The sequence below is a fragment of the Pithys albifrons genome, chromosome 6 (assembly GCF_047495875.1).
Source record: "Pithys albifrons albifrons isolate INPA30051 chromosome 6, PitAlb_v1, whole genome shotgun sequence".
Lineage (NCBI taxonomy): Eukaryota > Metazoa > Chordata > Aves > Passeriformes > Thamnophilidae > Pithys > Pithys albifrons.
This window is the reverse complement of record NC_092463.1, coordinates 15860911-16005089: the sequence shown is the minus strand read 5'-3', so window position 1 is coordinate 16005089 and position 144179 is coordinate 15860911. Positions and strand designations below refer to the sequence as shown.

The 144179-nt window shown below is 38.4% G+C and overlaps 4 protein-coding genes across 10 annotated transcripts in view; 1 reads left to right on the top strand and 3 right to left on the bottom strand.

The window, feature by feature from the left end:
- Window positions 1-5746: 5746 nt before the first annotated feature.
- DDX24 (DEAD-box helicase 24) lies at window positions 5747-22156 on the bottom strand. Of its 2 annotated transcripts, none has more exons than XM_071557614.1 (9): window positions 21876-22156; window positions 20668-21408; window positions 17372-17749; window positions 15548-15701; window positions 14668-15183; window positions 12507-12582; window positions 11727-11915; window positions 8613-8742; window positions 5747-6892 (listed from the first exon to the last, which is right to left on the bottom strand). In XM_071557614.1, the coding sequence occupies exons 2-9, from the start codon at window positions 21395-21397 to the stop codon at window positions 6663-6665; spliced, it is 2403 nt and encodes an 800-aa protein (XP_071413715.1). In that variant the 5' UTR covers window positions 21398-21408; window positions 21876-22156; the 3' UTR covers window positions 5747-6662. The 2 variants fall into 2 exon arrangements, with proteins under 2 accessions (XP_071413715.1, XP_071413716.1); XM_071557615.1 differs by lacking the exon at window positions 21876-22156 and adding an exon at window positions 21705-21810.
- A 9128-nt stretch (window positions 22157-31284) lies between these two features.
- On the top strand, window positions 31285-108310 carry PPP4R4 (protein phosphatase 4 regulatory subunit 4). Of its 4 annotated transcripts, XM_071557609.1 has the most exons (24): window positions 31322-31820; window positions 32313-32386; window positions 58704-58806; window positions 65652-65799; window positions 66521-66594; window positions 68687-68793; window positions 70347-70454; window positions 74646-74767; window positions 75773-75895; window positions 77571-77740; window positions 78744-78863; window positions 80676-80753; window positions 82113-82196; window positions 83472-83654; window positions 84398-84503; window positions 85267-85414; window positions 90415-90559; window positions 91419-91460; window positions 93935-94010; window positions 94429-94509; window positions 94841-94934; window positions 95361-95431; window positions 96179-96314; window positions 108194-108310. In XM_071557609.1, the coding sequence occupies exons 1-24, from the start codon at window positions 31707-31709 to the stop codon at window positions 108216-108218; spliced, it is 2532 nt and encodes an 843-aa protein (XP_071413710.1). In that variant the 5' UTR covers window positions 31322-31706; the 3' UTR covers window positions 108219-108310. The 4 variants fall into 4 exon arrangements, with proteins under 4 accessions (XP_071413713.1, XP_071413710.1, XP_071413711.1 ...); XM_071557610.1 differs by lacking the exon at window positions 32313-32386 and having other exon boundaries at window positions 31733-31820; XM_071557611.1 differs by lacking the exons at window positions 31322-31820; window positions 32313-32386; window positions 58704-58806 and adding an exon at window positions 63276-63356.
- A 3292-nt stretch (window positions 108311-111602) lies between these two features.
- Window positions 111603-120398, bottom strand: SERPINA10 (serpin family A member 10). The gene is made up of 5 exons (XM_071557613.1): window positions 120310-120398; window positions 116780-117525; window positions 115555-115828; window positions 114689-114836; window positions 111603-111901 (listed from the first exon to the last, which is right to left on the bottom strand). The coding sequence occupies exons 2-5, from the start codon at window positions 117486-117488 to the stop codon at window positions 111710-111712; spliced, it is 1323 nt and encodes a 440-aa protein (XP_071413714.1). The 5' UTR covers window positions 117489-117525; window positions 120310-120398; the 3' UTR covers window positions 111603-111709.
- A 16088-nt stretch (window positions 120399-136486) lies between these two features.
- The window catches only part of LOC139672888 (alpha-1-antiproteinase 2-like), a 9402-nt gene continuing 1709 nt past the window's right edge, over window positions 136487-144179 (bottom strand). For 2 of the 3 annotated variants that reach the window (XM_071557605.1, XM_071557606.1), the window contains 4 exons: window positions 140416-141081; window positions 139271-139541; window positions 137333-137480; window positions 136487-136740 (listed from right to left, as the gene is read on the bottom strand). In XM_071557605.1, coding sequence (XP_071413706.1) covers window positions 136546-136740; window positions 137333-137480; window positions 139271-139541; window positions 140416-141064 — 1263 coding nt within the window. In that variant the 5' untranslated portion in view covers window positions 141065-141081 and the 3' untranslated portion in view covers window positions 136487-136545. Of the gene's footprint in view, window positions 136741-137332; window positions 137481-139270; window positions 139542-140415; window positions 141082-141291; window positions 141445-144179 lie in introns of all 3 variants that reach the window. The other variant, XM_071557608.1, reaches the window with a different exon arrangement.

Here is a 144179-nt window from a genome sequence, read left to right as displayed (position 1 = left end):
TACTTCATTTCTTTAATGGATGAGACAAAGAACTCCTGGGGGAGTACTTGTTCTTATATAAATATATGTAGGTTATTTGGCTAAAACATCACATTCTGTGTATGTGTATACACATAATTTAAAAGAATAGAAAATAGACTTTTGAAAGCTTCAGTGATGAAAGGGACATACTTTCCAATTATGCTTATATATGTATATATGTGCAAGAATAAACTTTTTTTCCCAGCTGGAATTTATGAGATTTTGAGAACCTAGGAAAAGAAAGAAAATTAGTGACAAATATTTCAGCAAATTTAATTCTCACAAGTTTTTTATGTGCCAAGAAAACCACACTGTGAGATTCTCTCAGAACTGAGACAATGGAAATGGCCTTGAGCCAGCTTAGAAATAGCACTCTACGAACAGTAATGACTGCACCTTATACCTTATACATATGTTATAGAAGAGATTTAACTGTTCTCTCTGGATAGACTCATTTAGCATTAGTTGCTTAGCACTAGTAACTAAAGCACTGGAAGATCTAGGCTACAAGGGCAAATTTTTTGAGAAAACTAAGGCTGTTAACACAGAACCAGCTGAATCCAGCAGATGTGAGTGAATTGAAGAAGATAAGGACGAAGGAGACGATTCCACAAGAATGAGGTAACTTCAGAAGAAGGCCAACCCAGCAACAATTAAAACCAATAAGAAAACAAGAGACCACTGACTAGAATTAAGCAATTGGATTTGTGGATTGAACCATGGGTGGCACAGGTGTCACTGAGGCACTGTCTGGGATTATTCAGTTTTGATATTTCTGCAACAGAAGACAGCCAGCAAGTGTTTACATTTATGTGGAAAGGTCAACAACTAACACGGACCCACGGACTTGAAAGATATTGTGAAGATTTTTAGGCATAATAAGATGCTGCCGACTCTGGGTACTGGGGCAGAAGCTACCAAGGCAGAAGAAGTGGGGCCTATACTGTGGGGTGCGGAAAGAGAAAAGGATTTCCGAAGTATAAAGGGAGCTTCAGCGGCACTGGGATTGCCGGATTACTCCAAATGCTTTGAACTATGTGTGTGTGAGAACAAAGGAGTAGCGAGCGCAGTCCTTACTCAAGAGCACGGTCACACCGCCGCCCTGTGGCTGCGAACTCGGCTCAGCTGGATCCTGCAGCGGCAGGAATAACTCCCGAGGAAAAGAACAGCAGGAACAGCGACTATCACAGAAAGCAGACGGTTAATCCTGGGTCACGCAACAACCCTCTATGTCCTGTCCCGCATGCAGTAGAACTGATTTTTAAGCAACATGCTACATAACCACATATCACTATGTATTAATGGTTTTCAATTAGGATAATATTACTTTAAAAATATGTAATATTATGAATCCAGCAACTTTACTTCCTGTTCCTTACAATGATGAGCTCCATCTTGATTGTGCTAAGGTAATGTCTCATTCCAACTGCACACAGGAAGATCTGCAGAATAAGCCTCTACAGAACTCAGATGTTTATACTACATGTGAATGGAAGATAATACATGGGCTGGTAATAGCAAGAAACCTAGAGGTACCTGAAAGCAATGCCTCTACAAGCCTTGATGAGTACCCAAGGGTCTGAATTAAGTGCATTAGCAAGAGCAACCTGGTGGGTACATCACTATTTATTCTTATTCCAAATAAGTGTTTGGAGCATGTCATGCAATGAGTATGCTATGGAAAGAATGAAGTTTCCTTCTCTCAGCAAGAAAAAATATTTCTAATGGAACTGAAATCTGAATGCTGTTTAAAGCTATTCAGCTTCCAAGGGAAATTGCTGTACTACACTGTTCAGCTCATACAATGGGATCTAGCATAAGTGGAACAAATAGTGAATTGGCAGATAAAGTAAACTAAAGCTGCTGCCCACCAACTGTAATGAGTGTGGCACCATATCAACTCCCTCTACTTATGGTTGACCAGACGGTCAATAATGCAGCCCAAATATATGCAGAGGTTACTCAAGAAGAATGGGCTCAATAGGAAAGTTGGGAGGCTGTGAGAGGTGAAATTGGATTTTGGACTGTTGAGAGATAACCCATTTTAGCAAGAAAGTATTTAATGATGTTGGCTGGGTGGTTTCATGATAAAACATGTGGAGAGACGACAGCTTCTAGGAATAGTGCTATGGAGTATTAGAAATACTTCTTGCCACCCTCTGGGGTTGTCACCAGCAGAAATAGTGTTTGGCAGACGCTTAGCTGTACCTGTGACCCCTGTCCCTGCTACAACCAGCCTCTTAGATGGAGATGTACAAGTTACCAAATTTGTACTGGGGATAAAAAAGCATGTAAGAAAATGGGCAGATGGTTTCAGCCTGTTTTAGTATTGGACTGTTAAGTGACTAGACTTGTGGATTGAGTGATGGGTGGTATGGATATAACTGAGGGGTATGATCTGGGGTAGGGGTCCCTCTCTGGAGGCACCAAGTCGAGCTGTAACCTGAGAGTGAACAAAAAAGGAATTGGAAACCTTCACTTGGATTTTACATTAATCAGTGGACTTCTAGAGTCGGACCCTGTCATGGTGACCAGCGTGTGTAAATCCCTAACACCTGTCAGCTTGTACTGCTAAAGGTATTGACCAAACTTTACTCTTAAAAAAGCATCCCCACTATTGATTAGACTGTTATATCAATAATAAAAGAACATCAGACCTCTAAATAACCCAGTGGTACCAAAGCCCATGTGTACTTTGCAGTGACTGATCTGTTTTTCCAACTCAAGTTTTGGGTCTGTGTTCTCTAACTGCAGCTCTCACCTACAGAAATTTGGCATTTTGTACCATCTAAAGTTGGTTGCTGTGGAAACTGGCTACAATTTCTTTCAGTTTCACAGCAAGAGCTGCTGAACTCCAAGATAAGCAAGCAGAGCAGCTCTGTTCACTTGCTTCCCCAGTCCAATAAACTTGCTACAGGAGTGACAGACTATTTTTCTCTTTCTTACTCTGTGAGGCCAGCCCCAGGAGGAGCTTATGACTGACTTGAAAAAACACTGAAGCCTTGAAACATCTTTTGCAAAAGGAAGCTGGAATAGAAAATTTCTCACAGGCCAGAATCAGACAACACCTACTCAAATATCAGAAGAGGGCATGTAAGGGATCTATAGAGGGTTACTCCCCAGTTCTATGACCACTGACAACATCCAACTTTTTGCAATGACTATTGGGCATTACTTACATATTGTTTGCTACATTATCGCTGTCTTACTAGTCACCCAAAATCATGATCTTCTGAGCTCCTTCCTTCACCAAGCCATTCATCAAACAACCTGAAATAGCTCAGGAACTCAAAAAACACATCCTGCTAGCACAGGACAAAGCAGTGGGTGTTTTAACACCCAAGAAAGCAGTGTTTCTTAGCAGATTTTCCTCCTTCTGTCAGGCACTATGAGGTGAGTTCATCAAAAAATGTCCATTTCGTACCTCCTCTCCCCCTTAGGGACCTGGATACACAGACTTGATTGCAGTAAGCAGGCGGTACCCGGCCCTTTCTCAGGAAGGTGCAAATTACCTCCCCTGTGCCACATGGCCAGCGTGTTGCCCAGGCTGCTGGCATATGGCAAGGCAGCACTCCAGCTTCTGCTTTGCTAACTTGCTGTTTTATTAACATACAGGGCAGGAGAGAAAGAAAAGACATGGGGAATGTCAAGAAACTCTCCCATCTAATATGTGAGATCCTGTCCAAACCATCTCCTCAGCAGATGCCTTAAACTGCAGGGACTCTTCCTTCTCTTGACAGGAGTATGATAGACCAGGAACTAAGTGGCAGGGATGAGGTCAACCAGACCCACGCATTTGGAAAACAGAAATAAAGGTTCAGAAGCTGTTAGGGTTTCAGTTTCCTATGAGGTAGCACTGGTTGCTCTGTATCAGCTTGTACCCTACCACCACTCTGCTGAGCTCATGCTTTTAATAATCTACTTGAAAGTTACTGTGACAGCTTAAATAGACTTAGCAAGTCCTTTAATTAATGGGTGTTCTAGCAGACATAAGCTGCCACAAAACACAAGATTACTTGTTTGAGGCCTCAGCATAACTGCTGTGCCAGCAGAGCATTACAAAACCCCTTCAATACTACATATTTCATTAAATACTAATATTAAACTGCCCATATGGAGTTGATGTAAAATTCTTCATGCCTTATTTGCACCAGTGTGAATCAGAGCTGGAGAAAACATTCTGCCTTGCCTTCCTCTCTTCCTGCAGTAACCTAGTTCACATGGGAGTGGGACAGCTAAGTGGTAGTACTTTCCAGTTTATTGTTTAATAATTTCAATTAGCTAAAGCAAATACAAGGTTTTTCATCTCTGTAGATAGACTCAGGGTAGGCTGGTAAGATAATGACAAGGCAAAACAGGCAGCTGCAAGAGAGCTTTCAGAGCAGACAGGTTTTCTTCTTAAGACATCCAGGTATTTTTAGGGTCCAAGCTCTACCTGAGCTCCTGGAAGGGTGCTGCTTCAGCAGATTTAAGCATTAAGAGTTCAAGCAGAGCACATCAGAGGCTGCAGAAGAGCATGCCCCACAAACAAGCATGAACCATTAAGCATTGGAACAGGCTGCCCAGGGAAGTGGTGGAGTCACCATCCCTGAAGTGTTCTTCAGAAGACTGGATGTGGCACTTTGCGATATGGTTTAGTGGGCACAGTGGCAGTAGGTCAAAGGTTGGACTCGATGATCTTGGAGGTCTTTTCCGACATTCGTGATACTATATAGGCAGCAAGAGTGCACAAGTGCCAAGCTCTGTCTTGGGGCAGACTTGGCAAGCCAATGAGCTGGGAATGTGAGAACTAGATTGTTAAACACAGGGAAACAGAAGCAGCTGAGTAACTCCATAGCGATAATGGAGAGAAAATAACAACACTCTCACTGTCCCCCAATTCAGTTCTCATGATCTTGCGGAATTAAAAATTGCCAAAACTCCTACCTCATGAAGACTTCCAGACAGGGAGGAGATGGTGAGCTGTATTGTCGGGATCCAGCCTTGATTTTGTTAAATTGTAAACTGAAATGTATCACAAGATGCAGAAAAGGCCTACCTGGTCTCCAAACCATTCAGGGATGCAAAACCAATGCAAGTTTCCTTTTCATAATGTAAGAATATGATTAAAATGGCACGAGGACGTGCTTTTCAGGTTTTTTTTTCAGCATTCCTTAAAAGGAACCATCTTTAAATTGTTTTTATTTTTCAGATGTCACATTAACTCTAAAGATGTGTCTCCTTACAGGAATGAAGAAACAGCTCCAAAACTTCCTCCTCTGCTTCCAAGGGCATGAGACAAGGAAAGTCTCATATATAATTGGTTAAGTTCTGTATGCTTATGATTGTTATCACTCTTCTTCAGTAATGCATGGAACCAAGAAAAAAGTCCTTCAGAGATGTGGGTGCTACAATTTTTTACACAGATGAAAGAGTAAAGACTTTGGTATTCTCACATAACCACCAAGCAAGTGGCTGGAGGGAGCACTCAACTACACAAATTTCTCTGAGTAGCCGAGTAAATTGGTGCTTCCTATCATGGCAGTGACACTAGTTCCATACTGCATGAGACACAAAAACTCAGCCTCATCCAGAGCTAACAGGTGAAGGGTACCTGTCCTCCCACACATACAGATCCCACCGTCCTACCTTTTGGGTGCTATTCCCCTCTCCTTCCCTGCTAAGTGCAAACGGCATCAGCTATCAGGGATTTAGAAATCTTAAGTGACTAAAAACAGACACACGCTTTGGCTTTTATAGCAGATATAATTTACCAAAAATTCAAAATATATTTTTCTGACTTATCTTTAAAAATAGTTTTAAAAAATATTTGCCCAGGTCACATTAAAATGATTTAAAACATAGTTATCCAGAAGCAATCTTGAAAGGTGACATTTCACATCATCTTTTCCATTAAAGATCATGGTTCTAACACATTTTCAAATACAGGCTTAACTCCAAATATTAATTGAGAAAACAGTGAGTAGCAACACTTATTCTTCAAAAACCTACACATCTCTGAAAATGTGTCCTGGCTCGTTGCCACCTTTGCTTTTTTTGCACATTCAAAAACATATTAACACGGGACTAAGGGAATTAAACTCAGTGAAGAACAGAGGAGAAAGAAAACTGGGAGACATCTCCATAACCAGAATTGTAGACTTGCTGGTAACACTATCTGTATTTGCTGCCTTTCTCACTGAGCTGGCTGCAGTAAAACCTGAACCTCCCGTTACCACTAGCTCAGACTGCACTCGCACTATATACAGCTGACCTTTCCCTGTCCTTTAAAGACATTAAAATTCAAATCAAGTTTTATCATTACAGTATGCCCACAGTGAATTCTACTCAGTAACTTTTACTCATCTCACAAAATGGAGTAATTATCAGAACTATTTGAAAACTAATTAATTTCTATTAATATAGAGACTTAAGAAAAAATAAGAACATGAAAAAACAAGATCCAAGACAAGATTCAACAGTAACTAAACTGATGTTAACTGAGCTCTTAAAAATCAACATTTTGGTTTATGCCTGCACAACCAATACACAGGCAACAATCTTATACTATCTGTTTTCTAGCTGAGTTCCTCCGTAAGTACTGACAGCCTCGATGAGGATAGTCCTTGCTTCTATCACACTGAGTGATCTTGCTCAGTTATCTAATTTAATTTTATTGATTTCTTCTTCTTGCCTTGCTTTTTGGACACAGTACTCAGAGCTGAAATGCCCACTGATGTCTGAGGCAGGAGTAGTTTTCCAGACTGTGTTGGGTATTTGGTTTTCATGAGGACTTTAAACAGTGGCTGGGACAACATATGTTTCAGTTGTTTTTTCATCCCTTTCAGCATCTTTTGCTTCTGGCTTTCTTCTTGCTCATTAGCTTTTTTCCCTTGGGGAAGAAATAAAAGATACAGAATGTTACAACAAGAGAACAACTTGCATTGCAGACCTTTGCAGCGATAGAGGCAGATGCTAATCTCGGCCTCCTCTCTCTAACAAGGTCACTCAACTCCCATAGTCCTCCAGTCATCTGTGACACTTTCAGATCACCCAGGCTGTCCACAGCATAACGAGATCAAGAAGAATCTTGACTACTGAGTAACTATAGCCCAGGTATCATTCTGCTAAATCACTCAGTTGCATCTCAACCCAGAACAGACTCAGGAGCAAAGGGGTGGGGGGCCCAGAAGATAAGGAAGCTCAGGCAGAAGTTTCTTCTGTATATTTTGTTTATTTATGCATGCCTCACTTCAGCCTCTATAAACCAGGAAGTCCTTTCCTCCTTATACATAAAAAGTAATGAGGTGCTCAGATGTAGTAATAACACAGGATAAAGAAGGGCATAGAAAACATTTGAGACAGTTAATAGGGTCAGAGGCCTGAACTGGAGAGAAAAATGAAATCAAGGTTGCTGTAAGGTAAAATTGAAAGTCTTTTCAGCTGTAAGAGGCACTTCATTTATGGGAGGAATGACTGAGATTTTAATTGGTCTTCAACAACCTACAGAAGAATTGGAGACTGAGTACAGCATGAATTTGGCAAGTTTCTGGGTGGCAATTATGAAGTGTTTCACTTGAGAGCCACAACTTACTTGGACTGGATGCGCTGTTTTGAAACTCATTACAAAGCACAGCATAGTCAGATTATATCAAAACAAAACAGCAAAGTGCTAATTATCTGAAAGCACTCTTGAACAATTTAGACAGAGACAATTACTGTTTGCTTGCAAAGTGGCTGAGAATCAGCTAATCCAGTCATGAATAAAGAAAGAAATTAATCTAAACACACTTCAAAATTAAGACATCTGCATATTTAGCAGCTAACAGGTTAGAGACAGATTAATCTCAAGTGACCTCTGCAGCACCTCTATTCAGCCTGTCTTCAGAGAACAAGTAGGAAATCATACCTTCAGGTCCTAAATATGAACACAATGTGGAATTTTATAGTGCATTCAAGTATTGCAAAACTTCATGGCATTGAACGAAAAGGCACCTGCAGTTGGACAGCCCTACACATTCTCTCAGGCACAGCCTGAAAAACATTTAATTTACAAAATACAAGAAATTATTTACTTCTAACACACCACCGAAACCTCAGCAACTTGAATATATGTATTGGCCATTTAGCCCACACAACTCAGCCTACACAGGCTCACGTAATATTTGGTGTTCCCTAGCACTTCCTGGCTGTTCCCACACAGAGCTGTCAGGTTCCTGTCCTGATGCCTGACTACAGGGGAGTGGGAGGGATAAGCAGAAGTGGGGAAACAGCTTTTTCTTTGACACAGAGGGGACGAGACTTGATAAGGACACATTGGGCTGTTTGAATTACTCTGAAATGCTTGCCAAAAGCTAAACAGTTCAGTGTCCTACGACATGTAGACTTGTCTGCGATTCCCAGAACTGTCACACCTCACTCCCTCAGCTCCAACACGATCTGTTGCACAATTATCCTGAAAACAGCCCTAACACCACATACTAACAACACTCCTTTCCTTCCTCTTCTGCTCTGCAGGTTTTGAAGAGTTTCTTTGCCATGGTGAGGCTTCTTCCAGACATCAGCGCTATGGGAGCAACTGAGCATAGCCACAGACAAACATTTCTACTTGCCCATCAACATGTCATCATCAAGATCCATCTCAAGAGCCTCTGCAGCTTGCTGGAGCCAGGAGTTGTGTTGCTTTGCCCGACTATTGAAAAATTCTGCCTTCTCAATCTGCCTTGCCAAATTCATCCGCTCCTGCAACAGAAGTACATTTACACATTATGGTCGGGTCAAAATGTGGAATGCTTTAGCAGAATTAGTGTTTGAGAGCATGTATTACAATGCGACTGGGATGCAGAGACACTTCTGTTGTCTACCCATGTTCCAGGAGCTGCCCCACATAATAAAGATGTCATAATTTGCTAAGGTGTTTTCCTTCTTCAGATCCATGATAGAATCTGACTTCTAAAACGCCTCAACTACTAAACATACCTAAATATTAACTCAGCATTCCATTACAAACACTTGAGAGACATCAAGAGCAAATCATAATCCAAATACCAATAATTTCCAACTTATCATAGTACAGATCTGAAAGTTACTAGACTCAGCAGTAAGGGGCAGCCACTACCTTCATCCCACTCTGAAGAAGTAAACTCCTGCAGGCCATATGGAAGGAATAGCTCCAGTTTCCAGAACTGCACCTGGATCTTGCTTGGGCACAGGACAGAATGGCCTGTTCTTCCCAGCTGCACACAGGTGGAAAAAAGATGTCCAGAAAAATCTAACCTGACCTGCAGCCTTCTAGCTGGGCTGAACAAACTAATTCACTGTGAAAAGAAAATCTGTATTAACAATAAATAATAATCAACCAGCAGCAAGTTCTGCTGTTTGGAATGTGCAGTTGCACAAAACAAACCCTGTGCAGGAAAACTGAGTCGTCTGGTGCTACACAGTAACAGCACCTCCACCATAATTAATACGCAGAGAGACTGGAAATTAAACATGTGGTGGACTACTAAGTCAGTTCTTATATCATTACAAGAAATTTTAAATCGTTTTCCTGATGCCGTGAATGACCCTTCCCCCCAAAAACAGGACTTCGAGCCAGGTTAGTGTAGGGTAAGATAAAAAGTAAAGGTCCTTTAATAACACAGGGCCTACAGCCCACAGGAATACAGGATGACATGCATGTGCCTCAGTTCTTGTTTCCATGGCTTTTATAATAAGATCCTTCCAATCATTGCTTTACACATTTCTCAGTCCAGCCCCGGTTCCACCCCTGGTCCAACCCCCGGAATTGGGTCTGGGGTCGTCAAGACCCTCTGTCTTCATCAACTCTTCTTCCTCAGGCACACAAAGGTCTCTTGGAGTTCATCCAGTTCTGGCTTTTGGGTCACTCTGACCTATGTTTATGTTTCATTCTGTAGGCCTTCTGATATCCTTCAGCTCTTTACCTTGGAAAGGAGTCTAAACAAGATTAATTAACTAAAGGAATTTGAGCTCCCTATTCTGGGACAGGGGTAGTGATAGAAAGGCATTAAACTTAAACTGTTAGAAATATTAACCTTCTAAAAATCTACAACTACTGTGTTCCTAAAATCTACAAAATGTGAAAATCAGAACAAAAACTCCTTTGGCATCATCCCATCTTTGAAAAATTTAAGTCCTTGTTAGGACTATCCTCTATCCTGGTTCAAAAATTCTTTTCCTCTCAAGTGTGAAGCCCCTTCAGACTTTTCCTGAACTTGGATGAAGGCATGTAGAATTAGGGAAGGAGTGGGCCAAAGGGACAGACCTACAGAACCAGCAGCACTGTTAGTCTCAACTACAATGTCTTTGTGATTAAGCCCAGGACAAAGCGTAAATGAGACCTGACTGTTTGAAGGGCCTGTGAGGCTGGAGTCCTGCAAGTACAATTACAAAGGTATCTCTTCTGGGGAGAGGAGCACTATTCAGAGAGGAAAGATCATTAGGGTGGCAGGAGAATTGAAGTATGGAAACAACATTTATTTGCTCGTTAATTGACAGAGCATAAGAGACAAGAATACTCATCAAGAAACAGCAGCAACCTCTGAAGAAACACTCTTAAAAACAAGAGATTTCTTTCAGTAACCAGAAACATTTAGTGGATGAAAAGGGGCAGTAAGAAGACAGGGTGGGAAATCAAATTCTCTTTGTTACCATGAAGAGGAGAAAAATTATTCTGTGGAAGCATTTATTGATTTTCTTCAGAAAGCTGCATCTCCTGAAAGATTAATGTCAAATACCCTATCTTCAGCAAGCCTGAGCTTTGAAACTTGCTGACATTATTCCCAAGGTGAGAATACTGCGGTAGCCACTGCTGTAGACCCTGGGCTCAGTCCAAGCCAATTGGATAAACCTGAATCAGAATACCATAAGGAAGGTATCTGTTGCCTTATCTGACTGCTTGCATTCTCTCTTGTTGTCAATGACTGTGCAATAGTCAGACATCCCAACCTTGAATTCCTTTCAAACCCAGTATTTAAATATGTCCCATTCATACATGGCTGATGTCACTCAAGCTGTTAGTAGAATGCTGAGACATGAAATGGCCTCTTATTCAAGAAGCAGAAAATCTGCAGTGACTAGATGCTTCTTAGAACATATTGTTTTGTAAATCCTAACCCTTGTCTACCTTGTGAGTTAGTGAATGACTGAATTCTCCTTAAAATGGGCAGTAACCTAGGAAAGGGAACATAGCGAGTTTGACAGGGTTCAGTGGCATACAATGCCCCACAGTACAGGAACTTTGAGAAAAGCAGACAACTCACTACTTCAGCTGAGAAGAGGCAGGTGAAGACCACTGAACACCCATGGACCTGCTACTGTTGTCCAGTCTGTTCCTAGCACAAGAGGCTTTGAACAACGTACTTAGCAGAGCCATCCCAGATACCCAGTCAGAAAACACACTTGCTTCCCTATGTTTTTGGAAATCTAGCCAGGAGAAGCTCTACAACATACAAGAAAAACATAAGTGATGTTTATGTTTAACACCTTTCTTGGGCCAGCTATTAAGGAGAAATCATACATATTGCTTAAAAAAATATTAAGTGTGATTAACTTCATTTTCAAATCTAGGTCCTCAAGAGTAAAGTTCATCTGAAAACTGGAAAGAACATGATGGGCAATATCATATCAGTAATATAAATAATATAATCAGTAATATAAGCAAGCAAGCAAATATTCAGGCTGCAAAAAGACTGTTGTTTCTTTACCTTGATAGAAGTCATGCACTTGTTATCAACTGGGAAAAACGGCAGCTCTTCACTCTTCCCCAATGTTTTATAAATTTTCCGAAAATTGATCAAGTCATCAGGGCCAATCAGCAGTAGGCTGAGGCCCTCATTGGCAGCTCGGGCTGTTCGACCACTTCTGTGCACGTACAACTCGGAAGTACGAGGGACCTGCAAGTATTCAGAGAAGCCATGAAGCTGTCCATGGAAAGTGAGCAGCAGCCTGTCGTGCTTTGGACAAGAGGCTGCCAGAGAATACTGGGCTATATAAACATGCAATACATTGCGCATAACACAGATGAAAGTAATGTAAAAGAGGAGGTCTTGACACACTTTTGTTCTCTGATCCAGCATTCTTTCTTGCATAATCTTTTGTGAGTCTCTCCTAACTTCTGACTCTCTGTCATTTCATTCGCAAAGCAGGAAAACATTTCACATGTCCTCAGAGAAGAGTTATACAACAGTCATTTGACACCTTTGTATACCACAGTTAAACAAAAAGCAAGAAGGATCACAGGTATTATGTCAGTTCTGATACGTAATCACACATTCATAAAGTACTACCTATTGCAGTCAGTCACTGCAGCAATGAGATCTTTAAGTATAAAGCACTAAGGACCATTAAATGATTAAATCTCTATACTTGGGGACTGTACTATATACAGGACCAAGAATAACAGCTTCATGGTGTTCAGGATTTGGATCAGCAAAAGCTCATTTCAAATCAAAACAGTAAAAGTAAAAACATTAAAAATACTTAACCTGGTAGTGGATGACATGCTGCACATTGGGAATATCAAGACCACGAGCTGCAACATCTGTTGTCAGGAGGATACAGCTGAGAAAATGACAAAATTTAATGAACATAAAATTGAAGAGTAAATCACAAGCTGAGGAACATAAAATACAACAATATAGAATTCTACCACAGCAGTTTAAGCAACACATTTATACTATATCACCTGCCAGAAATATGCATTCTGCTTGCCCTTACAGAAATAATACCCAATATTACATCAGAGGCAGTCTTGAAACAATTCTTAAAAAAACATTAAAAAATGCAAATGTTATCTTCAGCAAGTCTATTCTGTTTCCAATAAAGAAATTCACTACCTTGTTGGATCCTGTTTTCCTATACTTTTCTTCTCTCTCAGTTCACAAGAACTCTAGAACAAATTGCTATTCCATATGGAAGGGAGGGGGGGTATGTTCCCCTTTGATAAATTTTTCAGCGCACTGTCCAGGTTTAGTTTAAAAACATCTTTAGGTTGATATGACATACCATTAAAAACACAGTCGATCCTTTGGCAGTACAGACATGTTATTAAAAGATTTACCAGTTGAGAAAAACCACATTACTAACATTATATATTTATAAATAACAGCTTTTTGGGGCTGAAATATCTTCTACCATCTTGCACTCAAATAAGCTCTCTCAGTAAATAAAGAGCTAGAAATGCAAGGAGAGGATTCTGGTCTGACAATTAGTATTTCTCCTTATCCCTTGATATGATGAACTACTCAAAGTTGTTCTTTTATATAAATAGTCTACTACAGAGACAAAAATCTCCTTAAGATATGGAATAATTTGTTCTAAAAACATTCCCCAGAAACTGAAATGAATTACTTTTAGGTAATGGAAATTTGCTAAGCTGTATGGCATCTGATTGCATATTTTATTGCTACAAGGTTCAAAGAAGTAATAACAAGAGAAAATCCTATGGCTTGCAATCTGCAGAATGCCATGCGAGATGGTCTCATAAATTTCTTTCTTGCCTTGAAACTCTGCAGTCTCTGAAAACACCCATTCTGACCTGGGTCAATGTTATCAATACTGTTTTGTCAAGGGATACTGCAGATCCATCACAGCAATTCAACCTGTGTTCTCTCTGCCTCAATCTATTAACAAAGCATAAATTCCCAGACAGCATGCACAAGTTCATAGCAGCATTTTACAGCAGTCTAAACCGTGAGACTTCTGGATTATGGAAGTACTGAGACCACCAACCTCCTCCCAAACACTGTCCCAAAGCCATCAGGAAACAGTATTTCTTAAAATGGTCTGCCTGGGTAAACTCTGGCTTGCCCACAGCTGCTGAAAGGCACAATTGCCCCTTCTCTTGCATTGTTCCAGGATAACCTGACCCTCTGGAAGCTAATTCATCTGAATAAACCTGCAAGACCCTAACACAACAAATGGGTTAGTTTACTAATGGCTTAGTAACATTCAAAGACTTACAAAGGATCAAGTCTTAAATAATGAGCTGCAGGTGTGCAAGATGGTCATAAAAGCTATGTCTGAAAACAAGGCAAGTGACAGGTCCTTCAGCAGCAATGAGCTGCAGTATAATTCACAGAACCTCAGGCGGTCTCTTGTCCAACCTCCTCCTCAATGCAGGATGAGCTGCAAGGCTGGATCAGGTTGCTCAGGGCTTTATTCAACTGAGCCTCCACAAACTCCAAGAGAAAGCAGCTTGCCTATTCCAATGCTCAACTGTCCTCACAGAGAAAAAGCCCTGAATCTGTTTCAACTTACACCCATTATCCCTTATCCTCCTATCATGCACCACTCTGAAAAGCCTGGCTTCATCTACTGGATAACCTTCTTTTAAGGTATCAAAAGGCTGCCATTGGGTCCCCACAAAGTATTTTTACAAACCCAGTGCCTTCACCATCTCCTCTTGCAGAGCCAGTGCTTCTTGAATATCCTGGTGGCCTTTCACTGAACTTGCTCCAGTTCATCACCTCAACTATCCTATGGAACCTCATCCTTCATTGTTAATAACTTGGGCTCATGAACTGATGGGGACTCACATCCCCAGCTAACTTCTTCAGCCTGCTCCTACTCTTAACAGAGTTGTTTTCCCTTCGCATTACCCTTTACATGATTTTTTCTTTACTAGGAACTTGAAAATCAACCTACCTCTCTCGCTCAGCAAACCTTTCCAAGTTTTTCAGCCTTTGTTTTTGGTGCATGTTGGCGTGCAAAGGAAGAGGATCACAATTTAAGATTGTGAGGAGAGAACTGAGGCGTTTTACACAGTCTATGCTGTTTGCAAAGACCATGGTTCTTCCCGGATACTGGAGAAGAAAGTAATAGAGATAATAGTCCTTCTCATTTGTATTACAGTGGATTCTGGTTTCTGTCAGAGTCTCAACAGTAGCCTCTTTCCTTGTTAAGTCTATTACTTTGGGTTTGCCCTTTATTCCCACTTTTTCCATTAACAACTCCAGTTTGGTCTTCTTGTCCATCTTCTTAGCATTCTTTTTTTGTAGAACTCTTGTGGGAGTCTGATGGACTAAAGTCAAAGTGGCAGAAAACACAAAAGTCTGTCTTTGAGGGTTATACTGTGAATCATTTAAGACTTCCAGCAACTGAGACAACTCTAAGAAGTGACCTTTCTCAACCATTCGGTCTGCTTCATCAATCACAAGGCACCTGTCAAGCAGAAAACATACAGTAAAAATACACTTGTGCAGATAAATTGAAATCTGATACACTTAAAAAGAACTTTTCCTGCTAAACAAATAAGGGATGTTCTGCATATAAACCCAAAAGAAACACCAGGTATACTGGGGCAGCTATAGTAGCCTTCTGCATTTTTTTGAAAAGTAAGTTTTTTACTAGTGTCTTTAACTGAAATTTCTCTCCATCAAAATAACCATTGTGCATTTCAATAAAACAGTCTGAGACAAATAAGTGATCTTATGTCATCTAAATTATTTAATCAGTTAGTAACCATAATCAGCGTGCAAGGACGCCTAGTTCAGTATCCAGCAGATAGTTTAAAAGACACCTTTACCTGAGCTGATGAAGATTTGAAAGATGTGGGTGTCTCTCTTTAACTAACTCCCACAGACGGCCTGGGGTTGCAATTACAATTTCTGGCTTTCGATTCAGTACACGTTCCTGCTTCTGTGCAGCCATGCCTCCAACTAGAATTGCAGTCTTAATACCTAGAACATATTAATAACAGGTTTTATTTCACTAATTTATCAGTCAGTGCTTTTATACAGATCCACTCAATGGTTTTAAACACTCTATACTGAAACTTTCAATAAGCATTTTGATCAGGACACTTCAGGGGGTTTATGTAACATTGAACCTACATAAATGCACTCAATTTTACAGAAAAATCATCATTATAGTTAGATGTCAAAAATAGTCTTTGTCTTAGTGCACCTGTCTTTCAATAGCAAGAAGAATCACATCCATAGCTGCTAGCTTTGTTTACCCATACTTCAGAGTCTCAAGCTTTGTCAATTATATCTGCATTAACCAGCATGTTCCTGCTATAAATAACCAGTAGGCCCCTTCTTAGGGTAAGACTGAGAAATGTCTGTCTTGCTTAAGTAACTGTTCATTTGCTGTGGAATAATCCTACCAAGAACACTCCTTCCGCATTAAAGATTCCTGCACAGTAGTGCTGACCTCAAGTCAGCTTTAAGCATTTTGCTGAGGTACTGAAAGGACTTTAGACTCCACATATGGTTTATTTCACCCTCTTCAAAGTATACACTGCCCCATGACAAAGTCAATGCTACTGTGCAGGACCCTTCCAGTATCCAAGCTACCACTGATCTCTCTCTTCCCTACTAGTTGTGGAACACCATGCTTCCAGGTATGGGGTTTTTTTCAAAGTGAGTTTGAGGCAATAAAAAAGCCCACATTAAAACATTTTCTCTCCGGCTGCTGCAACTACCTATCACTTGGGCAGCAGATTTTTCCACATAAATAGCAGTGCTCCTATGACATGAATCGATTATTTCAGGCTAGAAGTTAAAATAAGCCTTGTAATCAGCTGCAGACTGATAAGCACAGCAGGATGTACAGACAACAAAGAAAGCTGTGCTTAAAAATAGTGCAGTGCACTACATATCCTCTTCAATAAACAATTACGGTGTTGGAGAAATGGAGAGTTGTTTCCCAGTTCTCTCCATCTTGAAGAGTTTCACATCTTCACTCATTCACTTAACAGATGTACTGACTTCTGGTTTGGAAGAGAAAGGGATGGGATGGAATTGCTTTCATCAGGCATGTTACTCAGTAATACTCTGTGCCTTGACTACTGCAGGAGGCAAGTCAGACAATCCAGCAACACCACCTAACCTAAAAATTTATGTCCATAACTTCTTTTTTTAACAGATCGATCAAAATTACATATATCTGGTTACCAGGTTACCACATCTGGTTACCAGGAAAGAGCTTGGGTTAAACTATCACAATGTAAAATTACATCCACCCATCAAAAAAATGAAATTGTTATATTTAGTTAAATTTTATATATAATAAAATCGTATTTTACATCTAGCCTACACTATCCAAAACTACGACAAAGTTAGCTGTGGCTGGGTATCTAATACTTGTTCTGTGTTACAAGAGCTTGAGTCAACAGCTATTTGAAGGAAGACACATTTTAAAACAAAATACCTCACATTAACTGTTTACTTCCACACACATCTCACTGAAGAATCTTCACACATTTCTCATGCATCAGTGACTACAAACCCTGACCCTTAAAAAGCTACACCAATTTTATGATTTTATGGCCCATACTGTGGCTCAACAGCAATGCCAACATCCAAATACCGTGTAATCCAGGACATGGCCTGTGGGATCTACATACCTGTAAACTTCGCAACTGCATCAATGTGGTGCTTTACTTGTACAGCTAATTCTCTTGTAGGAGTAAGGACCAGTCCCAAAAGAGGTCTCTTCTTATGGGAGCCAACATTTTGTGCCTCGTCGCCAGAATCAAATTCAACATTTTCCAGCACCTTCACACAGCCCTTTGTGAAAGGTGCATCATCTTCATCTCCACTATCTTCAACATGCTGATGGGTTACCTTTTCTGCTTCATCCTCATTCTCCCACCTTGTTTGATCATGATGCTGATGGGACTCTTTAGAAACACTGTCATTTCTGGTTGTTGAGCTATTTGATTTTTGCCACTGCAGCACAGAGTGAATCATTGGAATTGCAAATGCAAGCGTTTTGCCACTTCCTAAGAAAACAAACAAGAATAATAACACAGACTGACAAGTCATTTATTTGAAAAGATGAGAAAAGCAACAGCCAATTGCACACTGTTCTTAAAACATACTGCTGTGACAGATGCAAATTCATGATCTTTAGAAGATTAGAAAGTTGCAGCAATAGCATCTTTTCTCTTGTTCCCTATAAGCATCTCCTCGAGGTCACCAATATCATATTTTCTAGGAAACAGGTATTTTTCCAATCTCTAGCAGGTCAAGCAAATTTATTTGTTCTGGAAGTATTTTTTAAAAGCTGCATTTGCAGTCAGGGTATTTTTAAAGAACTGTATGCCCATAAGGAGAATACCATGTCCTAATTGAAAGTTCTGATCAACGTTCTCCAAATAAAGGAATAGCGAATGAGGCCAAGGACAAACTGGAATGTACTTGATTCACTTTTTCCTTCAATTTATAGTCCTGTATTTACAACTTTCTAAGAAACTGTATTTTGAAATACTCCACTGTCTAGTTTCCTGATCTAGTACCAACCAGAACACATAAATCTGATTTTAAATGGATAATCCACTTTGGAGAGAAGGCGGTTGTCAAAAACTCTCCCCTGACTTTAATTTTAGGGGTTCCCTGTACCAAACTGCAAGTTACATCCCTGCCACATATTCCCTTCTGAATGACTGGCCAGTATTGAAGACCTTAGGAAAAGCCTGGTAGCATATCCACCCCAGTTAAGATTCTCAGATCTATCAGTTCACTGATCATGAAAGCAGCATCCAGAGTACAAGACACTATTACACCATTCCTGTAACGAGCCACTGCTCGGTTCAGGTCCATATCACAAAGCCAGAAAGGTTTACCAAATTCAGCAACACACAATTTTGCCTATTTAGGGGAAAACCTTAATATTAATCAACAGCTAAGCCCAGTGTCATTATTGTGATCAATGCTGCTGCAAAATCTCATACACACTTCCCACCTTTCTGCATGTCTAGGAGGTCATCTGTGCTTGAAGCAGAAAATGTTTACATCTGTACTTACAGAGCACTGATACGTACCAAAACATCTGCTTTTAAGGTGAACAACACTGCTGATCTTAAATTAAATGTAATACAATTTGGTTGGTGCAAATGTCAGTACTGCGCCCAGAGATTATTGCTGTGATAATCAGCATTACTCTGCAGACACAAGATTCAGCCACAAATTTAACAAATTATCATCTCACAGGACACATTATCCTTATAACACATAGACCACATACGAGACAGGCCTGCAAAACCAGGAGAAAAGTCTATCTTGGTACTATAGCTCAAGCCAATTCACGCTCTTTTAAACGGTTTTAGATTGTATAATTTACAGAGATAAAATTTGGTTTCCTAACCAAATACTTCCCTAGTTCTACACAGCAATGAACAGACAGGGTTACACCCCCTGCAAAAACAACAAGCCTTGACATTCCCTGCATCTGATCTCCACAGGGATCTACTGCTGTATCAAAATGCTACCAAAAAGGAAGATTAATTGTTCTTTAACTTACCACATTCCTCTCTCAGGCCCAATACTAAGGGACACTGTAGGATGTAGAAAAAAGAACACTAGAATTTTAACCTCTCCCAGCTGCAGCACCTCCTAACAAACAGTTGACCATATCTCTCAAGTTTCTACAGGAACACCATGATCCACTGGGCTCTCTGGAGAGAACCTGTATTTCTCTCATGAAAGAATAAATGAGCAAAACACAGTTCTCCCACCTCAGGGTTATGCAAAATTATACAGCAAAAACACACCTAGCCACCAACCATGCTTTCCATTTTGCAGCTAGAGAGGGATTTGCTTGCCAGCATTGCCAAATGGCACCTTTTTGCAGCACATAAACACCATTTAAACTTTCAGTTCCATTTTCAAAAACACTCCCTGTGGGGATTTCTAATCTCATTAAAGCTAATAGCACCGACCTACCTTCTAATTAAAATAAAAATGCAAATGACTTTATATCTTATTAGTTACTATACCTTCTTGCTGGAGAGCAGTAAATGACTTTAGAGACAAGGAGTGAGGTAACACAACTGGAACAGATAAAGAGTGTGCAAAGGAAGCCTTTAAACCATGGCAGCTTCCAATTGTGGTTCTTTATGTTTTTTAGGGGAAAAAATGTTGCAGTGCTAAAGATGACAAATTTCAGACGTATAAGTAGCAAAAAAAAAGTTTGAAGGAGCATAATGCTCTGGGACTTCACAGCAATAGCAGAGAAGGAGCTATAACAAAATTCACAAAGGCTAGCAATGCTCAAAGACAAAGGCACGAGCTGACTGCAGGAAGAACAAGAGACTACTCTCAAATTGTCAGTAAGTCACCTGAAGCACAAGCAGTGAGAAGGGCTGGGGGCAGCAACATGCAGGTGAAGCCAAAGACAGAGCACAGGGTGGGCCCATTTTGCTATGAAAATGGCCTGGACCATATTCACACTTAACACTGTACCCAGTGTTTATTTACTGTTCCATGCTAGTACTGAATCATCTCCAAAGGAACCGAGTTCTCAGCTTTCCTTTGCCAGGGACACAAGTTTGGCTGCTGAAAAAATGACCCTGTTTGTTTCATTATTTCTGCCTTTTGCAGAGTATCATCTTACCCTTCCCAAAGCAGGAAACAACTTGAGAAGCAACAGAAAAAAAGACTTCTCTCAAAAGAATAAAAACTTATTGAGATTTCAAAGCTTTGAAAAGATGGACATCCCCCTATTTGTAAGTTACAAAGTTTTAAAACTTAACTAAAACATTTAAAATTCTACTAATATGTTAGATATGCAGAAGACAGCAGCTCTTCTCTTATATACAAATACTGCTTCTTCTTCATATAAAAACTTGTGACCATGGGCTGCATTTAAAGAAGAGATGGGATGCTCCCAGCACACACAATCAGTTTAACAGATTTGCACCTGTTTCTGCAGCGCCGAGAACATCCATATTATCCCTAATGGCAGAAGGCAAGGCTAAAGCCTGAATAGGAGTTGGAGCACAAAACCCCAGGTAGCTCAAGGCCTGCAACACAGGTTCAGGTACAAAGAGGTCTTTCCATGCAGACACATCAGCTTTTTGATCGGTTGATGCAGACAAAACTTCTGTTGTCCAGTTTTTGCCTTTTTTAGAAGTAGCTATTGGTGGAAGAGCTCCCTGTGCTTGAGAAGACTTGTCTTTAGCTACCTTCTTTTTCTTTTTCTTTTGAATGTCTTTTCTGCTTGACATGCTCTCAGTCACATGTCCATGGCCTTCACAATTTGCTTCTTTGATTACTTCACTACATTTGACCTCTTTCTCAACCAGCACATCAACTTCTGCTGCATTAGGAGTATTGCCTTTATCTATCTGGCTTCTCAAATCTTTGTTTTTCCTCTTCTTTTGGGGAGGGGCGACAGGTTCTTCCACTTCCTCATTGCCTTCTTCTGGAGCACTCTCAGCCTTTCTCTTCTTCTCTTTTACTTTCCCCACTTTGGAAGAACTTACTAGCCTGTACTCTGTAAGTTCCTCCAAGCACACTATATCTTGAAACTCCTCGTCTGCAAAAAGATTGGGGTCGATTTCCACAGTTTTCCATTTTCCTGTTACTTCAATGCCTTTTTGTTTCAATTTAAAGGAAGATCTAAATCTCCCTCCTTTCCTGGCCTTCATTTTTTTTTTACCTGAAAGAGAAACCAAGGGAGGGAAAAAAAAAGGAATGAAGACTAACTTGATGATATTCAAACAAGCAGGAAAACCATGGCATAATTAATTTACTTTCTTCTTTAAAATATTAAAAACAGGCATTAGTAACTTAAACTAACGTCAATATAACTACAAGTTAATGTCAATATAACTACAAGTTAATATATATATTTATAATACGCATTATAGTTATACAGTATATATAGCTATGATACAACTACAGGATAATATTTATAGCTACATATAACTAAACGTAACAGCAGGCCACGCCTACCGCCTTGCTCCTGGGACACCTCCGGGGATAAAATGAGATCCGCCGGACAAATCCCCGCAGGCCGCGAAGCGCTCCCGCCGCTGCCCAGCCCCGGTACCACCCGCCGGAGCGCAGGCAGGGCCCGGTCCGGCCTCCGCCGCCGCACGGGGGAGCTCGGGCACCGGCGCTTACCGAGCACAGGGCAGGGAAGGAGTAAGGAGCTGAGAACAGCAGGGAGGGCCGGAGCGGGGCCGAGCGGGCCGGAGTGGGACCAGAGCGGGGCCGAGCGAGGACAGAGCGAGGCCGGAATGGGACCAGAGCGGGGCCGACCGAGGACAGAGCGAGGCCGGAGTGGGTCCGGAGCGGGGCCGAGGCGGGACCGAGCGCTTTGCGGGCTGTGCGGGCTCTGCCGCCGCTATCGCCGCCGCGCGCCGCGTGCGCTCCAGGGCGCCGCCATTGCCGCATGACGTCACTCCGCCGTGCCGCGTGACGTCACTGCGCGGCGCGGGCGCGCCCCCGGGGCGGTGGCGGCCGTGGTTTTGTGTTCGCCACGGGCGGCGTTCGGCTCTGCCCCGGGGCGGCTCCGGCACCGCACACCGTGTCGTATCCGTCACCCAGTAAAACAGCTGTGTCGGTCGTGCTTGCCTGTGCGCCCGCGGGCTGCTGCTCACGGGGGTCGCAGGTGAAGCAAAGCGACCTGGAGAACAGCTGAGGGAGCTGCAGAAGAAGCGAGCGCGCCACTGGCGTCACAGCGGGATCTCTTCTTCCTCTCGTGTGATCGATCACACGTTCTGTGGGGCTTGATCTTGCTGTAGGAAGACGATGTCAAATGATACGACAATGACAGATTCTTGTTTCTGGTGGAAGGTTGGCTGAGCTGAGAACAACCTCTTCTGCTATGAGACATGGCAGGGAGAGAGTTAAAAATTGGAGGTTTCAAGGTGATACGGGACCAGGACAGATTAAAGTGCAGTTACAACTACAATTAGTTCTCTTTGGTGTGCAGGTGCTTCCTGGTCCTGTGAGAAGATGGAAAACAAAGTGTTGTTTGGTTCTTTCTTCGCTGTTACTGTTTCAGGGGCAAGGGCAGAAATACGCATATTAAATGTTTTCAAGCGCAGTTTCAGTTCCAGCTAACCAACATTAATGAGTTGCCAATGCACAACATGAGGAGTTGCTTCCCATTCATACCCTCCTGTGAGCAAGCCTAAAGGGCATTTGGTGCTTGATCCTCATGTTCTGTATGAAACGAGTTTAAATCAGTGACTGTCAGGAGGTCAGTTCAGGGAGCAAGATTTGATAGAGTACCTCTAACACTACAACCAGCAAACCCTATTTATGTAGTACTGAACTGGAGATGGTGATGACAGTCCTGTCTTGCCAGCAGGAGCTGGGACTGCGTCCTCATGGACACCTTTAATGAGGAGTCTCGGCAGTCTTTATGCATTCCATCATTAAAAGTATCTTTCCTTTTAGGTTATTTAGGTTCAAATTTGTGACTGATAATTCTGCTTGGTTACAAGTTTTCCATTTTACCTCTTTTTGTTTTACTGGATATTAGAGAAAATAAATTTGCAGAAGCAAATGAAACGGATTATGCTGAAATTCTGGTGTGGCTGATGTAATGTTGTTCCTGAATAAAGATTGAAACAAAAAAAATGTGGACAGGAGAGTTCTTAGCTATTAATATGATCATCATATGTCCGTATATAGTTTCACAGTTTCCAACTTTGTCCTGAAAGAAAGATACATTGTGGAAATGACTTGCCAAATGATGCTTTTTAATGTAATTGTGGACATATTTTTACAGGACATAGCATTGTTCTGATTTTTTACGTAAGAGTTCATTTGTATATGCAGCTGACTTTTCTTCTGGATCAATATTGAGCTCTATGTACTATTTATTGTTGCCGCCCACTTACTCCGGTGGGTCCAGAGGAACCACGTGACACCTCCCTCAGAGGTAAACAACAACAAGCCCAGCACCTCACCCAGAAGAAGGCTTGGACTTTACCTTAAAAGTACATGATCCTAACCTTAGCCTATTGGAGTCAGATGTGCTGTGCCCGGGGCGGGGTCATCTCAGGTTATAAATGTTGTCTAATTTGAATAAAGTTGGGATTTGCCTGAACACCACATTGGTGTGTTGTGATCTCCTTTGGACCCGTCTGCAATAATTTATAGACTAAGGGACTGAATTACAGGCCCTAAAATCTTAATTTGAAAGCAGGGATGTGCCTATTTGTGATGAGCATGGAAGTTCAGTATGGCCTTATGTAAACAGATGTGGTAACTTTTCTTGCTGCCATGTCGTGAACTGGTTGTACAAGAGGCATTGATTATTTGAGTTGCTTTGAAATGGGATGACCAAGGGAACTAAACATTTGCTCAGTATTAGAGTGACGTTAATCTCTCTGAGCTTTTGTAACCTGAAAGATGCAGCTTTGTTATGTTGTGACAAGGCTTTGGCAATGAGAAGTGCACCTTTGTGTCCTAACAGAGAGTCAGCTGATAGACTCCTGCTAAATACAGTTCTGTTATCGACAGGGACAAGCGAGTTCTTAGTAAAAATACCAATGACAAATGAAACAGGTCTGCTTTACCCCCTAGGACTTTTTTAGATCAACAGTTACTTAAATACCAGGAAATTGTGAGTTGAAGAGAATAACCTGCATTAATAAGTTAACAAGTCATGTAATTTGTCTGCTTGAATAACTCATGTCAGTACATACATATTTTATTATTTTATCAATAATTTTCAAGTTATTTAAGGCAGTATGTCTGATAGCCAAAGAGAACTTGAAGGGTTTGATGTCTTCATTATAGAACTTTACATGAACAGATCCAGTTCTTCACAGCTGTAAACTGTAGTCCTGCAGATCTGTAGCCCAGAGATTGAGATTTGCATTATTAGGTATTATATATTTTGCCAATTAATATAGTGGGTTTTTATGAAATATAAAAGACTTCTTCTATGGTAGGTCAAGCCAGAGATTGCTTTGACCAATACCTTGAATTTCTTTAGTTTCTATTTTTTTTTTTTTGGGGGGGAGGGAGGTGTCTCTTGCAGGAATGTCAGTATCTGGTTAATTACTGATGTTATTAGCCATTACTGCTAATGAAAGAATGTCACCATACTGTGATTTATATTAACACTCATGGTGCACTGAGCACATGAAAACCATGCAACTGCTGGCCTGTAGGGGACTTGATGCCTCCTGTGCTTTGCAGGCTGTAGAATCTGCTCTTCTGTCTTTTCTGGCATGAGGCCAGGTAAGGCTTATTCTGTCCTGAAATGCCAAGGTAAAGTCTTGATTCTTGGGATCAAGGCCTGTGTTGTAATATTCAGAAGTTCTGAAATACCATTTTAGTACTAACAAGATTTTAAGACATAGCACCATAAAAATAATAATTCTGGTATGTGGATTGTTAACTGGAGGAGAGATTTGGTATGGATTCTTCTTTTGTCTTCACAGCATTCTAGAATATTTTTCTATATTTCTCCAATTTATTCGTTCTCTATTGTTAAGCCTATTTTGAAAGTATATCCCCCTTTTCCCGTGCTGCCTATTTTTGTTTGTACTTTCTCCTTGCTTCACAGACATGTTTCTTACTTACCTCTGTGAAGCATTTTTTCAGCAACATTGTGCTGCTCCTTCAGCTAAAATGTGTTCACAAAGCCAGGAGAAGATAATCTCCATGCATGAGATTTAAGAGTACTCTAATTACAATAGCAAAGACTGTTTAAAGTACAAAAGAAGAATGCGAGATGGAAGGATAGCAAGGACACCTCCATTTAATATGAGGGAAACATTTGGAATGGTTGCAAATGCAGTCAGATGCAATAGATACTTCAGAATATTTTCAAGGGAAGAATGATAAAGTTAAGAACATAACAGTAAATTAAATAAACATCAATATTGATTATCCTGGGGGAAACAGGAAATCAGGCCATGTCACTTAATAAGGTAACTGCTTTTCCGGGCAGAAAAATAAAGGTTATCTAATCTACCTGGACAACCTCAAAATCTTTTATATATGGAAAAATATTAATAACAATGAACAGTAGAGAACTTTGAGGTAAAAGGAGTTTGCTAAATGGGAAGAGCAATGCATGCTTCATTTTGGGGAGCACATTTGTGTATTCATTGATAGATTAACCTATAATTTATGTTGAGTTTATTTGAGTTTCTTAAAGTCTTGTGGACTAATCTTATGTAATGAATAACTGTAATAAAATATTAAATCTGCTGATGACACAGTTATTAATACAGAGGGGAATTATGATATTAAGGTAAGGCAGATTGAAAGGACCTTGAGGACCAGAATAATTGGATGAATTTACTTATACAAAGTACAGCACCATTCAGCTAAAGCTAATAGTGAGAATTTATACCATTAAGATGGAAGTTAATTAGTTTTAGATAACTGTGGATGACAGTATTAATTGACCACAAGATAACTGTGAGCTGCCACAGTAGTGTATTTGGTAAACTAATGCCTGTACAAATATTCATTCTTCACAAGAGGCATTACTTCCCTGAAATTTTTGTTTTCAATACTGTATTCTGATCACCTTAATTCAAGAGACAAAGTCAAACTGCAGCAGATTCCAAGGAGACTGCTAGGGTGATCAGGGGAATGAAGAGCCTGGTTTAGGAGTGCAGACTAAATGCTGAGCTTAGTTTGTTTAACCCATGATTAGAGCAGGTAGGACTGCAGTCTTTAAATACCAGGAAAAGAATAGTTTAAAGGACAACACTAGCACAAGAAGAAACTTGGTAAACTGGGCAACACTAATTTTAGGTAAGAAATCTTAAGTTTCTACATCAACCAATCGGTAAAGAATACTCAAAGGGATAAAGTTGTTAGTTTTAATGTAATGTTTGACATGAGTAGTACAGACTGTTCATGTTGTCATAGTAAGGAACTGAACTCATTGGCTTCCTCTTCATTATGAATATAGCAGTGCCAGTGTTTGGCTTTCCAGCAGACTGATGTGTCTTGGCCATGTCCATACTGGTATGCTCTTTTCACCTTCTGGGTCAGGGTTCTTGCATCCTTACTGCCTACAGGGAGGTGCAGACGCCTGACTTGAACCAAGGGATGGTGTGGGAATGTGCTGGCTGCTTTTGGGGACCGTGCTGGGCTTTTCACTCTGAAAAGATGAGCTCCAGTTCCTGCACCATAGCCAGTATTGTTTAATCTGTTACTGGTCCAGAGATGTTTTCCTTTCCTGCTCATTGTAAAGGGTAAAGCAAATTCCTGGTAGAATGTGGTATAGACCTCTCTTTTGAAATACTGATGGCACTGAGATTTTTGCCATCATTGCTCATATTTCTAAAATGTAAATATATTCTGCTTTATGTGGATATTTGGGAAAAATAAGTAACCATGGGGAAAAAAATGTTCTGTTTTTACAATACAAAATCATTCACTTAAACTTTGTAAAGTAGTTTGCTATTAGATCCCATTACCAGGTGAAAAATCCTACAAATAGCTGGAAGATATGAAGAAGAATGGCACCTTCTATTTGCTCGGTTGTTATTCTCTGTAGGAGAACAATAATAGTTCTTACAGAAAGACAAGGAGAACACAGTGATTGCAGTCTTACAGATTTTATCTATTACATAAAAACAAATGTAAGGATTTTTTGTGTGTTTTCATAAAATAACCTTTTTTTATTTCTTAGATCTTACTGGAGGGAACTCAGTTACAGGAGAGAGAATATGGGAGACCAGGCGACAGATGATGAAAGAACATTGAATACAAACCAGTGCTTTTTCCTTTATAACCCGTTTAATTATATTGCTGTTACAATGAGATGACCCAAGTGGCAAAAGAACAACCATAATTTTTCTGCAAATGACAGTAGTAAAATGAAGCAACAGTTTCTTAGCAACAAAGTAGAAAATATGCGAAATAATATTTTTTTCCTGCTGAGATTTGCGTATGCTACATTCCAAGCATTGTTCTGAGGTAGCCTAATATTTTTGTGCATGTTTCTTTTATATTAATCTTCTTACAAGTTTGCCTTGACATGGAGTTTCTAAAGAACCACTTTTCGTGGAGACATTCTTACTTGGAGTATAAATGGAATAAAACCCAAAATCTTGTCTTTTAAGGCATTAGATGGAACACTGAAACTGCTTTTTTTTAAGGGTTTGGCAAACTGTAAAAACCAGTTCCAGAGGTTGCTCATTTGGAAATGGTGAGTGACAGTTGTTACAGCTCTGGCTTTCTCTTGGTAGGAGTGAACAGACTGAAGTGAACTTCTGCACAGTTCAGGTGCTGAGTCCTGAGCAGCACAGTGATCACACAGTGCATAATCTACATAATGTACATTATGAAATATTTATTTTTCTATGGAGTATGAAATTAAAGAAAATGGGAAATGAAGACTGAAATGTTTAATTGAATTTTGATGTTTACCATAATTCTTCTGTTGTCTAAAGTAAAACAAAACAAAGCCTTAACAGAAAGCATTACTTTTAAGTTGACGCAAAACATTTTTTTCTGCCCCAATATAATTCAAAAATCTTTGCTGAATTTTTCCTCCTTTTTTAGTTTGGCCATTGCACAAGCAATTCTGGCTTTTAATCAGGAGTGCATACATTTTGCCTCAAAGTACTTCTTGGCATGTACTTTTGTATCCCCCAGACAAGTTACTTGATATTTCAGCTGACTCAGGCCTGGAAATATTTGCTGAGACTCCACAAATTTTCAGTTTCTCTGTGAATAATTTGATTTATAAGTTAATTCTCTGGGTACATGTAACAAGTAAAGTAAGGAACACAACTTTTTCAGAGCAGGTTCCATAAGGCAGACATGTAAGTGCTGGGTAACAAAGGAGAATTGTGTCTCTGTCCAAGATGACAAATCCCTTCACCCAAGAGTCATTAGGTGGAGCCAGTGTACCTGAAGAATTCTTCAGGTACAAAGTTCTTCCATCTATTTTATCAGGGGTTTTTGTTTGTTTGTTTTGTTTTGGGTGGGTTTGTTTTGTTTTGTTTTTTGGTTGGTTGGTTTGTTAGTTTGGGGTTTTTTTGACCTTTGCCTTCATGGCCTTTAGAGACAATTGCTTTAGAAAGCCTGAATAACATTCTCTCTTCTTCCACTAGGAATGGGTGCCATTTTCCCAGGTGCTCTGCAGTTGTCTCCCTTAAGGAAGGATTATTTGAAATCAGCCTGATATTGGCTTTTCAAGCTTACACAGCTCCTGTGTTAAAATGAAGTTTCCAATTCACTCTGAATTTCACAAAAGCAGCATGAAATAGCTCTTCATTCTGTTACAATAGCTATGACAAGGTTAGAATGAAGCTGAGAGTAGAGCTTTATTTGAGAGAAGAGAGGAGGGGAAAGGGGAGGAGATGAAAACAGCAGCAGTTGGAAGAGAAGTCATAGCTGAGAATGAGACCATTTGCCTGCAGATTTACTGTCAGAGGGGATTAAGTTTTATATATGTGGTTTTGGAACAAAAATATGCAAGCTTTATTTTGCTGTCAAATGTGTGTGTCAAAAAGACATTTGTTTATATTTAATGTAATTCCTCCTGTGATCTTTATTCTAGTCCACTATTCAATTTACAGAAAAAAAAATCTTATTTTTATTTTACTTTTCACATTTCTGGGATACTGTAGATCTCTTTGACATATCTACTGATTTTAAAACTAATGTCAGTCATGCCCCCATAGTGTTTCCTGAACTGAGTTAAAAGGACAGATTTTTAAAGGCTGTTTAAATGTTTATAAGAAACTCTCTTCCTTAGTGGCTTACAAAATTTATGTAAAATATAACATGATAAATCAGCCTAATTGTATATCTAAACTCCATGTTCTGCAGACTTTAAAACTGAGTTACAAAATTTCTGGTTTGAAAACTGCATTGAGTTCCTAATTCAAGGCACACATAAGGTCTCATAAAATATCTAAGATCTATGAGAACTACTTGCAAGGTAAAATAACCACAGATTTTCCGTGAAAGAACTTGAAAAAGGATTTTCATAACTAATTGTGATTGTGATTTCAGTATGTTTTCCTAATACTTATCACTGGCAGAAGCCTGCATGTCAGGATTCTGAGTTTGAGAAAAGAACATTGTATAAACATCTTTTTTTTATTTCTCCTTGTGGAGCTCATTACCCAACTACTTTGAGAGAACTTAGGTTCAGCTTTAACTATTATATTTGCTGTCTGATGATGTTCCCAGTGAAAAAGATAATGCGAAGGAGATGTTCAAAATACTGTTTCTCAATTTATCATCATGCCTTGAAAACTTCAAATGGTTTTGGTTTTCTATTATATAACACTGATTATTTATATATTTGGATTATATTTTCCGTCATACATTTGCAATTAACGGAGATGCTCTAATTTTTTACTGTTTTACTTGTTTAACTGAGCACAGGACTTGGCCTTACTGGTAGACAGAGAAGTAACACACAGGGGACCATGTTTATTTTTTGCTAGATGGAAGCTGAGGTACTTACCAATCATAAAATAAAAGTTACTCAAATTCTGGGCAATAAACTACATATAGTATTATCTAATAATTACAATTTATGGAATTACTTTTATGCAACAAAACTTACTGGGTCATGCAGGCATTTCACAGTAATAGTAGAATATTGCACCCACTCAAAGCCTTGTGAAATATTTACAGGGTTTTTAAACTCCTGGTGTGAGTGTGGTTTGTTTAATTGTGTTCCATATAATCATTGCCATGACCACTGTCTAGAGGCCGGTGAATAGCTTGGCTCAGTAAATGCTGAGTGCAACTCTGTGAGATTCTTGTCCTGCATAATTTTACATCACTGACCCACCCCAACAAAAGCTGTCCTACCAAGTTTTTTAAAAAGATTTCATTTTCCATGCTTATTTGCCTGTGAACCAGGAATAAAACTGGTATGCCTTTATTCTGAAAAAAAAATACTCTCCCGCCTACTCCATGGTAAATCCTATGGCATCATGTATGAGGAAGACTATTCATATGAAATCTGCGCTGCTGTGTGAGTGGTGTGTAACCTGGGTCTCGAATGTAAAGCTGAAGAGTAAGAATTTAGAAAGAGTATAAATGATGTCTTTGGTGTAGATTCGTAACTTACTACTGCCCAAGGAAGTCAAATTAATATGAAAGTATTCATTGGAGGAGGAACCTGCTTTGGACTTTTCATTAAAACAGCTCATTTGCAGGTTTGTGCGGTGCAATTCCGCTTTGGCACAGCCGTAAGAGCGGGGCCAGCACCGCTGCCGGGGCCGGGCCCGCGGCGCCCCAAGGGGCGGCGGCAGCGGCGGACGAGGAGCTGTGGGGAGGCGGCAGCTGCGGGAGAGGGAGCCAGCAGAGGCCACAGCTGCGGACGAGAAGCCGCGCGGCGGGCCAGGGTAGCCCGGCGGGGCAGCCCCGACGCGGTCCGGGCTGAGGGGGCGACGCGTTCCGCCGTGCCGGCTCAGGCGCTGTTCTGCCCCGCGGAGGCCGCGGTAGCTCCGCGTTGTCCCGGTGACTGGCTCGGCGGTGCCGGCGCTGCCCCGGCCAGGCGCTCAGCCCGGCGCCGCCGCGGAGGGAGTGCGGGGCGCTGCGCTGCGGGACGGGGGCGGGAGCGTCACTGCACCGCAGCGCCCGGCCCTCCTCCCGGGCGGAGGCAGAGGCGGCTCCCGGTTCCCGCGGCGGGAGCGCCGCTCCGCGCCCTTCCCTGCCCCGCCGGTGCGGAGCGAGCCCCGCAGTCCCGGGTGCTGCGCCCAGGGCTCCGCCGTGCTCTTCTGGCGGCCGGGGGCGGCTCGATCCCCGCTGCGGACAGGGGCGGCCCCGCGATCAGGGCAAACTTGGCTCGAAACTCCCGCCCCCCGAGGCACCAGCGGCTGCCCCGGGGCTGCGGGCGCCGGACCCGCTCCCTGTCCGCCCGGGCCGAGCGGGAAAGTTTGCCGGCAGGAGGCAGGGCGGGGGCGGTGGCGCTGCCGCAGTGAGCGCTCGGTCGCGCTGTGAGCCAGGCTCGGGCACGGCGGCCGCGGCCGGAGGCTCAGCTGTTCCATGCGCCCGCTAACCTGCTCCAGGATGGATTTTAGTCAGAGCAATCTGTTTGGATACATAGAAGACCTGCAGGAACTAACTATTATAGAGAGGCCAGTACGCAGGAGCCTGAAGGTATATACCTCAAAATAGAACGATGCTTTAAAATTAATTTTAAATTGCTTCTGGTTTATTTATGCACCGATAAGTGAATCGGCAGTTTATTTTTTTTTACTGCACTAGGATACTAAACATTGTTTTCAGTCATTTTGGAATAAACAGTCTCGAATACTATATAGCAGGGACTTAATATTTTCAGTGTAAGAATATTAGGCTGGGAAAAAATAGACTAACTTAGGTCTTTAGATTAATTTATATGTGATTTGCTTATACTTAAATAGTGATAATGCCTGACATGGAACTGTGCTTCTCTGACATTCTGTCTTTTCCTGGTGAAAGATTAATTTGATTACATTTTAAATGTTGACTCGAGATTTCATTAATAAATTCAGGTTACTCATGGAACTATCCCTGGATATGTGGGGAGGAAGGAGTTGTTTTTAGAAGATTAAAATGGTGAAATAATAAGACATTGTAAACTTATAATCTCTATTTCACACTTGACAGACGCCAGAAGAAATAGAAAGATTGACAGTTGATGAAGAACTCAGTGATATTGAAAGGGCTGTTTATCTGCTCAGGTATTTCCTAAAATAGTGCTCTGAAACATTGCTGACCATCATGTTTACATACAGATTTTTTAGTGCTTTGCTCTTCACTCCTTTAATTTAATTTTCTGTCTTTCAGTAATTTTTTTACCTTGTACTATATTAGACATATAGGCAAGATAAAAACAGGTACTGTAATTTAAAGAAACTGCCCTGGAATAAGGTGCCTGTGTACATGTATAAATATTTTTGATTATTTAATATGGCCCTCACCAACACAGAGTTGTACTTAATCATCTTTATCCCTGCAGTTGATTTTGCAAGATTCCATGAGTGTTAACATTCAGGGAGTTCATATTCACTCTAAGTGAATATTCACTCATGGGCAGTTACTACAGGCTGATAACAGACCTGTACTAGCATTCTCTATATGTTCAGACTTTCAGAAGGGGAAACTTCAGAGATTAGTTTTATAGTCCTTAGGAATTACTGTAGAAGATACTATGTTAATACTTCCCTCTGTTCTGACTTTCATGTTACCTCTGTCTTGTTCAAAGTATTGAATTGCATCTACTTGAATAACTTAAATTGTGGTAGTTGAAAATAGAGATCATTCAACTACTGTTGAAAGTATAAATATTCTAAAGGATTTTGAGTTGAATACGCATTTTTTAAACAATATCTAGTAATTGGAGAACCAGCTGCAGCTCCCTCTCAGTTTGCTTATTCTATTTTAAGTGCTTTTCTAGTCTATGCCTGCACTCAATGTTTAGAATAGATATTCTTGGTGACTTAATTTTCTCTTCTTGGGATGCATGGCATTATTTTTAGGTAAGCATTTTTTCCACTAATGCTATATTTGATCGTGAGTTTTGTTTATGCTAGAATTTATTAAATAGTGGATTTTAAAACTTAATGTGCTATTAGTTACTGTAATAAAAGCAGTCTGTTGACTTCAAGGAAATTCAAAGGAAACAATGCATGTGGTGCATATCATTGAAAGGCTGTGTATCAGTTTTGGTTTTTGACTCACAAGAATCAGCATAGTTGACTTCTTTTTTTCTTTCCCTGTGTGGCAGCAAATTTCTGTGTTCTTTTCCCAATTAAAGATCACGTTTTCAGCAATCTGTCTTAACTAGATTGTTGCCTTGTTGAATGGTATATGTTCCAATTCATATCTTTCATCTTACCAATTCCTTGGTACCTGGCCTTGACCTTCTCCTGACAGCTTTATCTGCTTTCTCTCTACTTGAGCAGCTGTTCTGGAGGTATAACTTTCTTTTCCTTTTGATGACTCTTTCATTTTTGCCTCTGCATTGTTGTTCTCATTGCTGAAAGGTAGCTTCAGCTCTGCTTGATAGGCTTTGTAAGGCAATCACTTGCTCTCCAGGTATGTTAATGCAATAATCCAGTGGAAGCTTTTGGTGTTCAGTAGTATATTGCCTTTCCTGTACTGAATGGAATAAAAGTAAACATAGTTGAAAAGCTACTGTAACACTGGTAGTATCTTTTACATAATGTACAGAGATATGTACTTTTGGCTTGTCAGGAATTTTTTTTATCTATGGTAGTACAATAACCCTGCCTGTTGCTGTCTGACAGTAATGTCAGTCTGGTCTTTTTGTGCCTCATTTTCTCATACAGATGCATTATTTGCTGCCCTTCAGATTATCCCTTAGCTGGGATTCTCCTTGATATAATCCAAAAAGCCACTGCCTTTTCTGAATATCCAACTATAAAAATAGCCTTGATGAGATTAGTGGCAATTAATGGTTATTGATGCCTGTGTTATACCCCACTTGGAAAAGATGATGTTATGTCCATATATATTACAAATATTCAATAACAATGGTAGAAAGTAAATCTATTACCTTAATTATCTACAAATAATATTAAAATACTACTTGTGTCACAGTGTCTTTTATATTGCCACTTATCGAACCCTAATTTGCAAGTTGAGTCAGAATCACAGAATATTCTGAATTGGAAAGGACCCACAAGGATCGTTCCATCCAGCTATTAACTGAATGGCCCATCCAGGGATCAGACCCACAACCTTAGTGTTACTAGCACCATGCTCTAACCAACTGAGTTGAAGGCTTTAAATTTACTGAGGATTACTTTTGTATTGCTTGTACAATGCAATGGAGCTAATACTGAATGAAACCTTTGTATGCCACAGCAAAACTAATGTTTACTAATGATTTTCTGTTGAAGTTCAAAAAGAGTCTGCACATTTTAATGGCTTTTAGTCAGAATAGGAAACCCCAGCCACCTTTTTTTCTTTTCATACCCTTTCCTTTTAAAACCTTCCCCCAACTTCTGCCCACTCTTGAACTTGGGTACTCTGGTTTGCTTATATGCAGAGGTGTTGTATGTTTACTTTACTAGATAATTGTTGTTTCTAGATTTCTGCTCCCAAAGTCTTTTACTGTTGTAGTCCGAAAACGGGGATGTTGACAACCAAATTGGAGAGGAGAGTTTTCTTTTTCCCTAGTGACTGATTCTTGCTTTGCTGTGTTATATGAGAAGGTATTGATTTCCCAACTCTCACCATTTCATCAGTTCATTCTTCTTTTTACATTTCTTTTGTTCTTCACTTCTTGTTTGCCAGTAATACCATGGAATTTCTGGCATGGTCTTTTAGTTCTTGATGCTTTAAAGTTAATTGTTTTGCTCATCTGCTATCTATTTGTAACCATCTAATGATTATTTTGTATTTCCACAGTGTCTTGTCTGTATCTAGCCATGATGTATTGTCACAGGTTTTGTAAATTTCTGTTGTCTGCTTTTAAATATGGCATAGTTATATACCTACAGATACTTTTAGCACATGGTAAGTACATTAACACAATAATTCCGTTTTAGATCTCACTTTCACAGGACATAATTTCATTTTAATTGGTTTTTTTATTGTTACCTGTCATAGTTTCGTTTCACATTCTAAAGTGATAATTGTAATTTTGATAATCCTAACAAGTTTCTCTCACTAATTATTATTTTGAGTGGATGACTTTGTTTTCAGTGTTTCTTTTTTCTGCTAATACTGTTTTTCAGATAACTATATAATGAGATTGATAAGATGATCTAGCTAAGGCTGATCATTTTTAGTCACATTAATTTCCAGCTAAATCAGCTGCTTGATTTGCTCCATCATGTGGAAATAGAAATAGTTCTGCAAACAAAAGCAGAGAATTTAGTAGCTCTCCTGGTGGTTAAAGTCACTTTAGTATGACATAAGCATGAGTGAACTTCTGCTTTAGATCACTGATGCACAGAACACTCAGTTTTAATTAGGTAACGTTCTGCAATTAGACTGAGCAAGTTCTAATTTAATAAGAATGTGATAAAAAATTTGACTGTCATTTCTTTTAATCTCAATTAACCTTGCTTCTGGTTGAAGGACTGGGCTTCCTTAGACCAGATTGTCAGAGATATTTATGAACTTCCCATTGAAATCAAAAGGATTTAGGTACCTAAAGAGGAGGAGGCATCTGAGTGTCTAAGTGTTTTAGAGCTTCGGCCTGTCTGTTTGGTGGTTTCTGGAGGGTCCAACAGGAATCACTGAAGAGTTGTACTCTGCCTGTGTTTTGCATGCTGCTGGTCCAACAGGAGAACGACAGAAAAAACTGTTCATCTCAACCATGTCAGTGTCAAGATGGCTTATCATAAAACCATCAGCAAATTAAGACAAGCTGCCAGACCACACTGAAACACCTAAACAGTTTGCATTCCACCTCAGGGCATCGTGACCTGTACCAGGACATTGGCAATAAACAGCTCAGGGACAGCAATTTTAATTCCTGTTGTGAACTTTTGCCTGTAATCTTAATATCCATGTTTTCTGATGTTTTATTCATGTTATAAATTCTATTAATTTGTCTTACCATAGCTCACCCTTTTAGGGTATATGATCAAAGTTATATATTCTTTGCCTGCTGTGTATCTTGTTTTGGATGCAGGGATGCTTATTGGCACGTGCACTGCAGCGTAGTTTGTTTCCTAAGGACTTTGCTGATAGATTTCCCTGGGGCTTTTAAACTGTTGTGTGTACTGTATTATTTTGAATTCAGCTTTTTTTTTTCATTTGCGCCTGGTTAGTTTTAAAGCTTCCAGACTTTGACATTTCCGTCATATTCAAAATAACAGTGTAATAATGAGTTATTAAGGTGGAAGATTGAATTGTTTACCCTTTTGGAAACAGTATACTTTGGGTTTGAGAGATTGTATCTATTGATGAGGGAAACAACACAATCCCTCTCCAAAACATCTAAAAGCTTTGGAAGACACAATAGATATTCTATCTAGATTGGAAAGTAGTCAATGCCTCTAAACTTAGCATGACTTAAAAAACCCCAAACAACAAAAAAGTTGTACTTTATTGTAGCCACCCTTGATTAGCAAGAGTATTCTCAAATATCTAAATATCATTTAATACATTATATGTAGTTAGTTGTGAATGTCAAACCCACTACTATTTAAAAGTTTGGGTTTTTTAATTTTTGTCTAGTTTGTAGTCATGTTAGTTTTGGAAAATTTCTATGTAGATGCAGGCAACTTACTTCTGATTTTAAATTAAAGCTTTTATTTAAATGTAACTTTAGAAGCCAATTTTCTACATTGCATAAATTTTTTTTTGTCTTACATAATCATGAAAACTGACTACTCTGTTCTGATTATACAGTTTCTGGTCCTGATGCATATGTGGTGTATTGAAAGATCCAGCTATAATGTGAAGCATATTTGAAAATAATTCTTCCATCTATACTGCCAAGTTCTAAATATTAACAGAAGTATTTCTTCAGTTTTCTTTTCTCCATTTTTTATTTTGTAAATTGCAACTTAAATTTTAAAAAAGTTCATTCTGATTCACTTGGTTGGACAGTTGAACTATTTGCTTGATATAGACTGTGTTTCGCAAATAAATTAATGTATATGAAATTGATTCTTTTACCTTAAAATGAAAGGTGTACTTGTAGACTCCTAAAGTGTTGCTAAGTCACTTACTTTTATTTAAATTTAGATTTTTGCATATATTTCTGTTAATCATATTTGGTAAGTTGAAACTGCAGCTGAGGAACGAGCTGTGAATATACAGAGCAGAGTTAATATAAGTGCTTGAAGAAGCCACAAAAAAAATGGAGAGGAGAGAGAAAAATTACATTTCAGTTTTCTTTCTCAGGCCCCAGTCAGTACAGAAGGATGGCAGTGCCAGTCCTTTCCCTCTTTCAGTGATTGTGCTGTGTTTTCCCTTGTGCCTGCACAGCACATTGGGGAATTTATCTGAGGCAAACACAAAAAATGATAATTTTAAAAAAGATCAACTGTGTGATCCAGGACTTCGTGCACTCCAAAAAAGACCTGTGCAAGCACAAAGGAATTGGATAACAGCATAAGAACAAAGATTGGGAGCAGGTGAAATGTCTTTGAGACTTAGTACTTAGTTTGGCTGCCTTATGGTATTTATGCATCTAGTTTCACAGTCAAGTTATGCTGAATGAAGCTCTTCCTATATCAGAGAGGAGCTCTCCTCTCCTTTCTTTATGTGACTGCCTGTTCCTGATAAGTTTTGTGTACTAGCACAAGTGCTGTTTTAGCGAGAGTCTCAGTCAAATAAGGGAATGGATGCTAATTCTAAACTTTGTGAGATGCTTGCTTCCAAGGACAAAATGTGGAACAAAATACAAGCAACTGCTCACGCTACTGTGAGTGGGAGCATGAGCAGGGAAGTCACAGCTGGTAGGGGACTCTCCCATCAACAGCAAACCAGATTTGGTTCTGATTACTCTAATTTTGAATGTATGCTTTGAATCTGTGAAGTCAAGTGCTGTTTGAAATGACCAGGTAATATAAAGTATCATGTATTTAATGAGCCTGTTGACATTAAATGGACTTAAAGAATCATTTAAGTTGGAAGAGACCTCCAAGATCCTCGAGTCCAGCCTTTGACTGAGCACCACCATGTCAACTAAACCATAGCACTAACTGCCACATCCAGTTGTTTTTTAAAAGCTTCCAGAGATGATGACTCCACCACTTCCCTGGGCAACCTTAACTAGCCTTTCAGTGAAGAAATTATTTCTGATGTCCAACCTGAACCTCCCCTGGCACAGTTTGAGGCCTTTACCTCTTGTCCTGTTGCTAGTTGCCTGAGAGAAGAGGCCAATCCCCTCCTGGCTACAGCCTCCTTTCAGGTAGTTATAGAGGTGGATAAAGTCCCCCCTGAGGCCCCTTTTCTCCAGGATAAACACACCCAGCTCCCTCAGCTGCTCCTCACAAGATTTGTGCTGCAGACCCTTCACCAGCTCCATTGCCCTTCTCTGGACACTCTCCAGCATCTCAATGTTTTTCTTGTAGTGAGAGGCCCAAAAATGAATGCAGAATTTGAGGTGTGGCCTCACCAGTGCTGAGCACAGAGGGATGACCGTGACCCGGGTCTCACTGGCCACCCTGTTTCTGGTACAGGCCAGGATGCCACTGGCCTTGGCCACCTGGGCACACGCTGGCTCATGTTCAGCTGTTGTTGACCAGCACCCCCAGGTCCTTTTTGGTGGGGCAGCTGTGCAGCCACTCTTCCCCAGCCTGTAGTGCTGCATGGGGCTGTTGTGACCCAAGCACAGGACTTGGCACTTCACCTTATTGAACCTCATAACACTTGTCCTTGGCCCATCAATCCAGCCTGTCCAGATCCCTCTGCAGAGCCTTCCTACTCTCCAGCCCATCTTGCTGTTGTCTGCAAACTGACTGAGTATGCAGTTAATCCCGTCATCCAGATAATTGATAAAATTATTAAACAGGATTGTCTCTAATACTGAGCCCTGGGAAACCCCACTTGTGACTGGCTGCCAGCTGGGTGTAGCACCACTCACCACCACCCTCTGGGCCCAGCTATCCAGCCAGTTTTTAACCTAGCAAAGAGTGCACCTGTCCAAGCCATGGGCTGTGAGCTTCTCCAGGAGAATGATATGGGAAAAGGTGTCAGAAGTTTTGTTAAGTCCAGGTAGACAACATCTACAGCCTACAACACCACTAACTGGTTCACCTGGTCATAAAAGATCAGATTCTGGAAGTCTGTGTGAGAGCTGCGACGTGTGAGTTGAGGTAGCTCTTCCTTATGCATTGTCAAATTCTTTGGAGATGTTAATCATGTTTCAGAGCATCTTTGTGTGTGACATAATAGAAGAAACTAGGTAGCTGTGTGGATGTGTTTTTTTATATTAAACACAGTTGAAAAAACCTGTGGGTTTTCTTCTAAAAATTGTTTGGTTGTCCTAGGAAAACCTTATCATCCTGTCCTAGAAACGTTCTACACAGGAATATCCAGCTAAATATTTTCCATGTTTCTTTCTTTCTACATAACTGATCCCGTACAGATATAGCATGTTGCTCAGCAGGAGGCTGAGTTTCTTTTGGTTTTGTTTAGATGAGCACTGGCATTTAATAAATAACTTTAACAGCTGCACAGTTCATTTTGAGATGGCACATAATTAATGTATAATTATAATAATTCTCCTTTATATCACCTTCCTTAGAAAGTTAACAGTGTTTATAATAACATTTTGTACTTGCAAGGAGCTTTTATCCTCATTCTTGCCCGATATTACTAATTTATGTTTTTATCCTTTGCCTGATTTGGCAAGAGATGATAGTATTTCACTAGTTTATGTCAGGACCTGGAAATACTGGAGGTGGGAAAATGTAGTATTTTGTGTTAGAATACATCAAAGATCAGACTTCTCAAAGACTAGGTCAAGTTGTCCATTTATGGCAAATCTGAGTACACTTTCACATGATAGTACCCTGTAAAATAATGACTGTTGTATTCAAGTGGCTGAAACACAAGTATTTAGCCAGTTTCTGTAGAGTCATAGAAAGTTTGGGTTAGAAGAGATCAAAGATTTTGTCATTTCAGCTCCCCACCATGTACAGGGACACCTTCCACTGGACCAATTTGCTCAGGGCCCCATCCAGCCTTTCCAGGAATACTTTCAGGAATGGAACATCCACAACTTCTCTGGGCACCCTGTTCCAATACCTCAAAACCCTCACAGTAAAGAATTTCTTCCTAATATTCAGTCTAAACCTACTCTCTTCAGTTTGGAGCCTTGTCCTATTTTCCTATCACTGCCTGCCCTTGTAAAAGCGCTGGAGCCTTCTCTTCTGCAGGCTGAACAATCCCAATTCTCTCAGCTTTTCCTCACAGGAGAGGTGCTCTATCCCTCTAATTGTCCTTGTGGCCCTCCATTATTCTTGCTCTGACATGTTTGTGTCCTTTTTCTGGGCTGAGGAGCCCAGAGCTGGACACAGTACTCCAGGTAAGCTCTAAGCAGCATGGAGTAGAGGGGGAGAGTCATCTCGACCTGCTGGTCATGCTGATTTTGATGTAGCCCAGGTTACTGTTGACTTTCTGGGCTGCAAGTACACTTTGCTGGCTTGTGTCCAGCCTCTCGTCCTCCTGCACCCCCAAGTCCTCGACAGGGCTGCTCTCAATCTCTTTATCCCCCTGCCTATATTGATACTGGGGATTGCCCCATCCCAGATGCAGCATCTTGCATTTGGCCTTGTTAAATCTCGTGAGGTTCCAGCAATACTTAGCTTGGTGGTGGTGTCAAATTTGCTGAGTATGCACTTGATCCCTTAGTCTGTGTCATTAAGGTCATTAATTAAGGTACTAAGTAACACTAGTTCCAGTACAGACCCCTGAGGGACACCACGCATCACTTGAGCCACTGACCATTATCCTCTGGGTGCAACCATCCAAACACTTCCTTATCCATTGAACGTGTTTTGAGGACTACTTTGTTGGAGGCATAGGAAGCCCTTCACATGTAATAGTGTGATACTTCCACGGCCCTGCAACTCTTACTCCACTTCATTTGTTGCTCACACAAAGAAGAAACAGCAGTTAGTACTGATCTGGTTACTCTTTCCCTAAAAGCAGTATAGTAGCATCCAGCATTAGCTGTCCCAACAATCTGAATACTCTGAGAATCTTCAGAAGAACGATTCTTAGTACTGATAAACATGTGTTTTGCATTCAAGGCTATTTAAATACTCTTCTGAATCTGCACAAGACAGGGCAGATAACTCTCTGTTATCACAGACTAATGGAATCAGAGAATGCTGAGCTGGAAGGGACCCACAAGGATCATCGAGTCTAATTCTCAACCCTGCACCCATTCTCAAGAGTCATACCATGTGCCTGAGAGTATCATCCGAATGCTTCTTGAACTCTGTCAGGTTTGGTGCTGTGACCACTCACCTGAGGAGCCTGTTCCAGTGCCCAATCACCCTTTGGGTGAAGAACCTCTTTCTAATGATCCAACTTAAACCTCCCCTGACACAACTTCAGGCCACTCCATTGGGTCCTGTCACTGGTCATGAGAGTAAAGAGTTTGGTACTTTTTTGGTTCCCCTCGAGGCCCTTCATCATCTTTGTTGCTCTCCTCTGGATGCTCTCTGAGAGCTTAGTATCTTTTTTATATTGAGGTGCCCAAAACTGCACACAACATTCAAGGTGTGGTCGCCCCAGTGCAGAGCAAAGTGGGACAATCCGCTCCCTTGACCTGCTGATGATGCTTTGCCTGATGCCCCCATGCCTCCTGGCTGCCAGGGCACTGCTGACTCATAGTCAACTGGCCATTGACCAGGACTCCCAGGTCCCTTTCTGCAGCACTGTGTTCCAGCATCTCATTCCCCGGCCTATGTACTTCTGCAGTTGCCCTTCCCAGGTGTGGAATCCAGCACTTTCCCCTGTTGTACTTCATATGGTTGGTGATTGCCCAGTCCTCTTAATTTGTCGAGATCTCTCTGCAGGGCCTCCCTGCCCTTGAGGAAGGCAGCAGCTCCTCCCAGTTTTATGTCATCTGCAGACTTGCTCAGTATCCTTTTCAGTGCTTTATCCAAGTCATTTATGAAGATGTTGAAGAGCACAGTGCCCAAGATGGAGCCCTGTGAAACCCCACTAGTGACAGGTCTCCAGTCCACTATTACCCTTTGTGCTCAACTTGTGAGCCAATTGCTCACCTACCACATGATGTGTTTATCCAGCTGTGTACTGTGCTGTGTTCATATTTGCTGCACTTTAAACTATGTGAAGTTGTTTTACTGATTATACTTTAAGTACTTCAGGAACTAGGACTGCAGGCATGGACTTGTATCTGTTCCTCAGAAGATATGCTAGGACAAAATAATTTGGAATGAGACAAGAAGTAGCTTTGTTGAGATTTTCAATTAATCCTGTTCTCTGGGGTAAACTTGTAGAACTGTTCATTTAGCTATTTTTAGAGTTAACACTAGTAATACTAATATTTTTGTCCTTGTTCTACCAGCTAGTACTCTAAATGCCACTGATTTACCCTGGATTTTGTCAAGCCTTGGAGCCCATAGCTTTGTGTCATGGGGAAAAAAATAGAATTATTTAATCACTTAAACAGAAATTTTTACACTGGGAAAAGAGAATGGGAATGTAGACAGGTCTTGAGACTGAGAAACTCAAGGAGGTCTCCATTATTCATTGAGAAGTTCTCCAACTTTGTAAGGGCATTTTACTTAAATCTTTTAGGGGCAGCTTTTTGTATAAGAGAAGTTCTCTTTTAGGTCTTGAAAAAAAACTGAAAAGGAAATTGAATTGATCTGTGTAGTAAGAATTTCTATTGACACAGTCCGGCAAAACCCATATTACACCTAAAGAACCAACTGTTTAAATTCTGCATAATTACAGGACTCTGTACGTGAAAAAGAAGGTTGCTTCAGATTCTAAAACAGGTCAGAAGTGACATCTTTAGCCTAACACAGTTATGTCCTTGTGTAAGGATTTTTAAATGTAGACTAGTGATATAAAAGTGCAGTGGTGTGAATTGTATGTAACTGAGTTGTTACTAAAACCCACCCTTTGAGAATTAACACGTCAGTGGATTCTTACATCTTGATTCTCCCTTCCTCCCCCAACACCCCGATTTGTATTGCCTTCCTGGATCAGGTTGTGTATGGGCCTTTCCAGTCTGAACAGTAACAGTATCCTTTGCAGGCTTTGAAAATAAGGGTTCTCTAACTGTTATGCCTCAGTCTCTTAAAACTAGTTTTACATGACTGTCACATGCGTTGCAGTTCTTGAGCTTGCTCCTCTCTTCATGAATGTCCTTGCTGCTCTCATGGAGACACTTCTTGACAAGATAGAGTTTTTCCCATTGAATCCTAATTCCTTATAAGCTATTAGATGAACATATCTATATACAGAAGAAAATTATCTTTCTGCTTTATGAGTAATAATTAAACAGAATGAGGGAAGATGCAAAGAACCACTTGGAAACTCCTGCTAAATTTCTTGAGTACATCTGTCTGAGACATGCTTTATTGCCTCTGCCTGATTCTTTTACATAAGCAGGAAAATGTACTAGATATTTCAAATCCCTGTGATTATTTGAATGGACTCTCGAATGGCGCAGGTATTCTTATTTAAATTCTTCCATTTAGCTTCTTTTGCTTTCAAATAAATGTGACTGCGTGTTTCTCTTTGCAAAACGTTACCCTGTGAGGGGTTAATGTTAAGGAATAAAAATACCAGACTCTGGATATATATCTTCATATCTTGGTAGCGGTTGTTTCAGCAACAGTTCTTTATTCCATGTTACATGACTGTGAGTTCTGAGAATGTGTACAACTCTCGTGTAGAGATGAACTGAGTCATTCCTTGTCGGTCATATCAATTCAGAGCAGGACCAAGGGGAACAGCTGTGCTTTATTGAACTCATTAACTATTGTTGGAATCATCCTGCCCATCTACCCCTTACACACTAATGGGATTTAGGCACCTGCCAGTTTCCTAACAAAGTACAGACAGACAGTACTTCTTAGTCATTGCATAATTCCAAATAACAGTAGTTTTGTTTACAGAAACATGCTACACTGGGATTTTAGCCCCCGTGTTTCTCTGTATGCCTACTGCCGTGTTCTTCCACTGTTCTTAAATTTACCATAGCACAAGAAAGTCAGATTCAGGCAGTGTCTAAGCAGGGATGGATGAAGTGGCATGAATGGAATTGCATCAGTTTAAGTGTGTATAACACAAGCTGAGTATAGTAACCAGCGATTGTTTTACTGATTTAATCTACTTAGAGTAGCCAGGAAGGTGCTTGTAGAACTTCAGACATTTTATTTAAACTTACTCAGTAATAACATTGCATTTTGCTTGCTTTAGTTTATGTTTACAAAATGGGATGATTTACTGTTTTCTTGTGCTGCATGAGAAGTTCAGCTGACCTGCTTGTGGTCTGACTTTCCAAGGTAGTATGTATTGTTTTTTTTCTCTTCCCCTCTCTGCTGAAATTGTTTGGTAACTTCTATTACCAAGAGTATATTGAGAAGGCTGAACTAGGGATAGTAAGAAAATGCTTTAAACATGATAACTGTGTTTGTTTATAAATACAAATTGTTTGTATTGTCTCTGACAGAATAAACATATGTAAAAGAGAAATGTGAAAGGCATCTGCTTCAATGTGCTTATTTACATGGTAATATTACTTACATTGTTGTACAGCCTTGGAGATCAAAATGCTGTCTTTAAAGGGAGAAACAGAAAAGATGCCATTTTCACTGCTGAAATTGTAACTCAGCTTTTTGTGGGGGAGGATTTATGTCCATATTAAATAGCAAAACATGAGTCACTGCCTCATTGCTGCTTGCACCAAAATTCTTCTGTTATAAACAGTTAATCTCTTTTATATAATTTAATTTCAAAGCTCAGGATTAGGATACCTATTTTTCTGCCATTTAGGGAGCTAGAAGTTAGGTTATGGTCTTCAGGGCAAGATTTAAATTTATTTTCGGTTTTGCAACTGCATCAAGTGCTAACCACTAAATCAATGGAGAAAAGAATTATGAATACTTAAAATTACTCTACTTCTTTACTAGAGGTTTTAATCCAAGAGTATGTCTATTTCCTCTTATTTTTATCACAATGTAAAACCAGATGTAGGTGTAATTTAAGGTTTACTTGTAATTTCTTTTGCACCTTGCATGCTTGTTGTATTATACACAAAGAAAATACTTGCATCAGGAGTTTGTAATAAATTATTAGGTGCATACTGCTTTAATCACTTGAACCATCCCACCTATTGAAAATACTGTGATAGAGAGTATATTGATCAATAAAATTAATATCCAGATCTGTGTATCTTACATATTTATTGCCCATTCCAAAGGTATTAATAAATACTTTTCAATTGCCTCATCTTGCTTCCTGATTAAATGAAGAAAGTGGTTTTGGTCTTTTTAGATGAAAAACAGGAATGTGGAAGCTTTTGGATCTATTGTGTATAATGCCCCTCACTTCTACAATCGATGAGTTGAAAATTATTCTAAGTAGATTTTAGTACTTCATAGGTCATTTGAGATGTTCATGACTCACTTTACCTCCTTTTTGGTTAAAGGATACAAGTACTAGGTGGTTTTTTTTTAAATTCTTTTACTCCCACTTATAGAGTCCACTATACAAAAGACTGTTTTTTTCCCCAAATGCTACTCCTTCCCTTGCATCTTATTTTAGTTCTTTGCCCTCATGCCTGTTACTGAAGGTTTGCCTTATGTTCAGTGTCTTCAGGGCACTGCACATTGGATACCAGTTGAGATGGTTTGTATGACATCTGTGAAGACTTGTGTAGGCCTGTGGTACTTACATAGAACTTTGGAGCTCTTTATGCATTAGAATAACATTGTTATCTTAAGCACTGTATGCTATGTGTAAGGTAGATTCTGCCAATAGATATCCACTTGCATGAATGCGTCATCAGATACCTAATAAAAGTATTGTTCATGAAAATAATATGTTGTGTTAATATTCCACCATGCATTTATACAAAAAATTTACTGTCCTGCACCTTTTAGTGATCAGTTAATTCTGTTCTTTTTTAGTAACAAACCATAGGGAGAAGGGGAGTGGGGGGGGGGGAAGGCATGGTATGCAAATGGTATTGTGTCAGTGGTTGCCTTTTACTGTTATTTTTCTTTTTTTTTCTGTGCAACTTTTTCTTCATCAGAATGATATTAATACTAATATAGTAAATAGATAAGCCAGATATTCTGGTGGCTGGCACTGAGTATATGCTGTGAAGGATGACATGAGCATATCTGACTTGCATTCAAAGGAAAGAGATATTCTTCCAGAGATGATTCTGTACTAATTTTAGTAAATGTAGGTGGAATTGCTGGTAAATACTTTTATTTAGTCTTTCCATTGCAGAATGTCAACTCTTTTGGTATAATTGTACCATTAGAAGTAAGTTAAAATATGAGTGTGTCAGAAAAAATAATCTAACTCTAAAAGGCCATTTAAGATTATTGTAGTGATTTTGAAGGTAGGGAATGTTATTAGGATTATAATTGCTTAAACATAATTGAGTAATGTTGTGGTGTAACCTCAGCCAGCAACCGAGCCTTACGCAGCCGCTCACTCACTCCTCCGCCAGTAGGATCTGGGACAGAATAGGAAGGGTAAAAGCCAGAAAACGTGTGGGCTGAGATAAAGACAGTTTAATAGGGAAAGCAAAACCACACACTCAAGCAAAGAAAATCAGGGAATTAATTCACTGCTTCCCATGGGCAGGCAAGTGCCATCTCCAGGAGAGCAGGGCCACATTACACAGAGACTTAGGCAGACAAATGCCATCTCTCCAAAAGTCCCCCCCTTCCTCCTTCTTCCTCCCACTTTATATACTGACCATGATGTCGTATGGTCTGGAATATCCCTTTGGTCAGTTTGGGTCACCTGTCCCAGTTGTGTCCACTCCCAGCCTCCCACGCACTCCCAGCCTCCTCGCTAGTGTGGCGGTGTTAAGAGCAGAAAAGGCCTTGCTCTATTTAAGCACTCAGGTAAAAGCAAAAAACCTTGGTATTACCAACCCTGTGTTCAGCACAAAGCCAAAACATAGCCCCATACTAGCCACGGTGAAAAAATTTAACTCTACCAACCAAAACCAGCACAAGTAGACAGGAGACTTCTGATGGTGTGCTCATAATGACTTTAACATGAATGCAAATATGGATTAATTATCTGTATGTATAATGCTCATTTTTATCTACTCTTTGAAATTATTCTGCCAGAGAGCTGGAAATTTGAAAGACTTGTGTCATCACTTCGTTTATTATGTTAATTGTATTATCTGGTTTGATTGTCTATTCACTCCAAGCTATATGGAACAAATCTTAAATATTTTTGGGGGACATTGCTGACTCTTTCTTCATTTTAATTATGTAGCTGAATCTCATCCTAATTCTCAAAGTTAGCATGAATCAAGTAAAGCACTTTTTTGTTTGACAGAACATGAATCAGCAACAGCTTGAAATTGAAGCAGTAATTAGTTATTTACATGTTTACCTCAGAAGGCTGCCTTTGATCTATGGTCGCTTCTAATGGATGAGAAAGCAGCACTACAGTTTGCTATTTGACATTGTATTGCTGATGCACGTAACTGCATCAGTCTCAAGTAGATGTCCAATACTGCTTGAAAATACGAATACTACTACTGTGAATACTACTTGAATAATGAATAGAAGGTGAACCAGCAAGGTTTTCCACTTCTGATTTGTCTGAAAACTGGCTCATAGGAAGAGTAAATTCACAGTTTTGTGTTAATTTTTTAATTATTTTTTTTTCTTTTGAGTAACTAGGCCCCTTGAATATGACAGCAATAATTTTATAAAAACTTAACCATTTGAAGTAATTCGGAGCCCACAGATAGATTTCTTTGGTTGGGAATAAAGCTGCTTCTACAGCTAAAGCTTCAGAAGAGTTTCTAAAATTTCAGATACATTTTTCAGTGCTTACAAATGTACTCCTATATTTTTCAAACTGGAACATAAGCTGCACTTATTAGATATGATACCTATGTACTTGCAATATGTAGATGTATAGGTATATCTATATACAATATCTAAGATATCTAGACATGTTTCTTTTACATATAAGGGATAAATCTTCAAACCTTCGAGTTTGGTCTCTTTAGACTTTTTTATATTTATTTTCCTCATAGCTTTTAATTCATTCACTGTACTCATACACTGTATATTCATTCTGTACTGTTATTTATAATGTCTGTATGGGTCTTTTAAATTTGCATTTTCTTTTGATCCAGTCTGTGATTTTGAAAAGTGCTGGTCAACTCATGAGCAAAGTATGTTTTATTTATCATTTGTCTATGTTTTACTGCTGATGCAGCAAGTTTGGTTTTGTTGTTATGGAACTTACAAGCTTATTCTAAAAGTTTGAATTTTTTGACATACAGGTAAAAAGTTCTGCTTGTACTTTAATCTTAGGCGGTTATGATTATTTCAGCCTTTTACCATGGTCTTCAAAATAAAACAAGCTATTGCCTCTACAGAAAAGTCTTTTATATGAAGCCAGGCAGATACAGACAGAAAGACCAGTAACAGTTGCTTTCCTAACCTTTAATGTGCTTTCCTTAATGGTGTGCAGAGGAATTCCTAATGGAATTAGTATAGTATAATTGTTTTAAAATTACTGAGGAGACTCAAAGCAAGGGTTGAGATCAAAGGGAGTGGCAGCTCCTGTCAATAAATCTTGAAAAAATTGACAAATTTTTAGACCCATGAATTAGTTTACTGAAAGAGAGATTGAAATATGTAGCTATGGCTTTCTGGTTCAAGAAACTATTATTCTCATCAGTTTCCACAACTATTGAATTAGAGTTGCTATGAAAAAAAATATGGAATTGGTACAAGATGGAATATGTTATAGTCAGAGAGGATGAGAAGGCATGATAGAAAGACAAACACATGGTAATAAGGTGGTAGTTTTGGATCTGCTGTTTGTAGTGCCCCACACATGTAAGACCTACAAGCTGAAGAAGACTCTAAGTATATTTTACTATTTATTGGGTCATTTAAAGTTTTTGTCTCTCTGATGCCACAAATAGCTAAATGTGCACATGAAATATATTGGTATTAAAAAAAAGGCTGGAGAATGAAAAGAGATCCTGCATCTAAATTAGACTATGAGAGAAATTTAGGTCAATAGAAGTAATTTGCCCTTCTAGAATTTGCTTAGCATCTGTGATTTTTTTTTCCACTTCCAGTGTAGAAAAAGTGCAGGCCTTGTACTTTTTCAGAAAACTTCTTATATCACATAATGCATGCTGTAAAATGACAAATCATGTTGAAAGTGAAAATTATAAATTCTGGGTCAGTGAGTGAGGACTGGCAGAATGAAGAATAATCCCAGCTCCTAGCTGATTTTTGCTATATCACCTGGGAATGGGAAATTGCATTATCTTGATCCTGGAGTGAAAAGTTGATCTAGATTTTACTTGTGAAGTTTAGACTCAAAAAATGCCAAGATGAATTCTACCCAGAGACCATACAAAATGCAATATGTGTTATAGGACTCTAAGGAAGAGGAAACATTTATCTTCTAGGAGTTCATAACTTTGATATGTTGATGAAAAATATGTTCCTTTGAGGCACTTTTTATATTCTTGAAACTTTTTTTAATTCAAGGGAGAAAAGCTTAATGTTTACTCACAAGAATTAGTGTATAAACTCACAGAAACAGATGATATTAGGAAGAATGAAATTATTGTGTCATTACATCACTTTTGTTTTGGCTCAGGAACAGAAGGGAGTATCTATATGATTTGGACATTCTCCTTTCTCACTTTGACAGATGTGCAGAAAGCAAACAGAAATAACAAACTCAGTTGATCAAGCTGATCTTGGTAAACAAAGTTACTGTGAATACAAAACTACTGTGCAGCTAAATCTGGGGGTTTTATTCTTACTTTAATTGCACTGGAAGCTTCTTGTGTAGTGTTGCATGTTCAGATATGTACTAACATGAAATTAGTTTCTTAGTATATAGACTGTGTAAACTTTATTCAGATGTGCTGTAAAATACCATGGGGACATATGTCTTAAGCAGAAGATTAGGATGAGAAAAGGGGTTTGAAAATTGGATTTTACTGGAAAAGGGTTACAATGTCAATTGAAAGGAGATGCTCGGTCTATGATACTATTAGGACTTCTGACTTCTTGCAAATTGATACTAATATGGTGTTACAGTTTCAGGTTAATTTTATTCTATTTTATTTTCAGCAAAGTTACAGAAGCCTAAAAATAAAGTTTCTTCTCCTTATTTGCTCTGGCTAGACAGCAAAGGAAGAGAGGAAAGGAGGGAAGAGTTAAAAGACAACTGTCTGATGCTTCTTTGGCCCCATCAAATTCTTGGACTTAGATTGGTTTATATCCCTATTCTAGAATTTCTGTAAATTTCATATAAAGTCTTGCATACATAAATGGTATAATGTATTAGTACATACAGAAAAAAGCCATTGGCTTCTAGGAGAATTTAAATTAGTTTTGTGGTTGATCAGGGTGGTGCCCAGCTAACTGCTCTTCAGAAGATTTTCTGACAGTGAAGAAAGTTCAGCATATACAGTTTAGGAGCCCAAATATTGTATTTTAATACACAAGATTAGTTACAATATATAAAATAGTTCATATGTTACATAGATCTATGTATGTGTGTGTAAATGAGTTAAAGTTTTTAAATTCTTGTACTAACTTCTTTTGATTTGGAAGCCTCCTTTTTTTAGGAGCTGCTGTACAATGCCAGATTATCTGATTTTTAAAATATGCGCCAAAAGTCTTGTTTATCTTTGCCATTTCAAGTACTAGGGCAAATTATCCGATAAAGAATAATTTTGATTCCAGATACTTCTTATTTGAATTAGCAACATGGTGGAGGATGAAAATGTTGTACAAAGAATTTTGTACAGCACTTATGGTCTATAAAATCTCCCTTGTAATATATAGAGTCAAAGCTGTGTTAATGATTGTACAGCTCACAATTCTCTGTGTTTGTTCAACTGAGGCTCTTAAAGAATTTATTTTAACAATATGACCGATCTTTTCATGGGACTAGCTCAGTTTATGATATACTTACTACAGTAAATGTCAAATAGATGTTCAGATACTCCTCTTACATAATTTATATTTAAAGAAGTACAATTGAAATGTAAGGATACATAACATGAAATAAAAGGAAAGTTACTGCTTTGCAGCAGTCTAAAAAAAGGGTTGTACTTCTACAGAAAATACCAGATTGTATTTTATCAAAAGAGTATTCTCCTTAAAATAAAATGAAAACTAGTCTTAAAATGACACATCACTATTTGTGATTTCAAGACGTTTTTCTGCTTTCTAGATTTTTTTGCCCTTTTTGTTGCTAAAAAACTTAAATCAGCCAATCAAAGACAAAAAAAAAAACCCTCACCCTTGTAAAAGTGTTAATTTTCACTTAGTAAAATGAGTATCAAGAAAGCAGTGTAACAAATTTTAAGTCTGTGTCTACCCATCTGCGTAGGAAAGGTTGCTATGTAAAAATGTTCACCATAAAATAAAGGGGATTCTTAAAGGAAGTTTTATGGGCCACACACTTTGATCCTATTGACAGGAGTATTTATCTGGATTTCTAGTTTGCCTTGGCAACAGCAGATTATTGTACAGAAGAACAGAAGTCCTGGAAGGACAATTGAAATTGAAGCATTCTGAATAGGATAAATTTTGTCAGATACTGAGCTTTTATACAAATAGGAAATTAAGTCTAGGATTTACGAGTTGCAGTCACAGGGTAGTTTAAGTTGTTGGGGACCCCTGGAAGTCATTTGGTCCAATGCCCTGCTTAAAATAGGGCCAACTTCCAAGTCTGATGTAATTAGATGTTAGATCAGGTTGTGCCAGACATTTTCCAGATGAGTTATGAATGTCTCCACAACCTTCAGACACCCTTTTTCAAGTTTCTAAGTTCTTTGTTAATTTTGTCTTCTACTACCCAGTTAATTACTGAATACTTCATTAATTTTTTAATCTTGCTATTCTAGTCCCCCACTCATTGAAGTTGATAAATTTTTGCTTCTCTTTTCAACAAGTACTGATTAATACCAACACAGAACATTTAGAATCGTGCACTGAAAAATAACATCACTTATAGGGTGTTAAATCTGTAATCCTCTGCAGCCATCCATCAGAACTTCTAGGCTTGTAAAACTTAAATTACACAAAGCATGGACTTCAGTGGTTGATTCACCAATGGCAATGCAACAAACCGTTTTTGCTGAACTGGAACAGTTAGCCACAGTGTTAAAGAAAAGTCTGTTCAGAAACTGGGCTTTAGTTAGTGCTTGGGTAAACATTGTACCTCAGTCTTCTTTACGGTACTCTATTATGCTCTTGTCATCCTGTTTTGGAGGCTAGTGTGAATGAAGGAGGGAGAGATGGAAATCTACCTTTTTTAAGCTCCTCTGTGGTAATATTGTCTTGGGGAACATTCAGTGATTAGACTTTCTTCATGCTGTAGAAGGAATTGTAGTTCTTCCATCCATTTCCAGATATAAATGTTTCTAATTAAGTACCCAAGGACTTTTAAAAATTTTCTTTGTTCTTATTTTGTAGAATTTGTTTTTAAAAATGCTTCAAAAATCTTTAAAAAAGAAATCTTGTTGTCTTCCCTGAGCTTCATGAAAGTTTGTACATTTGGAAACACCTATCTTGAATATAATCATAATAAGTTTTTGTGGGAAGGGACCTCTGGAGATCATCTAGTCCACCACCCTACCAAATGTAGTGTCAATTAGAGCAATATATTCAGTCTTGTCCTGAATTCAGGATTTTAAATCCTATGGATGGAGACTGTACTGCCTGTGTGGGCAGCTCATTCCAATATTTGAACACTGACATAGAAGAAGTTTTTTTTTAAAGGTTTAACTGGAACTTCCTGTGTATTGAATTTGTTTCCATTGCTTCTCATCCTGTCACTGGGCACCTCTGGGAAGAATCTGCCTCTTTCTTCTTTAGTGTCTCACATCAGATTTTATACGTATTAAATAAGGCCCTCAGACTTTCTCTTCTCAAGATTAAAAATTCCTGTTGTCTAAGCTTCTGCTCAAATATTAGATGCTGTAATCACTTAATCATTTTAGTAGCCCTTCAATGGATTCACTGCTGCCTGTCTATGACATTCTTGTATCGAATAGAGAAGAATATTCGCTTTCCTGGAGCTGCTGGTGATGTTCTTTTGAGTGCAGTGCAGGATGCTGTCAGCTACCTTTGCTGCAAGAACACATTGTTGGCTCCTGGTCATCTTTGTGTCCACTGGGACCTCCAGTTCCTCTCCTGCCAAGCTGCTTTCCAGTTGGCTTGCCCCCAGCCTCTACTGGTGCACAGGGGTATTCCTCCATGGCTACAGAACTTGCATTTCCTGCTGTTAAACTTTGAAATATCCCTGTTGGTTTGTTTCTCCAGTTTCTTGAATCAGCAGAGTAATTTGGTCTGTCGAGTGCTCCTTCTGGTTTTGTGTCATCTGCATACTAACTAGGGGGTGCGCTCTGTCCCATCATCCAGGTCATTAATGAAAATAATTGCCCCCAGTAGACCCATGAGGTAAAGCACCTGTGGGTGACTTCCTGGCCACTCACCACAGCCCATTAGGCTCAGTAGTTCACTTAGTTTTCAGTCCACATCACTGTCCACTTGTCTAGCTTGTACTTCATTGGTTTATTTAAGGGAAAATAATGGGAGACAATGTCAAAAGCCTTGCTGAAATGTTAAACAACTTCCATGATGTCAGCCAGTCATCATGTTGGATGGTCAGGCATGATTTCACCTTCTCAAATCCAGGCTGACTACTCCCAGGCACTTTTTTGTCCTTTGTATGTTTGTAAATGGTTTCTAGGAGGTTTTGCTCCAGTCTCAAAGTAGTCCCAAATATCATGTGGACTTCATTTGTGAAGGTAGAAGAAACAAATAAAACCAAATACAGGGGCTAGAGGGAAAGGGTTAGTGCTCTCCTTGTGCATGAGAAGTGTTTGAAGAATGCTCTTCAATGGATCGTGCAGTTCGACCACCTTGGGTACCAATGGCCAGCAGTGAGCAGCTGGTGTCACACAGGCAGTAAGTGTTAGGAGAGAAGTCTTCAGGCATGAGAGCTTTCCTCCCTGCTTGAGTATTCCCTATATTGTAAAGGCACTGGGGTCTCCTGTAGGCTGAACTTAGAAGATGAGTCCTGAAATTTTATATTTAAATGATGTTAGGTACCTGGATTTTGCTAGAACAAAAAAGGTTGAGCTAAATTGCTTCTAACTATAGGGCTCTGCTGTGTTCTTCTATAGTTAGTACTGTTAATAAAGGAATAGCACTTTCATTACATTGAGCTTGCTGTGATTCTGAAGAAAAGACTTAGCATTTATTTTCATTTATTAGTGCAAAATGTCTACATCTGAGCATTTAGCAATAATTCACTATAATTCTGAAGTCTTTAATATTTAAAGAAAATCTGTGGTGCAGCTCTTTTGGTAGAAATAGAAGACAAATCTTCTGCAGTTGGAAAATTACAGACTGTGTAGGTGTTGAAAAGCCTCCTGCTTCACATCCTTACTTGGCAGCAAGCCAGATACTAAGAATTTCTGGTTTAAAGGGAAATGCTTCCCTTTTCTTTGCATTTTGATGGATAAAGGTAGCATTTTAGTTAGAATTTTTAGCATTTAGGATTTCTTCCATCTTGATACAAAATGAATAAAATTTTCAATGAAATAGCTTCTCCAAGTTACCTTGAACTTTTGCATATTTACTGGATAACACAAAGGTATGCACTCCTTGCAAGTTGTATCATAAGAAGTTGTGGGCCTCATCCACTTTGTGACTCTTTTCCACCCTGGGTGCTCTGGATTTCTCAGTTCTGCCTTATAGCTTCACTGGAATTAGCATGTAGATACTCACAGGAATCTTCCATAAACATGAAACACTTCAAAATTCATGGCTTTAAATTAGTTAATAAAATGACTTTGAATAATACAAAAATGCTGCGAGTTGGAAGTATACCAGTTATTAAGTTAATTTAAGTTAATTTTCAGTAGTTCACAGGGTACTGTCCTTTCATTGAGTTCAGGCTTTACTGGGAGACACTTTTTGATTGAGAGTGCTCATACCATATTTACCAATTGAGATTACAGAAGTGCTAATATTAAAAGCAGTCTGAAGGTCTAAACTGTCATCCATTCTTGTTGGTTCTGAATGGCATTAAAAAGGACTTTGGTGTAGCTTTGCCCTATCAAAACTTGTCAACATTTACAGAAAGCAGTAATAAATATAGAGGAGTGTATATAGTAACTAACCAGAAAAATTTTAAGAAAATAACATCAGCTTAATTTTACATGAGTTGGTAGTCTTAAGAGAGGATTAAAACACTGAAAAAATACTGGTGCATTTTCTGTTGGAATACACACTGTATTAAAAAACTATAGTGTTGGGTTAGCAATATTCTGAATTCCTAAAGTAAGGTACATACAAAGAGAAAATAGAACACATACTCAAAAGTACAGAAATGGTGATTGGTTTTATGCTCTTTCAAGCCTTTTTCACTTCCCATTGAAAACATGTAGCTGAAATTTGTCTTGTTTTCAGCCAGTTAAATTTTTTTAATTATTATTTTTGTTACTACACTCTGATATTTTGAATTTCAGTGTAATTTTTTTTCCATCTGTGTTGAGCTCCATCCCCAGCTGTAATTTTTGTTTGCACTTTATTGTTGTAAATACATAGGCACAATAAAGGTGAAGTGTCTGCTTTGGGAATTATATCCAGACTTTGCTCAGTGGGTCAGAATGTTGCAGCCTCGATGACAGCAATGTATGATAACCTCAGTACAGCATTCACAGCTTTTTGCTCACTTGTTACCCAGTTTAGGATTTAGGATAAATCTTCTATTTGAATTCTTATCTATTTAATATTTAAGGTGTACATGATCCATGAAATAAAGAAAAGGCAAAAGTACTACTTCCTGCCATTCATGGTGTGTAGCACTTTTTTAGGACAGTTATTACCTTTACTAAGTTTGTAGTGGATTCAACCCTGAGATCAGTTCAGTTGGTTAGAGCATGATGTTAATAATGCCAAGGTTTCAGGTTTGATCCCCATATGAGGCATTCAATTAAGAATTGGACTTGATGAGCCTTGTGAATCTCTTCCAACTCAGAATATTCTTTGAGTCTTCTTGATTGCCCTGGAAGTAGAAATGTTTTATTTTTGTCCCAAATTAATAATAATAGTTAAAAGCTCTAATCCCTTGAGCATTTCTAAAGATGTTCATTTGAGTTCAGTTTAGACATTAGGAAAAGGTTCTTCACTGAGGGGGTGGTCAGTCAATGGAAAAGGCTCCTCACGGTGGGGGAACAGTCACAGCACTCCTTCACACAAGTGGCCACAGCACCAAGCCCATCAGAGTTCATGGAAAGTCTTGACGATGCTTTCAGTCATATCGTTTAGTTTTAGGCAGTCCTGTGAGGTGCAGAGTGTTGGACTTGATCCTTATGGATCTTCTCCAATGAGAGATATTCTATGATTCTAGTACATTACTCTGTGAGAAATCAGTGGAACTACTTGCAGTGGTGAATCTGAGCATAACCTTGAGCTCCCGTAGGACTAAGGCTTGTAATGTGTGTCTGTGGGCAGGAGCAATATTTACTTACATCACAGCCACACACAGGAGAGAGACTTTATGTGTCTGCCTTTGCAAGTGATAAAAAGCACTGCAAGGGCACTGGCCATCTCCTCTGTTTAGGCTGAGATAAATTGCTTTTTATTGAGTCTTATTTCTCTCCATTGATTATAAGGGAAGTTTATCTTAGAGGCAGACCTGCACAGTCTAAGACTAGGTTAATTCCATCATATATGCTTTAGTCACATACTTTGAGATTACAGGCACTTTGTGTTATTCTGTAGAAAAAAAAAGATAAGAAAAAGGGAGACTTATCTGCCATAGCAAGATTTACTCTTTCTGGAGGGTAAAGGTTTTGTTGGGGCAGAGGTTTTCCCATGTTAGGGCCCATATACAGAATGATAGTTTGTAATTGGTGAGTTAGGTAATCACATCAGTTTGCAGAATGGAAACATAAAACATAAGTGAATTGGAGGGTGTGTGACTCTCCACCTTGCAAAGAGGATTTGATTTCCTACCATCAGCCCTATACTTAATCTTCTGGAAGGTACTGCCTTCTAACATGAAAAATTACCTTTGCAAAGATCATTAAGAATTCTTTCAAAGAATTTTACACTGGAGTTGAAGTTTACTAGACACAACTAAGTAAATATTGATGATACCTAATTGCTTTTTGAAATTATGGAATGCAAAGGAAAAAAAGCTTCCTAGTAGGATATTACAGTATTTCTATCGGGGTATTTTAGTCTCTGTGGATTTTAGCCAAAGATTTTACTTGTTGTTTCTGGATTATACAAACATCCTAATTTTGAAAAGTGTATTTGTATACATTTAACAAAATAGAGCTAAACTGGCCTGATTGACTGTATCTATAATTTCATTTGAGCTTTTGAAAGGCGTGAATGTTGAGGATGATGTAAAGCATTAGTGGAAGATGTAAAGATCTTTTCATCTCTAAATACTGCAGAAAGGCTCTACACCTTCACTGTGAATTCCCTAATATATTTCAGAGACAGAACAAAATTGGAAGGTGGTTGTGCAACTTTCCAGTCCTGTGACCAATTTATCTATCTAGTCCCCTCTAGTCCCATTCCTGAGCTCATGTTTCACTAAAGAAAAAAAAAGGGAAAAGGTATGTTGATGTTTAGTTTTATTTTTAATTTTGACTTGCAGACTCCTTCTGTTTCTGATTTTATTCCAGAAGTTTATCCACTTGAGTAATTTTTTTTTCATCTCATCCTCTTTCTTCATTGTTACCTACCATTTCCTTCCCATCCTGCCTTTTTTTTTTTTTCCTTTTTCAATTGTGGGATACCATTGAGAGAGACAGGATGATGAGCAACGTGCAGTAATCTAACCAATTTTTGCATCCTTTATTCATGTGTGTCAGTGTGCATCTGATTAAGCATCTGACTGTTTTCCATAGAAAAAGGAAAAAATGGTAGATTTCTGTTAAAATGTTGTACATTGTGTGTAGCTTTCATGTATATCTTCTATTTGTCCCCTTCCTATGATTTATCCCTTGTATTGTTATAATGCAAAATCTTCCACGGAACCACTGCCTTGATCATCCAGTTTGAAAAGATCTTTCAAAAGTTTTATATTTTTCTCCAAAAGTATAGTAAAATTTAAAACATTCCATATAAGAAATTATATATAACAGCTTTTATGGGTGGTATTTTAATGCAGTCTTCTACTATGTATTAGGTAAAAAAAGAATTCCTCTCTTTACTTACATGAAAATCCTGAGTAGTGTAGGTTTGTTCTTGTTGTTTGAGGTTTTTTTTAATGAAAGCTGTGATTTCTTAATCATCAGAGTAATGTATTATGTCTGTTTGTTTTTGCAAGTTCTGGTCAGGATATCCAAGGAACAAGTGTGGTGGCAAATCTTCCCATCCTTATGCGACAGAATCCTGCTGAAACACTTCGTCGGGTTTTACCAAAAATCAGAGTAAGTTTTGTGTAATGAGGTTTGAATGTGTCTTTTTCTGTAAGCTTAAATATTTTAAGAAAGGCAAAAAATCCCCGCACTTTTATTGCATACTCACTTTTTAGGAGGGGTATGTCTAATAGTTCTTCACATTAATTCATTGAATTTATGAAGTATTACAAGTATTATATTTTTTAAAAATGTCACAACAGGGAAAACCCCCCAGAATTAATACTATTTATGTTTGACATTTTCAATAATATGATTCAGTTATGATTTTGCCAGGACACTTTTCTAATTCAGCATTTTAATCCCCATATAATTTAACATCTCTCCCTTTTTAACAGGATTTTCCAATAGGAATGTTACTTTCTTGTTGGAAGTAACTAATGCTTAACAAGAATATTTAGATCACCTGAAACATGAAGAATTTAACTAGTTACTGACTCAAGCTAACTTTTAGTTTGATGACCTAAAACAGATTGACATGAAATGTAGACTTATGCTAAGGGTCTCCTTGGCTATGTTGTCCTTTCTGCCTTAAGCACATTAGGGGTGAGAAGATTATAGCTGCTTTGAGTTTTCTTTCTGTATATCCGATTTGTATTGCCAGGTATAGGAAAATGTATAATTATATTAGTAAGAAAGGTGAGATGGCTGACTCACATGCTTGTGTGAGTTTTCTATCTACCAAGGAGATGATTACTAAATAGCAAAGTAGGCCCATGCGAAAATTACATTTGTTTGTTCCAACTAAATTGTCATTATATGTTTCATTGTTTTCTTTGCTGAAGTTTTCAAAAATTAATTACTGCTTTTGTTGGAAACCTGTCTCAGCTATTTTTTCCCTTTATTTTCAAGGCAGGTGCCATAGCATCACATTAATAAAAGAATTAAAAAGAGTCATAATATGAAAACTTTGTTGGTATACTTCCTATTGTCTGTGGAATTGCTCTTAAACTGAATCCTCCCTCTGTTCTCTAATGTTAAGGAAGAGGCTGCTCAAGGGATAATTCAACATTTGTGAAAAACTATTTTAATGAGTAATATCCTGCACATTGTTATGAATTGATTGACTGAAAGATGAGGAACAAATCTTTTTGTAGTCCTTACCATGATTACTTAGCAAATATTCGTCTGTAGTGTATTTAAATGCAAACCTGTTGCAAGAAGGACTTAGGTTCCTTGTGGAAGGTGTACTCCATAATGTTCCATACACCAATATATGCTGGGGGCCATCCAGCGGACAAGCTGCTTTTGCAGAAGAGCACATGAGGGTCCTGGTGGTCCCCAAGTTGAACACGAGCCAGTAATGTTCCCCTGCAGCAAAACATCCTTGGCTGCATTAGGAAGGACGTTGCCAGCAGTGGGAAGGTGATCCCTCCCTTGTACTCCACCTGTAGCACTGTATCCAGTTCTGGGCTCCCCATAACAGGAGAGTATAATGAAGGGTCATAAAGAGGATTAAGGGACTGCTGGAGCATTTCTCCCATAAGGAAAGACTGTGAGGGCTGAGATTATTCAAAATACCCTGCAGAAGTCTTAGAGAGGATCTTATCAACATATGCAAATACCTGAAAAAGCCAAGCTCTGTGCAGTGGTACCCAGTGACAGGACCAGAGGCACAGTGGGCACAAACAGAAACACAGAAGGTTTGTTCTGGAAATTAAGAAACACTATTTCACTGTGAGGGTGACCGAGCACTGGCACAAGTTGCCCAGAGATGTTACTGTTTCCCTCCCTGGAGGTATTCAAAAGCAGTCTGGGCATGTCCTAGCTCTGAGTGACCCTGTTTGAGCAGGGGGGTTAGACAAAATGATCTCCAGAGACCCCTTCCAGCCTCAACCATTCTGTGAATATCAGACATCACCTCTCAACTTCATATTATCTCCTGAAATCTCTGTAATCCCAGGAGACTCCCATTTCTGAAGAGGACCTGTTCCAATTTTTGTCTGATTAATATTTAGAGTCAACAAGTGGTTGCAGTTACTAACATGTTATTCTGAGATATTTAATGCAGTCTTTCCTAAACCAGCCTAACTGACTTCAAGAAAAGTTGGTTTGATTTTCTTGTTTAACATATTGAATCTATTTTTGCCTCTAGTATTTCTATGTTGAGAGTAGAGTTCTCCCTGAAATGAAGCAAAAATAAGAAACACCAGGGATTTTTTACCCTTATTTTTCAGAGTGTAGAGAAGTGGTGGCCTTAGTCTGTCTTCAATAAAAATTCTAATATTGGAATATAGGTTTTGATTCTAGGGGTTTTTTTATATAGGGATGGAGCATGAACAGGGCCTAGGGCCTGGAAAATATTTGTACTGTAGGATTTGGATCTCAGTGTGATCTTAGATCAGGCAGTACTTAATTACTTTGTAAAAGTATCTTCCTGCATAATATTAAAGGACATTCAGCTGAAATATTAGAAATGAAGCAGCCAACTTTAATAATAAATGCGATCAATCTTTGAGCAAATTACTGAGGAAAATAGTGTGGTTTTCATCTTGCAGTGTCATTTTAACCCAAACTGGATGCCTTCCTAGATGATAAATTCAATGAAACCTAAGTTAATAGGCTCCAGGCAGAGGTAAAAGAGTAAAATATAATGAGGTCAGTATAAATCTAAGCATTCCTTTCAGGTTTATGCTTTATAAATTGAAACTTGCTGATAAGAGTTAAGTTTCTTGCTGTGGCAATGCTTTTATAAAGCCAGGTTTTCAATGGTGTTCTGCTATCTAATATTTAATCTTTATTAGAAGTACAGTTCTGTAGCCATGTACACTGCACTTTCAGCTGCAAAGCAGTATTTGGCATCATTAACTTGACCTATTTTTTTCTCTTATCCTTGTTCTTATTGTAGGAATTCTTCTGACCATTAAATGGAAACTTTAATAGTCTATAAAGGCATAATGGAACTCAACTGTGATTAGAGTCTTGCAAATGTAATCTGGCATGGCAAGGAAATAAGCTGATTTAAATTACTCCACTTGGTTCCACTTCTTTAAATTGGGAAAAATCATTTGTGAATTCCAGTTGGCTCATGAAAAATGAATTGTGTAGTAGTTTTAGTGGACTATTTATTTGAAAGTATTGTCGCCATATAACTGCATAAGGAAACTAGTGTACTGGTTTAGCATACTTGTAGAAACCCAAAGCAAAAATAAATACCATTTTTATTAGAGCTGAGGGTAATTCAGATAAAAGAAGATAAATGCAGGGAATATTCTGGCTGAATGCATTACAAGTTTGTATTTCATTTATGAGAAATTGATGAACTTGGTTACTTCTATAAATATAGAAATGGGTGTATGCAATTGCTTATCATTCTGGAAAGCCTAACTAAATTTAAACTATATCAAAGACTCTTTATACATTTAACATGTGTTTTAGATCTCAGATGAGCAAAATCAATATACCAATAAATATAACATAAGTAACTATTAGGTGTCAGAATTTTGGTTATGCTGATAAAGCAAATACACTGTATATAATTTAGATGTTTATGTAGGAATGAGATTCAGCCATATTTTTTTAAATTCTATAGTTAAAGTGAAGTGGCATCCTTATATGGGTTCTTTTTTATAGGGAATCCCACTCTGGATTTCTGCATGCACCTCCTCACGAACTTTGGAAGTCATTGAAATGCAGATTTAGGGAGAGCTTAGACATTCTTTTCAACATTTCTCTTTGTAAACCAAATGGCTCCTTTCAAACTATGGCTATTCTTGTTGTGGTGTATACATCAAGCTTTATTCAGTGTTGTCTGATCAAGCTCATTTTCACAGTTACTTATTTTCCTATTATATCAGTCTCCTCTTGACAGCTTTTCTTTTTCTATAGTTGATTTTACAGTTTAAGAAGAGATGGGGTGACTTTCACCCTTCTTTATACCTAACATTGATTGTGAGGTCCATTCTCTTTGTATCCTTGAGTTTCTGTAATCTCCATTATTTCTGTGTCTTTTAGTCTTAAATGAAAATTTGTATTATATCAACACAATTACTAAATTGTTTTGACTGTGTTCCTGTTTGCAGCATTCTTTCAAGAGAATTCTGTTGTTGCAGGACAAAATGTGCATTTAAACTAGAGGTAAATTTTCTTTTTTTCCAATTAATGGAACAAACTAGTTTTTCTAAATTTTGTGAGTTTTGATGCCTGAGTTAACCTGTGGACATTGAGATAGTCAAGAACATACTAATACCCTTAAATTCCATTAAATACACTTGTCTGAATAAGACAGGAAAAACTTTTTTTCCTGCAGAGTGAAAATCTGTGGAGTATCCATGTATAGAAACATGCATTACTTTCTAAATAAATAAATTTATATCAAGTAAATTTAAGTTACTCAAGTTCAGTGAAAATGGGGAGAGGAGACCCATACATTTTCAAATGCTGAACAGTAGGGTTCTGAGTGCAACCATCAGTGCAGGCAGGTGTGTAAGCAATGTAGAAATTTACATTTCAATGTCTCCCGAGGTCCATGAGGAGGCACATCCAGAGAATGTGTTCTCACACATGACTATCCAGAGTTGTGTGGATCTGTGGAGGAGACTATTTGGAAACTTTGTTTGTTGGTAAGTAACTCTGTTTGTATTGCATACAAAATGAAGTCGTACGTAAAACTGAACTCATAGAATCATAGAATCATTTAGGTTGGAAAAGACCTTCAGGTTCATTAAGTCCAACTCTTAACCTGGTACTGCTTCATTATTTTCTGGTGTGCACTGCTCTGTTGGCATCTACTGTGCATAGATAGTGCTTTCGATTATCATGGGGATGTTTTTTTGAACAACTGTGAGCCAGAATTCCAGAGCAGTATGGACAGATATTCTGATCCCAAAAGTATTCAAAATGCAAAATTGGTGGGTGTCCCTATTCTTTCTTGGCTGTGGCTGTAATAGCAGTGGAGGAACAAGGACAGAGATAGGCTGTGGAAATAATAAGAGGGCAGTTTCCATGGCTATTGAAAGCAAATATTTTATCACATTTCAGTAAGCAGCTCAGTGCAGTTTCTTTTTTTCATTTGGGCGAGCAAGGACACAGAGAATCTTTTAGAAATAAACATGGCCATAAACTGAGACAGGTCAGATAAGTAATGGTTCTCCGTGAAATCAGATAAACTGATAATTTCACAGTTGCACATACAAACTGGTTGACATTTGTGGAATGAAAACTTCTTTTTTTTCCAAATCTATTAAAAATCTCAGACATTCTCTACAAACCATTTTCTCAGCAGATTTCATCTTTTATATAATACTTAGAATTATAGAATGATTAAAGTTGGAAAAGTCCTAAGATCATTAAGTCCAGCTGTTTACCCAGCACCACCATGTTCATCATTGACACATGTCCCCGGGTTCCATATCCACATGCCTTTTGAATACTTCCAGGAATGGTGACTCCCTCAACTTCCATGGCAGCTTGTTCCAGTGCCTGACCACTTTTACAGTGAAGAAAGTCACTTCCCAGCCCCTCTGCCCGAAGTCTGTAGCACTGCCTGGGGTTGTTGTGACCCAGGTGCAGGGCCCACCACTTGTCCTTGTTGAACCTTGTACCACTGGCCTCAGCCCAATCCAGCCAGTCCACATCCCTCTGCAGAGCCTTCCTATCCTCCAACAGATCAACACTCCCACCCAACCTGGCATCATCTGCAAACTGACTGAGGGTGCACTCGATCTCCTTGTCCTTATCATCAACAAAGATATTAAACAGGATTGTCTCCGACACTCAGCCGTGGGGAGCACCCCTTGTGACCGGCTGCCAGCTGGGTCTAACTCCATTCACCAACACTCCTTGGACCTGGTCATGCAGCCAAGTTTTAACCCAGCAAAGAGTGGACCTGTCCAATCCATAAGCAGCCATGCACTTAGGTGCATAATGAATGTTTTCTTAATCTGATCTAGGCTTATTTTTATTTCAAATTAAATGATCAGCTTATTTTTGATTTTTGGCAAGTGATCTGAGAAAGCACTGTTATCTCAAGCACTTTAAAAAAGAAACAAAACCATGTATATAAAATGTGAAGTAGGAAGTATAGGCTTTAAACTTTTTGAGTTTGGAATGGCCCATAAAATGAGTGTAATACTTTAGTAGTAGAACAATTAACTTTTTTTCATTAAATAGATACATTTAGAGAAGTAAACAAGTGGAATGTTCACCTAGCTGATACATATTTATAGTTACTAATACAGTGAATGCTATGCATTGTATGCATCATGACAGTTCTGCTCATAAATCTGAAATTTAAAATTCAAATTGCCTTTTTGTTTAATTTAAAATAAAATAGTAGTATTTCATCCCTTTATTGTCTTGGTTTAACTTTTGAATTTATGATTTTAAACAGAGCCTAAAATTAATTATATTCTTGTATGTCAAAGCTCAGAAGTACTAAATGCTGAATTAGCTAGATATTCTAGTCCATCTTGCTTTATTCTTGACACTCTATATATGTTCTTTTTTATTTGCATTCCATGTTAGTTGTCAAGGGACAAAATTTGTCTTCTGCTATTTTAACATCTCTCATTGAATTAAATACTTTTTAATTCACGTGCATTAGCAGCAGAAGTGCAATTGTTGGCTGTACAGTTTTTATCTCTCCTTTTGTAAAGCACAAAAATCCACACAAATGCATTGATGAAACTGGCAGTCACAAGAAATATTATAATTAAATAAAATAAATATTATAATTAACTTTTTTCTTAAAATATTCATTTTATGGGAAAATTTAATAGGTGCAAGGAAATTGCTGTTAAGAGAAAATAATTTTACATTGAATTTTTTAGTTTACTCAGCCTGTTGCATATTAATTCTAAAAGTGAATGTATGTTTCTGCTTCATGCTTTAAATTGATATAATTTGTAATCATACAGGAGGTTCTGCATGTTGCAGGAGTGGAAATGCAGTTAACAGCTGCTGTTTCATTTTTGACTGTTCTGCAAGAGGAGTCGGTGTCCATTCATACATACTCTCACTCCTTCCTACACATCATTCTCCAGAACCTGGAACACAGAGATGCAGGTTAGGGCTGTACAACGACTCTGGTGACTGATGACCTTCTGTATGTTTTGTTTCCTTAGTGACCATACAATACTGGATAAAGCAGTGAGTGCAATCACTGTGACTTTGTATCTAGACTTGCATAAATGAAAAGATTTTTGCATGCTGACCACTTCCATAATGATACTTGAATGTGATTCTCATTGAAGAAAAAAAAAACAAAACCACTTTGACTGAAGGACTAAATTCGAAGTTTTCCATGAGTTGGAGCTTCTCTGGAAGCACCAAAATTTTGTTGCTGTAAAGATGGAGGGAGGATGGTTGATATTTCTTCTGTGTTGATTAATTTTCTTATCTTTTCAACACTATTTTTAGAAGACAAAGGAAAAAGAGAAAAAAGTTCTCTTGTAAAACTAGAAAGTTGCAGTGGGCGTAAGGAAAGAATATGTTTCTAAATGAAGGAAATTGCCTTTGCAAAACAAACAGGATCATTATTAATTTTATACAGGAATTGAAGGAGGAAAAAATGGGGACAGAATTTGCTTCTCACCTATCCTACTTCTTAGTTTGAAGTCTTGCATATTAATTTAGTGGGTTTTAGGTACATAGCTCCTTGAAGAGGTGTGTGTAAATAGTTAGAACAAATTTGATAAAACTGAGGTGTGTTTTGTTGCATTTGTTGTATGTATAATATCACATATAACATGAATTATATAATATATAACCCATTTCTTTTGAACAGGTGTCAGCAATGCATGGTTAGAAACTCTTCTTGCTGTAATAGAAGCTTTACCAAAAGAAACTGTCAGACATGAGGTAAAAATAATCTCTCACTTATGCTAAGAAAAAACAAGATTCTAAGATTTTATTTCGCTGCAAGTTTTATTCACTTCTGTGACATTTGTGGCATTTCTATACTTGTGAAAATAGTAATGGTTGTGGAACATACTGTAAAGAGAGGAGCATGTTAAAAGGTGAGACAGGAAAGTCACCTTAAAAAAATGTAGTGTTCTTCAGCAAATAAAGTCAATTTTCTGTAACATTTCCACTGCTCTTCGTATTCTCAGTAACATGTTTTGCTGTATACTTTTCTGGTTTAAAGGTTACTATCTTGTTCTGTGTCTTCATGAAGAAACTACATTTTCTTTGCTATTGGACTGAAATTCTCATATCACTAAATGGAACTGAATGCTGGAGATCCATTTCTTTATGTATTTCAGTTTTTCTTGATGAACCAAAATGCTAATGCACCACAGTCACTTAATTTTTCACCGTAGCTCAAGAAAGAGGAGAGAAATCTGTCACTAAGTTATAATGTCACTCCCCTTTTTTCAGCTATGTATTCAGTTTTAAGTATTCTTATTTCATTGTTAAGTTTAAAAGCTTTGCAACAGGCATATTTACTGTGTTTATAATTTAAAACACTATGGAAATTTAAATATATGATTTTGTAGTATAAGTATTCTCATTAAAGTTAGTGGGAAATTGAAATCCAGAATTGTTTAAAAAATAAACTACTAAAGGGTGAAAAATTAGGTTGGAAGAAACACAGAGAAATTATTCTAGTCAAATAACCCCAATAGTCAAAAATCTAATTGCAGTGTAATTTTAAAGTTGCCATTTAAACAAAATGGATTTTCTTCCCTGTTTTGTCTCTGGGAACATATCTGTAATTTTCCACTAAAATTTCCTTTTGGAAAATCACAACTGATAAAACAGTGTTGATTCAGCAGCTATACAGAAACCTGAATCTAAAAAGGGACCTTCTCTGTTACTTGAAGTATCTTTGTATCAGAAATTTGGAATATTCTAGCTGTTTTGGGAGGTTTTTTTGTAAGTAAAAATTCTAGGACAAGCACAGATCCCAAGGACATAAGGAATGGTGTGTGTGTCAGACCAAAGGTCAGTCTAACCCCATATACTTTCTCTGGTAATGGCCACTTCATGGGTGAGACTGTGTGTAGGTCACTACCTGGAGTTAGTATTACTGGGCATGGTGTGTCTGCTGTCATAATTCAAAGTCCAAAAAAGTAAACTACAGTTTTGTAAATAGCTAAATATATATTTCTTTGTGTAGTGTTATAGTTAGAAGCATACCTTATGTACTAATCTAGTTTGGAGGATCTATTTGTCCTTACAGTGGTAAGATTTTCTTGTCTCAAAATTTTAGCTGTTAAGAGGAGAAGGAAAATGTTTTTGGAATATTGTTGGACTTTCCTGCCTGTATATTACCTTTTTGTGCAGCTCTGCACAAAAGACTGGAGAACTGTGGCAGACTACAAGAGTTACCTGTCTGTAATGTTTTCCTTGGCCTGGCACCTGGATTTCTGTGATTATTTCTAGGCAAACAATAATAGATCTAAATACGGTGTTCTGCAGGCCTTAGTTTGTTTCTGGCATCACAGGGGTGATCCAATAAGTGATAGCAAAGATGCAGTTTTTCTGTGTCTGTGTGGAATTTAAACCTCTTTCCTGCAGATCCCTAAAGTATGGGTGATTGAGAGGGTTTGTTGCTGCAAAACTTTACATTGAAAGAGGCATTTTCTAGGAAAACTTACAAGAACCTCAGAGAGACGTTTGTGAAAACTACCAGTTAATACCTTTAAATATTAATTTACAATTTAGTCACAAAATAAAGTCACAAGTAGACAGTTGTAAACTTGTGACTGTGACTTGAATCATGAACTGCTATTTGTGCCAATATAGAGGTTTAATATTCCATAGGAGCACTGAATATTAAATATGGGTTTCCAATAGACTATTAATGTACATAGGTATCATTACTTTAGTATTGATTAATTCATGAATAGGCTAGTGACATCTGGGATATGTTTTTTTAGAGTTTTTTTTAAGAAGAATAATATTTAATGATGACAATACTTCTGTTCATGTTTTTTTTTTCATATAGATCCTGAATCCACTTGTTTCCAAAGCACAGCTTTCTCAAACACTTCAGTCCCGTCTAGTTAGTTGTAAAATCATGGGAAAAGTAGCTAACAAATTTGAAGTTCATATGTAAGTAAACTGAAAATATATTTTCATTCCACAATATAAACCAGTATTTCTTTGATAGTGCACAGTAATTACTACAAGAAAAGTAGACTTTTTGCAGATCCCCTTATCTGAATATTAATTAATAATAACAAATGTTCCTTATGTAACTAGCATATTCAGATTTCCTTATTTTCATCGGTCATAACTTCAGTTTATGTGTTCTTTCACTGGTTTGAATGGATATGATTTTCATGCCATTCTTTCATATCATTTTTCTTACTAAAAAATAAGCCAAACAATGGATTTCTCTGCAATTTACAGGGACAAAACACAATTTCCTCACCTGAGAGTTTCTTGTCATAAACAAAAGAATTCCATTCCTCATTTTTCATTATCTAACCAAATTTAACATGTAGGTCTATTTTTTTCTGTCCTTAATTATATGGAGGTCTATCAGGAACCATTGTTGTTGCCTGATACTATCCAGCCCTTAGAAGGAATAGGCAATGTATAAGCATATCTTCACTTTCTTCTTCAGAATAGCACAATTTTTCCTCATAAAATTTATACTGTAATTAAAAACATTTAATTTCTATTTTGTGTTAATCCCAAGTTATTTTATACAGTATTGAAAAAGTCTGGACCTTGTCATAGAACATCAGTTATTCTGCCCTCTGTGCCAGTATTCCAACAGCTAATTACAAATTTATTTTCTTTATAAGGAGCCCTTACTTCAGTCTGTTCTAAAATGCCAAACTTCCAAGGCTTTGTACAGTTTATTGAAACTTGAGGCCAAATATTTTTGTAAGAAGTAAATTAGTTTTCGCCAGAATGAATGGAAGCTGTGCAGCTGTGAAAATTTGCTTGTCTGTGTCTACATATTATTTCTCCTGAGTTTTGCAACAACACGAGTATTCATAAAGATATTTTATGAATACTTGTGACAGCATCTTGGGCAGGAAACCCAATGGCTGATTCTGCCAAGCTGTAGTATGTGTTTTTACTTAAATAGAAATCAAAGTCATTATTTTATATCTGCCACTGATTTAATATGAATACTTGGTCTACATGCATGAAGACATTGCAGTACTTGAAATTTTAATCTTAAATTCTTTTCTTCTTTCTTCCCAATTATCTCTGTGGTGATAACCTGCATACCAGAGATATGAGGTATTGCTCACATTTAATAGGGATTTGCACTTGCATTTATACAATTCCTTATATTCTTTCAGTGGCTGTTCAAAAAGTTGTACTGAAGATGTTTATTAAATGAGAACGGCATCTCTAAGCCTACCTACTATTTTTGTAGTTTAAGAAAAATAATAGATGAAATATGAGGAAATAATAATGACAGTAAATTGTCCTTTTCATATTTCTTTACAGGACATATTTGCATCTGATGTATGGTATTCTCTTATAATTGCAAATTCTCAGAAAAATCCGCTATCATTTATGTTAAATTAATTTTTTAAAAATTGCCATTGCAAGTAATATATGAGTAAAGTTTGAGTACTACTGAATGGATTTTACATATTCTTGTTCTGTATATTGATAAAAAATGTTCACATTTTTAGTATTAAAAGAGAGGTTCTTCCATTGGTAAAATCTCTGTGCCAGGATGTGGAATATGAAGTTAGAACTTGCATGTGTCGGCAACTGGAACATATAGCTCGAGGAATAGGGTGAGTACAATTTGCCAAATGCAAACTCTTTCTCTGAAATATTTAGTGGTAACCTAAATCCCCTTTTAAAATTGTTGAATTCATGCATATTCAATAATGAATTTGGAGTGTACAGATGTGTTCTTAGGAATTGGCTGTTCGCACTTGGCTCTTTTCCACTTTTAGATTTTTCTTTCTCTTTTACAGTAAAATTGCTGAACCATAAAACTGACAGTTTTTTGTAAATAATGACTTCATCTATAGCTTCTTGAAATCATCTCAATTTTCCATTGATGGGATTTGGCTTATTTAAAAATGGAAGAGGATTTTGGCAAGTATTAGCAGTTTCTAATAATTACTGTGCAGTTTTCTGAGAAAGATGCTAAATGGGTTTTGTAAGCAATTTCAGTTCAGTATCAACTTTTACTCTAAGCTTGAAGACCTTCAATATCCACGTATAGAAATGGAAAAAGTCTGAAACTCTTATTTTAATAAAAGAACATGTTAATTACCTACACAGGATTGGTCTCTGAATGAACAAATGTTTTAAAATTAGAGGTCTGTAAACCTGTTACTGGTTCATGGAGTAGAAAAAGCAGTAACTTCTTCTACAGACTTGAAGAAGTTATAAAATTCCCTACCCTGTGTTGGACAAAGGCATAGATTAGTTCTTCAGTGTCCCTCTGGCTTTTGAAATACTAAATCTATGAGCAAATTCAAGGGTGAGGCTGAAACTAAAATGTAATTTGAAAGATATGGTAAGTATGTACTTTAGTTTGTGGGTACATTGTTTGTGGAAAGGGGTTTTTAAATGGAGAATTATACTGTGGTTTAGATTCTGAGTTATTAGGAAAAAAAGAAAAATCACCAAAACCCCTGCAAAACAAAACACCAGTACTTCCTGCAGCCATGCACTTTACTTCTCAACCACGTGGAATACAGGAATAGTGTATGTTCAGACAGTATTTTAGCTTGTTCAGATATAGGGAATTCACAGCAAGAACTAAGCATTGCTGTCAGGTACTTGATTTGACTTTGTTTTGGTAAGGTCATGCAGGTTAGTAATTTCTAGATTCTTATAAAAACTTGTCTTTTTTGAATAAAAAAATAATTTTAAATATGTGCTTTAGGCACCTCTTCTGCTTGTCCTGCAGAAGTTCAGAGGGTGTGAATAATATTGAAAATATATTATTATTCATCTCAGTAAAGTTTCCCATTTGTTTTTGTACTTGTTCTCTTTTATATCAAAATGCAGGTTAGCATGATAAATCATTCTAACATTTGCCATATTGAATGGCTTTGAACATAAAAGCACTTGTGATTACATAAAAGAAAGGTACTATTTGTCAATATTGTTGATATTTGTAAAACTGGGAATTTAACATACATTTTACTAAATTCAGTTACTGAATAATTTGAAATTGCATTTATGAATGCGTCTCCTGTATCTTTATGCATCACAGAATTGAATTCTGTTTAACTGGAGATTAAAGATGAGAGAAAAAGAGGATTTTGTTTATCTCCAGGGAGTAGCCTGGTGTTTTTATTCATAACTACTGAATTTTGAAAGGAGAGATGGTTCTACCTGTCATATTAGTTTGAAGATTTTTGATGCTATCAAAATGGAAATCCACAGCAACATGTTAGCAATTGAAAAAAAAATCTTACGGCCTTCCCCCCCGTTTCTGAGTTTTGATTTAGGGTGTAGTCCTACCCTTTCCTCCCTTGAGCATTTTAGGCTGTATGTTTTTGTCTATCTCAATCACCTTCATTCCTCTTTTCTCATTTGTTTCTTGCTTAATCCATGGTTTCTTATTTGAGATGTTCTCTCCATTTCCACGGGCTCCTCTAAAATTCTCAGTTAACCTCTGCTTTAGTCAAGACCTGAGCAGTAAGCACATAAATTTGGCTTTGAAAATTATTTGTGATGCATAATGTGGCAATTTATTTTTTTTTAATAGTAAAAGTATGTTAGTAAAGTAGCTCCTATCTAGGATATGCATATAGTGAGACAATATTCCTTACAGCTAAGAAAATTATTCTGGTAGTAGCCTTTAAGAAGCACTAACAGTTTGTATGGATCTGTGTGACTTTGCTTTCAGTAGTTTTATTTTACTTTTGAGATAGGTTATTCACATCCAGATGTTAAAATAGTAACTAAATGTGTGCAATTGTGTAATTTTAATCACTCCTCCTCCAAATGCAGCTTAAGTTCAGCATATACTAAGCAGTGTTAATGAAGAAGCAAAAACCTTGTTTTTGTTTGTAGCAAAGTGGCTATATCTGATACTAATAAGTGACATTATTGGAAAGGAAATTTTCTTAATTTTGTTTAGTGTCTTCACAATCAACTAAATTTCATTTATTTTATGTGGTATCTGAAAGTTTTATAACAAAGTTTGTGTTAAACAGTGACAAAGGACAGTGTTACTGCTCATTTACCCCATCTTAGAATAGTGTGTTTGATAGGGCTAAATACTTTCTTATCAATTAGTGGTCTGTCCTGTATGTTTTTCTATGATTTTTTACTCAAAAACATTTATTTTTAGCATTAATGTATTTGTATAGCCTGTTCTCTGTCTGAGGTTTTTTCCTAATCCCTCCCCAATGCTTTAGATACTTTAATCTCATAAAAAATGGTGAACATGCAATGTTTTCAGTATGTAAGCTATTTCAGTGTTTTGTGTTGAGGATGGATAGGTAGTAGGTAAATACAGACAATTAACTAAGCAGAAATGAGCATTGTTTAGGTACATGTTGAAGATACAATGTGACAATTGTCCTAATGCTTATTTTTACTAGTTAGTGATGTTACCACTAAAGGATATGTCATTTTATTGTAATTTTATTTGAATGTTTAATATTTTTTTCAAAGAATACTGTTAAGCTATCTCTTGTTTTGTTTGTAATAAAAATAAATTCTGTAAAGTCCAAATCACTTTAATGCTGATTATAATAATTTGAAAGTCTTATTGTTCATACTGATTTACAAAAGGGGAAGCTGTTACTACTTTAGTCTGATTGGAAGGGATATTTCGGTCATTTTTATTTCAGCATCCTGAAGGTTATGATGAGTTCAGTATTAAAAACTGTGACTGGAATGACAGTCTAAACTCTGCATACCCAAAATTGCTCAAAGTGTCATACTTTGTTTTGGTTTTGTCATCTTGGTTAATTCTCATGCAGTGTAATTTTATCAGAGTAGTTTTATGTCTTGGGCATTACAAATGCTGAGAGCCAGATTCCCCAGTACTAAAAGTTGCTGCGGTCCCATTCTTGAGGTGCTTCAAGTCTTTTCACTAATTGACAAGCAGAGGAAGAGCTCATCTGTGAGAGCAGGACAGGCTGGGCTTCTTAACTCAAATGCAGACAAAGTCAAACACTGGAACTTGACTACTAAAAAAAAGTGTGAAAATAGTGGACTTGCCTTCCTAGTTCTTGACAGTAGGGCTGGAGAAAATATTTTTCTAACCCCTTAAAGTAGCCTAAAATGAGTTATACACTGGGATGTGGGAAATTGTGCTGCTTGGTAGCTTCTACAGAAGCTGTACTTTTGCTCCAAGAAGCAAATATCTTTTCATCTCACTTATGCCAGGAACAAATTTTTCTGTGTCAGGAGTATTTCACTCCTCCTTTGTGACTTCTCTGATTAAATTTTGGTTGCTGAGACAGTCTGTAATATAACAATCTGCTGCCATTGTATAGATTCAAGTTCTCAGCACTCTCACATGCACACAGGCAGTGCTAGTAATTACCAAGGCAGAAAAGGACAAGCAGAACCCTTTCTCATCTTTGAAGTATAAGATTTCCAGACACTTCAATCCAACATGACTCATGCTTAGCAATTTTTGGCTTTGGAGCATCATATTGAGCATATTTGATCAGAAGAGTTTTCTTAGTAACACAGTGAAGTAGCTGGACTCCTTTGATTATTTCAGACTACATTTTCTCTGATTTATTTTGAGCTAGTTTGAATGCTTTTTGAGTGATGAAGTTTCACATTTTAGATTTGTATGTTTCTTTGGCTGACAAAACGCCCTGAAATTTACTGAAGGGTTTTATTTGATTTTATTTTCCTTAGAGCTTTGTCAATTTTTTCTTCTTGACTATCCAAAAGAATTCTAAATTAATATTTCAAGAAAGAATTCTGTTTTGCTGTGACAGTATTATTTCATTGTAAGTTTTCTTTTGACTGCTTGCTTCATGTTGCAGGACAGAACTAACAAAAACTGTGGTGCTTCCTGAGTTAGTAGAACTGGCAAGAGATGAGGGCAGCAGTGTCCGCCTTGCAGCTTTTGAGACATTAGTGAATCTGCTTGATATGTTTGATGGAGGTGAGGATTTAATTCAGGCTTGCTAGTCAAGTTCTTAGTGTTTTGGAGTAACTTGTTATTGTATTTAAATGCATTTTGTTCTCTCTGTATTCTTCAGACATTTCTGATTTGATATTTTTATTGTTGTATCCTTTATGTTTCCTTATATTTCATGTCTTGCAGTGCTTTATACATGAAATATTTTAAGGGAGGTGAACCTGTTGTAAATGAAATCAATTGCTGTATTCCAAGTTTCTAATGTAATGTGGCTAAATGGAAATGAGTAAAATTACTGTATAAATTTTGGGATTATTGGGTTGCTAGTATTTTATTGTATTTAATTAATGCCTTCAATACACAATACAAGATGTTAGCTCAACAAATATTTAGTGTGCAGGAACTTGGTGATGAATTACTACAGTGCCTTCTTGCATTTAAACCATATGGAGGAGTAGATAACAAAAAGAGAAAATAAGATAGTTTTGGGGAGAATACCATAAATGGGCTTCTTAGCAGCTAGGGTTTGTATCAGTAAGTATGATAGTAGGCTAATTTTCAAATTACAGAGTCTTTGGATTGATGCTATCATGTCTGTGCTTCTCTTCGCGCCCCTCAGTCTTCACTCCTCATCCCCCAATCCCAATTGCTGTAACTACTGCTTTGAGCTTTTGTAAAAAGCTTAGAGAAAGCAATTAGGGGTTATTTATGGGTTTGTAAAGAATGTGTTTCTAGAAATTTGGGTTGTGTGGCTTTTACTTTCGTGACTGACCTAGAAAATTAACATTTTTGAAAGTAGATGACCCCAAATTATATTCAGGGATTTCTTTCTCATGATACCAAAGTATTTCTTCAGGCCAGCTTAACTACTTTGTTCAGCTATAGTTTTTTGATGAATTTCATTATTGATCTAACTTGAACATTTTAATACAATGATTTTATTTAAAACAATCAAAATGCATAAATTTCTGTGCTCTTATTTTAAGTTTTGACAAATGGTTAACTCTGAAAATTTCTTTTGTTTTTCAGATGACAGGAGTCAAACTGTTCTCCCATTAGTGAAATCATTCTGTGAAAAATCCTTCAAAGCAGATGAATCTATCCTAGTTTCTTTGTCCTTCCATTTAGGAAAACTGTGTAATGGATTGTATGGTATGGTTTAATTTATTTTTTAAAATATTTAAAAATGAGGGAATATTGGAGAATTTGAACCCCTTGAAAAATATCCAGATCTGAGTGTATCCAGTGGATTGGTAATTAGTAAAGAAAATATGGAACTAAAAGTTTGACATCATCTGTTACATAAATGCTGGATTTTGGAAATTTCCTCTTAGGGTGACCATCTGCTTATTATTTGTTGTTGGGGTTTTTTTTGTTTAGACAGGGTCAGAGATGGAAACATGGTGGTTTATGTTTATTGTTTTGAATTAGTTATTTGGGTATTCTGCAGCTTGTGATTAGGATTACTGAATTTTTGAAACTAGAAACCTTTGGAAATAGTATGAACTTTGTATATTCACTTGATCTCCCTTTTAAGGCACATTACAGAGTGTGGCCCATAAGGAATTTCAGGGAAGAAAGGAGGCCTAATGGCATATGAATTTCCCATGTTGCAGCTGAGGCTAAATCTGTACCCATAATTTTTGTGCCCATAATTTGTGCTCAGATTTTCACTTAAGCACAACAGATCTGTTCTTGATAATTCTGCCCACCATATATTACATGTGGAGGGACATCATAGATTCATGGTTTTGCATTATAATTTCCCCCTAGACTCCTAAAAACCTTTGATCTTCCTTACAGCTCTTTGAAGTGATCCTTCATGATCAAAAGTGACTGTTGCTTCACTACAAATTACTTGAAACGGCTGTTCCACAGTGTCAAACAGTTATTTCTAGAAACAGAGAGTTAGGACAGTCCATCCTGTATTTATCATGTCTTTCCAGTCTTCTTTTCTCTAGGTTGAATGACTTTAATTGCTGATCTGACTTCACCTCTGCACTCTGTTTGGCAAGTTTGTGTTTTTCTTGAAGTGTTATGCCTCAGGACAGCTGAACAAAGTGAAAGGGTTATTTCACATGTCTTGTGAGATATATTGCAAGATATATACATTTTTCACTCTGTCTTCTGAAGAATCAGCCACCTCTGTCCTTGGCTGATGTTATCAGAGTACTGAATAAGCAAAGGCTCTCACCCAACATCCGAAAAATCAATGAAAATACTGAATATTACCAGAACTAGACAGACCTTTCTTTATACAGTTGTCTTTCTTGTCAGTGATAAATGGGTAACTTTCTCTTAGTTATTTTTCCAAGCAGTTATTTTTTCAAGCCCCTTTATAGATTTTAGTCTCTCCTTCCTGTTTCCTTATCTTGTGAAAAACATGATCTTTAATGACTTTTGTTTCACAGATCCTGTTACTCCACACTAGAAGGAAATTGAGTCAGTTTGACAAGTTTTCCTTTTGTTGTGTTGGTTACTGCTACTTTTGTGTTTTCTCTTTGGAATTAAAAGTAGGTTTTTGGATTTTCTTTTGTGATTCAATTTTTTCAAAAATGTGACTGATCTGTAGTGATGTCCTTCCTTTCTCCAGCTATTAAATATCAGTACCACTCCACCCTTTCTCTCTTCTGACTTATTTATGATTTCAGCAGCTAGTACTTAAATACTTTTGAATACTGGAATGAAGCCCATCTGACTCTGCACATTTTGAAGGAATAAAAGCAGCACGTTAGATAGATTTTTAAATGAGATTTGTTTGGGGACATTATTAATAGCATTTGTAATGAGGAAAGTTTGCTGTTTTCTTTTGTTTTGTTTTTTTGAGGCATTTTTACTCCTGAACAGCACTTGCGGTTTTTGGAATTTTATAAGAAACTTTCCACCCTGGGTTTACAGCAGGAAAATGGGCACAATGATAATCAACTACAACTTCAAACTCTGGAACAGGAAAAGAAGTATATTTCAGTGAGGAAGAACTGTGCTTACAATTTTCCAGTAAGTAGTGTTAACTTCAGGTTAACTAATTTGTGTTGGGCATATAGGAGTGCATGAGTGATAGTTACTCTCAAGTTGTTCATTGTTAGGTAGATTCTACCTCTGTCCTGCAAAGTTCAAGTTAATGAGGTTGTCCAAAAGAATTACCAGGAAAGATTACTCTTTGCAGACCCTCAGAAAATTATTGGTAAATTTTCACTGAGTGATTACTGTTGTAAGAGGTTACTTTTTCTTGTTCTTTCCTACATTTTCTCAAAACTCTTACCACAAAGGCTTCAAGAAAATGGCTATGTGACAGAGTCCCCAGTTTTGAAGCTCCTGAAGTTATACTTTCACATTTACTATGTGTCCTTCTAGGGAGTTGAAAATTGAATCTGAATGCTTAGATTCATGTTTTAGTCATGTTCCTGCCTGAGTACAGAAAGTCTCTTGAGTTTTATGTGAGGTCTTTAAATATACCAGTCATGTTTCTGTAAATCTACTTTGTATTTTGACATTCTGCATTTGTATTTGAGGAAAATATGTTTGCTCCAAGAAGCAGTCAACAGTTATTTTTATTCCACCTTTCAAAGACTACTACTCTCTGTGTAGGTAGACATGTCTTAGTTTATTTGAGCAAAACCAAGGTATGTACACAAACAATCATGCTGAAATTCAGATTCATGTTTTGCTGCTTGCTAAAATGTTCTCTGTTTTTGAAGTATCCAGTTGCAGCTTTTGCCAGTGTACAGAAACATTAATAATATTTATAAAACTAAGGTTTTATATCTTGTGGTTTTAGTCTGTGTTGTAAGAAAAAAAGTTTGCAGCATGTCTGGAAGATAATGTAAATTCAGTTTAGTTCTCAACTCTGGATTTCATCTGATGCCTGTGTTTTAACAAGGCCATCAAAAATTCCTCTCTTCCTCCTTAAAATAACAATCTATTTTCTCTCAAGTTCATCTCATAACCTCTGGTAGGGCCCGCAGATTTGTAGTTAATAAAGGACTTTATCTTTCCACAGGCCATGATTGTTTTTGTGGATCCAAAGAACTTCCATTTAGAACTGTATTCTATATTCTTCTGCCTTTGTCATGACCCTGAAGTTCCTGTCAGATATACTATGGCTGTAAGCTTCTTTGAAGTAAGTCTACAGTGATTCTGTGTTACTACTTATGTGGTTCTATTTTATTTTGTTTTCTTCTTTAAGCTTGTATTTGTGACTATTTGAAATAAGAAGACTTGAGGAAACCTAGTGAAATAATTTAGTTTGTCAAAGGTGTTCAGTCCCTTCTAAGCTCTGTATATTACTCATATACAGACACAGTTTATTTAAGTTGTGTGACATTTGGCTACAAGACACTATTGCTAGGTCAGATTTTATGGAGCAAAATCTAGAATAAACTTTTAATGGTCTAGTACCACAGACAGAAACAATTGTAGGAGTTATAATATTTGAAGGCTTTCAATGCTATTAGAAAACAATGAGACTAAAGGAAGAAAGGAACTTGCCACTTCTGCGCCTGAAAACCTTTATAATTGTACATTTTACTGGTATATGCTGGTTTTCTGTGAGGAATATTTATGTAGAACAAATAAAAATTGAATTCTCAATGAAACTACTTTGAAATTTATGCAGATGTGAAAGCATATGTCTTCTTATAAATCCATTCAGCTTATGTAAGTCTTCTCAGTTATTTTTATAAAAGTTAAAAACATACAAATACATAGGTAATATTAACTACATGTGGTGAATTCCAGAAATGAATATGCACTTTCCTGAATATAGAAACACGTACAGGGAAATCTTCAAAGCTTTCATAGTCTTTTACTGAGAATCCTTGTGTTTCAGTCCTTTAGCTCGGCTTTTATACCATTTTGTTGCTGGGGAAATTGGTAAGTTAAGCAGTTTGCTGAAAACACTTAAGTACCTAGTAGAGGCACAAATGACTTTATTTCCAGCATTATAAGGAAGATGGATGGATTTCCAGTTCTCATTACCTGTTGATACCTTCTTTTAATGAATGATAACCCAACATAATTGTTGAAATTCTAAAATTTACATCAAATATTTTGTGTTAGATGTGCAAGACTAATGAGGTACTGCCTGAATATAAGCAAAGTATTTTAGTTAATTTAAAAAAACCTGTGAAATTATGCCTGGATCTGAATGTACTTTTAGTTCTCAGTGATTTAATTTTAACAGCATAACTAGGCAACCACGTGACAGCAAATATAAGTAATTTATGACATTCACTGCTAGATGGATTATTTTTTAAAAAAATAAAGTCCCTGTAGCCATCTCCTTAAATCTTTTTCTTGATTGGAAGTAAACTCTTATTTTCACTTGGCTTACTTAAATTAAATAAACATTAAAAAACATCATCTAAATATTCCTTATGGCAAAAAAATCTCCTTCCTTATGTTTGTTTCATATTTGCTATAAAACCTCTTTAGAAGGGTGAAGATGGACTGCTAGTGTTTCTTAGAAATTTACATGAGACTTGTGAATCACAGACAAAAACCCCAAAGAAGGAAGCAATGAAAACTTCAGAAGGAAAGGTTGGGGAAATCAAAAATCCAGCATAGACTAAGCCAATTTTTACATTTGTAAATTATACAGCAGGCTCACTGTTAATTCTCCTAAAGAGCATGACGTACAACATTTGAATATTCCAGAAGGAATGTTTCTAGCCTTGCAGTACAGCCTTAAACATTTTTGGTAAATGCGAAATGGAGCTAATTCTACAAGCATGTTTCATAGTTAGATAATTGACCTGTTTCTTGACTCATATGCTTTTTATATGAGCATATTTTTAATGTGATCAGTGGAAAAGCACACAACCTTAGGTGGCTGATATTAAAGTTTTCTGCATCCCCTCTTCATGCTTGCTGTAAAGTAAAAATGTGTTGTTGTGCCATGGAACTAAAGAATGTTTCACCTTGCTTTCTTCAGGTTGCTAAGCTTTTAAATTCGGATGTGTATACAATACATAAAGAACTGGTTACGCTATTACAGGATGAGTCATTGGAGGTAAAACATTTTTATTAGAGCTTTCTTTTCCTTGTTACATTCAGTCAGATTATCTTCATGTTTAATAACTCTGCAGTAAGACAGTAGAGTAATAATTTGAAATGATCAACAGCTTTTATTTGTGTTTCACAGACACTGTATAAAGATGCCAGCCCTCTGTGAATATAAAGGAGGAAAATAGAAATGTCTTTGAATTTAGTAGACCCCCACTGCATTTATTAGCTTTTAAAATATTAATTCTATATGCTTTTAATTGCTGTATTATTATTACCTTAAAAACTCTGGAAAGTTTTGAGTTTGATACTATATTAAAGTAATAGTTGATAGCATTCAAGGTTTTTGCTTTGTTTTATTTTCATTCTCCAACTGAAGATGAGAATATGTGTATGATTCAAAGATCAAGATTTATAGACAGAGTTTTGGTCCAAGGTAACCTGCATAAAACATAAATCACTTAGCTATATTGCAGTCAATATAGTGAGACTTTTTTAGATTGAAAAAAAGGCAAATATTTATGGTTGAGACAAGAGCACCATTTCCTCTGATACCAGTTACTCCAGTAATTGATCTTTTTGTTTTCTACGAAGATCTTTGAATACAGCATGAAAAATTGCTTTTGTATTCAGGTGCTGCTTTTTATTTCAGTACCTCTTGTTAGATGTTTTCAAGGAAATGAAAAGTGTTCCCAGAATATCCACTTACAGTTTATGAAATTCTGACCCATATTAGAAGATTTCTCAAGTTGAACATCTGAAAGTTGAGACTTAGAAGCAGGTGGTGATTTTGAAAAATTCCTTGTTTTGATCCCTGTATGTTTATGTGAATAATATCAAGTATTATGAACTCTATCTTACGTGCCATTTTAGTCTGAATTGTTGCAAAAAATGTTTAGTTACATACTTTTGTGGTCGAGTTTCAAGTCTCACATTTGAAAGGCTATCTATTCCTTTTTTTGTATCAATTGCTTTTTTCCTTAACATGGTAAAAATTACTTTTAAGATACAGCTGACAAACATAAAAAGCCATTTATTTTTATTTGTTGAGGCTCTTTGCTCCTGCTGAAATATAGCTCTCTCTTAAGGACAAATGTTCATTTTTAAATACTGTATGCTATGGAGAGTTTAGAAAACATTGTATGATCACATAAATCAAAAGTGAGACCTGTAATACTTACATTACCCTCTACATTTAAATACCAATTTTGAATCCCAGTCCTCATCAATGGAACTACAGTGCTTCTCCTTTTTTTCTTTTTTTTCAATATGAGAGAGCAGTAACCTAAGAGATGTGAGCTGGGTTATGGTTGTGAGAGTTAAAAATGAATTCAAGTTAATTTGAGTGCAGCTTCTCTTTAAATAGGTGTTAGATGCCCTAGTAGGTCACCTTCCTGAAATCCTTGAACTAATGACTAACAGAGGAGAAAACAATGGATCAGAAAGCAAGGTGGGTATTCTCATGGACTGTTGTTTTTTTTAATTCCCTTTCTAAATGAAGTAGTAGCAAAGTTCAGACATATTTGGTATGAAAAGGCTTTCATGATTAGATTCTTCTTTGGAGAGATACAAAGTTTCTATTGGTTTTTTTTTTGATTCGTGACTATAAACTTAAATTAGAATTAAAAGAAAGGTTTTGAAAGATTAGACTTATTATGAAAATTAACAGTTTATCAATGTTCTTTTCCTGGTTAACCACACGTAAGTGAAAACAAAACTTGGTTTCATGCTAAAGAAGTGATAGCTAATACATAATTTCAAATCTTTTTTATATTGATGTGTCAGTGGCCGATGGTTGCCATTTTCAGACGTGGCTTCTGCTAGAAGGAAATCTATTTCCTAAGTAAAGACACTGAATTAGTATTTAAGAGATCTGCATTCAGCTCTCAACTTTGCTAATTGAATTGCATGTGGCTACAGATGATGGTTTATTCCATGACTCCTCCCCTGTAAGATGGAACTGGAACGATCATCTCTTGCTTCAAGATGCTGTTTAGAACATTCTTCCTAAATGTATGAATAAATTGAGATATTGTGACAGTATAAGAACTGAATAAATTTATTTTCTTGTATGGACAGAAGATGAGAGTGTAGTTTAAGATTTGAATTTGTCACATGTTTACAGAGAGAGAGAGAGAGAGAGAAAGTATGTAGCAATTGCATTGTCAAATGTGGCAGTGTTTAATTTTGTTAGTGCTAAAGAGAACTTAGCTTGGCTACAATAAATTCTTTGACTCCCACTGAGAAAAGGTGTATAATTCCTGTTAAAATTAATTAGGGAAGTGAGAACAATAACTACAAAAATTAAAAGGGTAGAAATAAAAATGAGTTTCATTTGGTTTGAGAAACAGAAGACTGAGGAGAGTTGGCATAATGGTCTTCGTATCTGTAAGAGAGTATCACAGAGAACAGTGTGTAGTTTTGCTTTGTCAGGAGAAGGGGTTGGAGATGAAAATGTATTTAATTAGGTACTAGAATAGCTTTTGGACTAGTTAAGTGGAATTTACTGCTTAGGGAAGATTGTTTAATACCAATAATTATTTTTTTTAACAAGTTAGACTAGTATCTACTGGAAATGGTCACAGTTGATCCTGTCTGAGCAGAAGAATTAAATGACCGCTTAAAATCTTTTCCCTTCTTTTATTGTCTGGATGTGCTTTTTAAGAATGGTAACATGACTCAAAGCTAGAAAATGTAAAATTAATGTTTATATTTCTGTTTCTAGTTATTCTCTATTCCTGACTTGATTCCTGCATTAACAGCAGCAGAACAGAGAGCAGCAACTTCTTTAAAATGGAGAACCCATGAGAAGTTACTACAAAAATATGCATGTCTCCCTCATATCATATCAAGTGATCAGATTTATTATCGTTTTCTTCACAGAATGTTGACAATCATTTTGACAAATGTGAGCCCACCTGTCTCTTTCTCATTTTTTGTTTTTTTTATGCTAGTTAGAGCAAAGACCACCAAATATTTGCTATATGTAGTATTTTATTGATCTTAAAATACTGTTTCTTTTTGCATATAGTATATGAAGCTTTTTTTAAATAAAAGTCTGAGAATTTGTTCTGAAAACTTCCCGCCACCTGAGAAGCAAAATTTGGAGTGACAATTCATCATGTTTTTCCTCCTATCCAAGCCTTGTTTCCTTTCCTTGTGGTCGTTATCAGTTGGTTTCTAGTTAAATCAAAATGTTTTCCTCTGAGATAGCCTTCTTTGTCTTGATTCCATACATTACTTTACATTTTGTTTGTTCTTTATGAAAGAACACTGTTTTCCTAAAATAAATGATTTAAAGCTACTAGTCTGAAATTTTACTGAGTTAATTCAAAAATAAAACTATCTGTTGTAAGAGAAGATGTTCTAAGTTTTATTTTCTACATCTGCAATACGGAAGGTGCCTTGCAAACATGGAATACTTTAAGGTGCTTATGAAATAGTTGAATGTACCAGTTGGGCAGAAGGAATAAAGAAGTAGGTGTCTCATGAATTGGCCAAACTTCCTTATTCTCCCTGAGATTATGACAATTATTTCAAAATTTATAAAATTAGGCTACTTTTTAGCTATTCTTTTCTACTTCTAGAATTTTTATTTTTAGTCGTATTTTTTCAGATATGTGTAATTGTGTCCCGTTTATTTCTTTCAAGAATGTCCTGCCAGTTCAAAAAGCAGCTGCTCGAACTCTCTGCGTTTATTTGCGTTATAATCGCAAACAAGAACAGAGACACGAGGTTATTCAGAAGCTGATTGAACGTAAGATAATTTCTGCTTGATTACTTAGAGATGCACGTTATTTTTGACTGAAGATCTGTTCATGGTTATATTTATTCAGTGTAATTTCCTTCCATCATTGGAGGGATTACACTTAGAAGACATGCCATTGCTCATATCATTACCAGGCAAAACATACTGTGCATATGTGAGGACTATATCTGAAGCTAATATGTAGGGATTGGGAAAGAGGCAATGTAGGAAATTGATAATATGCCACGACCCCTCCAACCCTACTTTTTTACCCCAAATAGCTAAGATGTAGGTGCAGCAATATATGAAGAGGTGTTCTTCTATAGAAATAAAATTGTCTAGAGGTTTCAGCATAAGAAGTGTTGAATAAATCTCAGAAATTAATTTATTAATCAATTAGTCACCTGAAGTCGACTTTTTGGTGTATTCTATGTGTTTAAAAGATTCGTTAAAAGTTTTAGCAGTTCCTATTAGCATTCCTGAATGTTTGCATGGTAATTTTGATAAACCAGTGACATGGTTTGAAAGGCATTGAAGTCTTTGGTTAATACAGTAGCTAGTTCACTTGCTGCTTTTGCTTTTCCAAGTGCTCACTGACAGAAATGGTCATTGAATTCAGGATGTTAGTTTTTCACAAAAAGAAAGTATTGAGATAGGCTGAGAAGTTGTGCCTTTTGATGCTCGTGTTTTACCATCTTTGAGTCAAAGGTCAACCTGTGAAATATTTTCTGTCTGATGTTGAAAACTTGATCTGTGGATTTTTATTTTTCAGAACTGGGCCAAGGAAAAAGTTATTGGAACAGACTTCGTTTTTTAGATACTTGTGAATTCATTATTGAACTGTTTTCAAAATCGTTCTTCTGTAAATACTTCTTTCTGCCTGTCCTTGAACTTACACATGATCCAGTGGCAAATGTGAGGTATGAAGAATATGTTGCAGTGTACAGGAAAAAAGCTTTAAAAATATATGAAGAAATATTTTTAGAGGGTTTATGAATTGTTAAAATAATAGGACTTGAGTAAAAAGGTAAAGAACCTTCAGGATGACCATTATTAAAGGTGTAGGGAAGTGTGGGAATGATGGTGGAAAATCACAGAACCCGGTCAGTCCAAGTGTCTGGGGGAGGATTTGGGAGTGAAGGGAGGAATGAGACAGAGGAGCCAGCAATAGATGAAAAAAAAAAATACACTGATTCATGGATGTAGAGAGAGAAACATAACTTCATTGCCCATTAATTTCCATCCATTTCACTGTCACTATGTAAAAAACACTCAAGCAATTCTTTCAGTGGTGTGAGCCTACCAGCTAGAATAGGTTTTACCTTATGTAAAAGTGTAGCTAATTCATTATTAAAGAAAATTCAAAAAGAATAATATAAGGGAATTTGGTATGTTACTCATTTTATATGGTGTTTTTTCAGTCATCACCTTTATAAAATAGATATCTTTTTGTAACGTATTTTATGTGATTTTATGCTTTTAATCTTGTTTCTGATGTGTTATTCATGTTGTCATCAACATGTCTGAATATCTAATAATAATGCACAGAGATTTACATGAGCATGGTTTGCACATACATGTGTGCATTCAGTAAGCTTCACCACAAACTGTGTATTACCAAGTGAAACTATTTAAATAGATGCTCTTTTAGTATAAATACCACATCTCAACTTAGCAGGATACCAAAAACTGAGTCATTTTATGCATAGAGCTTAAAATTCATGTCTCCTGTCATTAAGTTAAGAGGATTATATTAAAGCAATAAACTAAATTTGTATGTAATCTGAAGTAGTTTATTGCTTTTAACAAATATTATAATTAAAAGCTCTATTGATCCAATGTCTTCTCTGCAGACACCCTCTTGCTGCGGGGGAGAAGCTTGTGTGCCTTCACAAAGTTGTGTGCTATGCTGGTTGTGTGGTATGTGCCTCCGGTAGGGTCTCCCATGCCAGACAGGTCTCAGCTGAAGGGTCAGACAAAGTGTGTCCACAGGCAGGATGGGTTCGCTAGCCGTCTGGCAACCATCCCAGGAGAAGGACAACTCTAACTCCAAAACGCGGGCAGATGGAGCTCACTTAGCCCTGTAAGGCCATCCATCTAAGAGAAGGATACTCTAACCAAACCTACATCCTGAGGTATTCGCTGTCACCGTCCAAGCTCGCTAGGCCGTGGCAGATGAACCTTAGGAGTAAAGGTGGGGCCAGTTCTGCGCACACTGTGCCTCACCTAAAAAATCCACTGCACAGGCTGGAAGGGTTCACCCACATTGCAAAGCCCTGCAGTGACAGACGAGGGTCGAAACGGCAGGTGAGGAAGCGCTGGAAGCTGCAGCCCCAACCCTGCATGCAGGCGGTTCAGAACATTGGTCATTTGAGACTTGACACTGGAGATGACAGTCTGGTTCGGCAGCATCCTGAATGACCAAGCAGCCTTTTTTAAGGACAGCACTGCATGCTCCACACAGAGAGGGGCCTAGAAAAGGTGGCTTAAGCTAAGCTCATCTCCACACCCCGTTGACTACCCATGGCCAACCAGCATCTTCTGATGCAGTCAAACAAAGACAAAGAGGCAAAGGCATACACCTTCTTTCAAAAGTGTGTTCAAATTGACACTTGCATGTTGGAACATCAGAACCATGCTTGATACTATGGATAGTGGACATCCTGAACATTGTTCTTGTCTAATTGCCCATGAACTGTCATGACTCAATGTTGACATTGCTCCTCTCAGTGAAGTTCGTCTTCATGATGAAGGCAGCCTTAAAGAAAGAGGTGCCAGTTACACCCTCTACTGGTCAGGCAAACACAAAACTGAAAGTCACCTTTCAGGAGTTGGCTTCATGATTAAAAATTCCATCGCCTCCAAACTTGAAAGTCTGCCAACAGGTCATTCTGATTGCATTATCTCCTTACGCCTCCCTCTACACAACAAGCAACATGTTGTTCTTTTTAGCATATATGCCCCAACTCTCCAAGCTGACCTTGCAGAAAAAGACAAATTCTACACTGACCTGTGTTGCCTCATCCAAAAGGTTCCTGCAGATGATAAGATCATAGTCCTTGGTGACTTCAACACCAGAGTAGGAAAGAACTCTGAAGCCTGGAAGCTTCAGTGGGCAAGCACAGTGTTGGAAACTGCAACAACAACAGATGCCTTCTGCTAGAGTTTTGTGCAGAACAGCAGCTCACCATCACCAACACTATCAGCCTGAAGGCAACGTGGATGCATCCTCGATCCAAGCACTGGCACCAGCACCTCATTGGCTATGTCTTAGTGCAACAGAGAAATGTCAGCGATGTCCGTCATACTCGAGTGATGCCAAGTGCAGAATGTGAAACAGACCACCGCCTTGTACATTGCAAACTTAACCTCCACTTTAAGCCCAAACCTAAGAGAGGTGGCATTCCAAGGAAGAGGCTCCAAGTTAACAATCTTCAAACAGCCACAGTGAGAGACAGCTTCCTTCAAACCTTCAAACTAGAATTAAAGATAATCCCATAGATCCCTCTCCTGAAACACTTTGGCAACATATTAAAAATAGCATCCTGCAGTCCTCTGAAGAATCATTAAGGTTCTCCTCCAAGAAAAACAAAGACTGGTTTGATGAAAACAATCAAGAGATTGTTTTGAAGTTGAAGAATGAGCATACTTCACTCAGCCATTGTCATGCCTTTCGTCTTGCATGCAGTGAGATCCAACAGAAACTTTGAGACATCCAGAACAAATGTTGGCTCAACTTAGCAGAAAAGGCTCAACTATGCACAGATCTGGGTGACCACAGAGGATTCTCTGAGGCCCTGAAAGCAGTGTATGGACCCACACACCAGGTTCAAAGCCCCCTACTCAGTGCAGGTAACCAAATGCTTCTCACAGATAAAACCTCCATCCTGAATCGATGGTCTGAACATTTTCAGACTCTGGGGTCACCAGTGTCGAGGCCATGCTGCTGAGAACCCAGCTGCTCTGGGCAGGGCACGTCTCCAGGATGGAGGATCACCCACTGCCTCCCGTAGATTGTGCTCTATGCTGAACTCGCCACTGGCAAGAGAGGAGCCACAAAGAGGAGATACAAGGACTCTCTGAAACAACACTTCAGCCTTGGCCATAGTGACTGCCATCAATGGTTCACTCTGACCTCCAGGATTCATGGAGACACACCATTCATGATGCTGCTTCTTCCTTTGAGAATGCATGCAGAGTCAGTCTCGAGGAGAAAAGACAACATAGAAAGAACCATTCCTCGCCAATATCGCCAAAGGAGACTTTCCGCTGTGCCTTTTGTGACCGCACTTTCCTATCCTGCATTGGCCTTTTCAGCCACCAGCACACTTGCAGCAAGCGTGGGGAGAGCCCTTCCCAAATCTTTGTTCATGAAGCCTAGCCATGATGGTGATGATGAAAATTTAAAGGAAACTTGAATCAACTTCCAATCTCTCAGCTGACATTAAAATTCATTCTGTCATAAGTATTTTCTAGATTGTTCCCTAACTCCTTTTACAGAAGGAATGTACTGTGTGCAGTGCAGTGAAGTTTAGCAGTTAGACATAGTTGTTATGGCTTTAAAGCAAACTTAGCGAGATATTATTCTGGCTTTCTACAGTGTAATGTAACTCTATAATGGAAAATTTTGAAGGTTAAATTTTGAAGCTATAAAAATGGTAAGATGAATTCATAGGGGAAATTTTTTTTGGATGTTTATAATCACAAAGTTACCAACTCTGGCACAAGATTGTCTCTGATCAGAAGGCAGTAGACCCTGAGAATACAGAGAATACTGCCATGTATTGGTACCAGCTCCCTCATACCCTTGGATGGATTCCATCTGGTCCTGTAGACTTAGATGTGTCTAAGTGGTGTGGCAGGTCACTGACCCTTTCCCCTTGGATTATGGGGGCCTCATTCTGCTCCCCATTCCCATCTTCCAGCTCAGAGTTCTGGGTTCTCCAAGAACAGTTTCAGTCCTTAGTACAGGATAGTCATGGTTAAATTCACCTAAGTACTTTATGCCATACAGTTTGAAAGCAAGAAAAGTAGAGCATCACAGGGGCACACTAGTAACAGACTAAGATATATCCACAGAGTGTCTGAGCAGCATAAATTTGAAGCTTCTCTACTTTGTTATTTTATATGAGTAATTTTTTCTCTCTGAATTTACTGCATTTAAAATTGCTTCCTCAATCAGTAGAGCAGCTCATGGCTGCTTACCTATGATGTCCACCCCTTCCTTTGAATTGAGGCATGCTTTTTGTGTCTTTGGCTGGGCTGATTAAACTCACTAAGCCATCAGAAAACTGTTCAGTTTTTCTACCCTCTCCCTCTCAAGCAAGTTAGTCTCCTGTTAGGTTAGTCAGCTGAGTGTTGGGCTGACTGAGCTGATGAAAGGTCCAGTCAGTAGCAGAGCCAGCACAAGCAGGGGCAGCCTCCAGGCAGAAACAGGAAGATAAGGTAGGGGAAACAAGGGCTTTCTTTTTTTTTAGGACCCAGTAAATAATTACATCTCTTTAGTCCATCCAATACATCTTCATCCTTGCAGTTGTATGGAATTGCAGTAACATGATTTTGAGACTTGGGCTCCTTTGTATCAACGGACCAAATTTCTAGGATATTGAGGTAACGGATAAAGTTAGGGATGTAGATCATTTAGAAAATCCAAAGGTCTGCTTATTTTTCTAGGTTACAAAAAAAAACAAACCAAGGGCATGTTTATGGACTTCAAGACAGAGAACTGTAGGCCTGATCTTTGAAGTTTTTGAAAATGTTACAGTACATCTGGAAACAACATATGAGCAATAATCACTTCTGAAAAATAAGACCTCCTAACTTAATTCTTTTGTGTCAAGTTCTAGCGCACAATGTATTGAGAAATTAATAATACTTACTAAACATCAAAAGGAGAATATTGATTTTTTTTGTTTTGTAGAATGAAGCTATGCTATCTGTTGCCGAAAGTTAAATCTACTCTGAAGATTCCCACTGATAAACATTTACTTCAGCAGCTGGAATTATGTATCAGGCAACTTTTGTGTCAAGAGAAAGACAAAGATGTCCTGACTATTGTAAAAAGAGTAAGCATTTTTTTTTCAACAGCATTTTTTCTTGGGGTTATCATTAAAAGTTAAGATGACTGAAATTATGCTTTCTGTTGATTTTCTTATGGTAAGAACAGGAGATTAAAAAGTTCTAGTATCTATTATGAAATTTTGAACAATTAAAAGATGAGTTACTATAGTGCATTCTGTGAAATTTAGGAGCATTGGTGTTTCCTTGGTTACTTATATTGCAGTTATTTTCTAGTGTTTGAGATTCTGGATTTTGGCTCAATTACCATTTGTGAAAAAATAGTAGATAACTAGAGACAGGATTAAATGTTGATCCTAGTGAAACTGATTGCGCTTTTGAGATAGAGCATCTTGTTAATCTATATTATACAATATAGAGATAAAGCAGTTTCAGAATTTTGAAATGTTGCAAATGTCTTTGAAATGTGAATATTCAAAAAAGAATGTCTTTAAGGAATGCCCATGCTTAGTCTCAAATTTAGAAACCATAAAGTGAAATAGCAAAAGGGGGTGGCTCCTTACAGGGCCAGTCTGCAATAGAGGTTGGGTGTGCAGATGCATGGAGCCTTCTGAGTTTTTCACAGATTCCTGAGTTGCTCTTTTTCAGTCTACATTCCTAAGCCTGTGCTCCATCCATTTTTGCTTCGGTGCTTTCCTTGAGTGTACTTTGAGTTCCATATAGATAGTCTATAATTCTGTTCATTGTGAGCCTCAGCAGGGCTCTGAGAATACTCTCTTGACAGTTTTTAACTGCATTGTAGCACAAAAATAAAAGCATAGGCTTCAAATACTTAAGAACAAAAGATAGTTTTTTACTTAAAAGCATGAGTTTCTGTTGAGTATAATGTTTTAATTTTCTTTATAGACAGTGTTAGAATTGGACAGGATGGAGGTCTCTGTAGATGCTGTAAGTACTTGCTAACTTTAATAATTATCAAACATTGATTTCTATTTTCATGTAGTGATTTTTTTATTGCTATTGATTTTATTTTAAAGTTTCAGAAAAGATTTTACAGAAATTATTTATGGGATCAAGAAAATGAGGGACAAGAACATCTCCTTTTGGAAATGGTATATTTTATCAGTACACTCTGTCATTTTTTTGATAGTTTGTAGCTAAATATTAGTGAGACAATAATTTTAGGGTAGGGGAAATTCATATTAAGGAGAGACCTGGTAGATTCATAATCCATCTGTGGTTTCATTTTACACTTTGCAATAGGGTTAAGTCCTTCAAAGTAACATACAACATCCTTTTATAACATACTTTTCTTTACTGCCTAAATTTTGCTATATCAGTTAGAAAGGCAAACTAGAGTTTCTTGAAAAATGCCATGTATAACATAATAAACTGATTAATGAAACACCTCAGAATTCACATACAATTTTCCCTAGACAAAAAAATTAATGTCCTAACTTCTTTTGCCCCAAGGAGGCCGAAGGAGGCTCTGTCTGTTACAGGCTTTCTTATTAGCCAGGAAAAAGAAAAAAGCAAAAGCTGCAGTAGACACTTCACCCATAGCTTACATCTTCATCACATACTGTTTTTACTGAGCTGAGATTAGATTGCTTGCTGCAGCCCTCAGTTCTGCTCCCTCCTCTCCAGCCTGAGATAGGAGAAAGCTAAGATGTGGATAGGATTTAGAAGATCCTGAATTTCCTTAATATGGTTCCTCTGACTTGTAGTAAATGAGCTTCTCTGTAGTGGACCAGAACAGATTCAAGACTGTCTGAACAATGTCATTGTTTCCTACATTTGTGGTCTACTTTGATTTCAGTGGGTACTGCAGGTCTTCTCTTGGGCACCTGATTTACTCTGTGTGAGTAAATATACCTGACTTACGTACTTATGTCACCTCTCATTATCATGAGCCAATGGTTCAGCTTTGTTCTCAGGACCTCCATACATATATTCAAAGACTTGAACTGAGCTTTAGCAGTCTTCAGGTCGATAGAATTAATGCTTTTATAGTGCAAGCATTTGGAGCAGTGGAAAATTGCCTCTCATGTATTCCATGTTACTGTGTATTGTATGATAACATTGACTACAGCCGTGCCACCCTGATGCCCAATCCTGTCAGATCTTGGAAGCTCAGCAGGGTCAGGCCCGGTCAGTACTTGGATGGGAGACCTCCTGGGAATACCGGGGACTGTAGGTTCTAGTCCTGAGGACTTCACTGTCACCATCCAAGCTCGCTCGGCTGTGGCAGATGAACCTCAGGAGTTAAATGGTGGGGCCAGTTCTGTGCACCCTGTGCCTCACCTAAAAATTCCACCGTGCAGGCTGGAAGGGCACACCCAGGTGGGTAGAGCCCTTCCCAAGTCTTCATTTTCAAAGCCCAGCCATGATGATGATGATAACGATTTTTACACAGTTTCTACAGCTACACTTTAGAAGAGTGCCTGAAGTGTTGTGATATAGTCCATTGATATGGGCAAACCTTCTGCATCAGAAAGACCACATTAAGAATTGTCTGTCAGAGGCACGCTTTTGGGTAACCGGAGATGTACATAGGAAATTGTGGCGTGTTGCAGTCCCAAACAGATGAAGAGCCATTCAGCCCACTTAGATGTATCTGACTGCTAAAGATTTTAATACTGGATATGTTAATAAGTTTCCTGACTTTGTAGAAACTGTATTCCAGCAACCTTGACCAGAATTAATTACCTCTGCTTTTTTTTAACTTGAGTAGTAATTAGAGTGACATGAAAAAAGTAGACTAGAACAATTATGGTTCACTTAACACTTTTTATTATGAAGACAGTACAGAAGATAAACTAATATTATATAGTTTTTTGAAGTTGGAGGGATATCTCTTCACCAAATAGAAGATACTTTAAGGCTACCTAAGGAAGTAAATTCTGTGAACTTGAACAATTTTACATAGCTGGTTTTGTTTTGCATAAATATTTATCAACTGTAGATGTTGTTTTAAGACCTTTATAAAGTTTTAGTATGTGATGCGCCTTAGCATTTGAGAAAAACATTTTCATTGGATTGTATATTTAAATTAAAAATATTGCCAGTTCTAATTTCAGAGTATCGGTGTAACACAACATTCTTATATTGCCAGCTGGCAAATTCTGTATCTTTTTAAATACAAAATACCCCAAAAGCCAGGCATAATTTTAATAGTAAGATATGGATGGGAACTTCAACTCTGAGCTTTCTTCAGAGTACAATTTTTATATGAGATATGTAACCTGATTTTATTCTGTACTATTTAATTGATTCTCTGGATATTCACCCGGGGTTGTACTCCTAGGAGAAGAGAGTTAAAATGAACTGTTAGTTTGGTGATTTGGAAGCAATCCCTAGTTTCAACACAATTTATTCCCTTTTTCCTGAGTAATATCTAAGAAAATTATTCATTTTTTTAGGAACAATTGGAAAAAGAAAAGCAAGAAAATGAAGGAAGATCTACAAATATTAATGATAAAATATTTGAAAAGAAACGTAAGTTAATTTATTTATGTCCATATTGTTTCTGCATGCCTTACTCTTCTACAAAGGTGGTAGAGAAAGGAGCAGAAAAGGACACTTTATACAGAAAATAGAGTTTTAGAAAGTGGCAATAGAATTTTTTTTCATATATTTGTAAAGTTATTTATGAAAACAGACCTAATTTTAGTTTATATATAACAATATATATTATTTTGGCTTTGTTAATAAAATATATTACAGTTTTAGTTCTCTGTTATTTTTCATTTTGGCATTTAATGTAAGTACTTGTCTGTGGTATTTCTGAAGTGTTAGTAGCTCTGGGTTAGATATTATTACTGTTTTCCCCAGAACTGTGATATGTTATGTCCCCCCTTTTATATAAAACTGAGTTTTGAGAGTGAAGTGTTTATACCAGACTTTTTTTTCATAGGTAGAGACAGTAAAGCATCATCGGTCATGGCAAAAAGTATCAATTTGTCTGTTCCTGGAAGCTCTTTTGGTACATCAGCACGTAAGAACTGTTTAGAACTCTCCTAGAATGCTTTGATCTCACATCAGATTAAACCCATACAAAGCTCCTCTTGACATCTGTGGACCAAAGTTTCACCTACTATACAAAGGATAACTCCTAGAACCAAATGTGTTTTCTTTGGGGTTTAGTGGGTTTTTATTCTTTAGTATATAACTGGTCACCTTGGGTTTATTTTTTTCATTATTGAAGTATTTAAATCTGTTTCTTCAGCTACCATACATTGACAGAAAATGATCTTTAAGAATGTTCTTTATTACTGAGGAAATGCGATGTTATTCATATTAAAAATGTTTACTCTTTATCATTTTAGGCAAAGAAGAAAAAAAATCCAAGTTGGTTCGAAGCCAGTCTTTTAGTACTCAAGCACTGCATCCAAAATACAGCAACATAGAGAAGTGTCCTAAGTATCTGTATTATCTTCATTGGTTACCCCATAGGCAACTGTTTACTAATAGATAGCTATTATGAAATGATACATGAATCTATGAAAGTATTGATGTGCTCACTGAATTGTGATCTAAATTTTCAGCTTTCTCTTTAACTGATTAATTGAAGGAAGAAATACCATCTAAGGCATGCTGCAGCATACAAATTGTGAATTCCTTTTAATTTAATATATATCACCTTCTGTCATATATTAAAATAATTCTCAATATGAACTTCTAAATCTAATTATGTGTATTTATTGAAGAGCTTTCAGCGTAACTTTCTCATTTAATTTTTTCATATAAACTCAGAAATAGCATCCAACATTATTAAACAGCAGTATGGTACAATTGAGGACTCCTTTTGAAATAAGTAATTTGCTTTTGTTTTGTTTGCATCTTAAGTAAAAATTCTGCTACAGGATACACAACTTCAATATCAGGAATGGGAAAGAGTTGTATGTTATCATTTAGTGGTAAGTAGGTTATTTTATTGTACTTCACTTTTCTGTGTGGGAGTTGAATTTGTGAGCCAAATTAAACAGGCTTGTTGTGAGATGTCATTCTAGAGCAGAATATAGAAATCCAATCCATGTGAACATTTAAGTGCTAGTGTAGTTAGTCTGTTTTTCTGACTCTTTTTTTTCCTTAACCATGAGGTTAAAGTTGTTTTTAAAAGTAGTAAAAATAAAATGAGTTTGTAATGACCTGATTAGAATTTTGGATATCATAAAAAGGTTGGGTTTTCAGTTTTTCCCCACCAATTTTATGTGAGGAAAAGGACTAGTATGTGCAACTTCTTCTGAATTAAAAAAGAGAAACTGCTGTTTGCAGTTCTACATGTTGAAGAGTTATGATGATTAAAGATAAGATTGAGATGAATGACTTCCTTGAGGAACATGTCTTTCCATTCGTTACCAATAGAAACTAGAGAAGTAAATTATATTAAATTGCTAAATTTTAAACAGCTAAAAATTGGCCAAATAAATCCTACTGTTTTCATACATTCAATATATTAATATTTTGTTCAAAAATATATATTCTAATTTTTTTTTTCATAAAAGTACTGAGGAAATGTTAAGTTGAAAACATTTCCTTAAAATTTTGGATTAGTGCCATAGGAAATATGCCACTATTGCACACAGGAAGAACAAGTAATTCTGTTTACTCTCTGTATTTTTTCACCCAAAATTCTTTGTCTAAACTGCAGTTCTTTATTCCAGATGATTCATTCCGGACTCATTGTACTGGTGGTGGTGGGAACGCTGCCTTCTCTTCTAGTTCTTCGCACAACTTATTTAGCTCAGCTGACCAAAAAAACAATGGACATAAGGAGGGTCAGTCCCGAAGAATGAGCATGTAAGTGGTTGACAAGAGGTTATGTGTAACATTTTCAAATGGAATTCAAAAAAGCCATATAAAATTAAGCCTATATTCATGATACTTCTGCACACAGATTTTAAAATACTTAAATAGCAGGGTAGAATTGTGATATATGCAATTATAAGTGTTTTTACGATGGCATTACCTGCTAATTAGTCTTTCATATTGTTTGTCCTGCACATGTTTGCATTCAGCTGGTACATTATGGGGACGGTAGAATGAGGCAAAGTGCAGGTTGTTGCTTTTGATATATAATAACTAGTCACAGTGATTTAGCTGCCTGCAGTTGGAGTAATAGAACATAACTATTTTTAAACTAGTTAATTTTTCATTTTCCTTCTTTTTATATGCTTATATATGTTTATGTATCATTATGTAAGAATTTCATAATGAATCTTGAGACTTAGAGTGAACTGGTAGTGCTGCTTATTATTGTTGCCTTGTTTGCCTTGCCTTAGCCAATTAGGTAAAACAAAAATTCAATGCTAGGCTTCTCCCACAGGCTGATTCTCTTTAAACATCAGCCTAAACTGTTCAATACTTTGCAAGAACAAAATCAAGAATGTATTTGTTTGCTGCTGTGATAAAACTGTAAGTCTTAGAAAATCACTGTGACACACACACACTCAAACCTCTGTAGACTCTGGCAGGAAATTGCCTGCAGATTCCTTTTTACACTCTAACTTCTAGGTCTAAATGGCTAGTTGTAATTTTGGATGCTTAAACTGAGACTTTTTTTTGCTAGCAGAGATTTTTGTTCATAGCCAAGGCAAAATGGAGAAAGGAAATGAGTAAGAGCAAGAAAGCCAGGCTGTTTGGAAAAGTAATAGAAACTAAGATAGGTAAGAAGAAACCCCTTACACTGATTTGCCAGAAATAAAGAGGAAAAAATAGTGATAGTGTGTTGTCTCATACATGGTCTCTTGTTGTGAATTAGGTATCACTATGAACATATTTTTCCACTAAAATATTTTCAGATAACTTTTTAAAAAACCCCAAAACATCTCCCCCAACTTTACTCAGTTTTAAGTTAATAAAATTCCTAAATTGTAAAATACAGCACTCAAAAGTGTAGGAAACATGAAAAGAAGTTCTCTGAACAGCATTCATTTATCTACTTGTATGCTTGATTTTTCCTGCTGGAATTTTACCATCTTCACTATACAAGATAGATTTTTTTCTGGAATGAAGTCAAGATTGTGTAGTGACCTGTTCTTTTTAAAACTGCATTTTCTTTGCAGAAAAGGTTGGAAAGTAAGTAGTGAAAGAAGATGGACTGTTTATGTTAAGTGGTTTCACATTTATTGTACATTAAGGTGCTGAATCACGTTGCCCTCTGTCCCTGTCTTTGCCAGTGTCTAATGCCTCATCCTTAATAACTAGTGGACACTTATTTTAAAGTGCATAATTTCAAATGCAACAGTTAGATTAGTAGACATGCTGCCATTTTCAGATATCTTTAAAGTAAATGGGACATGTATCTTGAGAACATAAAATGTCAGAATTCGACGTAGTTTCAAAAATTAGGTGTGCTCAAAACCCCATTTTCTTTCACCCTAATCACTACATTCCTCTGTTTCCTTGATTTAAAACCAGAAAATAAGTTCAAATGTGATTTTTTTAGCAATCATTGTAAAAATTCCAATTAGTCATATGCCTCACAAGCATTTGGGAAAAATAAATGGGTTAATATTCCAAAGCAGTTAGGTGCAAAGGTTAGTTAGACATATTTTTACATCATATAAAACTTTTCCAAATTTCAAAGCTTTTTATATCTCTCACTTGAAATAAAGCTGAATACAAAGGGACAGAAAAAGGCTCACACAGAGCAGTTTGCCAGGCAGGAGAGTGGAATATAAGAGACCCATCCAACTTCAAGTCTCAGTGTACCATCTCCACATGAATACCTTAACAGCAGAGTGTTTGAAAGTTGGTATCTGATCAAACACACTGTTCTGGATGCTTTCTCTGGAAAGTCTCTAAACTGCATGGTGTTGATGCCGTGAATGACCCTTCCCCCCAAAAACAGGACTTCGAGCCACGTTAGTGTAGGGTAAGATAAAAAGTAAAGGTCCTTTAATAACACAGGGCCTACAGCCCACAGGAATACAGGATGACATGCATGTGTCTCAGTTCTTGTTTCCATGGCTTTTATAATAAGATCCCTCCAATCATTGCTTTACACATTTCTCAGTCCAGCCCCAGTCCCACCCCTGGTCCAACCCCCTGGAATTGGGTCTGGGGTCATCAGGACCCTCTGTCTTCATCAGCTCTTCTTCCTCAGGCACACAAAGGTCTCTTGGAGTTCATCCAATTCTGGCTTTTGGGTCACTCTGACCTGTGTTTATGTTTCATTCTGTAGGCCTTCTGATATCCTTCAGCTCTTTACCTTGGAAAGGAGTCTAAACAAGATTAATTAACTAAAGGAATTTGAGCTCTCTGTTCTGGGACAGGGGTAGTGATAGAAAGGCATTAAACTTAAACTGTTAGAAATATTAACCCTCTAAAAATCTACAACTACTGTGTTCCTAAAATCTACAAAATGTGAAAATCAGAACAAAAACCCTTTCGGCATCAAGTCCCCCCTTTAGAAACAGACAAAACTCAAAAATTTTGTCTGAATTCTACTACTTAAACTTAGCATTACACTAAAAAGATAAACAAAAACTATAGTATTAAATCTTACAGCTAGCTATAATGCAAAACACTAATGATAAACATAACTAAAGAGTTGGTTAGGTTCAGTAACCATGAAGTAGGTTTGTGGAAACTTTGCAAGAGTTACTTGATTTGTAGTACTACATGAGACAAACTCTGGACTTTTCTGAAGTTGCAATAGCATCTGAGGTCTGATTTTGGATAATTTCAATGACAGTGTTTTTCTATTGACTTACTTTTAGAGATGGAATCTCCAGGTCTCTGGAATTTCATAGGACTTTCCAAAGTTTGTTTCACTCATCAAAATGCCAATTAGGGCTAATTGTTTTCTATCTTCAATTGCTGGTATTTGAATACAAATACAGCAGTCAGTTTTTGAAGGATTTTAGATATGTGACAAGGGTCACATGCAAGTTTTGATTTTAAATTTCAGCTAAATTCATAATGCAAATTTAGCAATTTTTTGGTGTTTTGGCTAAAGCCAAATGCAATTACAAATTTTAGTTCCAAACTTAATTCATGGTTAGTAGCAATGCAAACAATACATACAAAAAGTAATTTAAGAAAGCAATAGTCTCTGTTGCCCTTGTTCTAGGGGCAGAGGACTTCTGTCCTGCAGTAAGTCCAGGAAACTTGCTATGCAAAGAAAGCAGTCTATTTTGTCTTTTAGGATGACATCAGGTTGTTAATCTTTGAAGTGGTCCTGGAGTCTGTATCACAGGGGTACAGTTTTGTCTTTCACTGTGGTGTAATTAGTTGACAGTACTTGAGATGACTCTCTCTAGTCAGCATGCAGATGTCAGTGTCCCATCTTTCAACAGTTCTCAGTCTGGAACAGGAATGTCCAATTTCATGGGCTTCTGGAGTTTCTGCAAAGTAAAAGGAAATCTAGACCATTTAATAATTTTGCAAACCACATTTTCTTATGTGAATATGAAGAATCAATGAAACAGTTGTTTCTCTGCCTTAGCTATAGGCAAGGCTTGGGTATGTAAGATGTCTTATGTCTCTCATATCTCTTCACAAATTTTGCTAATTTGAGTTTTAGAAGTGTGCAATTTTGCAAATCCCAGGCAATTTTAAAGGAATCTCGAATTTCAGAATTCTCGCATTTTGACAATACAAAAAGCAGATTCAGCTTTTATAACATGAAGAGGTTGACTGCTAGCCACAAATGCATGGGCCCATCAGGAGCTTTCTACTACCAAGCTGTGTCTGGAGTTTCTGCAACACCAAACATCATCTTGGCACTACTAATTGCTCCTCACAGAGTGCTTGCATCCTCTGAGTGTATTTCAGGCCCTATCGAGGTCAGACCATCCTGCCACAGCCTGCCTTGACTACAGTCAGTCCTCTCCACCTCACGGAGTAGCTGTGCAGGAGCTTCTTGCCTCCGTGTATAAAAGCATTTTCACTGCCAAATTGTATATGTTAGCATGTTAAATAACAATGGCATCTTCACATATTGTGAGCCATAATGCAGGTTTCTAAAAGATCATTTTGCTGAAAGAAATCCAAGAGACATAAGAGCATGAAAAAGTTTTCAGAACAAGACTGAAATTCACTTAATTAGGCTAAAATAGGGTACAAGCATCGCTTAGATGGCTTAAACAAGCTATTTAGCTAGGATGTTACCAGTTCATTTCAAAGATTGCAGGCTTAGATGTAACTCAATGTTCATGAGACAGTCTACTAAATCAGTTTTTTTAATTCTTCAGCTGCACCGTTGTGACTAGCTGCTTGCTTTCTTGTAACACAGGACACACAGAACTTGTTTCGCTTTTCTTTTGCGAGGCTCAGTGTTTCACACACTGGAACAGACACTAGATGATAAGACGTTAGAGACAAACTCAAAATAAACAAATTTGAAGTTACAACCATACAACCTCCGTGTAGAATTTTCAAATCAGGTTTAGAGAAATTTCTCTTACATGTAACAGCAATTAAATAGAAGACACAGTTGTTCTACACAAAGCTTGCACAATGATGTTTTCATCAACTTTGCTCTCAGATTGGATTCTTGAGAGGCATGTCCTTCAGGTCTGGTGGTGACAGACTTCTTGGTTGTCTGCAAATAATCATATTCTAATAGCAGATGGTTAGTTCACAATAAAGACAAAAATACATAGGTAGCAACTATTGATTGATTTTGCACCAGTATGATACTGGTCCTAGTTTTTAGCAGCCTCAGAGCTATGCTGAGACAGACATGCTACAAGCTGGAGCAGCTCAGAGCAACCTCAGAACACAGAGACTACCACAGAAAGCTGTGGTTTTGCTTTGCCAATCTGTCTCGGTGTATCAGGTGTTGAGGCTTCTCTAGAATGGAAATGAGAAAATTGCAAACACAGACAGAATCTTTAAGCTTAAGATAGAGATTCCTTAAACTTAAATTGGTGCTTTAACATTCATCACAGTGAGAAAGAACTGAGTTTGTTCAGGCAGCTTGTAACACAGTGACACTATCACTCTTTTGCTCCCCCCTTTTCGGTCTTGGTGGCAGGGGTAGAGGGAAAATGCTGGAAATGCTCTTGGGGGTAGAGGAACTCGCCCCCCCTTTTCCTGCAATTAGAAATTTTGCACACTTGGGCAAGGCAGTTGAGATGATCAGGCTGCTTGCCTGCTTGCTGGGGAGTCCTGTATTCCAGGACAGGGTGTTTAAATCCTCTGCTTGCTCGCCGAGGCAGGTAGGGATTGTTAGCGACAGGGATAGAAAGGAAAGGGTCGCCCAGGCCCTCCCGCTGTCGGTCTGGGCAAGGTCTCAGCTGTAGGTATTGACCCTGGGTCTATGCTGGCCTCTGCTATTGCTGTAGCACTGGCTTTGAGCACAGCTTCTTTGGTCCTTTTTGTCGGGGCCATGCTGGCTCTTAAGGGAACGGTCCCGTCCCTGATGGCCCTTGGGCTGGCCTCTGTTGCTTTAGAAACCGAGGCGTCTGGAGCCGCTGCCGGTGTTGCCCCCGGCTCTGGGCCTGCCGTGCAGTGCTGCCCACCCGGCTCTTTGCCGGCTTCACTCGCTGCTCCAAGGGAAGCAACGCTGACAGGAGTTAGTTCTACGGTCCCAGGGGTGGAACTCCCCGGGATCGGGGGTCCTGGACAGTGTTCTAGTCCTTTTCTTCCCCAAAAGCTACTCATGCTTTGTTTACAAGGAGTTTCAATAGCAACATTCTCTGCTCTATCTCTAGTGAGGGAGCACAAGGAAAACTTTCTTTTCCTTGCTTTCCCAGGAGAAGGCAAAGATGAAGATGCCTTCCTCCCTCTGGGTCCACTTTGGCCCAGCTTTGCTCTTAACTCTCCATTATACAGATGACACAAAGCCTCCTTTCCAACCGCAGACAAAAGGCAAACTAGCACTGATTTTTCTCTTTCTCCACCATGAACAAGGGAAGGGAAAGCAGGAAGGAGACCATGTCTCTCTGCTCCTGTGCCTTTTGCATTCTCGGTGTCAGAAGCGGCTCTCTCCACCCTGCCTCTCTGCACAGCACACACTGGCTGCCGGACAGGGGCAGAGCTGGCCACGTCGCCTGTCCCTGCCTTTGCATGGTCACGAACGGCATCGGCGAGAGATAGAGGAAGGGACGGTGCTGGCTCCCCCTTCCTGCTTTTCCCTGCGGTCTCTGCTAAAGCCCCCTTCGCCCTTCTTTCTGCCACCGCAGCTGCTGAAGGGTCAGCAAAGCCAGTGCCCGCTCTGTTTTCAGCAGCGGGAGAACCCAGCACGGAGGACCAGCCCACGGCCAAGAGAGACTGATCCTGCACTTGCTGCAGCTGACTCTCAGTTACAAGCACCTTTTTTCCGCTGGTACCCTCAGGACCTTTTGCTGCTCTAGCTGCCCAAGGAAAAGCTGCGTTTGCCTGGCCAGCAAGCCCTGCTTGTTCATCTCCCGGTCCCGGGAATGTGTGTGCTGCCTCCCCCGCACTCGCTCTATCTGCTTGCTTGGCTACCGCCCTTCTGCAGGCACTCTCAAAGCTGCTGGCTCTGCTCGCCACTCCAGGTGGAGCGATGCTGGCAGAGGTCAATTTCACGGCTCTGGTGGAACCTGCTCCTGGCTGTCCTGGGACAGCTATTATGCCAAGCTTTGCTTCTCCAGGGGGTTCTGCTTGTGCTGCATATGCGCTTGTCTCGGTGTCCCCGGGAGCAGCCTCAGTGTATCCCCGCACCTGCGGGACAACCTCAGTGCATCCCTGTATCCGCCGGGACAGCCTCCTGGGGGGTTCTGGGGGTCCCGGCCCGTTTCCGGAGTTTTCTCCTTCCCAGGAGCTGCTGGACTTCTGGTTACTCATTTGTTTACAGGGGGTCTCTATGGCAATTCTCTCTGCTCCCTCTCCGATAGGGGAACGCAGAGAAAACACCTTCCTCTTTGCCTCCTCAGGAGGTGGCAAAGGTACTTTCTTTCTCAAGGGAACGGAAACATTCCCTCTCTCTCCCTTTGGGAACACAGACCTTTCATGGTCTTTAAAAGAAAAGTAAGTTAGAAAGTTGAGATTATTGCTTTTGTTAATCTCCCAGGCTAAGACTAGCCTTGAATCCATGCAGCTGTGCCACAGCCACGCTTGTCTTGGCTTCTCCCAGCCCAGCTCCCTGAGCTCAGAGACAGCCGCTCCATCCCAGAAACTCAGCTTTGCCTTAGCCTTTTCACCAGGCTGGCTCCAGCTTATCTTTGCTTTTTGTTCTTCACTACAGAGGTGCTGATATAAATCCTCTTTTTCAACAACAGACAAGATGCAAACCACTGCTTCATTAAAACACGAAACTGACTGCTCTCTCACACAGCTATGAACAGGGGAAGGGAAGGCAGGAAGGAGACTGTTCTCTACAATCCTGGTGTTATCCACTGCTTTGGTCTCCCTGTTCTTCTGTACCGGACAAGCTGGCTGCCGAGCAACGGCAGTGTCTGCTGCTCTTCCCTCGCTTGTCTCTGCCCCTGCATAGCTGGAAACGCCAGAGGTGGGGAAAGGGGGAAGGGAGGGTGCTGCCTCCCCCTGTACAGCTCGGGCCGACTGATGGGAAGAGGGAAATGAGCCTGCTGCTTCCTGCCCCACGCTGCTCTCTGCAGTCCTTGCAACATTCCTTTTGGCCACCCTTTTCAGGGCTGCCTTATCAGTGACTGTGCTTGCCAGAGCAACCTCGGGAAAGCTACCGGTGCCTCCCTGCTCTGTATATTTGATCTCTTCCCACCGTTTCTCTTTTCGTAACACTTGCCTTCTCAAAGATGTTTCGGGGCTTGTTAGATGCTTCCATTTCTGCAAAACCAAAGCTAGAGGGGACTCCACTGGAGTCTCCTCTTCCATGGATTGCATACAACCCATGCTGACAAGTTACAGGCAAGGGAAAAAACTTTTCAGCACCCAGATTTGAACTGCTGGCCTCAGGAATACCAAGCAAGCTCACTCCTCCAAGTGCTATGTTACTGCTTCAGGCTAAGATAGAGTGATGTAATCCCAGAGAGATATTCCTCTCCTTTCCAGCTGCATTCAGCTAACATGAAACCCCTGAGCACTCTGCTTTGCCCTTCCCGAAGCAACAAGGGACCAAACCGTCCCTCACCCAGGCAAAACACCCTTTTGCCCACCAGGCTGAGAAACTGACTGGCCAGATCAGCTATACCTCCCAGCCCAACGTATTCCCAGTTCCAGGGAGAAACCTTCCCTTAGTTTGCTAGCAAAAATACTCAAAGGAACTGCTCCTTTTATCTTACCCAGTTGTTAGGAGTTTCAAAGGTCACTGAAGGAATCCTCCAAAATGTGCCGGCAGTAGAGAATTCCCGCAGGATGAAACTTCTTGCTCTGGAGTCCCTCGTGGTTCCAGGGTGCTGGATTCTCTGATTCCACCTTTCGGGCGCCAAACTGATGCCGTGAATGACCCTTCCCCCCAAAAACAGGACTTCGAGCCACGTTAGTGTAGGGTAAGATAAAAAGTAAAGGTCCTTTAATAACACAGGGCCTACAGCCCACAGGAATACAGGATGACATGCATGTGTCTCAGTTCTTGTTTCCATGGCTTTTATAATAAGATCCCTCCAATCATTGCTTTACACATTTCTCAGTCCAGCCCCAGTCCCACCCCTGGTCCAACCCCCTGGAATTGGGTCTGGGGTCATCAGGACCCTCTGTCTTCATCAGCTCTTCTTCCTCAGGCACACAAAGGTCTCTTGGAGTTCATCCAATTCTGGCTTTTGGGTCACTCTGACCTGTGTTTATGTTTCATTCTGTAGGCCTTCTGATATCCTTCAGCTCTTTACCTTGGAAAGGAGTCTAAACAAGATTAATTAACTAAAGGAATTTGAGCTCTCTGTTCTGGGACAGGGGTAGTGATAGAAAGGCATTAAACTTAAACTGTTAGAAATATTAACCCTCTAAAAATCTACAACTACTGTGTTCCTAAAATCTACAAAATGTGAAAATCAGAACAAAAACCCTTTCGGCATCAGTGTCAAAAGCCAATAGTTTATACTAGGGGAAGAAGAATATTTTTTGAGAAAGAAGAGGAGGCTTTGGATGGCCTACATACAGTTCTGAGTAAGAGTTTTAATGTTCTTATGGGAAAACAAATCTCTCAGGTTGGTATGTCTGCTGTGCTGAAGATTCAATTTCTCTTTTTTAATCTGGTCCAATACTTATTTGTTCTCTAAAGAAAGTGGAGCAGCTCTTTAAGGAGGTGTTAAGAGATACAGATACAGGAATGTTTGGCAGTACATGTTCATTTTGCCTAACCTTGTTAACTACAGATATGTTGGAGTGTATCATTTATCTTTTGTTCAGAAAGTCAGTCTTGGTGCTAAATATACACATACTAAAATAAAAAAATCTCAAACATGTCAGTTTCATGGAAACATTGTTTTCTACCTTGAATGATGGAAAAAATTGATATGCAAATACATAAGCAGTTGACAGAAATTACTCTGAGGGAAGAATTTCAAATTTGTGTAATGAGAGGTGCAATTGAATACATGCTCATGAATGAGCGTCATCTTCAGTGGACTCACTTAGGCAGAAAATTTGTGAGAAAATAATAATTTAATGTATATTTAGACTATATCATCATGTTAATTTACATATGTACTGGTTAAACCTTGCATTGACTATGTCTTAATTCTGGCAAGTCCTAGCTTTTAGTTTGCTGACTCTGCATCTTGAATAAAATAAATTCCAATATGTAGCTTTTTCTAAGTAGTTAGGTGTGTTATATGGGCAGTAAATTATTTAATAATTAAAATAGAACAGATATAATTAACAATTCTTAGTTCAAAGTGATATATGTTTGGACAACATATTGTTTAATTGCTTAAGCATAGTATTTTCTATAAAATTGCTCTAGTGAATATTGGTTTGCTTTGGATAATACAATGCAGTTCACAGGGATAAAGAATTTTTGATTTCATAATTGATAGTACTCCAGAGATTTCTTAAAACTCAAAGTGACTTTGGTGGAGAACTGAGGCCTTCACTTAGCATAACCATGAATTCAAACATGTGGTTTGTCCCATTTCTTATGTGTGTGAAAATAATGTAGATGCAAGAAAAGAAAAATCAGTAAAAAAGCCAGTGCTCACAAACAGGTGACAAGAAAATGATTATAAGCATTGGTGTCATTTGCTAGACTTTAGGTAATACTCAGGCAATAGAAAATGCAGGAATTATGCTAAAGTTGCACCTTTATAACTTAATGGTGGAATCACAAAAGAGATGAATACCTGCTTTAAGTACCTTATGGAATAGCAGAGAATCACAAAAAGCACTTGTTGATATTTTGTCCCACAAGTGATCTTACTTAAATCACTTTGCAGAGCGGACCTGCTTTTCTGACTTTCTGTTCAGGAGTTGCCAGTTAGATCATGAATCATCCTAGTGCAGACACAGACGTGATTCATGAACACTGTGTTCTGTCAAGTAGTCTGATCTTGTATCATTGTGCTGTGTAGCTTTATTATATTCTTTTGAATGTTTTCAACTTCATGAGATTAAGATAGAAGCTGTTTTGCTTGAGTTTACATTAATGTACTATGACTGATTTCAATATACAATTGTTTAAAAATATTTTGAAACTTTATAGATTCGTCAGTAAAAGTATCCACTTTATAGGCAGTGTGTAAGAATTTTTCATCTTGTCTGTAGACATACAGATATTGCCTGATTTTATTTCACTTTCAGTTAAAACTTTCTTCAAGAATGAGTGGTACAGGTTTCTATTCTGTAAAAAGTGAGACTACATTTACTCTTGTATAGAAATGATTTTTTAATAATAAATTGATATCAGTATTTTATAAGATGTCCACAGCAGACCCTTAAGACTTCCAATTTGGTGCATGACCATGTTGTAACAATTTTATGTGGAAGTATGTTAGTGTCTTTCATCCAGTCATTTAAATGCTCAGGAAGTTGAGCACAAGATGAAATAGTTCTACCACTCTTCTGCTATACTTTGAGTTGCTTACTTACAGCTTCTAATCATGTTTTCATCCTGACTTTTAAGATGCTAGGAATTCTGAGGTCATGTGGTTTGCATCATATTTCTGTGGTATTGTGACACTGATACATCGTCATATAATACATGCAGTTTTTAAATATCCAACAGTTTAAAAGGGTGAAACAGAGCAATATATTGCGTTATGTGTAAATGATACTGGGAAATATTAATGCAAATTAATATTTCCACAGAGTTCTAAAAGTTAAGCCCTATTCTTTTAAATATTTCTAACCAATACAAACAATTGTTAATTGACATAGCCACAACTCTGTGAAGCTGAAAAACCGTATTTTAAAAGATTAAACAATTAAGGTGTGGAAAATTCAGAAATTACCCAGATGACATCATGGTCAGTAGAAGACTTAGGAATCACACTGTAATGAGCTCTAAGTTTCCCTCTCCTTCCTGTCTCCACTTTTGCCAGATTTTATCATGGGCTGAGCTGGAGACCTCTGACCACTATACTGCTTGTGGTAGCCTAACCATCTCAATCAGACAGATCTCTACAGGACCTTCTGTAGACAACTTAATGGAGAACTTCACCCTTGTTGTGAAGATTGCCCTCAGAATGTGTCCATTTGGCTTTTTCAATGGGTGCAGAAGAGCAGCTAATAATTCTTAAAGTACAGCAGCTAAGAATTATGTTAAAATGTTGCACACAGTAACAGTCTATCATGTTATATTATTTAATAGTATAACAACAACATATTATTTATATTTCTTCTTTTGTATGAAGGAAAAACAGAAAATCAAACTCCTAGATCATCTGAGAGAAAAAACAGGGAACCAGAGACTGGTGGAAGCAACATTCTGGTGAGAGAAGTTGTGAGCAGCAGATGGGGATCTCTAATGCCTGGAGTGAATAAAATACATCCTACAATGTTTAAAACTTTCAAATCTTTTAAATAAAATTCCAAGCTGTAAAATATATTCTAATAAACAATGTAATGGTTGCAGAATTCTAACATCATAGTGAAACACAACTTCAGCAATGTGCTCTTAACTGCTGCAGCTATAGAGAACATTTTGTTTTCTTCTTTTACGCCTTTGTAGTTCAAATTCTGGCATTTAGAATACACATACCCATTATTTAATTGGTTTACTTACAATTTCAGCAACTCTTAGCACCCATGTTTTATGTAAGAAATAGAAGGAATTGTTATGAATATGAAGAAGTAATCCCACATTTTAAAGAATCTGCAAACTTAAGACCAAAATCCAGAACCACTGATCAGTCTATAAAAAACATAAACCTTAGAAGCAATGTGCTGCGAATTTGGAGTTAATGTTTTTACAATTACTAAGTTCATACAACTTCTGAGTAAGTTTCAAAGCAATCTAAAGCAAATGTCTCCAGATGATGTAAAAAAAAGTTTTATTTCATAAGTTTTATTGTATAAATACTTGTTTTAATTTTTAGTATTTCAGATTGTATTTTCACTTTAATAATTTATAATAATGAGTCTAGTTTTTAATCAGCTGTAATTGCAAGTTTTCATGATTTAGTGATGTCATCTGCATTTGTTTGTATTAATGCTTATGTTTCTATCAAAATTTCTCTGTGGAAAAACATGCAATTCTATTTTAAAAAGTTCTATTTATGCCAGTACTTGTGAGAGAGCCTATGAAGCTATTGTCAGCTTCTCTATTTCAAAATGGAAGCAGCATAAATATATTGATACCAGAAATATGTGGGTTTTAAAATTTATTGGTGTATGATAAAGACGATCTGATCTGTGTATGCATATGCGCGTGTGGTTACTTTTTATAATGTAAAAACATGAATGATGATTTACTCAAAATAAAACCTAGGACAATGCTGTACATGCATGTTTTTGAAAAGAAATTCTCAGGGCATCTTTTATAATTAAAATAAATAAAAGCATTTACCCATAGAGGGTATTTATTTAAAATAGTAATAATACTGGATGTATGCTGTCTTGTGTGAAGTAGAAAATGTGTCTTTGGATTTAGCAGTATTTCACTGTCTGAACTCTTAAGCTTTTTACTTCTGTATTCTCTGTCCTACATCACAGGCATTGTTTGGGTTCTATGGAAACACTCAAGTTTTCATTTTGTTCTGTATCCTGATGTAGCATCTTGTAAATCTGAGATTTCTTTAAAAGCTTCTGCAAGTATTACAATGTTTAACATCCAGTATTGATATAGATACACAGATTACCTGTGCTGGCTCCTCATATGTTCTGGTTTTGTCTCATTAGTGAAAATAGATACTCTCAGCTCCCTATGGACCACAAACTCAATGTGCCAGCTGCAGCTGTGCACCCGCGGGCCATGGGAGACTGCTCACTCTGGCCTTAGTCTGACTTTTGCTAGGGACTAAACTGAGATCAGCACTAGCCAGCTGCAGATCAGGACACAAAACTGTGTTTGCCCTTTCAATGCCTTTACTAAAGCAATGCAAAACAGCCAGTAATTTCAGAAATTAATCCAAGCTCTTTCTCCCCTTATAGCATGCAATTAGTTCTGCATACAGTCTCTCTTGTGTTTCTTACCGGCTCTCATTTGTCTGTCATTTTCAACTGATTAATTTGTTTAATACTGATAACACATGCTCCTCTCTATAACCCTATTATGTAATAAATTCCTGCTATGTAATCTTTAAATGCTTTATTTAGACATTTATTGGACTAGGCGTCTTCCTTGTGGAATACCTCTGGTGTCTTGTGCATACTTTCACCAGTTGTTCAAACCACAGAACTTCATCTAAGAAGTATTTTTATGAGCCACTCTCTTCTAGTTTAGTTCTGCTAAATAGCACCAATGCTTTTGAGCCCTTCAAAGCATTGTTTTTATCTGCTTGTCAACAGTAGGTCCAGAATATCAACTGACGATCAACTGTACAGTGTAGTTGGTGGGTTCACATACAGACCAGCAGCAGTAGGGAGTGATTCTCCTTCTGGGTAAATTCATCCTGCAGTGTGGAGTTAGGTGAGATGTACCTTCCTCATCTAGCCCTTTGGGACTTACCCCAGTGTCCAGGCTGTTGTGGACAGACATCTGATGGTAACTGAGATGATTTTTAGAGATTTACCATCTTTATCCTCTAATGTATCTTTTGTATCTTCTCTCACGGATGCCTCTGTCTGTGTGTGTTTACTGGTCGACACCTTTGAAACCCCTTGTTCCTGTTAGCAACTATTTTGTGAAGGTTGTATGAGCAAGCAGAACAAAGCTTAGATCTGGTAGTTATGTAAAGCTCGAAGTAGCTTTTTGCATTTTTTCATAGTTTATTTATAGGACTCTCCTAATTAAAATTTACTAACTGCTAAGATCTTGCAGTTCTGTTGAAATCACTGCTCCACTTGCTCTATTTGAATAAAGAGAATTGTGTTTTGATCTTAGAAATATTTTTCTGAAAATTATGGAAACATCTTTTGGACTCTAGGATCAACTCTGTGTAGATTTACTCCACTTTTATGGTATGTTTTTCCTACCCAAGTCTGTCTTAGTTCAGTCATAGTTCATCCTGGTGTCTAGATGATGTTACAGATAGAAATTCTGGGTTTAGGAGAGGCCCAGCTTGGTGTTTTGAAGTAGGAAAGACCAGATTTTCCAGATTCAGAATACCTAAGTTATTTTTCAGAAATATTTTAATTCAAGGAATATTTTGAAAGCAGGCACATTGTGTACTCTGAGAAAATAAGATGATTTGATACTCTGCATAAACACTTTGAAAGAGGTCACACAGACAATGTAGACTCACTCACAGATTTCATGATAGATTCAGTGCAATTTCTACAGTAATAAGGATCTCTAGAGAGAGGCCGTAAATTCTCTTTTAGGTCTTGATACTCTTCTGTTTTTGTAAGTGGCAAAAGAGTCACTGGGCTGTTAAGTCTCTTTGCAACATAAGATAACATTGAGAAATGTGCAGTGTTTGGGAGTGAGCTTGATTATTTTTGGCATATTTTTTTAATTCAGTCTTAACGCTAAAATACTGATTTTTGGCAGTTCAGTTCTGTAGTTGTTTTTTGTTGTTTTGTTTTTTTTTAATTTCCAAGGTGGATTTTAAAAGTCACATTTCTGCCACTTTGAGCCTTAGTGAATTTAGCTTGGTACTTGGCATTAATAATTGCTAGGGTGACCTGGTGCTAGCTGGAGGGACAAAACAGGTTTTCACATTTCATATTTCATATTTTATATTTCAATGTCTTTTTATTCCAATATAAATTAATAAAATAAAAATAACACCTCTTACATACCAAAGAATAGACTCTGTTACCTTTATTCACATTTCTGTTGGATCGACCACCCTGCCAATGAACAGTAATGTTTTAAAAGTTTCTTCAAAAATCATGAAAAGGAATGGTCGGTCCACTTTGATGACAGGAGGTGCTGTGAATGCAATTATTTCTGACCCACTGGCTGCTGCAGCCTCAGTTCCTTCTTCATCAACTTCAATTACTGCCTTTTGGACAACCTGAAGTGCAAGGTAGAAATCAAATATGTGACAGAAATAAATATTAACATGAAGAATATTTTTCCAAGTGAGGCATTCAGTTGAACTAGGCTTCTATTGAGGATTAAAGTGAGTAGGTCAGTGCAGTTGAACTCTGCTAGACTGGTAGAGTCATATGCTGTCTACTTCAGCAGCAGAAGAGATGTTAGTGCAGCCACCAAACCCACAATAGTCACAGTGTGGATGTGAGTTCAGGACTCATTCCACTTTTGCACATTTCCAAGCATAGAGCTCATTTAGAGATGGGGGATTTGTTTTCGCAGCTGGTACCTGAAGCAACTATTATATTTGTATAGTGCTCCTCTTTGACACCTAAGTGTGCAAGGGAGAGTTTCTCAAAATTAGGAAACGTGCTTTTGTCAGTCATAAACTGACTGGCTGGATATGTCAGTCACAGCTGATTTTATGAGAGCTTAGGGAAATGCACCAATCTTGGCTTTTTTTCCCTGTACATTTCTAGCTTGTTCATTTGGTAGCACAGATGAAATATGTACAGCAATGAGGTACAGTCCTGGGTTGGTTTGAGCACCGTCCCTTCCCACTGAAATTGCAGGCTGGCAAAATCTGATTCTTTTCCATTTTGTTCTTTCAGCCTGTATATAGCTCTGAGTGTTTCCTCTGAGTTTGAGTCTGTTTTGGTGAACTGGCTGGTCAGCTAGTGGATTTCCAACACCCAAACTCCTAATTCTAGGAATTACTTATGTGAGACAGTTAAAGAACTTCACCAGTGTTGATCTCTCTGCTAAATATTCTTAAATAATGAATTTGGCTTTCATGATTCACAGGGACAGGATGCTCCTCTGGCACTTTGTAGCTGATGCGCATATTGCTTCTAGTATCAGTTAGCAGCCACCATTAAAGTGTGATATTTTTCATAACACAATAGAGTTAACTGCTGAGAATCAGCATGAAAGTTATATGATCAGGAGAAAGGGTAGAAAAGTGCTGTGGATTGCCATTGTATTTCCCAACAGTGAAATAGTTTACAACAAACTGAAAATCACTGCAATTTTATCCATTAAGTATTTATTCTTAGGATGTTACATTTTCCCAAAAAGGTTGTTTTGTTAAGCCAGTGCAATTTAGAAAACCTGTAGGTCAGACATTAAAGTTTTTGAAACTTGCATAGAGGTGTTTATTATACCACCTAATTAACTGGCAAATCACAATCTATAAGGATTTGGTATAGGGAGACTGGTAAGAGCTGGAGGATTTTTTCTCATAGAGTACAAATACTCGAAGGGAGGGTGCAAAGAAGATGGAGCCAGGCTCTTCAGTGGTGCCCAGGGACAGGACCAGGGCAGTGGGCACCAACTGAAACACAGGAGGTTCCCTCTGAACGTCAGGAAACACTTTTTCATGTGAGGGTGACTAAGCACTGGCACAGGTTGCCCAGAGATATTGTGGATTCTTTCCCCTTGGAGATACTCAAAAGCTGTCTGGACATGGTCCTCAGCAACTTGCTCTAAGGGACCCTGCTTGAGCAGAGGAATTGGACCAGGTGATCTCCAGAGGTTGCTTCCAACCTCAGCCATTCTGTGATTCTGTCTCTTCTGAAGTTACAGTCCTAGATTATCAGCACTATACAACCCTGTACAAACACAATCAGTTGCATGCTACAGTTTTCTTACATAAGTTTATAAAGCTATGTCTTTAAATCCTGTGTCAGATTAATATAATTTGGATCTTGTTTTCCTCAAATGTTTATAATTTCATCATTTCAGAAATTTCATTACTTTAATGTATGAATGTGGGTTTAGCATTAATTGCATTTCACCTTGTTCCACACACTTCATTCTTGAGGGCACAAGTTTCTCTGCGTGGTATGTGTTTTATCTCCTTTCTTTGACCATGCCTTTTAATTTTCTATCAATAGGAAACTGTTTTTTCTATAGACCAGCTTTTTCTTTTTCGTAAGACATTTGTGGTCACATAGACATGTTCCTTCCTGATATTGGTGTGATTGGAAAGTCCTTTGTCTTCCATTTTCTTCTGATTCTCATTATGCCTCTATTTTCTATCAGTCTATTGAAATTTGTCTTTGTTCTTCCTTAAATAGTGATAAAAATTATCTCCTCCTCCTCTTTTTCCATTTGACTATGTTACTGTCTTTTTGGCCCTTCACTGCCCTTGCCATTGCCTGTTTAAAGGATCTTTAAAAGTTCCAGCATATGAAAGTGGAACATCCGTTTGGGTTGGAGCACAGCTGTGTTGTGCCAGTGCTTTGCTGTGAGATTTTGTTTCTTCTCTTTCATGGTATGCAGAAGAATAGGAAGGACTGCTTTGACTTCTCTTTCTCACTGTTACCTTTTTGAGATTTTATTACTTGAACTTTCTAAAGTTCTTTTTGAGAAGTATGCCTGTTTCTGGACTGTGTATGAGGAATTCCTTCTGGGTTTCCTTCCTTGCTCTGGCTTTTGCCATTTGACTGTCACTTACAATGTCTTTCTTGTTCACAGTTTTTGTACAATTCTGCTCTTTCCCTGCCAACTGTACTCCTCTTAACACAGAGCTTTTCTCCGGTGATGGACTAGCTTTGGGAGGTGTTGAGCACATATGAGTTGTAACTGCTCCTTACTTCTACACACCTCATACTTGAAGTGAGATCCATCCAGTGTGTAGATTGCATATACCTGGCAGATGAGGTACTTTGGTATTAGTGTCCCTATAAATGTATATGACAGTCTCGTGGCTGGGCCATTTATTTACTATTACAATCCAAAGAGCAAAGAATTTTAGAAGACTTACCTGTGAAACTGCTGCATATTCTTGATCTGTGAGATGACTAAGATCTGCTGTACGTGTAAAGAGATTTTTAATTCCAAGAGCATGAAGCAGTTTCTTCATTTTGTATTTTTGCTGTAGTTTGAACTTTGGAAATGAAATATCCACTTTTCTGTTAAAAAAAACAACCATCAATGCAAACTTGGACTGTGCAATAAATCACTTGACTGCTGAAATGCACAATACTCAGGAATAAAGCTCCGTAGAGAGAAAGAAAGGACAAAAACTGGAGTCTCTGCTGGCATTTAGGTTGGCAGAAAATCATCTCTAATTTGTTGACTGCCAGTGACCCTAGAAATCATTTACTTCTCTGCATAAAATACATCCACCAGCATTCCTAGTGCCCTGGTGCCAGGGTGATACACTAATTTATTGATCAGTGAAAATTGTTATTTCAGGAATTACATTTCACAGGAATAATTTGGTTTACATTTTCATATTCAGTTACTCTGGGTTTTCCCTGGTAAGAAGTGTTTAATAGATGTACTGTATATCTAGATTTATTGTGGACTTTGCAAGGCAGTGCTATATTTAAGAAGTGAGAAGACCCAAGGAAGAATATGAAAAGACTAAATTGACTATGCCCTCAGAGATACAGACACTTCTAACAGATGAGTCAAATATTCATTCCCTCCAGAGCAGAAACTTCCACATGCCACTTGGGCTGTAGACAGGCCATTAAAGGACCTCTACTCTGTACATACCTAATGCCACTGAGATGCTAGCATGTGAAAAGGCTTAGGAAGACCAGCTGATCTTTTTTTCGTGCTTTGTTGCTTTGCTGCAATAGACATCAGAGACATTAGGGCCCATGGATGTCAAAGCAATACCTGGTCTTCATGCTTCCAAGCCAGGATTCCACAAGCTCTGTAGACAAATGGTCTTCAAGTGAAATGTAGTCTCCCTCTTTTTCTGGTATAACAATCAGCATGTGGGCATTTCCTTTGTAAGGTATCTTTATCACAGTGCATCTTAAGTTCTCATCAAAAGTTGAATTAATTTTATCTGACTTGAACATCATAGGTACCTGTACACTTCTGTATTTGTTTATGTGGAAAGTCTCCATTTCTGTGAATTTGGAATTAAACGGATATACCCACTTGCCTGAGGAAAGAAAGAAATTAAATAATTATCTGCATTTAGATTTTTTTCAGAAAATGTTCAGAAAAGCTTAAAAAAAAGTATAGGATTTTTTTTTATCTAGTTTAAGTGGCTGTCAATTATGTCTGAGATAACTGGGTGACAATTTCAGCATATTTAATTGTATGCTTATTTAATTTTTTTACATCAAAAACAAAAAGGAAACTATCCACAAAATAAACTCCTTCATTTACATGGAAAGCAGGGAAATATTTTTCTAAGATTAGGTAGTTGCCACTCTGGTTCGGAATAGATACTTTGTTTATTAATTGTCTGGTGAGCTTCCAACCTTTATTGACATGTAACCTTCTCTGAAATTCACTAGCTGTTCAATATCCTTTATTTAATTTAATTATACAATCCTTTGAATGGGGATTCAGTAAAGCACTGATCTCTCCACAGAATGGTTGTGCTCATCACAGCTATTCCTTTCCATCCTCCTGTAAAGTAATATAATGGGGTAGTTTGGTTCCTCTGGGGAAAATGATTCTTGATGGAAATAGAAAAATTATTTTTATTTCAATTGTTTCATGCACTACGTAAAATCAGTCCATGATTTTATGTCCAGTATCCAGCATTCAAGACTATTGTGATGAAGGCTTTTTCATTTTAATGAGTGAATGAAAATTAAACATGCTTTCTAGTCAGAGAGATCATGTGGGGATAGATTGAGATAAGTTTGATGCCGGGCTTTTTTTTTCTCTTTGGGACTCTATTGTATGGAAGAAAGTGTTGTTGTGGTTCGCTATCATGAAAAATCATTTCCTGTTAAATAAGCCTAATAGAAGTAAGTAAATCTAGATAGAGACATGGAGAAATAGGACATCTAAATTCCTTTAAGCTCCCCCTAATGCAGCAAAAAATGTCTTGATTCTTCTAATAAAAATAATTTTGCAATATAAAACCAGCGATTACCTTTAAAGACAATGTAGTCCACAAGTAGCAGTTTACTATGGCGGTCCAGCTCTTCAAAAAGATCTGGGATTTTTCCTTTTGTCCTTTTGTAAATGTTTTGATTTATGAGAAGTTTTGCCTGGGTAAAGTTTTCAAAGTCCACTCTCAGAAATTCCATATCAAAGTACTGCTTAGATAAATTCAGGAAAGACTCCTTGAGTCTGAAATCCTTTTGTATAAAAGAAAAAGTACCTTGCACTAGGAGAAGTTCTTCATTCATTGTGATGTTATCTATCAGTTGTTTAAACAAAGCTGGTAAATGTTGGTGATCCATGCTGTCCTTCAAAGCATGGAGGTTTAGACCTTTTGCTATTTGTCTGTATGTTTCCCCTTTGGCTGCCAGCATATAAACAGTCATGAGAGCTGATACCGAAATGGGAGAGATGATTACATTGTTATCATGTGTCATTGCAATTTTCCTGTAAAGGTTAAATCCGAAATTTGCAGTCTTTTCAGTGAAGTTGTAAAGAGTGAAGTCTTCAGGACCTTGGTCTTCAAAAGGCTTAGAGATATTTTTGTGATGATACCACTCTTCAGAAATACTGACATTTTTATTTTTTTCCAAGAATTTATCCTCTTTTTCCTCCTTTGAAATGTTAGGTTTGATGCCAGCCTTGATGAATTCAACACATATTTCACTTAAGAGAAGTAATAAAATTCCTGTTTTCATGTTGACATCCAGTAATGAGCCCCTTTCTGGTTTTTCTCTAGAAAAAAAGAAAGACAACAGAATGTCTTTTTATTTTGTTCTTCTGTTCACAATGCAAAAGGTCATAGATAATAGTGAAGAGGTCTTTCAACATCTTCAGAGTATATACTCTAAGCCTAAGATCTGGTTCTTACATGAAAAGTCAAATTTATGTCAGTGAAAGAGAGAAGTTTCTAATACCATTAAATTAATCTAGATCTTCTGGTATGGGTGGTTCATGTCAGAAGTAGTTCACTGATTTTCCATTGCTCATTTTTATTTCCTTTACAAATCCAGATTTCAAGCACAAAATGCAGCTCAAAATGGCAAATGGACTTGCTGGACCTGTGTTGCCTCCTTCACCCTGTAAAATTGATGTAATCTGTAGGCAGAAGAATTCTAGGCAGCATGTGGTGGAAACAACATGCTTGGCTTTCATAATTTTATTTCACTTTTCATCCTTCTGCTATAAATTGTTTATTACTCCATTCAAATCATTCTCCCAATCACGTGCCATAGGATTCCTTGCTCCTTTCTACTTCCCTGTCCAGCAAATGCTGAAGCAGGTTTGCCAGTGCTGCCTCCTCCCTGAAAATAGCATGTTTCAATGTCAAATAGCACAGTGATGAAACAGTTGTTCTGTGCTTAAAAATGCAGTATTTTACACCAGTTTTGATTTCTGAGAAAAGTTAATACAAGGTCTCTCTTTTGGCCAGAAAAACCATTTGGAGAAAATGGGACACATCTTCGAGGAGACCTCAGGCAAACTTTACCATCAAACATTGATTGTGTAAATTTGTACTTGAAAGCATAAAATACAAATATGATTATCATCCATCTTTCCATTAAAACAATATATGATTTCTCTCCCATACAGCAGTGTTGAATTGCACCTTGTGGAAAATTTTTGAATGGCCACAATCTTTGGAGATGCATTTTCCCATTGTAAATATAACAAGATGTTCAAGATCACAGATTCCTGACCAGATTCCTTTTGTGTAGCGGTGTCATGCAGAGGGGTAAATGAGATATAAAAATGGATTACATGGCCCATCATTAAAGTAGTAAGTGATTCAATAGTCTAGAATCACATGGCAACTGTTAACTACTCCTCTTAAGTGAAGGATCTGTAACAGCAAATTACGGTCATTGTATAATTTGTGATTCGGCATATGGGAAAGCAGCTTTTATTCGATTTATTCAGAGTTCAGCTGAATTTCACAGTTGGCTGATTCAGGCTGTGGGAGTTAGTCCTGAAAAGGTATGTCGATGTGAGTACTGAGACATTTGAGTGCCAAGTCACAGGGTGCTTTTGGCAGTCAGGTGGTGTGCTATTTTCTTTCGAGATAATAGGTCACGTTCTGTACTTGGTGCAACACAGATGGGCTGTCATGACTTAATCGGGAGGCAGTGAATCCTGAATGTTATGCCTCCTCTTGAGTGCATGGCAGGCAGAGAACAGAGTAAAAGAATGTTCAGTGAATATTTTTTCTTTATTTTTCTTTCTCATTAACCCTTGATTTATTTTCAATGAGATTTCCAGTGTCTGCAGTTTGCAGACTGGAGTAGGGAAGGGAGTGACTTGACTTTGGCTCCTGCCTTGCTGCTCATATGGTACGTGCGACTTCTGGAGGGTTGGGATGCTCACCGTCCCCTGATGGACTGCAAGCAGTGAAGTTAAGAGCTATTACAGTACCTGACGGGCACTTCTGCTACTTATGTAGTGACCTACTTCTGTGAGAAGTAACAGGCACAGAGGCCCTGTTCCTGCCGCAGTGCTGCACCTGCCCTGGCAGCAAAGAAGGAGGTTCTTTCCTCTGGGAGTCATCCCTACTTCAAAGAAGCATCCTTGGACACTGCAGAGTCAGCTCTAGCAAAGAGGCAGGGATTGGAAAATTTTGCTTTTGATCATATTCAGTTACAGAGAAAGCAATTTCTGCAGAAGTACCTCCCTGTAAAAGAGCATCAGGCCTAACTGCTCACTAGGCATTGCAGAGTGCCAGCACTTCCACATCTTTTCTAGGCATAGTGCAATTCCTGTGCAACAGCTGGCAGTGTTGCGTTTGGCAGATGCCACTGTTGTGTCTCTCTCTGAGAGGTTTGGGACAGCACTTGGCTCAAGTGCGCCCCCAGCTCCCCCCAGGAGATGTACAGGGATTGAATGGGGAAAATGATGAGCTGCCTTCCAGAGGGCTCTGCCTTCCCAACACAACTAAGATTCCTGCGTACACAAATACGAATATTTGGGTGCAATGACCGTCACAGGAATAAAACCCTTACAGCTACATTAAGTATTCACTGCAAATCTGAGATCACAAAAATTTAAAGTTAACATTACAGAAGGTATATCATTCACCTTTACTAACAGTTAGAAATAAAGCATGTTGTCTAGAACTTAGAAAAAAAGTTCTGGGAACAAAAAAGTGGATTTTTTGTACATTATAGACTCATATTTTTAGACCCAAGTGAAGCTTATTGCTAATTCTAGATAACCCACTTCATGCATAGACAGTTCATTGATAAATGTACAAGTGTTAGAGCAAAGTGAACATTATTTCCATTTAAAGAATTACTTGCTTCTAGTGGTATAAGTATCAAAGGAAGAAGTTACTTGTTCAAATGCCTTTTTCTTCTGAAGGCATTAGAGCAAGAGAAAAATATATTAGAAGCTGATTAAGACAATTTAAGACTGCACATCAAGAGAATCACTGATAAATATATAGAATTACCTACATATATATTTGAAACATGTAATAATCCTATCCCTTAACATTCTAAATGCTTCATATAAATCTTGTCTTACCTATTAGGTAGATGTTCTTTTACTTTTCTCAATCAGCTTTGTTTAAAAATGAGAAGACGTCTGTCCCATTTAGAAGTTTTTGAACAAATATTTGCCCTTCCAAAGAGTGGTAATCTCGTTTTGTCTGTTATAAATTAACTTCTTTATAAACACTGAATTTTGTGTTTCCCATAAATGGCATAATGAAGGAGGGTTATATTCCAGTAAATATAGTCTATCTTCATGTGAAACAAGAAAACAATAAACTCTTTGCGTTTAGCCCTTCAGCACCCTATCAGGATGTGCCCCCACACATCCAGTTGTCCATGAGAATTATTTTATAGGAAGGTTCTGAGCTACTCAGTGGTGGAAGCAGTATCCAATCCTGCTTAAAATACCCCCTTACATAAAAGAATATGTCACTATTCACAGAGACAAGGGAAGCACATGGGAGGGAGAAAGAAGGTACAGAAGATTTGTAGGGATGTTATTAGCAACCTCGTCCTGCAATTTTCTTTTAGAGCGGAGGCCAGGGCTCCACCCCCTCTTTCAAGAGCATGCCAGCTAGTTGGTGACATATCAGTATGCCACCTTTAACCAACTGATAAGCACTGAGGGATGTTTCTCCTTTAAAATACAAAGTGAAAGAAGCTGATATTCCCACAAAAGCTATACAGAGCTATGGGAGGTATGGATAAACTTTTTGAGTTTTTGGTTGCTTGGGCTGATTTGACAGTCTGATTTTTGCTCTTCAGCATTATTATTTGGATGAGGTACATTCTTAAGACAGTTTATTCAGCAATTTCTGTAGCACGGGCATGGTCTAAACACTTCACTATTTTGATCATTGGCCTGATTCCAAATCAAATATAAACATGGAACTTCTTATGTTCCCTCATGTTCCTAAATTACTTTTCAAAATACTCCCGAATGAAACAGAACACTTTGTTCTGATTTGGATTATAAAAGAAAAAGAATTTGGCCTTAAAATGTGAGATAAGGGGACTAGTCACTAGTTTTCAACAGAACAAAAAGAATGAATTTACATGCAGTCTAAGTGGAAGTATTGGACATTTTAGAAAGCCTATAGAGGACTTGGGCATCCAGGACTCAACAGAAAAAGGCTTTTGTTTGTTGCTGATGAGTATTGCTTCTATAAAAGGAACAACAGTGTTTGCTTTCAAAGTGCATGATTTGATTAGGAAGGGCTTAAGATATGAATGCAGGCCCTCCATTGTCTAACCAGGTTTATACCCTCATTGAAAGGTCACATTATTGGAAGGCAGTTGTGGGGTTTATGCTCAAAAAGTTCAACAGAGGGGTCACGGACTCCAGCTACCTATGTTCTTCCTCAGTTTCAATTAGTTTAAAATATTCTTCCTTTCAGAAACAATTCCAGTCATAATAGACCCTCAGTGTACACACTGTATTAAAGAATATGGGAACATAAGATGGAGTTACTGGTTGAAGGCCCTGCTCTAACATCTATTCCCTAAACATAAAAAGCTTCACTGTGAATGCCCCAGTGACTTCAGAACTTTGGTTCTCTGTCCAGGTGACTGGACATTTTTTTCCCCTACTTCCTAGTCTATATATATATATTTGTGTTTAATTCAGTTGGATTTGAAATCTGAATGTCTTCTCATTGCATGGAAATAAATTTGTATCTGATATCGTTGAATTGCTGTGATGTGCCTCTGAATCTCTGTGTCTTCTCTAAGATGCACAGTGTTGATGTTTAATATTCAAAAGATTAAGTCTTGTTTATAGATGGTACTGAAAGGAGAAGTTTGAAGATATCTTAAAGTCTTTGAATCTGTCATTTAAATCTTTTCAGGGCCACAAACCCCATATCAGTGCTGTTTTACCCAGAAGAAAAAGGAGGTTGCTATGAGACATACTGGCTGTATACAGAGATATGAGGGAATTGTCTTCCTCTCTAGTTACTCACAAAGACTTTGCTAGTTTTTCATGCTGGGTAACACCTTGTTGAGAGTATCCTCCATACACTATCGAGAGTAACGTATTCCTCCCACCAACTACTATTTTTATTGTTAGCCGCCCTTTGGATTCAACACAGCTTTCTGAGCAGTAAAACGCCACACAACATATGGGTAGCACTCTGCCAAGTTATGCATATTCAGAGAATGAGTTTCTGGAAGAGGACTGAAATGTGTCCCTCTGGAAAAATTGCACTTCTACAGAGTTTAGGGCAAAATCATCCCTGAGACCTGACCAAGCAAGGCCAATACACGTGTACTGCTGCCCAGTTGTGTCTCTGCTGGGAGCTTGTGTGGACACAGCGTTGAGGCTGGGCCATAGGCAACTGATAGGTCAGCAGTTGAGCTAAAGACTGACTGTTTTCTAATAGACAAGTGTTTGTGGATGCATATGCAACTCTGAAAAACTTGGCAGTGATTAGGTAGTCCAGGTCCTCACTAATCTGACAAAGCCCCATAACTCTTGAGTACCTGAGGTAGATACTACAGAGGCAGATTCAGCTACTTGTTCCAAATATTCAGAGGGTTTCTGTTATAAGACCCTTTCAACCTTTTGCAGTTCTTGTGGGGCTGGCAACACCTCTGCTTCAGTGGCTGCTTTTCATTTGGCTTACTTTTCTCAGTCCTTTTTAGGAAACCGTCCCTGGCCATGAAGCAACCAGTCATCCTAATATTTGGGGGGGGTTGTGCTTAGGTTCCCCTGTGCTAACTATGATTCCTCCCAATTACAATCTCCTTGGTACAGCAATAGTGCTTGGTTATGTAATGCCTCTGTTCCACATGCCATGATCCATTTTAGCAGTTTGTAACTCGACCGCAGCTGAGATTCAAAGTGGGCTCTGAGATATGATGGGCATGATTGCACTACTGAGAGCAGGTTTCAGGAAGGAGACAGGTGGTTTAATTAATTGTATCTGTACCATGCTCCCAGTAAGAGACTTTTTGGAACTGAGTTGCTTGCCTTGCTCAGACAAGGTAGTCACCAAACAGATACATTTCACATAAGGCCCTGCAAATTTCTGTCCCCAGCTAGTGGCTACACTTTTTGCTTCTCAAGGCAGACACAGGGTATTTACACCTGTCTTTATGGAGCTAGTTGAAATCAGTCAGAAGTTCTCTCCAGGCTGGAGTTCGATGAGAAGAATAAAGGTAAAAAATGTCAATTTAGGAAAATATTTAGGTTGAATGTGATCTAACCTTTTCCATGTTTCTTAGACTAAACAAAATACCAGTGTACCAGGAGTAGTTTAGGAGAAATACAGGGATGATTTTCAGGGTTCTGTATTTCTTCTGAAGTCTCACTGTGAAATTACTCTTAACACATAAACTAACAAGCTCTAACAGTTATAAAACAGCTTTTTATACAGTCTCCTGAACATACTCAGTTTGTCAACAAGCTGATTCATCAAGGTGACTGCTGCTTCTCCCACTGCAAGAATGCACAATGTAATAGAAATCATCAGGATGCAAACGCTCTGTGGCTCCAGACCTAATCTATTTATAACCTTGCCCCTTCTGTAGAGAACTAGACCTATGCCACTGCTCTTGTGACAGGATTCCTCTAGTAAAAGCATCTTTGGAAGGTACATACTCCTTTATCTCACCTGAGGTGGAATGGCTGCATTAATATACAAGATGGACAAAGCAGTAAAGCTGTAGTATTTCATAAAATAGGGCTGAAGTATCTCCTTTTTTAATGTAACTTCATAGTCAAGCACTGTCTAACTGCACTTGAACACACAATAAAACTATAATTGTCTGTTAATAAGACATCTTATAAGGAATCTTTCATAGCATATGCAAAAATGATGAAGCAGGGTAACAGTGTGCCCGAAGAAGTACTATCAATTTTCAGTAAGAGGTAAAACAATCATCCTTGAGATGTGATGGAAGTAGCATGAACCCTGCTTCATTCCAGGGGATGGAGTAAATGACCTTTTAAAGTTCTCAGACTTGTTTTGCTGTGATTCTCTGACTTGCAGCAATGGAAAATTTTGGTTTGCAATAATTTACCCTGCATTTTTACACAAAAGAATTGAAGAGCTGCAGCAGGGACTGGCTGGTGTTTGCCGAGTCCCCATGGAGCCAGCAGGTGTCATCAGAACCTTTAGTTCTCAGATGGGAATAAGGATAATTTTGCATGTTTGGACAGCTGCCCTTCTCTGTGCCTTATTAAGTTTGTGTCATGAGACAAGCAGGCAGGAGACTTGAACTTAAAAAAATTGGACTGGAAGATATTTCAGTTCTCCTAGGAAGTCTTCTCAAACTTTCTCTAATAGATGTAAAATGCAAGTGCATTTCTATTTTGAATTTCTGGAAAAAATTCAACTTGAAAGGCAGGAATTACAAAGTGCCTAAGAGGTTGGTATGTCTAAGAGGTTGGTATATCTAAGGGGTAAAAAATCTTTTTATTAGACTTTCAGAATGGCAAAAAATTCTACAGTCAGTGACTTCTGGTGACCCGAACTTGTAATATGATCTATTTTCCCACTATTTCTTAACAAAGTTCCACGTTTATATGTACTGCTCATGCATCTCCTTACTGCTGTGATAATCAAGCTGAGTTCCTGGGGCTTGCTGTCTTTGGCTGTCTGGCATGAAGCAATGACCTGATGTAATGAAGAAATCTCTGCACTTTGGCCTCTGTAACAGACAAGCAAAAGGTGAAATGTGCTGAGGGTTACTGCTTACCAAATGAGTGTAAGATAGTGCTGCCCACATTGCTCAGAGTGGCTGGCCAAGAACTCTGCATTGTGGGGCTGGGTACTTGTGTTTCTTTGGGGTTTTGCCATTTGAACAGAGATCAACACAGTAACCTGCTACAGGCCTCGTACTGAGCGTGTGCTTCCTGTGTGAGACTGCATGTGGTGGGTATCCAAAAGCAACTCTTCTTCCTCAAGGAAGTGTGTTATCTACTCGGCTGTGCTTTCACAAAGTACTTAAGCAGGCATTAGTTTTCATATAGGACTTGATGTCTTTGTTTAAACTGCCTCAGCACTTTACGCTGCCTATTCTTCCATTGAGATATGTCAGTGTCTGTACTTCTACCCCTTTCTGCATGCTGTTCTTGTGACCAGGCTCCTCTTGAAGTTTTTAGACAGTATCTGTGTTTACCTGAAAACAGTACAACTAAAGTGGAGAAGCAAGGTTGGATAAACAAATCTTTAAGAAGACTTTCTTGTTTTCTTCAAATAATATAGGAAGCTGTCATATGGCAACAACACAGTTTTTGTGAATTTGATTTCAAAGGTTAATAAATTACATGCTACTACAAACAAATGGCATCTATAATGACCAGGCTCAAGTATAAGGCCAGAGACATTGCATACTTGTGTCTGTCACCTGACTGTATATATAATATTAATTTTCAAGAAAAAGACGTACTATACTAAACCGCCACTGTAAGTTGAAAATTTGTAACTAATATTTCCATTGGTTCTTTCCCATAAGGACAATTATTTACACAGTAGAATAGTCAAGTGCACAGCAACCCCTGTCTGTGAGCTGTGTAGGGACTCAAAAATGGCTTTCTACATATTTCATAATAATATTGCATTTAATATATGGACAGTGCCAGATGTGAATTATTAATTAGACATTTCCTTGATTTAGGTGCTAATACCACTTAGCAACCTTACACATCTTTGAAATGGAACTTCGTAAGGATACACATAATGCTGCTAGTGAGAATACAATTTATATTAGAAACATTATTTGGGAAACAGAACAAATGCATGAACCTCTTTCAGTCTTGATGGAAAGCCAGTGCTAAGTTTATAGCTCTTTTGAGAAGTTTCCTTTAGACCACCACAGGATTTGGTTGCTCTTCACAGTTCCTGATTTTTCTCAAAAAAGTGCCATCCAACTTTACAACTTGGAGTCAGTGAATTTTCAGCTTGGATTTTTTGAGAACATTTAGGTTATATTTTCTCTGTCTCATTTTCTCTTTCTCACCTCTCAATTCCATTTTATATATTTTGGAAGTATGCTCTTTTTGCAACCACCATGATAAAATGATAATCGTGTGAAGCATATCAAACTCTTGAAGGTGAATGACCTGATATATGACAGACACTTTTACATCCCTGCACTGTGAGGGGAGGTGATCTCGTCTTTGCTAGACATCAGATAATCCACACCAGAGAAGCTATAGAAACCAGGTTTCACTGAATCTATGTGCCAGATAACTATTTATAAATAGGAAAAAAATAGCAAATATGTTTTATTTTGTATATTTATTTTTATGCAGCTAAGTTAGGCCAATCAATGTGTTGGAGGTAAATGAAACCTTAATATTCGCGTCCTGGATAACAAAGAGTAGTGAGATATGTTCATGATGAGCAGTTTTTATATAAGTATCCATTCCTATAGGGTGATAGGACAGCTGGAAGGAGGAGAGAATATAAAGGAGATCCATCAAGGTTGCAGAAAGTGGAAACTTTACTGAACAGAGTTGAGAAAAAGTAACCTTGGAGACACTCAAAACCTGCCCCAAGATTCCATCAATCCATGAAACATAACTGGCCATCCGAGGTCTGTTACTTGTCTAACAGCAGCATTTTCCCACGAGGGAAATGCAGTCTCTTTGGTCCCTGGTTCACTTGGAGTAGAAGCTTGTGTTCCCACAGGATGTAGACCATGGGTCTGCTCAAACCACCTTCACCGTCAGGGACCCTGTGAAGATTCAGTTGTAGGTTAGTCCTGCTTTTCTATGCTGCAGCCATAAGTACAATATCAGCACTGTTCTCTATGCCTTTTCTTGGAAAGATTCCCAGCCTCCTACAGTCAGGATTTTGTGCCAAACTGAAGCATTTAAAAACCTATAATACACTGCATTATATATTCCTTTAAGGAGAATTGTATCTCCAGTGTGGGAGCAGTCTTGCTTCAGACAGTTCCTGGGGCTGTGGCCAGATCAGAATAAGTGACTGAACACATTCAACACATCTTTCTTGCCTCCCAGAAGGCCTGATCTAGCATCTTCATTTGTTCCTTCTTAGTAATTTTTGATTGAAAGCACCTATTTTGCTCTCTCTATAATGAAACAATTTTTGGATCCCACTGAAGTCATTCTATAGTAAATGATACTAACCTTGGTCAGCATGTGATTATAGAATGAATATGAGATTTCTGCATCATATAATTTGCTTTTGATGGAGGTATTCATTTTTCTTTTTGGCATTGTAATGAGCATGGAAGCATTTGCATTGACAGGAGGTTTAAATTAAAAGCCACCACCCATTATTCTTCAGTGACCAGTGGTGTCTTCAAGTTCCAGTCACTGTCCTCCAAAAGGACAGCCAGTTCCTGTGGTCAGACTTCTTGTCAGCCAACATTTCTTTTTAGAAGATAAGCGTAGGGTGAATATAATATTTCAACTACATTTTATTGAGCAAGTAGCTATATTTAACAAGACTTTGCTCTCTCTGACCAACGGGCAAACAAGTGCTCTTGTGAACACACAGTGCAGTAATAGCACAGAAATGAGATCTCTGTATCAATAGACCACTTGAGAAAACACTTTAACCTTTAGCATCATGGTTCATACACTTGGCACCCAAACCTGTATCTTCAGCTTGATCATAGTTATAGCTTAGGCACAACATATCCATAATATGCAAAGATGTTCCCATTCTACAGGAAGAACGTAGTCACTGGACCCACTTTGATACTTGTGTAATGTCAGACCCACTGATAAATCACCTTGCCTGGACTCCATGTAGGTTGGACTGGCAAATTTCATTGCTTTTTACCTTCACCAGACACCTGATTTCAACTCTTTCTTGGTCTTGTATATGCATAATGTGGATCATGTAGGACAAGTTGCTCAGATACTCAGCTCCTGCTATTGTGTAGCAGATCAGCTTGCTCTTTCCAGGTGATGTATAACATGATTGGCTACAGATGTTCAGGTGCACTAAAGAGAAAATGAGAAATAAATAACTGATGTTTTTCATCTGAAAAAAAGAAACCTGTAGGATACCAACCACTGTAATAATAAAGAGAGGAAAACTAGCAGTCTTTTCAGTGTGGATGTGTTTTATTGTTATATCACTAAAATTTAACTGACATAAGGCTGTCTGAGTGAGGAAGTAATGCAGTGGAATTGTGATGGGAAAGTGTTGCTACCCTCAACCCTTATGTGGATTTTCATTCCAGCATGTGTGACTTCTTGCTTGAGCTAAAACTCTTAAACTCCTCAACAGGTGATGAAAAACGATTTCTTAGGGCAGAAGAAAAGTTTCTGTAGGGAAGATTTTCAATCTAGAACTATATTATTTTAAACTAATCCTTTAGATCATAGCAAAACCTTGGGTTTGTGTGCATGTAGTGTAATGGAAGGTGGACTTACTCAGCACATCATTGAGTATAATTTTTGGAAATTGATGTAGGTGTTTCTGCCTTTTTGACCAAACTTCAACATATGAAGCTCACAAAACTCACAGCTTCCACTGCTAACAGGCACAACAGGAGTAGGTCTATTATCCCTCTGTGGCTGTGTGACTCCCATACTTAGCTGACTTACAGAGCAGCTCTTACTCTAGGCATGCCCAAACATGCCACAGTGTGACAAGTTTTGAGTTCTCACTGAGAGCTGAGCCAGTGAAAGACTCCCTATAGGAGCAATGAAATTGGTACAGCTGTGCCTATAGCAGTACAGCTCACGCTGCTAGAGGAAAGTGGCATAAACAGTTTCCTTATGAAGCAGTTGTATAGTGACATAACCATATTACTTCACTGAGCAGGCTGAGGGTTTAACTGTCCTTGCTCAGGCAAGGACTGTTTTAGTAATTAATTATGCACCTGCTGCAGTTTATTTTGGTAATAGCATGTCTAGTTCAAGTAGATATGATAGATGCAGGTGTTGAGGTGAGTCCACAGCACTGAAAACCTGCAAGCAAACAAATTTTAACAGATGAGGTTGCAAAAGCAGAAGTTGAAGGCAGGCTGTAAATTTGATCCTAAGTGTGCATGAAATGCAAATGCCTCATCTCTTTTCCAGTTCTGCTGAAAAGAAAAATGAGCTGTGCAATGGAGTCTTTGCCCAGAGTTTTATCTCCTAGTTTAAAATCAAGCAATAGGGAGGGGGGTAGAAGAAGTATGCAAAGTCAGCATGCTCACTGAATGTAAATATGAGCGTTATCTTGAATTTGCCCCGAGAGAGTGGAAAACAAAGGTATAAGCTAGCAAAGCATTTTCTCACAGAATCTCCTCTGTGCACTGTACGTGTCTTATCCACAATCTCTTTTAGACTAATTTGGTTTAATTATACTAACAGTGGTTAACATTTCTGTGTTCCCAAACCATACAACAAAGATGAATGTGTGTCAGTGTGTGCAAATATATCTGTGTGTGAATGCATCTGTAGGAAAGAAATACAATGAATCTGAGCGTAGCTAAGTGCCAGGACATTAAACAAACTGATGCAGAGCTGGAAGGACCCGGGCTGTGTCCCTCTGCCCATTAGCCAGGTTTGCTCAGGAATGGTGGCAAATGGCAGTTACCCTCAGAGAGCAGATTTTGGGAAGGAATCTGTGAAGACACTATGACCTGGTGGAGCACAGCCCACCTAGGGAGCCCTGTTGGCATGTCAAACAGCATCAGCACTACTCAGTGGTGTGGAAAAACAGCCAGGAGGGAGCAGAGTCCTAAAACCCACCGTTCCTTTTGTAATCCCAATAGTGATGTGTTTGACCTGGGGGAAAACCTGTGTTATAAAGTGCTGCAATCACAGTCTCCCAGTAGTCTCAAAAATGTCGAGATTCTGCGCGACCTTGGTACATGATTTCGTGCACGTGGTATGAGACTCACCTTCTCTTGAAGCACTTCAGGAGCCATGGAGATATGCCCTGTGGTGGTAAATACAACCTGTATTGGTTACAATATGACATACATGATAGGCAGATCTAAGCTGAAACAAAATGTGCTGGCTGTCTTCAAGTGTCTATTTTTGATTCTGCAGTGATATGGCGATCTCAGTTGTCATATCCTAAAAATTGTGTGTTTTGCTTACATTAGGTTAAAGGAAACAATTGGAATTTGATTTTTTTTCTGCAGGGGAGATCATGTCTACAAATATGGCAGCAAAACCACTTATACTCCTGACTTCATAATTCTAGCTTAATGGAAGTCTCTCCTTTCCCCTGCTGTACCCATCTGTGCTACCCTGGGAAAGGACAGGGACACCAGGCAGAGGACACTGGAACTTTTGCATCACAGTTAGTGGCTCTCCACTTGGCAGTGAGGCTGAGGGCTGCAACCCCCTGGTTCCTTTCACCTGAACTGATGTTATCCTCAGGCTTCACTGTAGGGATATCCATGTTTTCTCAGCCCAAGTGGCCTCACACGTGGCCAGGCTCAGCCCCAGCACTGCCAATCCTTGAAGCCACGGGCAGAAGCAGAATAGGCTGACCTCCTGAGCTAACCAAGGAGGCTGAGCTTTTTTGCAGCCACCAGCTTAAACACACCTTTTCTTTCTTGAGCTTTGTGGTTTCATTTTACTAAAGCTTGGGATTATTAGAAAGTTTTTCTTCTGTGACCAAAGGACACCAACTAGACAAAGAAAAATACATAAAAGATCTGCCTCTTTGGAAAGATTGCTTGAGTCAGACAGGTTTTCCTGACTAATGTTGGGCTATATGGGATGGCATCACCCTCATTGCCCAGCATGACAGGCTGAGCTCATTTCCACGGCAAAGCCAATCCAAATATGTGTCTTATTCCCCCTACTGTATGAAAAGCTCAGGATATATTTTCAGAATATTGAAAAATAAATCCATCAGGTTTATATTGTTAAAGCTTTTGTTAAAGTTTTGAATATTATACAAGTATTAAGTCACTCTAGACTTTTACCTGTGGTCAAACATGTTACATTAGTTAAACAGTTATTTCCCATGCTTTGAAGCCAGCTATTTCAACACATCAGGTAGTCTGATAATCTCTCAGCTGCACCATTTAGCAGGCAAAATACTGCTTTCTGTAAAAAATCATAGCAAACCCAGGGGTATAAAATAATGGATAGAACTAGATCAAGCTCTAATATGAGTGCTTCAAATTTTACTCAGGTTGCCTAGGGAGTGATCACAAGTACAACCAGGTTCTCATGCTGGTTTTCTACAATGAATAAACCTGCACAACCATATTCACACCTGGCCTGCAACAAGTTGTCCTTAAAAAAGCTGTGTGTTTTCAGTCCCTCAGCACCCACACCACCGTATGTTTCAGTGGCAGTTCTGATCAGAGGCTGGGTGATCTGATACATGTGAATGAGCACACATGGGTTTGACCACAGCAACTTCTGTGTTGTCACAGGACCGACATGGTCATTTACAGCTGGGAAAATTTGTTTTAAAATAGATTTTCCATCTAACCATGAAAAAACCAACCTACAAGAGCTTTTAGCTGTGATTTCATCTCCTCTCAGTGAGCTGCTCTCCTTTGTCACTGAGTGGACGCATGCTGATGCCTTCCAGTAATCTGTAGCTGACTGGCTCAGCCACTGAAGATAAGGCAGAATAAATAATGATGAAATCTTATTTCTTATAGTTATCCGGGGGGTGGGGGGAAGGTGCTTTTGGTCAAGTTGCTAAACATCTAGTGACTGAATAACAGATTATCAGCATATCAGATAAGATAAGGAGGCACAGAAAAAGGAGTCATACTGATGCCAGTTGTACTGCCTTCTTCAGTTACTGAACTAAGAAAGTGGTGTGAAATTTTATTCATGGGACAGATCCCCTCAACAGAGCAGAATGGAGCCTGTTAGGCCCAGAGTAGTCACCCAGATGGTCCCTGGGCTGTGGGTCACATCCTCCTGTCTGTAGGTGTCCCCTTGCACTCATAGTCTCTTCCCTGTAGCTGCCCAGATCTTGCCCCTCTGTGATGTGACTGGCCCTGTGTCAGCCTTCCTCGTGGTCTTGCTGCCCAGGTCTGGGGAAGAGCTGAATGTCCTGTGGTCCATCACACAGCAGCAGGCTAGATGGGAGGGAAAACCAGGGGAAGGTCTTTGGAGGAGGTTGGGGACCTGACTGACACCAGGGCTCTCTGCTTGCCTCAAGTTGCTCTTCTTCCCTTTGACCCAACTTTTGCCTTCTGTCCCACATTGTTTCACAAGGTTTTAGGCATTTGGCAGCTGGCAGAGCTCACTGATTGACTACAAAGGGGTGCTTTGAGGGGGCTGTTTTCTGTCCAAAACATCCATTCTTCATGTGCCACAAACCAGGCACTATGAAGAGGGACCTCTGGTATCACTCTGTGAAGCTCATCTTGTGCTACAACGCTGCTTTTGGAGTAAACACATGATGTATTTCTGCTCCAAATACCACAAAAGCTGACATCTAGGGCAGCTTTACCATTTTGTTTTTGGATCCAGCATGGGATCGTTGCCTCACATCATTGCCTTTGATTTTCCTTCATTGGTTCATAGGTTCACAGCACATCTTACTGCCTGTGCTGTGTTTTACACACACTGTCTTCTCAGTCTCCATTCTCCTAGTTATGCCCCAGACTGGTTTCACCCAGCTCCCAAGTCTGCAATCCTTTGCTGACCAGTAACTGAGCATGGCAAGATATTTATAGCTCTGGTCCAGTGTCATCCTGTGCCTGTACTCTCCAGATGCCTGCTATGATCCCACCATGTCTGCACTCCTTCACTTTTCATTAAAGGGCCATAGACACTTTATTCTATGCCAAAGAACTACTGTTCTTAATATCTGCTGGTTACAGAAATATGTATATGTGTATGGATATGTAAATACATACAATCTTATAAAACCGAGAAAAAATTTAAACCAATTAGGTAACAGCACCTGATTGCTGAGTAATTACTGTCACAAACAAAAAAGCTAAAACAAAAGTCCAGGCAGGCCAGGCCAGGTTCAAGCAAAGCCTGACAAGTGCAGAGACCCAAGGCCTGTGCCGTTAGTTTAACACAAAGCAGGTCACTGAGTTACAAGCAACAACACTACTGTATTTGCGAAGTTAGAGGTTATACTGACCCATGTCTTTCTTCCTGCTGAGCAAGAGCTATTAGATCACACCTGCCTGAAGTGTAAATGAGGAGTTTCTTCTTTAACTCATCTATGTAAGGGGACTGAAGGATGTGGGGTGGGAAGTGAGGGGACTTTTCATTCCCGCCCTCCAGGTACAGTCTTGGGGGATGGTAAGAAAAGAGCAAAACCCCAAACTCCTCCTTTCACAAACAATGTGTTAGCCCAGGAGGCTGCTGCAGTCTTGGGATGGTGTACAGAGGACCTGGAGGCTGTTGGACTACAGCCAAACAGGGCTTGGCATCTGGCCAGCAGATAAGCAGGTTGCCCAAACCTGGGATCACCACAAGCACAGCTATGAGTTCCACACTCACACTCTATAGCTGTGTCAACTGTGTCAATGGGTAATGAATCCGGTCATTAATTGCTTCCGAGATGCATCTCTGGCTTGTTTATGGGCATATTGCCCATCACACTAAATGGCAATAACTCAGTGACCAGCAACCCTGTCTTTCTGCCCAGCTTTCCTCGCTCTGCTGTGAATACCCTCAAGACAGTCTGTCAAAGGCAGGGAGCCCTGTTGCCTCTTGTTCTCCATTTTTTGGGAAGGAGGGAAGGAGGATCTGCTGGTGGAGCAGCACCAAAGCTGAGCTGGTAGCAATCACGTCCTGCATGAGCAAACGGTGCCAGCAGGTGGGAGGGATAAAATGTTAGTCTGCAGGAGGGAGAGTGGGAGGCTGTGAAAAAGAGCTGGTGGAGAGAGGAAACGATAAGAGTGGAATAGGGAAAATCTGTTTTGTTGCTTGCAGCAACAAGAGTAGGATTAGCAGAGTAGGACTTGGTGGATGGGGGAGAGAGATGAGAATGGGACACATAGCACAGCGCAGCATGGATGTAGGCAGGGAGCAAGCTGTCTGCTGCTCTTTTGTGCTAAGTGTGGTGCCTACCTCATCTTGACACTGTCTCTGGCAAATCCTGCAGTGAAAAATCACAGCATGATGTCAATACACCAGGAGCTATTTCCTGATGAAGCAAGTCTGGCAGACGACTCCTGGACACTGATCTTGACATTGACAGGAAATACCCTTGGGAATGGCAGACTCAACTCATCACCACCACTCTATTCTCCCATGGCTGGCACACACATACCAGACCACTCACTGTCTCTGTAACCTCCCCAACATATTTTACAAACACAGAGAGATTGTACAGGAGCTGAAGTGAGAGGAGAAGCACAAGCTGTGCAGTGCTAGTTCTTCATGGCAGCATGTCTGCTACTGTACCTCCCTCCTACTGCCCTGTGGGCTTTTTTTCCTGGAATATGTGAGGAAAACAGAATTCCTGCATCCTGCTACTGAAGGGGGCAGATATATGTGAAAGCACCAAAGTAATAAGGGTAGGAAAGGGGGGAATCTCTTTCCAGAATTAAGGATTAACAGCCTGCAAAAGCTGATTTAGCTGATGTGAGAGATTCCCTTCATCTTCACACCTCTCCCAGAACCACACAGAGACAACTTTCTTCCTACTATGCTGTATTTCTATGTTTATGTCCTTATCCACTGCAAAATTACTTAAAAGGGAGTGAGAAATATTCAGTCTTGCACAGATAACTGCATTTGTGGCCTCTGTTTCTTCCACATTTCTTGATGTAAACTGAGAATCACTCCACTAAAATCAATTATGACAGTTTTTCAACCAGTGCAAATTAGCACAGCATTAGGGAATTCAATACATAGCTAAAGATCTCACGTCTGAGCTCTCTCCTCCCTAAACGTTTCACTGTTGCTTTGCTGAATGCCCATTCCTTAGCAGCAATTAACAGTAGGAGTGATAGCGGCTGAGACTGATCCCATGGAGGCTGCAGCCTGCAGCTGTATTTCAGGGAGAAAAGAAACCTTCAAGCTCAGGCAGGGTGCCTTGTTAATTAGAAAGCCACCCAAACAGGTGGAGGAGAGTGTGGGAAGGCACCAGAGATGTATCTACATTTCTGACGCTGTCCTGCCATTGATGCTATGAGTTGTTCATATATTTGTCTATGACGAGACTATCTATTTAGTCAAAAAACACCATCAAGCACCATTCATGAAAGTCAACAGGGGGTATTTACAAGGAACATGGAGCAGAAAGGGGGCTTTCCTCTTGACTGCAGTAGGGAAGACAGTGCTTTGCACCAGACTAATAAATTCACACATACTCTTAATTTCACAGAGAGCACACAAGACCTCGTTGAGGCTGTTAGCTTCTCAAGCCATTTGACTGCTCCCAGTTATTCCCAGTGCCAGGACACCATTTCATCTCCTTCCAAATGCCACAACTTTAGGAAAAGAAGGGGTACTCTTTATGGTACCTGTTGCCAAGGCATGTCCATTGAAAGTGGTTACCAGCCAGCCTTCCAGCTGCCCGATGTTCTATGTAGGTGCCTGTCACCATTCCCTCGGTCAGGAGATGTGTTTTTGAGTGCTTCTTACTTACCTTTTTGGCTGTAAAAGGACAGCATTTGAAATCTCTACAGTTTTCTAGAGCCTCATTATAGGTTTTCCAGAAATCTCAGCTTGTGTAATTGCCATCCAAATACCTCACCTTCCCATTCAGCTACATCCTCCTTCTCATGTGTGATACATGTGTGAGAAATGAGCTACTCCATCTAGGTCTGTCAAACTGGCAGTATATGGCTGAAAATCTTCAGGTTCAAGCAGATTTGATCTTCCTGCTCTTTTGAGCTGCAGGAAGCTCAGGAGAATTTACTACTAGATTAATACCAAGAATGAAAAAATTATTCTGGCACAGAAAGCAGGATTTTTGGTGAAAACAGCTTTTCACATTCCCAGTGCTGTCTCTGTTAGAAACTTCAGTTTCTCATGACCCTGCAATGTTGTCCCATCTCTTGTTTACTTACTTATGGTGAATTACAACTACTTCTGCTTTTTTTTTCAAGAATTTCATATTTTTATCTGCTATTCTGTGTGACAACCACATATTAGAGCAGGAGTCTTCCATTGCAATAAAAATGTTTCTCTCTGAATGCTGGCAAATCTTAGGTCTTTCCTTGACCTTCAGTCAAGTAATTGTTTTACTAGCTGAATTTAAAACTTTTTGCTTCTTTGCTTTTCAGCAAGTGTCATGGTCAGTACCAATAGTTTTTGGTGATGGCATAAAATGAAAACTATTCCTGAAAATGAACAATATACAAGTAGTGCAAATTGAAATAAATCATGTCATTAATTTTCACATCTTTAATCTGTAATAGCAAACAAAATCCATATGTCATTTCAGCTAGTGATAGTGGGGTTAACTATTTTTCCTATAAAGAGTGTACTGTTTGTATCTCTGTCAAATATCAGCATGAGGAAGGGATGGTTGAATTCAATGGTTGGAGGAAGAGATACTGCCATTATTTCAACAGCAGTTGCTGCTGCTGCCTCAGTACCTTTCTCATCAACATCCAGAGAAGCCTTATGAACAACCTAGGAAAAAAGAAAATACAGTCATTATGGGCAGTCAACAGCCACCTGAAGGATGAATCAGACTCCTTTTAAAGCAGCCCTACTTTGAGGCATCTACGGGGAATTGAGTAAAAGGAGAAGAGCTAAATTGTTATAATCATGGCTGCTTAAATGAGGACCAGGATGGAGCTACAAAAATTCCCTAAAAAACCAAAATCCAAAAGATTGGATGAAGTATGAAGATTCCACCTGTAAGCATTTGCATCTCCAAAACTGAGTCTCCAGGGTGGGAAGAACAGTCTGTAGTGTGCCTGGAAGCGTTAGTTGTTCCTCTTGAGTACCCATAGTTTAATGTTCCTCTCATGTTTCAGATACTGCCCAAAAACTCTTGGCCCAATACCAGTCTTGGAAAAAACTAGACATGCAGAAATCTAATCTGATTTCCAGTGTCACTAAGGGCCAAAATCAATTTGTAAAGCTTGCAGGCTGAGACCTGAGTGAGCCCACCTGCAGGCAAGCTGGGAAGCTGGGAGCTGTATTTAGCTGGTGTTCCTGGAGGGTTTTTCCTCCATGTTTGTGAAAGAAAGGGCAAGGCCAACTGCCACTGACTTACTTTGGAAATCTTCAGGTCTGGGGTTCCAGTGATGCCAGAGAGATCTGCCTGGTTGGTGAACACATCCACAATTCCCATCTTTCTAAGGGCGTTACTTATTTCATAGCTCCCAGAAATAGAAAATTTGGGGAAGTAGAGGCTCATAAGGCTGTTAGGTAGAAAACAAACATAGAGGGGATTGAGAAGGATTTTTCACTAACATAAATGATGGTGAGAAAGCTGTGTAATTCCTGTGAGTGCCAAGCCCCAGGCATTGGTACCCTGAAAGTACAATGAGCACTAATTCAATTGCTAGTGCTTCTCTTGGTTATAAAAGCACTATCATTCTTAATAATAATAATAGTAAACATAATAGTGTTTATCTGTTTTGGTTCAGGAAATTTGAGAGCACTCTGCTAAGCAGGACAATACCAAGAGCCCCTCTTAACAGGCAGAGAAGATGAGGGGCAGAGGTGACAGCCCACATTGCTCAAGAAGGTTGAGAGCTGAAGTGAAATCCTGGCAAAGTCTGCTTGCATAGAAGCATAGCAAACCACAGAACTTCAAAGCAAAGAAGTATTTTTGGCATAACTGTGGCATTCGGCATGGCTCCAGGAAAGGTCTGTGCCCTGCTGCCTGCACTTTTGGATGCCATGTCCTCTAATTGCCTTGCTCCTGTGGGCTGGCCATGATCAAGTTTGCCTTTGACTGTGAGCTATCTGTACGCAGCTCCTGCTTAGGGTGCTTCCTGTTGGATTTCTTTTCATATACTGTACAGGGATCCTCAGAGCATCGAAATCACCTATAGCACCAGTAGTTCAAGTCTTTTTGTTGTCTTGCCCAAAGACAACCTGGGTTGAATAGCAAAACAGAGGGGATCCAAACTGCACTGCTGTAGCCTTTATGTGGTACTGCCCAGTGCACTAGAAGAGGATGGAGCCAAGTGTATTAGCACTGGCCTCAACATAACTGAAGAATAGAAATTGCCATTTGATTCTTGCAGTTTCTTTCATGAAGAATTTATTCCTATGTTGAATGAACTTGCACCACAAATTCATTTAGACAAATATTTTCCTGATATTGCAGCTGAGAATGATAAATGTTTATTTTTGATATTTGAAGTATCATATTATTAGTTTATATCCAATTTGCTACCCATTATGTTTTCACTAACTGTGCTGGTATTTCTATGATGATACACTGGTATACAGGGGTGTGAACTGCACAGCTTTATTAGTTGTGAATCAGAGCACAGCTTGGTAAATTAAGCATGTATTAGCCTGATATTACTCATCTGCTGTTGCTAAGGCCTCTTCTGTCCCAGACAAACAAGGCTGTAAAATGGGTTAGCTGATGTTAATGTCAATAGCTGAAGCTAACAGAACCTCATTAGATTTTTACAGTTTCAAAACAAAATGCCAGAAAATCAGGACATCCACAATAATCACTTGCCTGTTCTAACGACTGCTGAGCACTGTATTGTTCTTGTAAGGAAGATATTTATGTAGGACATATTATATATGTATGCATTACTACAAACTGTTTAAGTTATTATTTAAGGTTTAGACTTATGCCTGAATTATGGTGTGCCAGTGACATGTGAGAAGTAAAGCACATTATCTGAAATCTCAATATGGAAGACTTGCCTTAAAATTGCCAACATTCCACTGAGTTAACGCAGTATTTTAGAAACACCAATCTAGGCTTGCCATTCAGGACTCATGGAAGCCCATCACGATGCTCTCTGCTCTGGTTGGAAGAGCAGCAAGTCACTCAGGCATCAACAAAAGAATAGTTAAATACCAACCAGCTGCAAGATTTTTACTGCTAGGGCAAACAAGCCAAAAGTAAGTCACTCACTTCCCTGAATCACCAACTTCATAGTATTTGCATTCCCCCCCCCCCAAAAAAAAATACTATAAATTTAGGTGCCACTTTAGCTGACTGGCAGAAGATTACCTCTGGAAGAGATGGTCTGACCATTTCTGGATGATTTCCTTCTCCAGTGTTTGCTCTAACTCATTAATTTTCCCTTTTGCTGGCAGAACCAGAAATGCAGTAGCACTCCCATTATAATGCAGTCGTACCACAGTGCATGACAGCTCCTCATCAAAATAGAAGTCAAATCTGCCCGTTTGGTACATCATAGGGACTTTCACAGTAGTTTCAGCATCCACAAAGAACTCTCTTTCTTCGGTATGCTCTGGTTTGAAAGGCTTTTCCCAGTTGCCTGATACAAAGAAGGAGAATTTAACTGAATATCCCAAGTTCTGTCCCATCATAGATTAAATTTTATTTAGCTAGTAATATTATTCATCTATTCCTCCGTATGTTAAATACAGACCTTTCAAACATAATACTTTACAATGTGTGTCACAGTAAGGAAAAAATCTTTCCCCTGGTCAAAAGAGTGCATTGGATTCCAGTTTCACTTTATGTTTTCAGATGCCAATAATGAAATAATTAGATATTTTCTTTGTACCATTTAGGTGATCTAAGTGGCCTTTCTGTAAACATCATCTGTGTACTCATGTACTGTGTACATTAATTTCTGTTGATTTTAATCATAAGCCTCAATTTGTAGATGTGTTACATCTGGTTTAAGAGCATATCATCTAACCCACATCAGAAACGCACAATGTTTTCACTTTGTTCCTTAAAATGTTCTTCTCTGTTCATCACTAGCTTCTTCCATATATAAATGCTAGTGTATATATAAAAGACTCTGACATGGGAAAAAAAAGGAACATATAGTAAATTAGGCCATTGAATCATGCATACTTTTATGAGTCTCTGTGCCTTCACTGAAAATTAGAAGAACATGGGGCAGTTGGAGTTACGGTTAAACCCATGAACACGCACTCAGGCTGCACAGGAGGCTGTGGCTTGGAGTATGGCTCCTGGAGCAGTCACACAACCAAGCCTGTGTGGGCTCCAGCTGTGTCCCCATGCCAAGCAGGGTCCTGTCACCTCTCTTCCACCTCCAGTATGGCACTACCAAAGAGCATTTGAAATTTTTCCCAGACCAGTTTTCAAGTGAGGTAGCTGACATTATGGATGTTGATAAGAATGAGTAGTGTGAATGCGAACCCTAGAGGACTCACCTTTAAAGAAAACAAAGCTAGCCAGAAACATTATAGTCTGTGGATCCATGTCCTTGACCAAATTAGTAATTTTCCCGTGTGTTTTCCTCTCTATATAATCATTGATCTGCGTTTCAGCTTCTGTGGGACTGTTAAAATCAGTGGCAAAAGCCTCCAGCTGATACAGAGCTTTGGCATCATCTAAAAACTTTTTTAGAGGTTTCAGCTTCTCTGTTACAAAGATGGCATTCCCCATGTTGAGCTGGACCCCACCCTCGGGATGGCTCAGCATGTGGATTAGGTTATGGAAGCCTTCATGTATCTCTTTCTCCTGAATCTCTGTAAGGTTGAAGGCGAGTCCTTCCAGAATCTGAGTCTGAGTGGCTGATCTAGCCCCTAGGGCCAGCATCGCCAATGCACTGGAGATGCTTACAGGAGAGAAGAAAATGTTCTTATTAGGTGCCTCCAGTGTAATCTCTTTAAAAAAATGGAATGCAAAGTCAGCATTGTTTGGCACAAGTTTGAGGCAAGCAATTGCTTCCCCTCCATGATGCATGTGGTGATCATGTTCATGTGGATCATGTCCATTGTGGGCACTGGGTGGGAGCTGACTACAGGCAACAGCATGAAACCCAGCCAGTAGCAAACTTAGGCAGAATGTGGCCTTCATCTTCTTGTATTAAAATCCTATGAAAAAAAGGGAGAAGATATTACTAAGTTAAGTAAGTTAAATAAGTAGAAATAGTTATTCTGTCATTACCACTGAATGAAACATCTTATCTCTTTCTTTTGTCCTCAGTTTCCATGTTCTCCAATTCTTGCCAGAATTTATTTTTATTTTTCCAGGCCTCCTGACAAGTGTCCGCCAACTCTTTCTGCCACCCCCACCCTATTTACCTGCAAAGACAAAATTCAGCATGGATTAGTTGAATACACAGCACCCTCAGCAGGCCAGAGAATGGAGCATATCCCACCAGAAAACACACCATGGCTGATCACTGCAAGGCTGCAGTACCACTGTGCTTCTGATGCTAATCGTCTGAATAATTCCTGGAAAAGTCATCATAGAAGAGGTCTGGATGTTTTGGGAGTAAAGGAAGAAAGAGGAAATCCCTGCAAGTGAGCAACATTAGAAAGATCTTCTTCCTGCCTATTTTCTCAAATAGAATTTGAGAAAATAGGCAGGAAGGAGATCTTTAAATAAATATTTGGTCAGATGATAAGGCAACCTATTTCAAGAAAGGAGAAATAGCAGTGGCTGTTCTTCAACAGCAAATCAAACCCCTACTTCTCTAAGAAATAGGTGGTTTGGTTGGGTTTTTTCCCCTAGTTTTTTGTTTTGTTTTGTTTTTATTTTCTGAATAGAAATAATATAATGCTTTAAATAAGAACCTGAATCTATGTGTTGTCTCTTCATGGATCAACATTTTCAGCATAACAAAAACAGTCAATGTCATTAAAAATGAACAAGGCCTTATTTTTATCAGATGCTCTACTGGGCAAAGGGCAATATGTTTATCAATGAGTTATGCTTGACTGTGGTAGCTACATTTCATTGCATAGCTGATACCCTGCACTGTGTAAGCACTTATAAAGGGACCTTGGAAGTGAGGATATGAATATCCAAATAGACCTCATTTCAGAGGAGGAATCTAGGGCAAAGAAATGGTAAAAGTGTTGTAAAGGATTCAGGGAGATAATGAGCCAGATTTGCTGAAATTGTGAGAGACATATTACACCAATTGCACCTTTCATCTCTGGCATGATTTAACTTGACTGTCATCAACAAGTGCAATGCTTACAGTCCTGCTTTCTTTATAACATCAGAGGGAACAATTTGCATTAGTAGCTGAATATCCACTTACAGTTAGACTCATAAGAATAACAAAATATTTTCAAGCTATAATCAAATAGTCAAACATTTACATGTTTGTTGTAAGTAATTCTAAAAAGTAGGCCTATTTGCAATAACATCTACTGTGCTACTGGCAAGTGTTGAGAACTATAAGGGTTCTTGGTAACTACATTTGCAATTACTGTGCACAGTAGTTTTAAATTATAGTTTGGTCTCCTCTGATTTTGGCATTGAAATGATACTTCTGAATATATCTAGCCACTTGTAACTCAGCATAAGAGCTCCAGTTCTGAATATTTAAAATTGCTATCAGTGAGCCAATGTATTCATCAGACTTTGAAATCAACTCCCAGACAAAAGCATCAGGGATCTCTGGATAAATTATTTACTATGAACTATTTACTCAGCTACAGTCATAATTTATTAAGAGTAACATGAATACCAAAATCTGAAACATTTCACTTTAAATATAAGTTGCCACCTGTTCTCTATCTCATCACATTTAATATTTATTACAAACTAAAGCAGATACATTTTTTTTCTATGTACATTTCAAACTACAAATTTCTATTTATTCGAAATGTAAAGTAGACAGGGTATTTAACTGACTGGACCTCAAAATTATGGCTAATGGATATAGCATGCGTTTTCTGTAAGGGTTCTGTAAAATATTGGTTACAGTTTTCTGAAGGCTATTTTCCCTATCCTGATATTTTTGCTCTATGTAGTTATGACATGTTCACATCTTGTAGTTAATTTATGCACTTTCATGGAATTAATTTCTTCTTATAACAGCTCTGAATTAACAGATAATTAAATACAATCTGAATCTGAATCATCCATCTGTTGCTCAGTACTGGCCAATCACAAACAATCAAGAATCATGAGTCAGTCCTCACAAAAATCTTGATAATGGTTGGTTTTAAAAGCATAAGATTGTAAGAGACTTGGAGCTGCAGTTTGTAGAGATCTTTTTTTGTTGTTTAAGCCTTGAAGGCACAACTGGCCTACTCCATTAGTCCCTTTGAAACTTAAAGGTGCTTTCATAATTTACAACCTCTGAGCCTTTAGAATATCATTGGAGATTGTTTTTATACTTAATACTTAGTATTTCATATGATATTATTGTGGCTTGTAGGTTAGTAGGTGGTTGATCAGTGACGAACTAACATCAGAGACCCTTTCAGCATGAAACAGAAGATACAGATTCTCATATGGTCTTAATGATTGAAGGATTTTCCTACAAAACATACTTGCTAATGATTTATTAGAAAACAAAGATCTGAGAACCTGTACTATAAAGCCTTTTAGGAATTCCCTATCTAGAGGAGCTAAATTTGCAGAAAGCTTTCTATTTTAAGACGTTTACTTGTATCATCTCCAGAAAATTCATCCATCAATACAGCAATAAAGGCAAAAAGCACTTCAATTCTAATTCCAAATCTACTTTGACTTCTTGAATAGCCTGGAAGGAAACATGTTTAGTTCTGCCTCTTTTCTTCTCTTTGTGTGTGTTACAATGACAATGTATTTGTGGTATTCAAGAATAGGTTGCTTTAAAGAAGAGCTTTTAATCAAACAAGAGCATGCCAACACTTGGAGGACAGTGTTTTCAGCAATTTGTAGTAGACTTGGTGATAACACTTGCTGAATATATTACCCCTTCCCTACCATATGATCATACTTACCATGCAACTCAGAAAGAAAATGGACAACACTGGGTTTAGCTGAAGTTACCCTAGAATAATTCCACCAGAAAACCTGGAAGTGAGCTGGATAGAGTTTTCTGAATGACAGAACTTGCTTCTTTGTGGATATGGCTAATTTTCCATTTTGGGGCTGATTTTATCTTTGATTTGGAGACACAATTCTGAAGACAACTTTCTGTCTTTAGAGTCCCATGTAATATTCCAGGAGATGAATATTCATC

What these genes read in the sequence shown, in the direction of transcription:
- PPP4R4 (XM_071557609.1), top strand. Translation starts at nt 31,707, where the DNA reads ATGCGCCCGCTAACCTGCTCCAGGATGGATTTTAGTCAGAGCAATCTG. An exon ending in TGGCTGTAAGCTTCTTTGAA is followed by an intron (nt 78,864 to 80,675) that starts GTAAGTCTACAG and finishes TGCTTTCTTCAG; the next exon opens with GTTGCTAAGCTTTTAAATTC. An exon ending in TGACAATCATTTTGACAAAT is followed by an intron (nt 83,655 to 84,397) that starts GTGAGCCCACCT and finishes ATTTCTTTCAAG; the next exon opens with AATGTCCTGCCAGTTCAAAA.
- DDX24 (XM_071557614.1), bottom strand. Translation starts at nt 21,397, where the DNA reads ATGAAGGCCAGGAAAGGAGGGAGATTTAGATCTTCCTTTAAATTGAAA. An exon ending in TGCAGTTGCGAAGTTTACAG is followed by an intron (nt 15,702 to 17,371) that starts GTATGTAGATCC and finishes AATATGTTCTAG; the next exon opens with GTATTAAGACTGCAATTCTA. An exon ending in TGATGATGACATGTTGATGG is followed by an intron (nt 6,893 to 8,612) that starts GCAAGTAGAAAT and finishes TTCTTCCCCAAG; the next exon opens with GGAAAAAAGCTAATGAGCAA.
- SERPINA10 (XM_071557613.1), bottom strand. Translation starts at nt 117,488, where the DNA reads ATGAAAACAGGAATTTTATTACTTCTCTTAAGTGAAATATGTGTTGAA. An exon ending in CTTGGAAGCATGAAGACCAG is followed by an intron (nt 114,837 to 115,554) that starts GTATTGCTTTGA and finishes TTTTTTTAACAG; the next exon opens with AAAAGTGGATATTTCATTTC. An exon ending in AATATGCAGCAGTTTCACAG is followed by an intron (nt 111,902 to 114,688) that starts GTAAGTCTTCTA and finishes CTTGCACTTCAG; the next exon opens with GTTGTCCAAAAGGCAGTAAT.